Source organism: Natrix helvetica (assembly GCF_964273705.1).
Source record: "Natrix helvetica genome assembly, chromosome: 11".
Classification (NCBI taxonomy): Eukaryota; Metazoa; Chordata; class Lepidosauria; order Squamata; family Natricidae; genus Natrix; species Natrix helvetica.
This window is the reverse complement of record NC_138562.1, coordinates 4349767-4493945: the sequence shown is the minus strand read 5'-3', so window position 1 is coordinate 4493945 and position 144179 is coordinate 4349767. Positions and strand designations below refer to the sequence as shown.

Genomic DNA, 144179 nt, shown 5'->3' with positions numbered 1-144179 from the left:
CTGTCTCTCTCTGAAAATGTCCAACAATGGAGCACTTACAACTTTTGGAGGTAAGCCATTCTACAGATTCATTGTTTGCATTGTCAGGAAAGTTCTCCTTATTGCTATGTTGGATCTCTCTTTAGTGAACTTCCACCTGTTACTTCTTGTCCTGCCCTCGGGTGCTTTGGAGAGTAGGTTGCCCCCCCCCTCTTCTCTGTAACAACCCTTCAGATATCATGCCTTCAACTGCTATCATGTCAACCCTAGCCCTTTTCTTTGCTAGATTAGGCATATCTTGTTCCCTCAATCAATCAGCATATGGTTTAGCCTCCAGATCCCTTATCACATTTGATGCTTTTCTATGCACTCTTTCTAGAGTTTCAACATATTTTTTGGATCATGGTGACCAGAACTGGATGCAGTATTCCAAGTGTGGCATCACCAGTGGATTATAAAGTGGTACTATCATTCCACATGATATAAATAATTATATCAATAGCAATAGCACTTAGACTTATATACCATTTCACTGTGTTTTTACAACCCTCTCTGAGCAGTTTGCAGAGTCAGCCTCTTGCCCCCAACAATCTGGGTCCTCATTTTACCGACCTCGGAAGGATGGAGTCAACCTTGAGCCAGTCAGGATCAAACTCCAGGCTATGAGCGTAACTACCCTGCAATACTGCATTCTAATCAGAAGGAAGGAAGGAAGGAAGGAAGGAAGGAAGGAAGGAAGGAAGGAAGGAAGGAAGGAAGGACTAGCAATAGAATTAGGTATATACCATTTAATAGCCTTCTCTAAGTGTACAGAGTTATCCTCTTGCCCCCAACAATCTGGGTCCTCATTTTACCCACCTCGGAAGGATGGAAGGCTGAGTCAACCTTGAGCCAGTGAGACTTGAACTGTTGAACTGCTGGCAATCAGCAGTCAGCAGAAGTAACCTGCAATACTGCACTCTAACCACTGCACCGCCACGGCTAATTCCAATACTTTAGGAGCTGCCACAGAAAAGAAGGGGTGAACCTATTCTCTGTACCTTAGGGCAGGACAGGAAGTAATGGATGGAAGATCATCAAAAAGAGATCCAACCTAGAATTAAGAAGAAATTATTCTGACAGTGAGAACAATTAATTAGTTGAACGGCTTGCTTTACGAAGTTGTGATACTCCATCACTGGAGATTCTAAAGAAGAGATTGGGCAGCCATATGTCTGGAAAGGTATAGGGTCTCCTGCTTGAGCAGGAAGTTGGACTAGAAAATCTCCAAAGTCCCTTCCAACTCTTTTATTCTGTTTCACCTTTCCCAAGGCTTCAAATGACGCCATCTTTCCTTTGCTGAGACAACATTTTTTTGCATCTCAATTAGAGAGACATTTGGGAACTGTCCAAGGTGCTGCCTGATGTTTACTGGTGCTTGTTTTGATGTATATATTTCCCTGCTGGCAAATATACTGATCTACTTGGCAACATCTTCCTTTCCTGATGTACTTGACTGAATCTGATTTATCAGAATTTGACCTACTTGCCTTGCCTTATCATAAACTGATTAGCTATTTATTTAGACGTATCCACTGTCTTTTAGCTGAAAGATCTCCACAATATTTTATAATACATTGTAAAACTACATCAGTTAGAAATGAATTGCTTTTTGTTTAATTCATATCCAAGTTTTGGTAAAGTTAAATCTCCCCCTCTCTTGCAACCCAGAACCTCTTTAGGGGGCTTAACATTCTTATGTTTCTTTATTAAATTTCATTATGAAATGAAAATACAGAAAAAACAAGTTTCTCTTAGTTTTCCAAGAGAAAGAAAAACGGCAAACAGAGAGAGAGGGGAAAAAGTGTTGACTTCTGACATTTTTCAAGGCAGTAATTTTTTTAAAAACCCTCAACCATTACATTTCCCCAAATCTAAAGCCATTTCTATAACAACAAAGTCTTTCTAGTCATAAAAACCTATAATCAAACTTTCAATTCTTTTTCAGTTTTGAGAAAAAAGAAATGAAGGTACTGTGTTTCCTCGAAAATAAGACAGGGTCATATTTTCTTTTGGACACCCCCCCCCCCCGAAATAAGTGCTTGGCCTTATTTTTGGGGAGGTCTTATTATTTTTGAGGTGCAGGAGGCAGCGAGCATGGTCACCTCATGGCTGCTGCTGCATTGCAATATTTTCGGGGAGGGCTTATTTTAGCACATGCGCTCAAAAGCCCAATTGGGCTTATTATCTGGGGGGGTCTTATTTTCAGGGAAACTAGGTTAAAACAGTCAATTTTGCCACTCCACTTACTACATCACCTTCACCAGCCACTCTGCCACTGTGGGAATTGGTATTTCCATCTATGTGTATATAAGAGGACTGCCTCTGCCAATATACACACACGGTGCATGTAGTATCTTCATGTAAGGAGCAGAGTATTTAAAGAATTGCAGAAACAAAGAGAACAAAGAGTTTTGATGAATTTGAAAATCTTATAATACTGTATGTAATTTAGAAAAGCTGCTAAGGCTCATTTCTAAATTACTGGTGAAATACTAAGAACAGGCAAAGATTGCATCATTAAATGAAGGCAGAATTTAGATGTGCAAATAGATGTGCAATAATGGGAATTTCAGTGGAAGATGATTATTAAATTTCTACCAAATGTTAGAAAAATCAGTATGTGATCTTCTTTGTTGACTCTGACTTTTTTCCTCTGTTGCTATATTATTCCAGTCCTTGTTGTTAAAAGTGATTATTTATTTTCTAAAAGTTGCTGGAAATGCAGCAATAAGCAGAGCTAGCTGGCTGGAGAATTCTGGGAGTTGAAGTCCACAAATCTTAAAGTTGCCAAGATCGAAGACCTCTGGTGTATAATAAGACATTACACAGATTATGCCTAGCAGAATAAAGTAATCAACCCCAATCAATTTGAGTGGGTTCGCAAGAAGTCCTGATCTGATCTCTCGGGGAAACATTAGTCTCCAAAGACTCACAATAGGCAGGCAAGAATAGACTTGGGACCTTCCAGATTTCAGAGGAAGGCTAAAGGAATATGAATATATTTCTATATATTCATATTCATATAGCTGTTCTGACCTAGGCTTCCTGAGAAAGCATAAATCACAACCTTATTTCCAAAAACCCTCTTTTATTTCTACGGCTGTAAATTATGGTCATTCACAGTCTACAAGGCTTCACAAACAGTCCATGAAGATTCCGACAGATGTCTGCTCGTGTTGCCGCAATCTTTCAAGGGAATGTTGATGAACACCCACCTTATCTCCCTTGGAAGGCTGCCAGAGACCTAATTGCCAAAGGCAGAGCAAGGCCAAACTTAGCACAGAGTCAAACAGAACTTTTCAAAGCTTGAACCGACCAGATGAACTAATTGCTTCCTGCAAAAGCTCATGCCCCATTTGCTCCTCTTTTATGTCTTATGGGAGGGGCCAATCATCTCCAAGCCTTACTCCCAAGTTGACCCTGTTTTCTTAATTGCTCTTGCCTTCTGGCAGCTCTGCGCATGAGCGCACTGGGAACAGGCTCCTGCTGTTCTTCTGCCTCAGTGATGTCAGACTCTGGAGGCAGCAAATATACTACCAAACGGCCCTGGCCCCCTCTCTGCCTCCAACGCAGAGCCCTCGTCTGAGCCTTCCCCAGACTCCAGGACTGGCCCATGTCCCTCCCCAACCTCCTCACTATCCAAAACTGCTGCCAGCTAGGTCACAATAATTTTATGTGCATTTATATGTATATGAGTCTTTATAGGCTGATGGAAACATGTCACTCATGGAGGAAAACAGCAACCGAGAACAAGGCCCCAGCTGTCAGGTCCAGCCCTTCTGAAGCTGAGCAACTGATTTCACAGCCTCCCCCTGGAAGAAAGCATGCCAACCCCTAGAAAAGAGGCCTCATCAAGTCTTCCTGTGAAAGGAGGAAAAGTAGCCCAGAGTTCCCTAGAGCAGGGGTCGGCAAACTTAAACACTCAAAGAGCCATTTGGACCCGTTTCCCACAGAAAAGACCGGGAGTCACAAAGGTCCTAACCGGAAGCCCCCTGTTCAATTCTGGAGCTGACCGGAAGTTCAGTTCCCCCACCATAGAGTCTCCTCCTAGCGCAGGGTACTTTTTCCTCTACCTGTCATAACCGAAAGCCCTATCAATTGTGGAGACAACTGGAAAATCCTCCCCTTGCCATAGAGTCTTTTCCTGGCACACTGGGCTTCTCTCCCCCCACCCCACCAGAAGCTCCTCTCAAAATTGTGGCGCCGACCAGTGAAGGAGCCGCAGCAGAGGGAGGAAAGAGCCACATGTGGCTCTAGAGCCCCAGTTTGATGACCCCTGCCCTAGGGGAAAAAAGACCAGCTTGGTGATAGAAGAGTCAACTCTCGGGGCCACCCACCTCTGGGTTGGAGCATATGTGGCGAGGAGCGGTGGGGCCCCGAGGGGTGGCAGGAATTGCAACTTCAAACAGTCATTAAATGAACTGTTGCAAGTCAAGAACTACTTGTATTGCAAGCCACCCAATCAAGCAGAGGAAATAGATGAACTTTTTGCTGGTCAGTTAACAAATGTATGTAGGAAACACAACCACAATAGTAATGGGGGACTTTATCTACCTCTGACATCAACTGGGAGATAAACTCTGCATCAAATGGGAGATCGAAAAGATTCCTGACCAACTTAGTTGAAAACTTTGGCATCCAAAAGGTAGAGGAGGGAGCTAAAGCTAAATTAAAATTCTAAACTGCAATAATTTGGCCCCTGTAAATCAAAAAGATTGGCAAAACACTTACATAAAAGGTCAGATCAGTTTGACCACATAAAAAATGGAGTCATCCATTATCAACCACCCAAAACAGCCAACTTTCAATTGTTGAGCTGTAAATTTGGAGGATTTCTTAATTCGCATTGTCATTCCTCTGGCAATTTTCGAATTTCTACTTATATAAATCTATTCCCCACTTCCCTCATCCTTGATAGCCCAAATGTGTTTCTCATCAGAGCAAATGTGAGAATGAATGTTCAGATAGCAACCGCAACCCCAGAGTAACCCCCTTACACAAGTTTAGCTTCTATAAAGGCAATCCTTAAAAGCGTGTATGTGTTTGTTTGTGTGTGTGTGTGTGTGTGTTTGTTTGTTGTTGGGGGAAGGGATGCCATTCTTTTTCTTTATTTTAATTAATAATAATAATAATAATAATAAGTTTGAATTTATTAGCCGCTCCCTTTCCAAGTAGGACTCGGGGCGGCGTACAATGGGGCATATAAAACACAGAAAATATATAAAACACATAGGCGTACATACAGAACATACATACAGATACACAAACACGGACTCGGAGGAGGTAAACAATTTACATCATATAGACAGTTAAAAGACCCGCATTAAAATACCCCAATTGTAAAAACCCGATATAAAATTAAGATTTAACGTTTAAAATACAATTTAAAAACAGTTAGGAGGAATAAGAATAATTACGATTGAGCCAGGCCAGATAATTGAAAGAGGTGGGTCTTCAGCTGTACACGGAAGGAGCGGAGATCGGAAGTAATCCTGATGTCACGGGGGAGGTCATTCCACAGGGCTGGGCCCACCACAGAGAAGGCTCTGCTCCTGGGTGTCGCCCCCCGGCACTGTTTGGCGGACGGCACCCGGAGAAGTCCCTCTCTGTGTGAGCGAATTGGTCGTAGGGATGTGTGGGGCAGGATGCGATCCTGCATATAACTAGGCCCTGTGCCATGAAGCGCTTTAAAGATCATAATCAAAACCTTGAAACGCACTCGGTAGACCACAGGAAGCCAGTGCAGCTCGCGCAGGAGAGGTGTTACAGGGGAGTACCTAGTCCTCCCCATAATCACCCGCGCGGCCGCGTTCTGGACCAACTGTAGTCTCCGAGTGCATCTCAAGGGAATGTCTCATACTGAGACATTCAGAAATTTGGGTTTTTCCTTTTGTTTTGCTTTGTCATTTGGCATGACTATGATTTTATCAAGTCTTGCTTATTTTAATGTCTTTTTAAGACACTAAATTTGATAGTTTGTGGCTTTTATATTTCATTTCCAGATTAAAATGTAAAATTTTCTTGCTCAAACTGTTTTACAGAAGAAATTTCAGTGTTCTGCAACTTTGAATTTTAACTTTGCTCCATTATTTTCTCTTTTTTCCCCGTTTAAATAATTTTAAATATAAATTAAATATTAATTTATAATTTTACATTGGTTGTATCAATCATATATTTCTTTTTTTCTTTTACTAAAGATTGGTTTTCTACTGTGAATGTTAAAGATTTAAGAAATATATCTAAGAAAAAAGAAAGGAAAGAAGGGAGGGAGAAAGGAAGGGAAAAGAAAAAAGAAGGGAGGGAGAAAAGAGGAGAAGAGAAAGAAAGAAAGAAAAAGGGAGAGAGAAAGAGAGAGAGAGAGAGAGAGAGAGAGAGAGAGAAAGAAAGAAAGAAAGAAAGAAAGAAAGAAAGAAAGAAAGAAAGAAAGAAAGAAAGAAAGAAAGAAGAAGAAATTCTGATGGGTTAGAAAAATATTGGCATAGAAGATACATTGTCACTCCTCAGTTTTGGATTAGAAATGTAAAGCGGCCATGATGTTACAGAGAGTTGGATCTATGACCATCCCTGCAACTACTCATCAAATCAACCCAACCATTTTTATTTCTTTTTATTCCAATATACAGTCATACCTTGGTACTCGACTGCTTTGAAACTTGTCGAATTTGGTACTGGCCACATTTTGAAAATTTTGTCCTGGTTCTGGTCGTTTCTCTGATACTTTGTCCACAAGCCAGAACCTGTCGGTGTGAGCTGCCTTGTGACTCGCTACCCTTTCCAGCTAGAAAGAGCCTCGCCTTAAGACATGCAGCAGCTCTTGCCCTCTGCACATCCTTGCCTTGCGGTCTTCTCTTAGCTTCCGTGGTCATTTTTGCACTTTTGTGAAAGCTGTTATTAATTTGGGTAAATGCAAATCAGTCAGTGGCTGACAGCGTATCGGAAGCCATGATATGGGAGAAAGCTTAAAAGATTTGCTTGACAATGTTTGGAAAAACAAACTGGCACCAAGTTGGTTCCATATATTTTTTTTAAAAAAAAATTCTCAGTATAGGTAAAGTGAAGTTTTTATTTTATTTAACCTAAGTATTTATTAATGTGTAGGTTTATTTCTCATGTAATGAGATATAACCCTAACCTTTTACATATTGCCTTTAAAATGTGCATTGTCTGTGGTTTGGGAACGCATTAAATTTATTTACACTATTCCTAATGGGAAAACTTTTGTTTGGTACTCATTTTTGCTACTCACTGCATCTCCTGGAACCAATCAGCAATAAGTACTGAGGTACTGTGGTATGTCCGTGTTGAGCCTTGCTTCTCACCTTGGATGGAGTTATTTGCACAGCCAGCTACCTGTACCCAGACTCCTCTGCTTTTCAGTTCATCCGTGGGCCACCTTCAGCGCAACAATTAATGCTACTTTCTTCTGTGGAAACATCTATAAGGGATAACTGACCACTAGAACATATAGTATATCCTTCCTTGTGATTTTGAGGGTAAAGCATGCATTTTAGGTGTTCAATTGACCACTATACTTAATATACATGTCACATATTCCCAAAAAGTTTGATAATCACCAATATTGTAAAAAGAACCTCTCCAAAATAAACTTTTCCCCCAAAATCCCAGCATCATAAGGGGAAAAGATAAAGATGCTTAAGCGATTTCCCCATCAATGGATGTCAACCTCTGTCACCATCCTATGAATCTCTCTGTGCCATCCTGTGGTTGTGTTTGCAGCTCTTATTTGATTGTCCTAAACAACGATGGCTAGCGCATAAACAAACAAACATGCAAAGAAAATGGGTTATCTGAAAGGCTGTGCTAATATTCCATGCACAAACTGACCCAGGCAAAGATTTTGGGTGCTTGGGTCCATACAGAGAAAGGCATCTGATTCTGTAGTAGTTTTGTTCCATGTGCCATCTGCCTGGTAAACTTGCAAGATTCATTTTTCTTCCCAGGTACATGTATACATCCGGATTAGACTATGCTGGTTCTCTGTGTCATAGAATATAGGTGGGTATGTGCAGAGTAGAGTAGAGTAGAGTAGAGTAGAGTAGAGTAGAGTAGAGTAGAGTAGGGTAGGGTAGGGTAAGGTAGGGTAGGGTAGGGTAGGGTAGAATAGAATAGAATAGAATTCTTTATGGGCCAAGTGTGATTGGACACACAAGAAATTTGTCTTTGGTGCAGATGCTGTCAGTGGACATAAAAAGACAAGATATATTCATCGAGAATCCTAAGGTACAACACTTAATGATAGTCACAGGGTACAAATAAGCAATCAGGAAACAGTCAATATCAATATAAATCGTAAGGATACAAGCAACAAAGTTAGTCATAAGTTGTATCTAGTTTGTTTTGTCATGTTTATATAGTGTATATTGGAAGTGGTGACCTTTTGAGAGCTGTATGCAACGAAATTTCATTTTAATGGATGCCAATTAGTATACATTCAAAGTGACAATAAAGTCTATTCTCCTCTCCTCTATACTACACACTAAACATGGAGCAGGCAAGTCCAGATGTGATTTGCCAGGGGCCCTGGGCAAGGCTTGGGAAGGACCAACCAGGGATGGGAGAGGCCTGGAGGACAGAATCAGGCCTGCTCCCCCCCTTAAGCTCCCATGCTTCCGTGCCCATGCCCAGGCTGGCATCTGGTCACCTGCTGAGTCCCAGGCAGCATATAATCAAGGGGTGCCTGACCGCAAGCGGCAGGGAGGGAGCCCTGGGGAAAGCCAAGGCAGAGAGAAGGCAAAGGGGGGAGGGGGGTCAGAGGGCAAGAGGGCCAAACCCCAAAGCCCTCCCCCCTCGGACTTCGTTCCTGCTGGAGCCCAGGCAGCCCAGAATGTTTGGGGGAAGGCGAGAATGATGGCTTATTCCCAAGTAGAGCAAACGTGGTTTACAGCCCCGAAATGGGCTCTGGGGGTATCCCCGTTGTCTACGGAGCTTCTCCTGACTTGGCCTGGATGCCATTGGCGCACCTGACACGCCCGTCCCGACGCGCAGCCCCAGCCGAGGCCCCCTTCGGCCGCCCCGCTTCCTTTGGGCCCCCTCGCCCGCGCTTAACCACCACCGGAGAAGGAAGCTCCCCACCGGCCGACCTTCGTCCAACACGCGGAGCTTCGCCGCCCCACAGCCCACCTTCCTCGCTGCCGGTGGGGGAGCGGAGGGGGCCGCCCGAGCCTTAAGCGACAGCGCCGCGTAGCGGCCGAGCAGGGAACAACGCCGCCGCGGCTGCGGCTCCGGAGCCCCTCGGAAAAAGGTGGCTGGGCAGCCGGAGGGTCTCTCCCCGCGGGCGGCGGCTGCCGGAGCTGCGCCCTCCCGGAGCCAGGTGGTCGTCGGAAAGAGCCACCGGAGCCTCAGCGCGCCCTCGCAGCGCTGGTCCCAGCAAGCGAGGCTAAAGTAGCCCGGCCCGACCCCCCACCCCCGACCGGCGTGGCTGATGGGTCGCGTAGTCCGCTGCCCCCGAGACGGCTGCGGGCGAGGGCAGAGGCCGGCCGGGCCCGCTCCTTCCCCCCCCCACCCCCGGCCGGCCAGCCCTCCTTTCTCTCCCCCCTCCAGAGCCGGCGGAGCGGCGGGGCCGGCGCAGGGCGGGGGTGGGCGAGGTGGGGCTTGGCGTCCGGGCGCCCCGCGTATATAAGGGCCCCTCCGGCTGGGGCGCCGGGAGAGCGAGCGCTATGCCGGCCGCAGCCAGGGCGGCCCGGGGCCGGCCAGCCCGAGGAGCGCCGTCGCGGGCCGCCTGAGCGTCTCCCATGGGCGAGGTGGGCGGCTTCCTGGGCTCCCTGGAGCTGCACGGCTTCTCGGCCTCCCTCGGGGCCGCGCCGCTGCCGGACTCGCCGGGCCTCCTGACGGAGCAGCTGGGGCAGATCGAGGGCCGGCTGCAGCGGGGCTCGCCCACCGACTTCGCCCACCTGAAGGGCATCCTGCGCCGCCGGCAGCTCTACTGCCGCATGGGCTTCCACCTGGAGCTCTTCCCCAACGGCACCGTGCGCGGCACCCGCCAGGACCACAGCCGCTTCGGTAAGCCCGACGGGGGACGCGGCGCCCCCTCGCCTCCCTCTCCCCCGCGCGCAGGGCGCCCGGCTCCGCGTCCCCGGCTGGAAACGCCGCGCGGCGACCGTCGAGCTCCTTCCCGGCGCTGCCAGGCTCGGCCCCTTCGCTTCCTCCGAGGGAGGGAACGCCGGGAAGGAGCCGCTGCCCAGAAAGGGCCTCCCGAGGGCCGGAGAAGCGGCAGGTGCTTCGCGGACGGAGGCCAAGCGGGACGCTGCGCTTCTCTCTCCCGGGGCCTTTCGGGCTCGGCGGCCGCCGGAGAAGGCGGGGCTCGGGCTCCCTTGGACGGTCGGCCCGTCCCGTCCCCCGCGGGCCCTTCGGTGGCGTTGCTGGAAGCGCTTTGGGGGGGGGAGCAGCGCCGGCAGCAGCTGCCCGAGGCGCAGAGAGCCTGGGCGGAAGGGACCAGACGGCTCTCGCCCCTCTTGTGGCCGGGCCGCTCGGACCCCCCGCCCTGCCTTCCCGCCTCGCCTGTTTTATGACGGCTCCAAGGTCGGTTCCAACCAAGAGGACCCAAAGGCTTGGCCGACTCAAAAGTCAGTTCTGGAACAGAGTCCCCCCCCCCCCTAGTAAGGCTAAGTAGGCTTGGCTTGTGCGCATTGAATGTTGTTGTTTTTTTAATTTAATTAAGGTTATTTGTGTTGTCAAGCATGTATAACAGATATAAGTATAAACATGATTACGAATGCAGGGAATGAGTGGGGACATTAGGACAGGGACGATTGGCACTTTGGTTGGCACGCTGGTGCGCTTATGCATGCCCCTTACAGACCTCTTAGGAATGGGGTGAGGTCGACAGGAGACAGTCTAAGGTTAAAGTTTTGGGGGTTTGGGGAAGAAACCACAGAGTCAGGTAGAGCATTCCAGCCGTTGACCACTCTGTTGCTGAAGTCGTGTTTTCTGCAATGGAGGAGTGTTTTTTTGAGTGTTGAATGTTTTCACCCTCTTCTTTCTCACTAAGCCCTTTCAGAACAAGAAACACACACAGAGAGAGAGAGAGAGAGAGAGAGAGAGAGAGAGTAACAGTAACAATTGAAAAACAAGAGTTAGTAAAAACAAGGCTGAGCAAAACCATATTTCAGCTCAGCAAGGTTGCCCCTTAACCGAGGTATCCTTTTCTTGTTTGAGGGGGGCGTTGGGGGGGTCACTTTTGGTATTAGTGGGGTTCCCCTGAAGAAAGGAGGGAGGGGAAAGAGGCCCTGGGGGCTCCTTGGCTGACTTGAGGTGGGTGGGTGCACAAACTGACCCACACAAGCAGGTTTTAAACAAGCTTTTAGGGAGGACGGCAACCTTCCTTGTCTGCAGCCCTAAGCAAATTGAGCTAGGAAAGCAGTTGGGGGAGGGGTTGAGGAAAATGGCTCTGGCCCCCCCCCCAGGACTAGGAGTGAGGGCCGGGATACCAGCTCCTCTCCAGAACGAAGCCGCCTTTCCTTTCCCTTTGGTGAAAGGCAGCAGCTGTGTCCCTTGACTGCAGACAGGCAGTGTCAAGATGGGCCGTTAACTGAACTCCCCGCCTGATAAATTTTAGCATTCCACAAGTGTTTCAGCTGCTAGTATCGAGCTATGCACATGAGAAACGCTTCTGATTTTTAAATATTATGAATATTATGAATTCCTGCTTCTTCCCAAGATAGTGCGATTTGTTGTAATTGAAGGAAGAGCTGGGGGATTGGGTTAAGGATCGGGGGGGGGGGTGGCAGGAGGAACTTGGCAAGCAGGCCTCCTCTGCTTTCCCAGCACTCTGAGTAGATGAAAGGAAGTAGTATTAATTGCAGAAAGACTCCAGGTGTTCATTCTGGATTTTCTTGTAGGCCAAGCAAGGGAGATAAGACCACAGGACATAACTTCAGTAGATCTTAATTATATCTAAGAGCAGAGACCCACGTTTGGGGGTCAATGGGTGTGATTGGAACTTGGAGAGAATGTTGTGGAGACACTTACAAAATGGCAGCCTTGGGAAATGTGCCAGTCAAAAAGGCACCTTTGCCAGAAGACAAGGGGAGGATTGTCTCCCATTTTATTGTCCAAGAACATCTTTAGGGAATTGAATGATTAGAAATGCAGTAATGCCTGAGCCAGATGTTTTACACCAAGCTAACTTCCCCTTGACCCTAACCTGAAGGAGTTTTCATATTTTGATGTAATGGTAGACAAAACAATTCAAAGGAGATTGGCTAAATCCTTGCCATCTGTCTTGCCTTGCCCAGATCCAGCCATCTGTTAAGAAAAGGAAGTAGGTCAGGCATTAGCATAGGCCTGGTTCTCCATGAGGGATCCTGGAAGGGACCCTTCAGCCAGGAAAGCAGTCTCAGAGACACCCAGCATGGCCTTTAGACTTGGTTGCCGCAAATTTCTGGGTTCGGATTTTCTGGGAGGGGAGGAGGAGGAAGAAGGAAGGAGGAGAAGGAGGAGGAAGAGGAGGAGGAGAAGAAGAAGAAGAAGAAGAAGAAGAAGAAGAAGAAGAAGAAGAAGAAGAAGAAGAAGAAGAAGAAGAAGAAGAAGAAGAAGAAGAAGAAGAAGAAGAAGAAGAAGAAGAAGAAGAAGAAGAAGAAGAAGAAGAAGAAGAAGAAGAATCAGCAGCCTGCAGGAAGATTCGTGCAGGACAGTTGGAGAGGCTGAATCTGTTCAGAACAATAGTTCCATTTTAGCTCCTCCTCTTTATTCATTAGACCTTTTCTTCTCGTGTTGAACTTCAGAGTTGAAGTCACGGTTTCTTGCTTCCTAGCCTAGTGCCTTAACCACTACACCAAACTGGCTCTCATTGATTTTCTCTGATGGATTTTCTGGAGATATTCTTGGGAGGCATCTGCATTTAGGTTGGAAGCCATGGCCTTAGGGGTTGTGGGGGGAAAACGAGTCTTGCAGAATGCCTTCTCAAGGGCAAGATCCAAATGGCGGAAAGGTCCACCAACCGAGCCCAATTCTTAATCCCTTCTCCCAGCAGCTGGAAGGGCAGTGGAGGGATGTTCAGGGGAAGACAGTATTTCTGCACAGCCCCCAACTGTGTAGATGACAGTAGTGCCAACCCTGAACGGATTTAACACCAGTTGCAACTGTTCAAAGAAGAGACGTAAATGTCTCCTCACTTTCAGGCAGCGTCATTCCAAGAGATTCGTTGCACTCCGATGAGCATCTCCGATTGTGACACTGCTCTGATCTTGTCAGCAAGACAACATTATGTGGTTGATTACAATCCAGGTGGTAAAATTTTGCGATTTCAAAATAGAACCGCTCCGGAACAGCTTAGGAACAAAATCCAGGGAGGTCTTATTTTTGGGAAAACAGTTGTAGATTCTCATCTATAGCAGCGATCTTCAAACTTAAGGTATTCAAGCAACCCAGTGTGGAAGCCATTAATATACCAGGGTCTTATTTTCTTGATCCCCAAAATGTGCTTATTTTCGGGGAGGGCTTATTTTAGCACATGCGCTTAAAAGCCCGATTGGGCTTATTATCCGGGGAGGTCTTATTTTTTGGGAAACGGTGTAGTTTCTCATGTAATGCAAAAGAATGTCAACATTACATTGCAATAATGCATTTCGCACCTGTCATTTTGATCCCTGAATGGTTCTCTGGGAACCGTTTGGATCTTCTGGATACTGTCCGTCTAAAGGAGGTCTTGGTGGGAAGATGCTGTGGAGGCTTCAAGTGAATGGATCGCCATTGTGATCCTGCACAGGTGGGTTCCATTTCCTTGAGAGGCAAATAAGGCAGCTACCCTGAAAATTGACCGGTAGGAAATAGAAGGAACTGCCTAATAATGCTAGACCGTTACAGGTATTCCTGAAGTTATGACTGCAATGGAACTGTAACTCAAGACAGTTATAAATCAGGTCACCCATGTGGCTGACCCGATTTTATGACCTTTTTTATGGTGCTTGTTAAATTAACACAGTGGCCATAAAGTCACTGCAACAGTTGTAAAGTAAACACCACATTAAGTGAACCAGGATTTGCCGTGGAGGCTAAAACATACAAGGCACAGTTGCAGGAACTGGGCATGGCTAATCTAGTGAAGAGAAGGACCAGGGGAGACATGATAACATTATTCCAATATTTGAGGGGCTGCCACAGAGAAGAGGGGGTCAAGCTATTTTCCAAGGCACCTGAAGACCAGACGAGGAATGACGGATGGAAACTGACCAAGGAGAGATTCAACCTGGAAATAAGGAGAAATTTTATGACAGTGAGAACAATGAACCGATGGAACAGAAGTTGCCTTCAGAAGTTGTGGAAGCTTCATCACTGGAAGCTTTCAAGAAGAGACTGCCATTTGTCAGAAAGGGTGGAGGGTCTCTGACTTGGGCAGGGGGGTTGGACTAGATGACCTACAAGGGACCTTCCCACTCTGTTAACCTGTTAATCTGTTAAATTGGCTTTTGGCAAAACTGTCGCAAAACTTGGCCACATAGCTGGGAAGCACTACAAAGGCAGCCTAGTTGGCCAAAAGCCTGAGTGCAGTCAGGTGACTGGGAGAAAAGGGGGCTGACATTGGAACTTTTAGGTATCCCTAGGGAGGTCTGTGTAATTGTGAACGTCATTAAACGCCCTGTCATAAGTCAATACATAACCTGTATTTTCGCCTCTGTCTCTATCAGATCAGCGACTGCCAAAGTTTTTCCCAAAAGTCTCTTTTCCAAAAAGACAACCATTGAACCATTGGTTCTGTGCCCAATGAATCTTTTCCTAAGATAGGGATAGGGTTAAGGTTAAGCCACTCTGGCCAGTCCCAGCTTCTGCCGTGGGAGATAATAAGCCATAGTTGAGAACATTGCAGCTGTGAGTTGCCCTCTTTGAAAAGAGCTGGGGGAAATGTGCATTGCAGCCCTCTTTAATTTCATGATACCTGTCCATTTCAAAGTTGGGGCACTTTTTAAAAGTCAACTTGCTACTCTTTTGAAGCAGTTTATCCTCCTAGGCAGAGGTCTTCAAACTTGGCAACTTTAAGACTTGTGAACTTCAACTCCCAGAATTCTCCAGCCAAGTTTGGGGACCCATGCTCCTAGGGGTTCCCCCCCCCTTGTTTTAAACAAAGTTTCTGTTGCTAGTTAATGCAGACTTTTTTGAGCAAATGTTTTTTTAACCGAATGCAGGACAGACTGATTGTGTTAGAAAACCAGGAGGAAGCTGTCCCCAAAATATAAATGACTGGCAGATCCTTGAAATAGGCAATTGTTGCTTGGACAGAAGCCAGGCTGAGAAGCTGGGGTGAAGTTGCCCTCCTTAGATTTCCTTAGATTAACAAGAGTTGGAAGGGACCTTGTAGGTCATCTAGTCCAACCCACCGATCCGATTATGGCCTTTCTTGTGACCATCCTTGCCCCACTGTTGGAGGGCAGAGTTGACTCTCCTGGAGGAGGACGTGCAGGGGAGATGCCAAAACCCCAAGTGAAAATATGGGAAGCTTGGTTGTCTCTGGGCAAGTCCTCCAGGGAACTTCAATCGGTGGTGAAAGCAGAAGCCGACCAGACGGTTGGTGGCATTTACATGTCTCTGCATAGTAACAGTACAATGCATATGCATGCAATGGCCCTGCAAGACAGGCTAAGGGGTATGGCTCCATCCTGTGAGGTGGAGGCTGAAAGCTGAGGTCACCTGGACAGCTGACAACAGAAGTTAGCTTGGAGCAAGGAGGAGCGTTGGCCAAGACAAGCTCTTTTGTGACTCAGCACAGAGAATAAAAAACGGGCTGGACATCCCCTCTGCCGTGCCTTTCTCCTGGCAGACCTTCAAGGGCAGCGGGTGATTGAAGCGGCTGGTGGGGGGCTTTGAAACGCAAGGAGGCTTTTGGCAGAAGCCAAATTTCTGGGAACACGTTTGGTGAAGCTGTGTGTGTGTATGTGTTTGAGTATTCACGTTGCTAGCACTGCCTTGTATTTCTCATCCGTGCACAGAAAGGGGTTTGCGCCAGCGTTGGTCTTCATCCTCCAGAAAATGATGTTTGTCTGTCTGAGACCCCAATTTCTTGCTTGGGACGAGAATTTCTGAGTTTACTGCAGTCTTGATCCATGGGGTGAGGGCAGCTAGGAGGCCGTGTGTTTGAGTTCCTCTTTTCTCCTGGAGCCCCTCTGCTCCTGGGAAGATTCCCACCCCCCAGTCCCTCCAGCATATCATGCAGCCCCTGTGCACCTGTTTCCAAGCAGCTGTTGGGTGTGGAGAAGGGGGTGTTGAAAGTTTAGCTCTGCAGATCTGAGTACAACATGCAGCTTGTTCAGAAGCCCCTCAGCCAGGGCCTCCCCCCCACCCGGCTCCTACGAGGAGAGACAGGTGCAAGCGGCCGGCCCGCCGAAGTCGTCACGAAGCGATTGTCTTCATGCCAGGACAATGACTGGCAGCTGTGGGGGAAGCTGAGAGAGTCTTGGGCTTTCCAGGCCTCAGGAATTCCAGAAGCCAATCTGGAGAGGCTCCAAGGGAGAAACGCAGTCGCTGGCTGCAGGAGGAGGAGAGAGAAGGAGGGCTTGGGAAACAGACCCCACTTGGCCACCGAAACCACGAGAAAGCAGATTCTTGATCCTTGCCCAATAGCCACGCCCAGAGCTGCAAAAACAAGGGAACAAAAGCTTTAAAAGGGCAACTAAGATGACTTTGATTTGGCTGTCGAATGTTGCTAACCTCTAGCAATCAACCTTTCCCTCCAGGATGTCTGCAGGGTGTGGTCAAAAAAGTCAAGCTGGCAGCCGTGATGGTGCTGCTGAAGCTCGACCTGTCACCATCACAGTCACCATCTGACTGACCAGACCCTGCAGAGACTTCCGTTTTTCTTCTTTCATCTAAAGCAGGGGTATCAAACTCAGGGTCTGTGGGCCGGATCCAGCCCCCAGGGTGCTTAGATCTGGCCGACGGGACTGCCCTTAAAACAGCGAAGGACTGACCTGCGGTGCCTCTGCCAGTGAAAATAAGCTTACGAGCTCCGTTTCCATTGGCAGAGAGTTTGCAGGAGGCCATCCCAGCTGAAAATGGAATTTGATAGCCTGTTTTTGCAGGCCACCACAGGCACCCCTGACACGAGTGACATCAAGCTGCCACACCCATCCTGGTCCTCCGAGGTCAAACACAACCCTGATGCGTCCCTCAATGAAATCGAGTTTGACACCCCTGATCTAAAGCCTCTTGTGGGTGTGACATTCTCTCATTGGGATCTGGAGTCTCAATCATTGAGGTTAGCAATTAATGAGGCCAATTCCGACTTTTCTGTGGATTTGGATTAGGACCTTCAGATCCTCCCCCAAAACCTGGAGCAGGTTACAATATAGGCTGAATGGACCAACATTGCCCCGAACGACTTCAGAGAAAATGGAGAAGAAATTGTATGTGTTGTGGTCTGCCAGGAGCCTGTGGAGCTGGCAGCAGAGTCGGACAGTGAAGAGGTTGGGGAGGAACATGGGCCAATTTTGGAGTCTGGGGAAAGCTCGGACAAGAGCTCTGCGTCGAAGGTGGAGAGGGGGCCAGGGCCATCTGGGAGTTATGTGCTGCCTCCAGAGTCTGACATCAGCGAGGGAGAGGAACGGGGGGATCATGTTACCAGTGCATGCATGCGCAGAACTGCCAGAGGCAAGAACAGTTAAGACAAAAGGGGAGACTTGGGAGTAAGGCTTGGAGATGATTGGCCCCTCCCATAACATAAAAGAGAAGCAAAGGCACATGAGCTTTTGCAGGAAGCAACTTTGTTCATTCTGGTCAGTTTAAACTCTGAAGCTCCGTTTTGACTCTGTGCTCTGTTTGGCCTTGCAAAACTAATTGGCAATTAGGTCTTGGGCAGCATTTCAAGGGAGATAAAAGTGGGTGCTTATCAGCTTTATCCTGAAAGACTGTGGAAGACTTCTGTCGGACTCTTCACAAACTGTGACTCATTATGGGCTGTGAATGAACATAATTCACAGCCGTTGAAATAAAAAGAGGGTTTTGGGACTAAGCGTGTGATTTTTACTGTCTTGGGAATCATAGGTCAGATGTATGTAAAAATGCTCCCCGCAATTGAAGTAGCAGAATGAGGTTCCTTTTCTGGGCACCAGATTTAGGGTGCTATTCAATCGTCCAAGTGCAGCCACATTTCATAGAAGATCGGGAACATTCATATATTCATTAGTTGGACTCTGCAGTATTTCAGTTTCAGAAGCCAAGGAGGGCTTCAGAGCATGAAAGGACAGAGGCCGCCCCACCCACATCTCCTTAAAGCAGTTGCACCTTTCCCCGGGATCGTACACTGTCAAGGTATCCGAAAGTGCCAGGATAGGATTTTGAAGCTGCCTTTCCAGGTGGGCTGCTTTGGGACCAGGTGCAGTGGCTGTCAGAATTGGAGACAGATGCTATGTGGACATTTCCATGTGCCCCAAAGTTCTTTCATGCCTTCAGAGAGGAAGTTCAGCTCTGCTTTCTAGTGTGACTACAAACACAAATGCTTTGAGGCTTGTTGAAAGACAGGAGATCCCTCTGTGAAACGAGACAACTCGTGTTATCGCAGCTGTTCCGTGACAATAATGCAATGGCAGTCGTGGTTGAAAGTCAAAAGGGGGCTTTGGAATGAGCTTATAATAATGCAGAGGTCTTCAAACTTGGCAACTTTAAGACTTGTGGACTTCAACTCCCAGAATTCTCCAGCCAGCATAGGTAAAGTCCACAAGTATTAAAGTTGCCGAGTTTGAAGACTTCTGATCTAAGTGGAGAGATTGCAGAGGAAGGGACTACAAGAGAATAAATTATGCTGGCTGGAGAATTCTGGGAATTGAAGTCCACAAGTCTTAAAGTTGCCAAGTTTGGGACTCCTGTAACAATGGATTCCACACTTGCAGGGGGTTGGGCGATGTTTCACAAGATCTCTTCCGGTCCTGATATTCTATGATTCTGTCACCTACCAAGGATAAATTTCAGGGGAGGGTTCCTGTACCGGTGGGCTTCACACATGCACCCACCGTGTGTTGCTCGTGCATGCGCAGTAGCCTGTAAATTGTTGTGTGCATGCGCAAAAACATGCCAGCAAACAGCAGAAGAAACTGGGGAGCCAGTTCCCTGGGGGCATGGCCAGCCTGAGTTGCTGCCGATTCTGCAACCCAGGCCAACTCACCACTACCAGTTCAGCTGAACCAGGCCGAACCAGGAGCAATCCACCTCTTATACATTTAGCATGATGACGTCCTTGTTTGCACAAGGATTCGTGTGCTTGCATCATAGATTTGAAAGCCTCATTATATATCTCCTGTAGTACATTGTGTTAAGCCCTTTCCAACTAGTACTCAAAAACCTCGGAGCTTGCAAAAGGAAGGTGGGAATGTAATCTAATGATGGTCTGAAGAATGGCGCTTCCTCATTTTACTGTTTGAATTACTCTCTTCTTTGCCAATTTTTCTGAAAGTTGGCCTTTTCACGAGCTTCCGTTGACGGTTAGATGCCTTTACTGGTCCTTTATTGGTCCTTGACATGATTGGTAAACTTAATTCCTTAACTCAAAGTTTAGTAATTTCCCTCTTACAAGTAGGAGGTCCTGAGTTGAGATTCTCTACTGTCTGTAATGTCAGGGCATTTTCAGTGGTCTTCAAACAGGATTGGAGGAACAGGATAGTAGAGTGTACCGTAGGTATTTTCTCCAGTGACGAGATTCATGACTCACCTTCGTGCTTCACTGCTGAAAAGGTATTTGGAGAGAACTCTTCGGTTGTTACCTGATTGCTCTGGGCAGGACCTTAAGTCAGAGGTCTTCAAACTTGGCAACTTTAAGACTTGTGGACTTCAACTCCCAGAATTCTCCAGCCAGCTGGCTGGAGAATTCTGGGAGTTGAAGTCCACAAGTCTTAAAGTTGCCAAGTTTTGGGACCCCTGTCCTAACTCATTGCAATTCCCGACATTTATTGATACCTAAGAAAACAAGGATAGGGAGAAAGAACCTCTGGAATCTTCTAGAAGATTGTCATTTTGTGCTTGTTGATGAAAGGATGGGGGAATTTGCTTCTCCTCATCACGCATTGTTTACAGGAGCCCTATATATAAAATGCAGGCTATATACAATATATTTACAGATAAGCTGAGAATTTTAGGAGCCAATACACACACCCCAAATTTGATTCGGCTTATCCGTGGATGGGCTTATCACAAGTATCTCTATGGTAATATAAATATACATATTTATATCTGCAGATATACCAAATCTCAATTTTTTAAAAATCAAAACATCCTGGAAAATGCAGGTTGGCTTATCCGTAAGTGGCACCTTTTTCATTTTGATTTAAAATTCAAGGGCCTGTTATCTAGGGATAGGCTTGTACAAGAGTAAATGTGATGGCAAACCTATGACACGCATGCCGGAAATGGCACACAGAGCCATCTCTCCAAGCACGCCAGCCATCACACGTTGCTCTTCCCATTTCCGGCATGCACACGTGCGCTGGCCAGCTGATCTTTGTACATGCGGAAGTGCTGGAAACCGGAAGAGCAACTCCCTGGCGTGCATGCGCATGCCAGGAAGCTGAGCTTCCGCATGCGCCAGCCAGCTGGTCTTCATGCGTACTTGCGCTCCAGAAACCGGAAGCCCAGCTTCCCAACGCATGCATGCGCACCAGGGAACTGCTCTTTTGGTTTCTGGTGTTCCTGTGGTGTGTGCCAGGGAACTGCTTTTCCGGTGCTCCCCTCCGCCCGTGCGCTTCCGTTTCGGCACTTGGTCCACCAACACTGGTATATATGTTAGCCTATCTCTTTCTCAGGTTTCATTTCTTCAAATGCTCAGCCTCCCTCTGGTTTTTGCTGAATGCTCAGACTGGTGCATGCCAAGCATGATGCAAATACGCTTGAACATTTCTTGAATGTCAAGGAGTTGAATGCATTGGAGCCCTCTGTGATGTTTAACTTGTCGTCTTCCTTCTTTGCCATATGAAAAGTTTTCCAAATGAAAGGACTGTGTCCACACCTTTGAGGAGATAGTAGGGCTGGCTGGGTCTGTAAGATCTCCAGGGTGATATGGCTTGGGAAGTTTGTTGCTCAAGGAGAGTGAAGATTTTTCTCCCTTCTTCATTCTTCAAGTAACACTCTGTTGTTGTTGTTTTAATCTTTTCAAAGGAATTTTGGAGTTTATAAGTTTGGCTGTAGGACTGGTTAGTATCCGTGGAGTGGATTCTGGCCTTTATCTTGGAATGAATGAGAGAGGGGAGCTGTATGGATCGGTAAGTATAATTCCTACAACCTTTTGGCTTTATCAGAATTCGATATTATTCAGAATGACCTTCCTTAAATGACCTTGATCTGTTGGGCGAGTACCTGGATTCTAAGCGATAGGACAGCTGCTGCGTTTATGCCCCTGGCAAGAGCCACAAACTGCAGGCACCTTTCCTTGAGAAGGAGAAAGATAATATATAGCAAAAGCCAAGATTAAAATTGCAAAAAAGAATTCCAGAGTAAATTGCAAAGGCCCAGAGCCACAGTGGAGATGATAACTCCTTTCCACCTCACCTTGTACGAAAGGCAGGACTTTGAGCCTCATCCTCACATGAACGTACTATGGGATCATTGACGGAGCTTCCTAGACCAAGAAAGATCTCCCACAGGGACCTTCGGTAGCACACTGGAGATTCATGAGAGCATGAATGCAATCTCCAACATTGTTGTTAGTCGCAAAGTCATGTCCGACGCATTGCGACCCCATGGACAACATTCCTCCAGGCCTTCCTGTCCTCTGCCATCTTCTGGAGTCCATTTAGGTTTACGCCTAATGCTTCTGTGACTCCATCCAGCCACCTCATTCTCTGTCGTCCCATTTTTCTTTTGCCCTCCATCGTTCCCAGCATTAGGCTCTTCTCCAGGGAGTCCTTCCTTCTCTTTAGGTGGCCAAAGTTTCGTCTTCAGGATCTGGCCTTCTAAAGAGCAGTCAGGGTTGATCTCCTCTAGGATTGACCGGTTGGATCGCCTTGCAGTCCAAAGGATTCGCAGGAGTCTTCTCCAGCACCAGAGTTCAAAGGCCTCCATTCTTTGGCACTCAGCCTTTCTTATGGTCCAACTTTCACAGCCATACATTGCAACTGGGAAAACCATCGCCTTGACTATACGCACTTTTGTTGGCAGTGTGATATCTCTGCTTTTTAGTATGCAGTCTAGATTTGCCATAGCTTTCCTCCCCAGGAGCAAGCGTGCTTTAATTTCTTGGCTGCAGTCCCCATCTGTGGTGATCTTGGAGCCCAGGAAGATAAAATCTGTCACTACCTCCATTTGTTCCCCATCCATTTGCCAGGAATTGAGAGGGACGGATGCCATGATCTTAGTTTTCTTAATGTTGAGTTTCAAGCCAACTTTTGCACTCTCCTACTTCAATCGCATCAGGAGGCTCTTTAGTTCCTCTTCACTTTCTGCCCTTAGAGTGGTATCATCTGCACATCTGAGGTGGTTGATATTTCTCCCGGCAATCTTAATTCCAACTTTTGATTCATCTAGTCCCACCTTTCTCATGATGTGCTCTGCGTATAAGTTAAATAGGCAGGGCGACAGTATACAGCCTTGCCAGACTCCTTTCCCAATTTTGAACCAATTAGTGGTTCCATGTCCAGTTCTCACTGTTGCTTCTTGACCCGCATATGGGTTTCTCAAAAGACAAATAAGATGGTCTGGTACTCCCATCTCTTTAAGAACTTGCTCCAGTTTGTTGTGATCCACACAAAGTCTTTAGCATAGTCAATGAAGCAGAAGTAGCTTTCTACATGACCCAATGCATGTTGGCAATTTGATCTCTAGTTCCTCTGCCTCTTCGAAATCCTGCCTATGGTAGTTCTTGGTCCACATACTGCTGGAGCCTAGCTTGTAGGATTTTGAGCATAACTTTATTAGCATGTGAATTGAGTGCAATGAACATTCTTTGGCATTGCTCTTCTTTGGACTTGGAATGTAAAATGACCTTTTCAAATCCTGTGGCCACTGTTGAGTTTTCCAAATTTACTGGCACATTGAGTGTACCACTTTACTGAATCGTCTTTTAAGATTTTGAATAGTTCAGCTGGAATACTGTCATCCCCACTAGCTTTGTTGCTGCTCAGACTCCCTAAGGCCCATTTGACTTCACATTCCAGGATGTCTTGCTCAAGGTCAGTGACCTGTGGTTATCAGGGATCTTAAGCTGGTTCTTGTATAGTTCTTCTGTGTAATTTTGCCACCTCTTCTTAATCTCTTCTGCCTGTATTAGGTCCCTGCCATTAGGGTCCTTTTATCATGCCTACTTTTGCATGAAACATGCCCTTCATATCTCCAATTTTCTTGAAGAGATCTCTGGTCCTCTCTGTTCTATTGTTTTCTTCTGTTTCTTTGCACTGTTCATTTAAGAAGTCATTCTTATCTCTTCTAGCTATTCTCTGGAATTCTGCTTTCAATTGGGTGTATCTTCCTCTTTCTCCCTTGCCTTTCACTTCCCTTCTTTCCTCAGCTATTTGTAAAGCTTCCTCAGACAGCCATTTTGCTTTCTTGCATTTCTATTTCTTTGGGATGGTTTTGGATCTCCAGCATACCTCCAGAAAAAATATACAACTGAATTTCAGAGGAATGCAGACAGTATTTGGACTTGCATAGAACATTCAATTAAATGGGAATTAAATTGGCTGTAAATAACTTAAATTCAAACAAATTGGATTGATTTATTGCTGTACTTACAAGTCTTAACAGAATGAAATATAGAATAGTCATCAGACACAGAGACACAATGTCAGGGTTCAAAGTAACACCTCCAACAAAAGAATACTCCGAGGCTTGAGTTTCCTCAAAGTTCCATTTTATTAAAGATGTCATATTGGGACATCTAGGAAAACCCGAACCTGACAGCTTCCAGGTTTCCCCCACGCAAATGAAAGTTCAAGACCCTGCCCAGCACCCACAAGTCAGGGTCTTATTTTCTTTTGACCCCTGAAATAACCCCTTGGCATTATTTTGAGGGAGGTCTTATTATTTTTGAGCTGCAGGAGGCGGCGAGCGTGGTCACCTCATGGCTGCTGCTGTATTGCAATATTTTCAGGGAGGGCTTATTTTTGGGTGAGGGCTTATTTTAGCGCATGCGCTCAAAAGGCCGATTGGGGTTATTCTCTGGGGAGGTCTTATTTTCAGGGAAACAGGGTACAAGAAGCTCTGGTGAACAAGAGAAAGAGAAAATGTAATCCTCCATTTTGATCTTCTTGGAAGAATAGAATAAGGATAAAGCAGAACAGAATTCTTTATTGGCCAAGTGTGATTGGATACATAAGAAATTTGTCTTTGGTAAAGGAGGTCAAGATAGAAGTCACTCAGTCATTAGTTGTCCTTGGGTTAAGTCAGAGGGATTTTTCCCTTCCCCTATCTGGATCGTTTTTCATGTCTCTTTTGTTTCCTTCCCACCTCCTGCTCACACAGAAGAAGCTCACACGGGAGTGTGTTTTCCGCGAGCAATTTGAAGAAAACTGGTATAACACCTATGCCTCGACTCTCTACAAGCACACGGACTCTGAGCGACAATATTACATCGCTTTGAACAAAGATGGGTCTCCCCGGGAAGGATTCAGGACTAAGAGACACCAAAAATTTACTCATTTTTTACCCAGGCCGGTAGATCCTGCTAAGATACCTGCTGTGTACAGAGACCTTCTGCGCTACAGGTGATACTCCCTGCAGCTTGAGAACAAATATGAAGGCACATGATTGTGTAACATGCATACATGTACACAGTTGGGTTTCCAAAGTTTTTGCTGGAGCACTATAAGCCTATGCTTTTCACCCCTTCTGCAAGCCTAGTTAACACATAGAGAAGCCCTCAATCCCTTGGCTTTCGAAGAAGGGTAGAACAAGGATGGATTTAGTCTCCATGGAGCGCGACGGGATGGGGCAGAGCTTGGAAGCCTACATAGGATCGCTTTCTAATTACTTGTACCATTTGGTGGGCTAGGAAGAGAGGAAGCAGATGACACTGAGCAGAAGAGACGGTGTTTGACAACCACCAGCAACATTGATCCTAAGGCATGGAACCAGGCACAGAAGAATTCAGAAATAATTTGCATTCTGCGCCAAATCTTGGAAAGCTTGCTTGCTTAACTGGCCCTTTGCAACTTGCCAGAGGTTGGTGATCTGGAATCTGAGAACTTGTGGACCTGCATGGTAGTAAAGTGGAGAATCCAACTCTATGGGAAGTTTGGCTCCTCAGGAAGACGTGTGCAAATGTGGCTTTACATGCGCAAGCACACACCTCCACCTGCTTGCCTTTCCTTCCGTTGGAGTCTGAGAGTAGAAAGCAGGAGGTGAGGTCAAAGAAGGAGATGGATTTTGAAGATGTAAACACAATACTGTTCATAAGGACAAATCTATTTATAAAGTGTATATTGTATTTATTTTATATATTTATTTATTTCATATATATATATATATATATTATTTTTAAAATGAGAGATGTTATGGCCCAACTTTCTTCAGAAAGAATAAGGTCCTACTGATGTAGGCAAAAGAGGGGGAGGTGCTTTAAAGAGCTTTATTAGCAATAAAATGTCTTTATATATTGCAGGTGGCTCATTAATTTATTGTAATCGTATTGATTCATAATTTAAGATTTAAATCAATGTAGCATAGACCCACACTTACGGAAAACATCCTACGGTAAGTGATGGAGAGAGGCAGAATTCCACTTAGGTGCTTCTGCAGTGGTTGGATTGTCTGCCAAACTAGCCCCATTCAGTTGCTTGAAAGGTGGTGAAAGAGGTGAGTTTAGAATTGCAGCCAACATTGAATTAAATCTGTGGCATATCCATTCCCCTCATATGTTCTGATTTAGGCTTCCGGAGAAAGCATAAATCACAATCTTAGTCCCCCAAACCCTCTTTTATTTATGCTGCTGTAAATTATGGTCATTCACAGCCCTCAAGGCTTCACAAACAGTCTGCGAAGATTCCGACAGATGTCTGCTCGACTTGCCACAATCTTTCAGGGGAATGTTGATGAACACCCACCTTACCTCCCTTGAAACGCTGCCAGAGACCTAATTGCCAAAGGCAGAGCAAGGCCAAACTTAGCACAGAGTCAAACAGAACTTTTCAAAGCTTGAACCGACCAGATGAACTAAGTGCTTCCTGCAAAAGCTCATGTCCCGTTCGCTCCTCTTTTATGTCTTATGGGAGGGGCCAATCATCTCCAAGCCTTGCTCCCGAGTCGACCCTGTTTTCCCAATTGTTCTTGCCTTCTGGCAGCTCTGCGCATGGGCACACTGGGAACAGGCTCCCGTTGTTCTTCTGCCTCACAGATGTCAGGCTCTGGAGGCAGCAAATAACTACAAAATGGCCTTGGTCCCCTCGTCCAAGCCTTCCCCATACATGGCCCATGTTCCTCCCCAATCTCCTCACTGTCTAAATCTTTGTCAGCTATGCTGGCCGCTGGTGGGCCACAACATCATATAGGAAATCTGTTTTTGAGCTGCTTAGAATTTGCCCCTCTAAGAAAAAAAAAAGCCTTGGTTTTCTCCAGATTAACAATTGGGTCATTTTCACAACATGAAGAACATGAGGGGGAAAACCAGAATTCCCCGTGTGGTATTGGATTACATTTCCCAGCATGCTAAACTGGCGAGGCTGCTGGGATTCTGGAGGGCAAACACTTCCTGGAACCCTGACCTGAAAGATGGCAGTCACCAAATCACAAGCTAGTGTGACATTTTCTATTAAGAATTTTTCCTCATATAACCCATTAGTAGGACATGTCTACTGCATTTGTAGAACAAATGCAACTTTTTTTTTTCAAAATGAAGAATCGAGAAAAGCCATAGGTAAGTGTTTGGACTCAACGCTACCAGTCTTAGACATAAGGCGAAATAGGAATTTCTCCATATACTCCAGATTGGGGCCTGGACATTTCCTGCTCTGGATGCCTCTTCCATCCTGATGTTCTCCTCTAGCCATCATGAGGGTGAAGCTAGCAAGGAAAGACAATCCTATCCTAGGCAGCTGGGTTTGGATGCTAAGTAGGATGCGACTTGCTTGGCATGGATTGAGAGGCCCTGGAGGGCAGTGTTTTTTCAACCTTGGCAACTTTAAGACCTGCGGACTTTCATTCCCAGAATTCAGTTTGGGAGTTGAAGTCCTCACATCTGAATGATGCCAAGATTGAAAAATTCTGCTCTAGGGAAACACGGCTGCAGGCTAGACTGAGAAGGCAAAAACAAAGCAGAAGAAGGCAAACTGCCATTGTGCCATTGCCAAGAAAACAATATAACCATGCCAGGAAATATTTGTAGAATCATTTTTAGAAGAGTTTTAGATTTCAATACGTTTCCATATGATTCCTTCTCTGGGCCCCGGGCATGTAACTCTTTTCTGACCAAATTATTATTCCCCAATTATTTTTTGACTGTAACAGAATTAAGTGATTCAAATGTTCTATCTCAACTGACCTTGTGGTCCTATCTTTTTTGACCGAGAGTCCTTCAGATGGATTACTTTGCATCATCATAGCCTTCAGTCATACTTACTGGAAGAAATAGGGGATTGAAATCTCACACATCTGGAAAATAACAAATAAGAAAAGGACTGTTTTAATCTCTTCTTGAATACAATCTAGAATTCTCCTTGTTTTCCACTTTGATGATATCCCTAAAAAGGGCTGTGGGAATTCTGAGGTCAAGATGAAATAATGTTTCTTCGTTGCCTAAAACATTATCTGGTGTCCTGTAAATAATTCTCTACATATGTGTTTATTTTTTTACCTTTAAACTTCCACTTACTCCTCTCAGGGGGAAGATCTACAGAGAAACACACCCAACTTTTATAAATGCTGAATTAAATATTTCAGTTGGGTTTTGGCCAGCCCTGACTATTGATAACAATAGTCTTGTGTAAGAGCATGGCCTGAATTGTTTTGATCCTTTGTCATAATATGGATGCTCCCAGTGGACCTCCGACCATGATGTTTAATATATGAACCACCTCATTTCCCACCGTTTTGAGATAAAAAAACACCCCAACACCATAGCCGAGGATCTAAACTAAACTAGGCAAAATCTCAGACACTCTTCAAAAAGATCACTAAACAACCTGGTGTCAGGCCTGCAGCCATCCTTACTTTTGGATTTTTGACCTGCCACACTTTCTATTATTCTACTAGGCATTTTCTATTGTGGGAAAATGGGAGGGGGGATTGCACAGAGTGAGATGCTATGTAGCCATAATAACATTCTTTCTAGAAAACCAAGGTCATCCTTTGTCTCTTCACCTGACCGGAACTGGATGGGTGGAACTGCCAGCATGGCAGTGGGAGATTGGACCGTGGGATGGACTTGTGGGTGTGGGGGCAAGATCTTGAACTTTGAACTGGGTGGGGAAAACCGGGAAGCTTTCAGATTCGGGTTTTCCCAGTTATGCCAATATGGCTCTCTTAATAAATTGGAACTTTGAGGAATGCTTACCTTGGACTCTGATTTAATTTTGGATGCTCTTTGGAACCCTGACACCTGGCTTTACTCAAGTAATCTGGCCACAGCAGGGGCTGGGTGGTCATGCCATACAAGAAGATCCTAAAACAGATCTCTTCCCTGGGATCTTCCACCTCACTTGTGCTCCAGAGCAGATTCCATTTCAAAAGGGAACACCTGATGTGTGTGAAACTAGCAATAAAACCAACCGTTGGTATTTAGGTTAGTGAAAAAGGCTCCTGGCTTAGTAACCAGAGTGAAATGGCTTTGTTTCACCGTAACTTACTTTTTAAAATTTAATAAATGTAAATTTAATAGTATATCAGGATATGCTCCATTTTCAGTTCGCTAAGGACTTTGCGAAAGTGTACGAGATGTACAAAAAGGCTTTGGCGTTTGCAGCTCAGGAGGTAATGAACAAGTTCTTATGCAGCAGACACGAGAAGGATTCCAGCTGGAACTCCCTGCCTTAAATTGACCTCCAAATTCCTCTTTAATCATGTTTTAGAACTTTGTTAAATCGCAAAACTATTTCACATAAATGTAATTGCAACAAATACAACAAGCATCTTGCTTGAAAATCTATAGTGAACTTTTAAATCCTTGATAGCAAGTGAACCCTTTTTGTTCAACTACACATCAGAGGTGTCCCTTACTTATTTTTTTTTTATGTCTTGATTCTAATTTGATCAGGTGGATAAATGTAATTCAGGATACATAAATGTAGTATTGCAATGTCCAATCAAAGATTCAATAAAACTCAACTACTGTAAGACAAAGTCATCTTTTTTTCAATCAGATAGTCATACTTCATTGCTGTATTATGGTTTTGGCCATAAACTTATGGCTCATGAAACCATAAAACTAAATGTTCATGAATGCTTGTTTCATGAAAGAAAATAAGGAACTTCTGAAAACAAATGCAGGCAACCCATCTCAAAAGTAAATAAAGCATTTCTGTCTACTAAGTTGGAATTCAATTTCTTCTGTGGACTGATGCAGAATATTAATTGAATAGCATAAAACAAAGTTACTATCAGTGAGATACAGATACTGTTAAATTATGAAAACAGGGAAATCGCTTAATCCTGGTGGCTATTCTTTTGCCTAGCATAGAACCGTGATGGCAAACCTATGGCACTTGTGCCACAGGTGGCATGCGGAGTCATATTTGCCAGCACGTGAGCTGTCAGCTCCGGTGCGCGTAAGCGCATTGGTCAGCTGATTTTCAGACTTCTGAAGGGCCGGTGGAGGCCATTTTCACCTTCCCCAGGCTTCAAGAAAGTCTCCAGAGCCTGGGGGGGTCTTGTGCGCATGCCCAGGTGGGTGGGGTGCATTGCATTGTGGGTGTGGGCGCACAATTTTGGCACGCCTTTACCTAAAGGTTTGCCATCACTGGCATAGAATCTTTTTTGAGCCTATATTCTTAGGGATTTATATAATCATGCTTTTTTTGAATAAAATATTCCCAACTTCCTTTGTGAGGCTTACATAACCACAATTGTGAAGGTTACTAGGGTTTCTGCCAACTGTGTGCAATTTCATTCAATTTCCTTGTTAAATCTGGTGGGAGAAAATGTGGAGCTGTCCATCCAGGGTAATCCGATTTCCTTAAAACAATAATCTGGATTTTAGCAAAGCACTTGATACAGTTCAACATAACGAACTCGTAAGAAAGTTGTACCCTCTAGGACGTCACCACTGGGTGGTTCAGTGGGTAGGACATTGGATCAGGGATGGGTCCCAGTGTGTGAGGGTGAATGGGGCAGAGACCAGCCACAAGCAATATACCACAAGGCTCAATCCCTAAATCCTATTCCCTTCAATGTGTTTGTGAGTGGTATGACAGAGGGACTGCTAGGTAAGGTTTGTCTCTTTGCTGATGACACAAAGGTGTATAATAGAGTTGACATTCCTGGGAGTATTTGTAATATAGAAAAAGATTTGGCATTGCTGGAAAATTGATCAATGCTGACGTCCATGTATACAATGTCCACAGCATTTGCTGGTCTATTAATTTAGTCGCTTTGTCAAAAAATGTAGCAAGATTTGTCTGGCACGATCTGTTTTTGACAAAGCCATGTTGGCTTCCAGTAATAGCTTTGTTTTTTCTAGGTGTTCACAGATCCGTTGCTTGATTATTGGACTGTCCTTTTATTTAATCCTAAAGAGGCCATTAGCATCAAAAGTCCCAAAAGGAAGAACATCTTCTTTCTCTCTGAAACTCCTTGTGCCAAGGGAGGAGGAAGCAGACACCAAGAATGCCAGCAAAACGTAGAAAGCCAACACCTCCCAGGTATGACCATCAAAGTTCAGTTGTCCTAGCAGTTGTCTGCTGGGATAGACATTTGGGAAATGTTCTGTAATTTAGACAGCTTTCTCCAAACTTTGCACTCCAATTATATGGAGGGTACGATGGAGTTGTATCCCTGGTCATCCTAGGGATGCTGTTGCAGATGCATACGAAGCCAGAATTGAGAAGACAGCAACAGACAGTAAGTCCCGCCTCTGCAAAGAAGCTAATAAAGTAGTGGATTACCTCTTAGTTGTTGCAAGAAGATTGAAGAGACTGGCTACAAACAACAGTATGATAAAGTAGCAACAACGGTGCATTGGAAGATCTGCAAGAAATACCATTTGCCTGCAAACAAGAACTGGTGCAACCGTAAAATAGAGAAAGTCATAGAAGAAGCTGAAATGCTCCAGGACTTTAGAATTCAAACAAACAGACATCGGCCACATTATATCCGAGACTTAACAATTGGCAATAAGAAAGACAAAAAAAAATCTGGATAGTGGACATAGGCAGTATCTAGAGAGAGAGAGAGAGTGGAATAGAAGAGAAAGACCCAGAGAAGGTAACAAAATACTAAGAGCTGCAAATAGAACTAGAATGACTGTGGCAAAAGAAAGCAAACGTAGTAATAGGCGCCTTGGATACAATCATAAAATAATTGGGGCACCACTTGAACTCCACTGGCATTGACAAATTGACCATCAGTCAATTGCAAAAGCAAGTTTTACTTGGAATACCTTATATCCTGTGATGATATCTGTTAGCATCATCTAACATCTACATCCGTTTAGCCCAGGTTCTTGGGAACAACTCAATTGGCGAACAAAAATGCCAAATCCAGTCTAACCATCTGGCTGACTGTACAAACCATCATCATCATCGATTGATTGTACTTGCCAACTTCTCAGGGTGGCAGCAGTTGAACCAGGTCTGGGGTTGGGTGTAATAGAGGTGCTGTCTGCTGCCTCGTAACTACCGGCGCCGCAAACTGGTTGAATGGGATGATGGAGTTGATGACTTCCCGGCACCATTGTACTGTAGCATGAGACAGAGCATATGCCAAAAAGTTCTTCCCCCCTGGTAGGTATCAGAGCATGAACTTAAAGCGATTGAAATATTGAGCCCACTGTACCTGTTTGGGGGACAGCTTCTAGGTTTTTGTGATGTGACCACACCTCAAAGGGGATTTTACTGCCTTCCAAGAACTGTCTCCAGGTTAGGAGAGACCATCGGACCATGGATGGCCCAATGCCTCTGCCTCAGACGGTTTGCGGGGCATGTAGACACAGGGTTACAGCTCTCCCTTGACATTTTCCTGGAGTTCCTACAGCCACGTCGCTAGCGTCCGTCTGTATTACAAAGAGTTCATCTGGGTTGGGGTGTTTGAGGAACGGCTCCACAGCAAAGATGTGCTTTGGTTTTTAAATGCTGCTCGGCACTCGGAGGACGAATCCAGAGGCTGCCCAAGCTTTCCCTGTTTTAAGCAGGTTGGTGATTGGCAGGGCCATCCGGGCAAACGTAGGAAAGAATTGGCGGTAGAATTTCACAAAACCAAGGAAACTCTGCAGCTGCCACCAGGTTCTGGGGGACTTCCCACTCCAGTATTGCCTTCACCTTGACAGGATCCAACTCCACCCCTTCTTTCGAGATTCAGTACCCCAAGTAGTCTAAGCTGCTTTTATGAAAGTCACACAGATGGCTTTCTGTAGAGCTGGTCCTTCAGCAACTTTTTCAGCTCAGCCCTGACCAGCTTCATATGCTCCTCTGGGGTTTTGGTGCAAATCAATATATCAACCAGGTACATCAAGATCCCTTTGTGCAGGTGCTCTTGCAAAACTTCGTTGATTAACTGCATGAACACGGCTGGCGCCACTAGCGAAATTCATTTTTTTTTACTACCGGTTCTGTGGGCGTGGATTGGTCGACGTGGCAGGGGAAGGATATTGCAAAATCTCCATTCCTACCCCACTTCTGGGGAAAGGATATTGCAAAGTCTCTATTCCCATCCTGCTCTGGGACCAGCCAGAGGTGGTATTTGCTGGTTCTCTGAATTACTCAAAATTTCTGGTACCTGTTTTCCAGAACCTGTCAGAACCTACTGAATTTAACTCCTGGCTGCCTCCTACAGACTAAATGGCATCACCCTGAACTAGTAGGGTGCCCAAGGGGCAATTAAATGCCATCTTTCATTCGTCTCCTTCCTTGATCCTCACCCTGTAATATGCCTGCCTGAGGTCCAACTTGGTGAAGATCTTCGCCTTTAGATATCCTAGCACAGGGATGGCGAACCTTTTTTGGCTCGCGTGCCATAAGTGAGGGGAGCGCAGCGGGGTCATGTGCAGGCGTGCTGCACCCATAATGCAATGCGTGACCCCCACCAGTGCTCATGCGCGCACTACAGGTGCGACCCCCATTTTTACATGCTTTTTTCGCCCTCCCCAGGCTCCAGGGGCTTTATAGGAGCCTGGGGAGGGCGAAAACAGCCTCCCCCGGCCCCCCCAGATGCCCTCCGGAGGCTTCAGGGACCTTCAGGAGGCTTCCCTGAAGCCTTCGGAGCAGTCAAAATGACGCTTTGAGCAAACCGGAAGTCCGTTCCTGAACTTCCGGTTTGCCCATAGGGCCGGTTTTTTACGCTCCAGAGGCTTCACGGAGGCTCATGAAGCCTCTGGAGGGCCTCCTGGGGGTGGGGGAGGCTCTTTTCGCCTTCCCCAGGCTCCTATAAAGCCTCTGGAGCCTGGGGAGGGCGAAAAATGGCTTTAAAAAGGGTGAATTCAGCTGGCCACCGCACACATGCACGCTGACCAGCTGACAGGGCAGTGCCCTGACAAATGGCTCTGCGTGCCACCTGTGGCACGCGTGCAATAGTTCGCCATCACTGTCCTAGCATGTCAGAGGGACGGGGTACCTATTCTCTACGCTGATACAGTTCCAGACCTCTATAATCCACAGTCTAAGGGACCCATCTCTCTTCTCTTTAAACAGTACTGGAGCCGCCATCCTTGACATTGTCAGCTGAATAAAACCCCTAAGTAGGTTCTTGTTCATAAACTCCCGGAGTTCCCCCACCTCTTTGGACAATTAGATGGAGCACCATTTGAACACCTTCGGCATTGACAAATTCACCACCAGTCAATTGCAAAAGTTGGCTTTACTCAAAACAGCTTCCATCCGGAGACGATATCTGTAACACCATCAAAAGATCTGCCTATCTCAGGTCCTTAGTAAGAACTCAATAGGTACGTAAAAATGCCAAACCCAGCCTGAACATCTGGCTGACTGTGATGATCAACAACAATGACGTTAGGACTTGAACTATTAAGTTTTTATCAGTCCCAGACTGTGAATCAAATTTAAGATTAAATCTATAACAACGATAACAATAAAAATAATAAAAACTATCTGAAAGATACTAATTTGGTGAAAGGTCAAATGAGTTCGCCCTTGTACTCCTACTTCCCCATATAATTGGAAGAATTTGGTTTAATTGGGAAGACTTTTTCATTGGAACAGTAGGCTAAAAATGTGTTCAATGATGCAAATTTTATTTTATTCAACATTATATATAAATATATTAGGGTGTGTCAAATTTTTCAACTTTCAATTTCCAAACATTAGGGGTGCTCGAAATTTGTGATACGCCTTGGGGATTGGGAAGATTTTTGGTTAGCTTAATATAATTTAGATGTGCTTGATAAGTAACTACATAAATATCATAACTTTTCAGACCAGTAATTCCCCAGCAAACAGTTCAGAGCCAGTACCATCAAAGAAGAACATTATTCTGTATGCAGTGAGCTGGGTGCAAGATTCCCTTCAGGGAAAAGCTCAAAAACAGGAAAATTGCAGATAATCTGGGGTATTTCAGGAAGAAGAAAGGCATTGACAAAAGCTTGAAGGCCACTGCAAATGTTAATTCCGGGAAGGTGATGCCATGCACTGGGTAGAGGTCAAGCAGGATCATCCACTCTGCTGGAGCTGATTGACTGGTCTGAAGATGTATATGAGCCACCTCTGACAGGCAAACTGACTACAGCGGAAATAAAGGTGTTCATTGACGAACCAATGCAAGTACCGTAGTGGCCCCGTCATGCCCAATCAATAGAGGGATGTGTGAAAGAGATCACAGAGGCAGCAAGCAGAGTGTAGACGCAGGAGAAACGTGAGGGTTATGTCAGAGGCCAAGAAGCAAGTTGGCAACTGAGGTCAAAGAACGAATCAAAACAAGGCTTAAACAGTTTTTGTAACTCAGATAATTGCTTTCTGATGTTAGTTTGTGATTGTATAGTTTATTTTTTGCTTACCTAGATAAGATTCATGCAAAAGAAAACTTTAAATTTTGTAGCATAAGGTACAATTTTGAGAAGACAAAGTTAACTATATTTTGGGGATATATGATCAGACTTGGATGTACCATACCAAGCTAAATGTTGTGCAATCGCAAAAAATAAGAGATTTGAATTCTTGGTGTAAAAATATACATTTTTAGAACCCCTCCCTGGAAAAAATAGCAAACATTAATTTAAAACCCAGCGTAGAGGCCCAGCTAGACTCAGACTGCACCAGTTGTCTGGTTAACCCAGCCCTGGTTGAGAAGTTGGGGGTCCGCTTGAGGCGGCTGAAAGTCCCCATCACACTTTGCCAGCTAGATGGATGGGTAGCAAGGGGCATCCCAGCAATATTTATCACAGAACCCATAGAAATGCTGATGGGGGCTCAAGTAGAGGGACTCAGCTTCATAGTGCACCTGGGGATGGAACGGCTCCTGGTGTTAGGGCTGGCTTGGCTAAAGAAGTGGAATCCTAAAGTAACCTGCAGAAGTGGACTGCTAAAATAGGAGCAGGGTCAGGAAAAGGACTTCCCCTTATCCCCAAAGAGTATCAGAATCTAAGAGATATATTCAGTGAAAAGTGGTCGGGTGAGCTATCCCCTAATGGTCAACGGGCTATAGAGATCCTATCTAGGACCAAATTGCCCAAGCTGAACCGTATTGAATGACCCCAAGATAGTTAGATGAATTGCTGGTGTTCCTTGATAAAAATCTTGCCTGTGGGCTCATTCAACCGCCCCGAACCACGGATAGCAACCCCTTTGTGAAAAGATGAGTGGGACGCATCGTCTATGCATAGATTACAGAGGGCTAAATGCCGTTTGCATTGAACACGCCTAGCCCCTGCTCCTGGGTAAGGATGCAGAAATGGTGAGGCAGCTAGTATCTCCGTAATACAGGTAGTCCTCAACTTACAACAGTTCATTTGGTGACTGTTCAAAGTTACAACGGCATTGAAAAATGTGACGTGACTATTTTTCACACTTACGACTGTTGCAGCATCCCCATGATCATGTGATTTATATTTGGATACTTGACAACTGACTCACATTTATCACGGCTGCAATGTGCTGGAATCACGTGATCCCCTTCTGATGAGCAAAGTCAATGGGGAAACCCAAATCACTTAACAGCCGTGTTACTAATTTAAGAACTCGCAGGGACTTCTAATACCAATTTTTAAAACCTGCAACACCCTCCTAAAGTGCATTTCTCTATTGCTGGTGGAACCCAAGATCTCTTAGGAGCATCAGGTAGAGAAAATCCACTACAGATATTTTAAGGGGGCACCTGGAAAAGACAAAAACATATTAACAGACTTCAAAATAACTGAAAAGTAAGCATGCTAAGAGATCCTGCTCTCCAGGAGCCACAGACCCAGTAAAACTATAATGCTAATGCATCCAGTAATGCATCTTGAATTCTGGTTCAAGATTTTAATTATACGCAATATTAATGATCTGTTTTGGGGAAAGTCTTATCTTCAAATTTTTTGATTGTAACGAAATTCAAATTGGTGATTGTTTTCATTTTTAAAGTGAGCTTCAAGTCAGGAAATTGTTTTATGTGCTGTTTCCTAATTTTCACAGGAGCGTCACTAAGGTATTTGAAACCAATTTCTAGGTAAGGCAGGGAAAATCAAGGGCAAAACTGAGCTTTACAGTATCATAATTCTTATTCAGAGTGTGAAAGGGGTGCTGCTGTGCCTGAAAAGCCTTTGTGGGACTGCCAAAGACCTCTAGCTGGGTCACTACTGAAGCAGGGGGATTTGGGGTATGTGGTTCCTGATTCAAGAAGAAGGTTCCTATTTGTTGTGCCAGACAGGGCAGCACCAGGACCAAAGCACTACAATGAACATGGATGTATTTTGGTCACTTTATTAAATGAGATATTAAATATTTTAAGTTTCAACTACCAAACAGCACTTTGAATGGTGAAAACACAGATAGCATACTGTCTTACTTAAATGCTTTTCTTTAAAAACAATTTCCAGTCCATAATATATATTTTACAAAACAGCCTTATAGGAAGAAGTGACATCTTTTCTACAGTACTTTTATGATATTTAATACATAACTGAAAAAAGCCATCTAAACAGAAATGAAGGCCAAGTTTTCACAGCTGTATGATTCAGCAGCCAAAGCTGGTCAAGGAACTGAAACGTTACTATACAACTGGGACAAAAACATGTACAGGATCACAATACTAAGCAAAAACGCTTTACATCCAAAGGAATAAACAGGTTACAAAATGTGGAGAATTTAGCAGGCAAAACTGTATTACAAGCAACATTTTATTCATCATCTTATATAAGCCATTTCAACTAGAGAAAACATCTAAAACAAATATAAAAATGAGTTTTTGTTTACCGTCTTTAAATATTGATTAAAGCTTGATGTTATACTCAAAAGCACATTATTATGCAGCTATAATGTTGTGAGAAATATGTAAGTGGTCCAAGTCTCCAAGACATCCTCATCCACATCAGAATATCATCTTCTTGTGGGAAAAATAATGGGATTTTAAAATGTTGCCTAAATTTCACATTAAGTCTCTAGAAATTCCCAGCTCAGAAAATGTAGGAATGTTCTGGACAGGTATATTTGATTTCAAACAATCGTTCAGAAAGTCTGTATTTTGTTTCTTCTGAAGTAAGCACACATTTCAGAGTGTTTCCTTTCTTACCAATTTAAAGTAATGTAATAAATCAACTCCACTGAATGAAGTTAGGCTGAAGATTTGCCCCACTACCTCACTGTGGAAAAGAAAACTAAAATTAACTCACAATTATTTATGTGAAATAGATGTTCCAATCGCCAATCAAAAATAAAAATGTTCTCCAAAATCCATGCTGTCCAGATTGTAAGATTCAGGTAAGAGAAGAAAAAGGCATTTGTTCCTCAAGAATCATACAGAAAGCCAAACATTTAGACTTCCAAAAATATTAGCAGTTCTCACTTTTCATGGTCTGCAGTCAATTCTTCCATCTGTACATTTTCTTCTTCTGACTCCAGTAGCACAAACACACCTGTCATTTTATTATCATGCCCGCATTCCAGAGGTTCTTCTGTTTGAAAAACTCAGATGAATTAATGCATGAAAAAAGCTTTATGTTGTCAATACAGAAAACGGATGAGAAGTCCATTTTTATGCTGAAAAGTAGCTGTTGGTGGTGTAATTAATCAGACATTCTTTTTCCCCCAGTAGGGCTGAAATTAAAAAAGAAACCCACAATGTTTTTTTTTTCCTCCCTCACCTTCATATTCTTAAAAGAATGAAAACCAGAAAAGAAATGTGAGACAACCAGAGATACGTATCTATAAAAGGAGGAATTGTTTCACAACTCTGGCAGAGCTGCAGATTGTGAAAGCCCCTTCCTTCATGTTCAGAGAGCAATGGCTCCGTCAGTTCACAATCCAAGCGGGAGCTGGGGCTCCTTCCCAAGGGCTGCCGCCCTGCTTTAAGCTCCACTGAAGTCCCGGGAATTCAGTATGCTTCCTCGCTCATCCTACTGCCGGCAACAGGACGAGGCACCAGCACCAGGATAAAGGCGTCGACAGAAATGTGCTTTGCATCAGAATCAGTGCAAGATGAAAATACATTGATGAAGGACAAAAAGGGAATTGGATGTTCTCCCACCGACCCCAAAGAGGAAACAGAAATGGCAGAAGGCTAGAGAAGACTTTTCTCAGGCCGTAACTTAAGGCTGCAGACAGTTTCCAGAAAACTGTAGTTCAGACATTTGAGAGCGGTAGTTTTCTAAAAATATTGCACTGTCTCTAGATCATCTTCAGTTCCTATGCTTTATTTTTCCATCACGAATGGTAGAGAATAGAACAGGCTTCTGGGTCAGTCTTGTGTGCCGTGTGGGAAGAAGTACAAAAGAGTCCCATCATTTGAGGAATCAACTTTAACCAAGAACTCAGCTGCGTACATAGAGGTGCGAGAACTGAAATGTACAGATCTGGGTGAGGTTCTCGGGGCTTTTTTCCTCCGACAGCTGTTTTTATGGCTATGAACAGCAAGCGTGGCAGTTGGAAGAGGAAGCCTGCAAAGCCCCTTCGTGTGACGGAAGGGGCTGTTTTCACTGAAAACAACTCAGCATCTCCTCTACTCGACACATGTAAGGAGACTCTAGCCAATGTCACGGACAAAGATTGGGACAGGAGAGCACATCGTATCAAAACAAGAGGGGGATAATAAAATAGAAGGTGTGAGTAAGGGGAGGGGAACTATTTATACAGTTGAGTTCTGTTAAGCCATTGATTCCTAAAAAAATAAAAAAAGTTCTCTCTCTCTCTCTCTCTGATTTTACCAATCCTTCAAGCGGCTAGTGCAAAATCACATCGGTTTCCCTTGGGAGGGTCCTGGGTTTTTGCCACTCATGGGGGGAGGCGCTCGCTGCAGGGGTGGGGGGTGCAGGCCCCCAGCGGCAGACTGGTACATTCCTCGGAGGTCGATCTGCTGGAAGTTGGAGGGGTTCATTATCAAGCCCGGGAGGGGCTTGCCCATCAGGTGGCTCATGGCTACCTGCTGGTAGGAGAGCTGTGGGTGCTGCTGCGGGAGCTGCGGCTGCTGCTGCGGAAGTTGCGGGTGCTGCTGCGGGAGCTGCTGCTGACTGAATTGCTGTTGCAGCCGCCGGTTCATCAGGATCCTCTGGACGCAGCTGATGAGCTGTGGGGGGGAAGGGCGGCTGTTAGAAGGCCGGGACGCACTTTCTCTTTCGGCCAGGGCATCCTGGCCGAGTGTGCTCCCCACTCCTCCCACCAAGCAGGAACCACCATCAGATGAGCTCATTCTACTTAAGCGCAAAGCTGCATAACAGAAGCTTCCGCGTTTGAAAGTACAAACTTCTCGCCACCACTTCTAACGCCTCAGGTTGTGTTTGATCACAGGGGGGGTGGGGGGGTGGCCCAAGTGCTCTGCCAGCAAAAACTGGCTCCCAAGCTCCTGTGGGCTTGTGATGGCCTCCTGCAACCCTCTGCCAGCAAAAATAGGGAACCCGTTTTTGCTGGCAGTGCTTAGGCCACCACAAGCCCCCCGACATGAGGGACATCAAGCAGGCCACGGCCACTCTGGCCACAACCACCCTGGCCCCCTGAGGTCAAACACAACCCTGAGGCAGGCAGCCCTCAATGAAATTGAGTTTGACACCCCTGATCTAAATCCACTAGGACAAGAAGTTTCTTCCTCTAACCCTTAAGCCACTGAAGGGTTTCACATTTTGGGCATTCTGCCAGACTAGAGATCTTACCTCTTAGGTCTGCCATCCAAACGTTGCCTGGGTGCTTCCAAATCAAGTGGGATACAACTTGGGGCGGGGGGGATACTACGAGGTCCCTACTAATCAGTCACTTTTTACCTCCCTGCATAAACCACCAAGACGGAGGGGTTTTCCTCACCATTTGCTGCTTGGTCAAGACATCGTTATAAATAGCCTCCCGGCGCTTCACGTCCAGCTCTTGACCTGCCTGGCGGTTCAGAGCCAAAGCCTGGACCTGCGTCTCTGTCAGGGTCAGATTCTCCTTCCACTGCAAGAGAAAAGCATCACAGGGGCTTTCAGGGGAGGGAGGGCGGGCCTTTCTCTCTCCCTCCCTCCCTCCGCAAAAAGGGCCGATGGGCTGCCACAAATGCCAGCAGCTGCTCCTCCTCCTCCTCCTCAAAGGAAAGCAAGCCTGGCTTGGAGAAGTTGCAACCCTTAACACTTTCCCCACCCAAATACCAGGGAGTCTCTCCGGCAGAAGCAACCTGGGGTCAGCAGTGAAACTGCAGAGAGGAACCGGAGCTGCTGCCAATTCTGCCTGCAGGCAAGACCGGTGAAGAAGTCCTGGTCTCTCCAGGGATTTGGCAAGGAAGCACAGAAGCAGCAGGCTATCTGTGGCATCACCCTGGGCAGGAATTCCCCTCGCCCTGCCAGGCCGTGGGCCCTTCCCGCCCAGTATTGTTGCAGAGTCAGACAGCTGCTTCCCCCAGAGGCCTTGTGTTCCCCCCCCCCTTTGAACGGGAGTTCCCATGAGTGGGGAGCAGAGTAAGGCAGAGCCAGTTGCAAAAGGGCCAGCGCTACTGAAATTAGCTCAGGTGAGCTTGAAGGCTCACTGAGGAAACACGCATCGACTGTCCCCTGCTCTTCTACGTAGCCAGCCATGTCCAGAGGACCCTTCATTCCACACACAATCACTTGACAAAGAGAGCCTGATGCCATCCACAAAGAGAGTACACACAAACTGAGCATCATCTGGCCAGGAACTCCAGCACCCCAGGAGAAACTATATCTTCACATCTGCTTTCATCATTGATGCAACTCCCAGTTGAATGTATCTGAGCACAGACTTTATTCTGGGGATTCCAAATAAACTGGTTGGAAGTTATTAATGAGAATCAGTGACACTGTTGAATAACAGTCTAACAGTTTACACTCATTAACAATGATCTAATCTGGACAACTTCAAACAGTTGTCAATTGATCTCAGGGCCAAAATTTAAATCTTTCCCACTGTATAAACAACTCCTTCTCCTCATTAGATTTTTACCCTGTGTTTTTATATAACATTACACTGGGGGGGGGGGGGGGGGAATGACTGATTTTAAAAAGACCTGTTTAAAAAAAATCAAAGTTTCGAATGTAAAGCCGGACAAAAGAAGTAGCAATTTATCACCAAAAGTTTGAATATGACATGAAAATTTGAAAGAAGTATACAGTTTCAGAACAAACATGGATGATCACATTTTCTACCACACTTACTATAGAGGAAATAATGTCTTCAAGGGGTTGAATTCTTGCTCCAGTAACATTATTCGTTGCTTCCACAACTTTTTCCCTGCCTTGATTAATGAGGTCCTGGAACGAATTTTGGAAGTCATCAAAAGTGGTTGAACAGTCAGAAACTGAGGTATTCTCAAAGATAATGAACTTTTGTATCGTATACTGCCCACATGCATGTGTACATATGCATTTATATGTCTAAATCATGCAAACAAAGGATCCCATTTCAAGTCATGCCATGGGGCTCAAGACAGAAAAGCAATTTACTCATCCTGGAGACAGATGTAAAAACATAAACATTTTCACCTAGGAGCAGCTTTGCTTTACTTAGCAATCCACGTGGAATGAGCAGTTTTTATATTCAGATTAATTTTCCTGAAAGCAAATAAGTGCTCATGATTTGTTCTTTAATAGTGCCACTCAGCAATCCACACTGTACAAAAGTATAACACTTTCGGTGTGAAACAACATTAAGATTGAACAAAAGATAGGAGCTGTGGAATTATTTTTAAAAATGCTGTTATCTACATTCCATCAAGGGCCAGATTAAAAAAACCAATGCTCATTGCCAAAGTGTAGAAACTTGGTGATGAGAGCATCTCCCCTCACAAGATTGTTGTGGGGGGAAATGGGAAGAAAGAGGGACTATCTAGGCCACCTTGAACTCCAAAACGAAAGGCAGAATGGAACTCTATCAAGTACCAAGCGAACAAACAGATCCGATACAGCCCCTCTGATCTTGCCACCTACCTCCAATTGCTGGTTGCTCATCGCAGACAAGGCAGCCAAGTTGAAAGGAATATACGGAGACTGAGATGTGAAATTGGGGTGGAACATGTTTTGCCCCGCTGGCATGTTGATGCGCATTGTCAGACCCTAAAAAAAAAAACCAGAATGGCACTTTTGACTATTCACGCTGAAAGGTTGGCTACTGAGAAATAATCAGAACAGTTTAAATGTCAAAATGATAATAGGGACTGGCACAAAAGAGTGGCATTTGGTAAATTTATTTTGCCAGAAAATATGTGTGCTTAGACTAAATTCAGCTGATGAAAGTGGTATATAGTTAGCATGGATTATCCAAGCTTTGGACTCTTTAAAGAAGTATAAGCAACATTTCATTAATAAAGAGAACCGATTTCTCCAGCTCAAAGGAACTCCTAGATCAGTGATGGCGAACCTATGGCACGCGTGCCACAAGTGGCACGCGGAGCCATTTGTCAGGGCACTCAAGGTGCTGCCGTCAGCAGGCCAGCGCGTATGCACGCGCTGGCCAGCTGAGTTCACTTTTTTAAAAGCTATTTTTCGCCTTCCCCAGGCTCCAGAGGCTTTATAGGAACCTGGGGAGGGTGAAAAGAGCCCCCCCCCCCCGAGGCTTCAGGGACCATCTGGAGGCTTCCCTGATGCCTTCGGAGTGCTTAAAACCACCCTCCGAGCAAACTGGAAGTGACTTCCGGGTCGACTATGTAGACTATGAGAAAAATGCTTTAATTTTATTGTTTGCCTGTGAAGACAGAATAAATGACTTGAGTTGGTCTTGAGATCCTACAGTAGATGACTATTCATGCTAGAAGTAATGCTTCTCTCTTTAGACACTGAACAGACAAGGATCTATGGCTTTCAAGAAGTTGTGGAACTGCAATGCTCACCAATTTTCATGATGAGGGGGCGGTGCTGTCCTAAGCCATTTTTTAGACAGGTATTAGAGGTTCCTATCTTGGTTGTTCTGAAGTATACTACCTAGTATTTTTGTAATGGTTTAATGCAACCTACCTTCTTTTCAGCTTCATATTCAGCCCAAGCTGCCTTCCTTTCTTCTTCAGTCAATTCTTCTTCCTCTTTGTGGTCCAGAAGGGAATCGTGCTCATGATAACCCACTATATGTTCTTTCTGAATCTGTAGCAGTTCAGCTAGAATTGTGTCCTGGTAGAAAACAGTAGAAAATAGTTGAGTGCCTTGTGTGCCATAGTTGCTACCGGATGAGAGCTCATCCGGTAAAAAGAAAAGTTGTTTGCCTTAGCAAAGTTCTAGAAGCGGGCATAGTAATAACTAACAAATGTTTTAAATTTAATAGGTCATTCAATTCTGTTGGCAAAAATGATTTCAAACCAAAATTGATGATTATGTAGTTCTGAGGGTGAAGAGAGATAAACTGTGCCATTTGCACTTCCAAAAATGAGCCTACATTTTACATGTAGAAATACTTTTTAAAATGTCAAAGTAGTAAGTACTTTTGCTCCTTAAAATTCTGTGTTTTCTCCTTGACTGTCTAATGCATCTCACAGCTTGAAACTATCGGAATGGTCAAGTGTGAACTATGTTAGTGTGGATTGACTAACTGGAGGCAGACACAAGGAGAGAGTTTTTAATATGGTGTTTTCACTCTATGTTGTAGAGGGATGGATATCTATTGGGGAAAAACATTCACTCTACAGGAGTAAGGCTTTCTCTAGTATGGAACTGAATGTGTCCTTTTATCTAGAACGCTTTCTTTTCTACCAGAAGAACATTTGCATTTAGTTACTGATAAGCAGCCTCTTTCTGGTATGTATGGTTAATCACTTATTCAATCTTGGATAAGAAATCAGGGTGAAAGTCCCCATAGCAATATGGCTTCCAGAGTGACTTTGGATTTCTCACCTATGTTCAGTTCCAAGTTTCAAAGATAACAGTGAATAGTTGTGTGTTTACGTGTATGTGTGTAAAATATTCTAACTTGTGAAGGGAGGGATGAGCAGCAAATTAAAAAAAAAGTTTCTAAAGAATTCTAAAGAATCTCAAGCACAAGCCCAGAAACATTAACACAGAGTGACAGAAAACAGGTAACAGATCCAAAGTTATCATATTTTTCACACTACAAGACACCCCCCCCCAAAAAAAACCCTGGGTTGAAATGTCTGTGCATCTTATAGAGTAAATATTGCGGTGGCAGCATTCATCACCGCCGCCTGTCACCGCTACTGCCCTTTGCCGGCTATCACCAGCAATGACAAATGGCAGTGATGGTGACTGTCAGCATTAGTGATTGTCGTGTTGGTGATTGGCGGCAATCCCGGCCACCTAGAACAGCTGATCGGCGGCTGTTTGCTGCAAGGAGGCTAGCCAGATGAACGCCGCTGGATGCTGGGAGGCAGAAGCAGATCTTTTTTTCTTATTTTCCTCCCGAAAAACTAGGTGCCTCTTATGTTCTGAAGCGTCTTGTAGTGCAAAAAATACTGTATATAAAACTGAAACTATATTTTGCCTGACCCCTTTATGTGGGTAGCAGAAGTATATACAGAAATCTTTGGAATAAAGGTAGAAAGCCATCTTCCCCCAGCCTAACAGGCCCCAACATTTCCCAGAAACGCATAAAATAAGGTGGGATACAAGTCAAATCCATCAATAATTATTTTTTTTAAAACTGCCCATCCTGGTTATGAATTGTGGAGGTTGCATTCTGGACCAATACACCTGGAGGGTGTCAAATTCAGGGGAAGGCAATATAAGGAGGTAAACTGGGATATCTAAGAGGGGGAGACAGCTAGTAAAACCGAATTTGAGAATACGCCAACTGAAAAAACAGCCAGATCCAAAAGCTCAGTTAACATACGTAGTAAGATCTTGTTCATACTTTGTACAACAAAATTTAACCGACTGCAGAATTCTTAAGATTCACATGTACATTAGTTCCTATGGAAACAATACTGTTGAGCACAGTGCAATTTAATCCATGCACACCATGCCAATGTAGTCATCAAAATGTGGTTTAGATTATAGTTAACTGGTAGCTCTGTATTGCTTTGTCTGAAATGCGATTTCTATTCAGTGTACAGAATAGACAGAAAGGTAAAATTTTTACTTCCATGAAATCTTTGTCCAGTACTCTCATTCAGTTAAAAGTATATATTTCTGGTTGGAGATGTGAAGACTTATTTCAAAAACAATTTTGAACAAAATACAGCTAAACAGCGATGTCAGGAACTGACTATTATATGATCATATAAATTGTCTCCTAAAATAATCTTCCTAATAATATTATGTCCCCCCCAAAATTGAAAATGAATACCAATTGTCTAGAAAAACCACAAAGAAGGAATGTTTCTACAGTAATAAGTGAGGCTTTGTAAAAATCAAATTAGGACACAACAGCTGATAGTTTTTTGGCCGTTGCTTTTTCTTTTCAGAGGTTTCCTATGCACAGAGATGCATACAACCATTGCAGCATCCCCATGGTCCCTGACACTTGGAAATTGACACATATTTATGATGGTTGCAGTGGCCCGGGGTGATGACATCACCTTTTGCAACTTTCAGACAAGCGAAATCAATGGGGAAGCCAGATTCACTTAACAACCATGTTCCCAACTTAAGAAATGAAGCAATTCACTTAACAACTGTGACAAGAAAAGTCATAAAGTGGGGCAAAGCTCACTTAACTGTCTCACTTAGCAATTTTGGGCTCCTAAGTTGAGGTCTGTCTGTTATTCCTAGGCATCTCATGCCATTATCTTTACTTTTAATCTTTTTTCTAAAAAAAAAAAAAAAAGGACTGAAACGTAAGCATTTATGAAGTCTGAATAGGAATTTTGTACGAGGGGCTGCCGGGAGCGAGGAGCAGTGCGATGGTTCCCATTCCCAGCCATCCTTGGAGCGGGGAAGATTCTGCAGGAAAGCAGGGTCAAGGGAAAGATGGCTTCCCCCTTCATGTGGGCAATCTCTTCATAATGGCAAAAAGAAAAGGTTCCCTCTGGCTGATCAGATGGCTCGCAGACAGCATGATTAGTTTACAGCAATTGGAAACAGGCAATGACTTTTTGTCACCCCAGTCATCAGCTGGTTGACAAAGATGATTCTAAAGGTTGGGCAAAAAGCAACAACAGTCTAAACTGCCTTAAGCGAGCACTCCTTTCAATAGAGACTCTCAGAATAAAGATAAATAGCAGCATGGTGAAAGTCTAGAACAGTATTATATTTTCACGTAGCAATAGCACTTAGAGTTATATACAGCTTCATGGTGCTTTTACAGTTTACAGAGTCAGCATATTGCCCCCAACAATCTGGGCCCTCATTTTACGCACCTTGGAAGGATGGAAGGCTGAGTCAACCTTGAGCCAGTAAGATTTGAACTGCCGAACTGCAGCTAGCAGTCAGCTGAAGTAACCTGCAGTGCTGCACTCTAACCACTGTGCCACATCCACTCGAGCCAACTTTTTGTACAAAGCAAAAAAAAAAAAAAACCAATCCTCTGCATCAATATAAGGAAGATGAGTTATTAACCAGAACTTTGTCACCAGACGTGACCAAGACAGCAAGATCTTCAATGACAACGAAGAGAAAATACTATTCTTGGGTTTGCACATTTGGCCGCCATAACTAATTCGCTGTGGTTAGTAATGAACTAAAAGAGTAGAGAACCCTCCTGGCTGTTTTTGTTTCATTTTTCCAGCAAGGACAGAAGGTTTAAATATTTTGCAAGTACAGATGCTAACTGCATAGAGGAGCTTACTTTGGGTAACATGGGCGTGTCTCTTTTCTTCTTCTTTTCTGAACTGGGATCATCCAGTAAGTCTGGTTCAAAAGTGTAGAGTTCTGTGAGTTCATTCATGGTAAAATGGCGTTCAACCTGTTGCTGATCAACCACTCGGAAAGACAGTGACTGTTTTGTTACCTGTCTATCATAGATCTTGTCTTCCATGGTTCCCTTTAAAAGAAAAACACATTAATGCTGGCCATGGTATTCGTGTTTTGCTGTGTTTGTTATTCGTTCCAGCAGGCTGGCAAAGTGTGAACCTCCTTCAAGAAGACTTAATCTCACTCACTCACCTAATATTGTAGTTGTTCTGATTAGATGATTAGCCTGTTCTTTAGGTGAGCGTGCTTTTAAAGGCGGGTAGAAAGTTACTACAAGTTCAAGATGCCAATTTCACAGATGGTGGCAGTAACAAGAATTAGGCAACTGATATTATCATTTCCAGAAAACTAAAAAGCAGAAATTTACCTTGAAACAGCACATGGCCAAAATCTAGAGGCCTTGGTTTTGCCCTTTGAATCAACTCAGCTCCTCAAATTGACAAACTAGAATCTATTCCCTGATATGTTGTTAGCGAACATTCTTTGGCTACCAAGAAATGGATCTTATGACCATTTCAAAACTGTAGATGCTCCTCTTTAATCTTTGACAGGCTCTGAGAACATGCTAAAACCAATACAAATCCCTTCTGCAGAGACGAACGGGCAACTGAGGGCTTCCGTTCCTCCTCCCACAGGAAAACCACCCACAGCAGAGGCCCCCAATCCGCAGCTGGTTCAGAACCAGGGAGGGGAAGCTGCAGGCGAGTGCAAGCGCATGCAGCATGAGACCATGCCCTCCCCCACCCCGCCTTCTCCCCATCTGCAAAGCCGGGAAGGTTGGGGACTGCCAACCTACAGAACAGCTCCTCAGCCCCACTCCACAAGGGGTGGTCACAGCATTCCATCTTTCAAAGTACAACTTGAATGTACTTTATGCCATTTGAAATCTTTCAGAATGGGACAGTGTCACACTAGATCAGGCCTAAGGACCTGTCGTCCAGCATCCTCTCTCAGTACGCTCTCTTATCAGTGTACTGTGTTTCTCAGCCTTAGTGACTTTACAATGTGTGGACTTCAACTTTCAAAATTTCCCAGCCAGGAGGCTTATTTAGATTCTTATTTAAAAACTAAAACTTATCGGGGCACCCAAGAGAAATTGTCTTACTTTTTGAACCACACTCTTTATTTCAAAGGCCATTTCAAAGAGGACAGAATATTTAGATCAGATTGGGGTTAACTATATGGAGTGACAACCTACTGCGAACATATCCTATTGTTTTCTTTCTATCTATTTGTATGTTTGTATTAGTTTTATACTTCTGATATGGTTGGATGACCAAATAGCATTTCTATTCTATTCAACATATATATATAGCATCTAAGACAGTTTGAAAATGTACCTGAATGAGATTTAAAAATAAAGTTTATGTCTTTGGAAAAATAAATTTAATTAAGCTACGATGAACTTAATAAATATGACAATACATTAGACAAGTGTCATCTTTGTGATCTGTTCTGTAGAATGCTAAACATTTGAACTACAAGAGGTTGTGTAATCAATGGTGCCAAATATACTTGAAAAATCAGAGTTAAGTTATGTGGAAAAGATTCTGTTCTGACTTACCTGAGCTAAAAATCGGTATACATATACTGGTTTATTTTGCCCAAAACGATACACTCTGAAGATACTCTGAATATCGTAAGATGGGTTCCAAGAAGCATCAAAAATAATGACTCTATTTGCTGCTACTAGGTTTATCCCAAGGGATCCTGCTTTAGTAGAAATAATAAACAAACGGCCTCTGCAAAAAAATATAAAATAAAGAGTAAAATAAGGTTTATCGCACTTTGTACTCTTTGTATATTTATTAAATAAATATATAGCCTGTCAAAAAACCCAGAGAAGCATACTGAATATTCTTTAAATTTGGTGAAAAAGGAAAGGACAATGCTTTTAACAGTATAAAATAGAATTCTGAGGATCCTGTTATATCATAGGATGGATGTACTAATTAAACTACACATTCCATTTGGGCATATTTAATCTTGAGAAGACAATATGAAGTAGTGTAAAACATTTTGAGCATGACATTCCATATTATGTTCCTTTACCAGTGTAAAATTGTATGCCAAATGTAAAACAGGATATTTACACATCTGAGCTCGCATCACAGCTGCTATCGGTTGGAGATGCTTTCAAAATGCTCAGCACAGCCACTTTTGCACACAAAGCATCAGTTTTGAACTTTGCCAAATTCCACCCTTGCAATACTTTGAAACAAAACATTTTGCACACTCCTAATATTAAGGATAGGCAGAAAGAAACATTCAATTATCTCAAAAGTATGTAACCTTCTGTCTCTTAAAAACCATTGGGCGGTCCCCACAATTTACCAAACTGCATTTTTGAAAAATGAGATGGGAAAGCAGGAGGAGAAAAATCTTACTCATTTTGTTTAATTTCAATCACCTTTAAATGTAAATGAAATGAACTAAAACCTGGGCTTCTATACGAGGCATGTTTTACCTAAATATTATAATTGTTATTCAGGAGATAATAAATTCCACTAGCACAAAACAGCACTCAGTTCGTTTGCATGATCTTTCCCAGTTCTACAAGTTTAAAGTGATCTGTCCTGCATTTCTTCACCTTAAGAATTACATTCCAAAATTGGATGGGGAAAAAAGTTCACTCCAAAAGTGTCAATAAAAACCATGTAAAAAGTTTTCTGCAACAGAAAATAGATGATATATTTATTCAATTCAGAAAATGTGTAATGCTATACAAGATGGGTCAGAAATTGGAAATATGCATGTCAAAGAAGAGGACAGATAGCAAGGCAAACTCTGTAACAATCAAACTCTTATCAGAAAATGACTCTGGAATGAAAGGAAACCCTCTCTTCTCATCAGGTGTGAGAGCAGGCCCCAAGGCAAGGGGGGAGGAGGGACAGACAAATATTGGCTGAGCTAAATGGGAATTTCATTTAGAGTAGTCCATAAGGCATCTGGAGAGGAATCTAAGTTTCTAAGCCAGACAACAATGTCCGCTTAAAGCAGGGTTTCCCAACCTTGGAAACATTGCTGTATGTGAACTTCCATTCCCAGAATTCCACAGCCAGAATGACTACTGACAAGAATTCTGGGATTGGAAGTCCACACATCTGGAAATGGCCAAGGTCGGGAAATCCTGGCTTAGAAATTCACACCACTGTGAATTTGTGAGCCCAAGAAGAAAATTGCCTGTTTCTGCATCAACTCCTCTAGTTATATTGGGTGGGCATTGCCTCTTGACATACCCTTAGGAGGTTTTGTTCCATGATATTAAGCAGCAGGCCTGCCTTGCACTCTTTCCTTTCACCTTTAGCAAGTGACTCCTTAAGTCTTTCTCACTTTCAGTCATCAAAGAGATATCATCAGCATCTCTGAGGCAGCAATTTTAACTCCATTTCCTGTTTTTTTTAATCCAGCCTGATATAGTCTGCATGTACATTAAGCATATTATACATTAAGGGCTACCCACAATTTATTGTGATGTATACAATCAAAAGCTGTTGTATAATCAATAAAGTAAAAATAGGCAGCTCTTTGCAATTCCCTTTCTGTTTCCATCATCCACTGGGTGTTAGGAATAGGATACTGAGTGCCCTGTTTCTTCTGAACCAACATGCACGGTATAATTGGCAGTTCTTGTTACAAGAACTGTTACAGGTTGGTTAATGTTTTAAACATTATTTAGCAATGCTTTTTCGGGGCATATAGATTGATGCTTTCTGATCTCTTGCCCACTGCGGTGTTCTTCATAGATGCACTTCAAGTTGCATGGAGCATTTAATAGCATAATTTTATATGATTTAAAACAGTTCTGCTGTTAAGTCCTGCAGCTTTTCCATTAACAATGTTTTCTAATTTCATATTCCAGAATGCATGGCTCTGATTCAGGGGTCAAATTGAGCATCATTCTAACATATATGGGCTCCATACAAGGACAGGCTTTAACACCTTCTGTTAATAGTAATAGGTATGGCATTTCTTCTATGATTTTTCCAATGATTGGAAAAAGAGGCAATTGTTTAGTCTGGCCCCAAAATCACAGGCTACGAGCCTACAGACAAGGCTCCCTTCCACACACTTTCATTCTTACCTGACATTGGTTACATCATTAAACTCTTCAGCCCACTTTTTTCTTGACTGAGCAGTAGTAGAACCATCCAAACGATAATAATCAATATTTCTGAACCATTTTCCTTCACCTAGGAGTTTCAAAAGCATGGGGTTGAATGTATTGTGCAAGTAGGCAAGGGTCCATCATCATCTGACAGTTTTCATTTCTTTTAAAAATATTACTTATATATTAAAACATATTTAAAAATGAAACTCATGAAAGTTGAAGAAATCTTCTAACTTTTAACTGAATCTGTCTGAAAGGATGTTACTGGACTCCTTCTAATTATTAGATTTGACACAGTGGAGACATACAGCAGACCTTCCCCAGGTATTCATTTCTGTTTCATGCACTCAAGAAATATATAAATGGTATGTTGTTTTCTCAGTGAAAAACTATATTCTTGCTTTAAAATAGTATTGCTTTTTTTCTGTCCCCTTAACTCCAAACACCTATGAAATACAGAAAGAGAGGAGGAACTAGTCATTATTTAAGGCTCAAAAGCATGCTTTATCATTCTTATAATAAAGTAAAGGTTAACATCGTTTTTGCCATAGACTAAAATTATTGAACTGAAATGTAACTTACAGAATGTGATGTTCTCAACTTCAGTTCTGACACAATTAAGCATGTTTTATATGTTTAATTTAAACAATTTACATTACAACTTAAGCAACTTAGTTTTGAAGGATTTCAGATAAAATACTAGTTAAGTATAAATTACAGACTAAATTAAACATATCTTTAAAGATGGGTGGGTGGAGGGAGAGAGAGATGGATACTTGTTAACTGTATTTTATCATTAGAATTTTTTTATTCCTGGAAATTGTTTTCTGGTTTTTGAACTGATTGATCTGTCCCCTGGAAACTATATTTTCTAAATAAATTTAAAAATTGGATGCTTAATCACTGTAGACAATATTTATAACAGCTAGTCGCTCTACTTTTTAAAAATCTTGCTTGTTACAGTCTCTGTAAGTGACAAGAAAGACTTTAAAATATGGATGATGAGGTAAAATCTATTTTAACAACTTTGCTTTCAAAATAAAGCAATGTAGCTATGCCTAGAAGTAGAGGATTTGTGTTGTTATTTCAGGGAGTCCCGAATGCTATCATTTTTCAAGAAAACAAAAGGCCTCCCCACCCCACAAGATGGAGAACCATTTAAACCAGAGCTATTAATCAAACATATGAATCCCATGGTTAGATTCGATCAGTGTTTCTCAACCTTCTCAGTTGGCTGGGGAATTCTGGGAGTTGAGTCCACCCATCTTAAATTGGACACCGTTGAGAGACACTGAATTAGATTCTTCCTGAATTCAGGGACTTAAGCTGTGGGTTTAGAGAAACCTCACATTTTTCTCCCAAATAAGAAAATCACTTCCTGCTCTGAACACAGTAGGATAGGCAATTCCTTATCTCTGCCTCTGAAAAAGAAGAATGAATGGACTTGATGAAAGGACAAATAATATTTGAAGGAAAAATTGAAATATCAATGAAGAAAAAGGAAGATAGCGAGCCTCACAATGCTTTTCTCCCAGCTCGTGATGGGCGAAAGAGCCAGAGAAACAGGTTTCAACTGGGAGATGAGGGCCTTGAAGACACCACTGCTCATTAAAGCTCTCTTATTTAACAAGCCAGCTGAGAGAATTTTTTCCTCTCCCACCCCCTACTTTTTTTAACTTCAAAGGGAAGCACTCTTCCACATTTCTGCTGGCTGGTGTCTATGTGTTTTGGTTTTTTTGTTTGTAAAGTTCATCATAAGCTCATCAGGCAGGTAAAATGATCCATCTATACAGTTGGGCAAAAAGAACTCAAATGCACAAGTGCTCTCCAGAATTCTAAAAGCTGCAGAAAGCCAAGGATGGCAGGAAAAAATATATCAAAAGTCTAAATTTTAAGCCTGAGACCACAGTGGTGAGATTTGCAGAGTCTGCACCAAAGAGGAAGACTTCTGGCTGAACGGTTTCAGCAGCAGCAGCTGCCCCTGCAGATCTCGCCTTAGTCCCAAAGGACCACGGAATACTGGCTGCCTCTGTCTCCTTGCACAGAAAGGCACTTCCACAAAGCAAGAGTAACCTTACCCACATAGGAAAGGGGGGGAGGGGGGGAATCAATCTCAGAAGACAGATAAAGGGGCAAAGCACAAGGTTTCAAGGCTCTGTGTCATGCTGCATTATGAAAGGAATATATAAAAATAAGGAACGTGGCTGTGGAAGATTCCCAGATCTCAGAGTGGGTATTTGCTTACTTACCTTTATATATTATTGGCTTTTTTTTCCCTTCTTCGTCTTCTTCTTCTTTGTCCCGGTTTGCTAACTCCAGAAAATCTTCTATCAAGTCAAGGGATATCAGAGATTGGCTGAAAACTAAGCTGAAAATGGGAATTGACAAAAGAGTTGTCAGTTTCCACACCTGTAATTAGCATTCTGACGTCTTGTGCTTGGTGCCATCAATGCAGTTTACAAATGGAAGGGGGATATTAAAAAGCGTGTCTTGCTGGTCAGAGCAGGCAGAATGCGGAGGGCAATTTTAGGGGGGAAAGCCCATGGCATTGTGGAAGTTTTCTCACGTTGGGGTTCTGGACTGCAGATGTTCCCTCACCTAAGAGGAGGATTTCATGAGTTCAGGAATTGCAAGCTAACTGTTGCACTCATGTTACCTAGTAGAGCAATGAAACATCTGCAACACAAAACCAAACCCTCACGACTCCAACCACAAAACATACCAACCCTGAGCTCCACTTATTTGCTTCCCCTGCAAAAAAGAACATAGGAAAGCATGGAAAGCACACAAATACGGGTTGTTCTTGACTTGCCATTTAGCAAGTCATTTAGCAAGAGTTCAAAGTTACAAGAAAAAACCCCGCCTCCCAAGCTCCAACGGACTTCCCCTGGGGGTCACATGATGGCATTTGGGTCGCGCAGCAACCAGTCCACATTTATGGCTGCTTGCTGCATCCTGTAGGTGGCATGAACATGAAAACAGAAAAAAACAGTTATTCAATAGCTTCTTTAAAACTTCAAGTGTTGGAACATTCACAACTTCTGATGATGATCTTTGGTATTTTTTGCTAGATTTTGGCCTTCCAGTTTCTGGCAAAAAAAAAAAAAACACCCCTTGCTGCCAATGGCTTTGCTTAATAACAACCACCCCCTTTGCTTAACGACCATCATAAAAAAGTTGTAAAATTGGACATGATCACATGGTCCTTCGTGAACAACCGGCACAACTTATGACCGTAATTTTGGGCTCAATCATGGTCATTGTACCTGTATTGCAACCCGAAAACGGAATATATTTTTTTCTAATCACCAGGAATCGCTTACACTTTATCACCAAGTTCTTCGGCCATGCGCAGGATTTCAAAGAGGAGCATCATCTTCCCCGAGTGCTCCAGCACTTCCGCATCAGCATCAACCACAAAATCCTTATACCAATCAGGGGCGGGGCTGCCGGGATTGGAGGAAGTACTTTTACCTTAGAGAAGTGAAAGGGGGGAGAAGTGTCACTTAAAAAGGAAAGCAGGGGCTCTTCTCCAAGTAGTCAAACAAGCCATGAAACCATCGTTTCTTAGCCAAACTTTCACTTTGATTATAGTATCATAGCATTATATCCCAGGAGCTTTAGCATAGCCTTTATTGTCATTGTACAAAATAAATACAATGAAATTGGTTAGGTTTAGGGAGAGAAGGGGAAAGCATTGCTTCCTCACCAGGGAAGGGGCAGCTAAACAGCTAAAAGAAGGGTCCCTAAACTTGGCAACTTTAAGACTTGTGGATTTCAATTCCCAGCTATGCTGGCTGGAGAATTCTGGGAGTTGAAGTCCACAAGTCTTAAAGTTGCCAAGTTTGAAGACCTCTAAGCTAAAATATATATTTGCAGTTTCTCTCTGTAATCTTACCACTGTGTTTCTTTTCACTACATCGGCGTGACCTCTGGACTGACAATCTGGCCCTTTTCTTGTCTTCCTGAAGCTCCTGCTGTCGGAGCTGCTTTTTCTTTTTTAACGCACAGCTCTTACTGTGGCTGGTGCTGAACTTCAAGGCCTCTCTAAGGAGGCTCCACAAAGGCTCCCATCAAACGTCTGGCCATTCGTGTCTAATTCAGAGTTAAGCCTTGACCTACTGTTCGACTGAGGTATCTATGGTGATGAGGGGTGTTGCCTTCTGATGACCCCACCAAAAGCCAATTCTCTGAGCGAGGGAAGGGTTTACTTGAATCTTATTGTGGTTTTTAAAGCATACACTATGGAATTCTCCAATTTCTTAAGCATTTATAAATACTTTTAACTCCAACTGTGATTCATGTTATGTAGCTTAAACCTATCTTTGGCTGTGACCACCTATTATGTATGCATATTTAAACTTATTTAATGACTGAAATTCCCTATGCTCCTTATTAAAATGGGATACATTGTGACTTTAATGAGCTAACCAGGCTAAACAAATAATTCTGCAGCCAAATTATTAAGACATTTGTTTAGGAAATGGGAACAAAAAGATCTTAGCTAGAATCCTGGTACTAAAGACTATCAAATAGCTATAAATAGTAATTTTTTATACCACAGTTAATATAATAAAATACCTTGGCTCAGCTGGGTTTCAACAAATGTATATTATCCGAAATTTACATTTCCAGGAAATACCTTGAATATATATCAAGCTTATTTTGCTTCATTTCTCACCGAATGGCGTGAAGCATCACCATATCACTTACTGCAGTATAGTTGTTCATTAAATATAAGATTTCAGAGAGTTGAAAATATTTAAGTATTACTTTGTAAGACTCCATATAAATGTATGCCATTTGTGCAATATATTTACCATTAGGTTAAATGGACAAAGATCCCTGGTTTTAAATGAGATCTTTTCATTCTTCCTCCTTTTCCAAATATGCCCTATGCAAATGGGTCTTCTGGTCATTGGATAAACTGGGAGATCTCCTAGTGCTTTGAGGAAATGAAATAGTCTAGTAGAACCAATGAGCAGAGATATCATTTGCATGAAGGGGCATTTAAGAAGGCATTTAAGGAAAGGAAGGAGGTTATACTTTTCCTTATTGTAGTGTATGAAGAAATTTTGCTACAGGCAAATTACCAATATATTTTTTGTCCTTCAGGAGCCCGCATGGCATTTTTAGTACTGGAAAATCCTTACAGAATACTAGACGGGTCGTATGCAAGAGCTCTACAAACGCTTCAGGCCCTGGGCATGGTCGTGATGGTTTTCTTTCCTAAAAGCAAAGGTCAAGGCTAGGGTATCCCACTATTGAACAGGAAGAAGACCCAGGGTTGGAGAAGCTGGCATACATAAGAGGGTCTACAGCAGGGGTGTCCAAACTTGGGAACTTTAAGACTTGTGGACTTCAACTCCCAGAATTCCCCAGCCAGCATGGCTGGCTGGGGAATTCTGGGAGTTGAAGTCCACAAGTCTTAAAGTTCCCAAGTTTGGACACCCCTGGTCTACAGTCTTACAACATTCTGTTAGATTCCAATGTTATCTTCATTTATGTCACTTACATTCTTTAGACAGAATAAGTCTGTGGCTTTAATCTTCATTTCATTAGTGCATTATATAGAGAATGATTTATTTTAAATACAGAACAAACTTTCTTCCTTCTGGAACATCAATTTTACTATTAATCACAGCAGCATTTATTTCCATGGGAATTTCTCCTTGTAGTATTTTACAGGTGTTTCCACACACAGAACAAATTTGCTGAGTGCTGTGTCCATTGGGGAAGTGGAACATTTAAACAAATGACCCCATCACCTTACAATAATATACTTCAGAAAAAGAAAATACGTATTTACATCTTTTTGCTTTAGTTACTGCTTCAGAGAAGACAAGTTAAATAGAGGGGAGGTCACATTTTCATTTTGCTAGCACGAGCAAAGAAAACTGACAGTGCTGCTTTCAACTATCTAAAATTGTATTCAAAAAGCCACATCAAGAGAAATTGTTTCAACGCAGGCAATTTACCAACTGTGGTTTCCAAGCTGCCTTCAAGGGTTCCTTCTTTGTGCCCAGCTACCAGAACGACTCATGTCCAAATCAGTTTCTCACCATCTTCATGCCTCCAGTCCCTTAAAATCAGGTGGCACCTCAATCCTGAGCTTGTTGACAAATAACGATGCACTTTCACTACACTTCCTGTCATTTACCCTGATTTTTCTCTCGCTATCTTCATGCCTTTTAAGTCTGACACCACATTAACTTTGGGATATTAAATTCTGAGCTTTCAGAATAGTACAGTACACTTCCACTACTTCTCCTGTTATTTATCCCAATTTTGGGATTTCCTTCTAAGAAACAAAACATTGGGCTGATTAAAAGTTATGCTTTACAAATTCACTTGTTTTGATTTTTTTTTTCAAATGAAAACTACCTTTGGGGTCCATTGTGGTTTAGAATATAGAAAAAAATTAAAAATAGAAGTCACATTTTCTTATCAAATATATTACACGTAGTTCATTCTTGACTCTTTAAAACATGTATGGTGAAGCCTCCCCATTTTTCCCAGAAAGATGTGTTTAAACATTCATGTAAAGAGTTATTTACAGCAGGGGTGTCAAACTGGATTTCTTAGAGGGCTGGATCAGTTTTATAGTTCTACTCTGTGGGCCAGGGCGGGTGGGTGGTGGGACAGTTGCCTCCTGCAGCACCCTACCAGCCAAAATGGGGCACACGGGGGGGGGGGGGTGTCTGTGCGCAGCCACCCTGTGCCTCATTTTTACCTCCATGGCCCGTTTTTCAGCCCATTTTCCAGGCCCGTTTTTGGGGCCCTTTTCAGGCTGTTTTGGGGACCGTTTTCAGCTCACTTTTGGGGCCTTTTTTGGCCAGCAGAATGCTGCAGGAGGCCATGGAGGGTAAAAATGGGGGAAGGGGGGCACATGCAGTCCATTTTAGCCACCAGAGGCACCGTGGGCCGGTCCTTTGATATTTCCAGACCAGCCCCTGGACAACCCTGGTCCAGGTTTGACACCCCTGGTCCAGGTTTGACACCCCTGGTCCAGAAGCGGTATGCTGCCGGTTCATACCGGTTCAGGCAAACCGGCAATGGCGGTGGTGCAAGGCTCCGCCCACCCACCCAAACGTCATCAAGGACCTTCTGCACATGCGCAAAAGGTTCTGTGCATACCCAGACGTGCATGCTCTCACTACCGAACCGATAGTGAAGAAAACAGGATACCATCACTGCCCTGGGCTACAGTAATATATGGATTTCTTTATTAATCCATTAAAGCAAAAACAAAATAAACTAAATCTCTGTTAGAGATTAGTGAAAATAAATTTGTAATCCCCACCCCATCCACAAAACCCCTGAAAACTAACCTCAGCTCTCAAGGATCTGCAGTCCCCAGGTTAAGCACCCCACTAGTAAACTTTGAGGGGCAGAAAAAGGAGTGAAAGCAGTACTGCTGGGGCACAAAACCATGATAAGCGCAGGGCAGCTGGAATGATGGGCTTCGCTGCCCTTGAGTGCCCACTACAAAAAGCCCTCCACATCCTTTAAAAATCTGGCTTACCTTCCTCTGCCTTTAAAATGACGGGAGGGTTGTTGATTGGCTCTTCTACGGTTCCTTCTCCACCTCCCCGAGATCTTGAATTCCAGACTTTAATCACTTCTACATCATTGTCGCTCCCACTCCCGCTGGAACTACTGTCTTTCTTGGATTTCTTGCCCTTTGCTTTCTTCTTTCTAAAAATATATTTCAAATTGAAAACACTTCAGTCACACTCATTTTATTCCCAGCTGTTTTCACATGCAATTCCAATAATCAATGGATTGACCGTTTCAGAGGACCAACTCAACTTACTTAGTATCTTCCTCAGAGCTTAAGCTCATTGACGTTTCTTCAGAATCAGAAACTATGAAGTCATCAAGACTGTCTTCATCGAAATAGCCCTGAAAAGATCAGGCGTTCTTATTAAGCACAGCCATCCTTCTTTCAAACTTTCAGAACACAAATTAAAGCACACAGAAATAGAAAAAAGTATGGAACCAGTTATCAAAAAAATGAAGCTTCCTAGAATTGTCTAACTGCAGGCAAAGACAGAGAGAAGTGGATTACCTTGTTTTCCTTGCTAATATAATCCAGCTGCAAACACCAAGGATGAGTCCAGATTCTGCTTAACATCTGGAAATCTTGGAAGAGTTTAGCTCCAGCTTTGCCTCTTCCACCTTCGCTGCTGTTGCCGACACCTGACAACGGAGTTCAATTACATACTTGAAACAGATTGATTGAACTTTAGCAGAATCAACTCACTTTTATGCAATGCCTCAGGAATTCACTTTCTTTTTCCTAGCCATTTGTAAGAGAGGCTTCTCCCAGGGCAACACTCCTACCAGAAATCAGATAATTCCAGCAATTGAATCAGTATTTTTTTTCTTTCTTAAAATTGCTAAAAATTAATCATTCATCTTGTTTTACAGGTTTGGCAATCTACATTATTTATAGGCATATGTCATTTGCACATGCAAACTGCATTTTTATTAATATGTTAGAAATCCCATTTTAAAAAACAAATTCACAATATTTTTCCTCATAAGGCCTTAATGTCTATTTCAAATCATATTTCAATAACTTTTTACATGCAATGCTAATGACAGACAACTGTAGAGTATAGTATAGAGTATATACTTTTAAGAGTATAGTTCTATCATTCAACCTCAATGTCCCCTGAAATTAAAATAGTCAAGGAAATTCAAAACCCATTAAAATTTCCAAAATTTAAGTACATTTGAATAATTAAAAGTTTTAACTAATACTTATACTTGGCACTATACCTGTCACACAGGAATTTATCCAATCTCCCTTTAAAGTCAGGGAAGCCAATATGGAAGCCTGTGTCCATCACCATGTCTTATGGAGAGAAACTGTATAAATTAATTCTGTGCTGCTATGTGAAATGCTCTTTTGGCCTGTTCCGATGTCTTCTCCCAATCCACTTCGATGGATGACCCCGGTAAGGTAAAAGCTAAAAGTTTCCCTCACACATATGTGCTAGTCATTTTCAACTCTAAGGGGCAGTGCTCTTCTCCGTTTCAAAGCCAAAGAGCCAGCACTGTCCAAAGACGTCTCCGTGGTCATGTGGCCAGCATGACTCAATGGTGAAGGCACACGGAACACTGTTACCTTCCCACCAAACTGGTCTCTATTTTTCTACTTGCATTTTTACATGCTTTTGAACTGAACTGCTAGGTTGGCAGAAGCTGGGACAAGTAACGGGAGCTCACTCCATTATGCGGAGCTAGGGATTCGAACAGCCGAATTGACGGCTTTCTCGTCGACAAGTTCAGCATCTTAGCCACTATGTCCCTTTATGACCCCGGAAGGTTTGGAGAAAGGGAGAAAACTTTCCTTTCTCTGCACCCTGCCCAATTTACCTCTGCCTCTTCTCAAATACACTTTTCCAAGCTTTTTCTTGTAGGGAAGAAAATGTCCCAGCTCTATGGCTGTTCTCTCTTCTAGTTCTGCTACAGACTTTGCAGCAACCAACACTTCAGTTGCCAATGTGCCACCAAGCTATATAAGGAGATTCTCATTCTCCCTGAATACCAAGTCAACAAGATTACCTGAACCATCCTTAATCATCTTCATCAAGGTAAAAAAAAAAAGAATTAACCCCACACTGCAGTTCAGCTTTGCCTACTCCATATCGAAATAACCTCTGGTTCTTTTTTTTGTTTTCTTTTACAATTAAGCAGTGAATTATCCTTACCTGTTAAGTGATCCAGGTAGTACTGGTATAGTTTACACTGAATGGGAGTCATTCTAATAGCTAGGACATACTCGTGTTTTGGTGGCAGGAACTTGGTCAATGCTGTATAATCTTTCCTCTGCAATTAGATCGGAAAAAGAGAAGCTAAATAGTGCTATGGCATCATTCGAGCATCAGAGTACCAACCGTGAGTCAATAAACTTTGTAATTTAAAATACAGGGAACAACTAAAATGCTTAGAGAAAAAAGATTAGGATTCTAAGCAGTGAGATTCTTCAGCACTCTCCTTCCCTTCACAGAACCCTCTCTCTACGATGGAATGACCCTGGGTCAGAGGTCAGGGAGATGCACTGGCTTGATTCAGACCTAGTGCTAAGAGGAAGAGACTTGGTATTCCATAGGGAAAAGTTTCAAAATGTTCACACTTTTTTTTGTTTAATTAATTTCATCGTGCCAGTGGTTATTTTAAATATAGCTTTATGGCACAAACTTTATAAGCATAGTCTGTTTCAAATGAACATTTGAAGATAAGAGTAATCACAGTTTATGCAGGTGAAGACCCATAAGTACGCACTCTCCTGCACTGGAGAAGGAAAGGAAAAGCTCACAGCTCCACTTCAGCATCGTGCTGATATGCAACTATAGTAATGAGCCTTACACTGCCTGTTTACAACTGACGTACACCATTAAGTTATCGCCATTTTTTGCAAAAGATTTTTAAAAGGGGAGGGAAGGAGACAGTAGAAACACAAATAAACAAGGAGGGGAAAAAATTAAAAGGTTAAGAGACTCCCACGTCACAGCTTGGGGTGAAATGTGGGTCACAAGTCTAAAAAGATTAAAAGTTCTGCCCCAAATTATCTTCCATAGATATTATCCAGTAATTGCAGGCCACCCTGAGTGCCTGTGCCTGGTGGGGTTTACATTTCAAAATAAAAGAAAAATAATCAAGTGGCTGTGGGCAAATCAAAGCTTTTAAAATATTTTCTTTCTTGTTAATCAGGAGTAATGGATTGCTTGTTAAGAGAAAGGTACAACTTCAGTGGACAGGAGAGTGTCAAAACTCTCCAAGTTTCATTTTCAGATGTAAGGAATTTTCAAACTTTCACAATGGAACAAAATAACACAAATCAAAATCCACACACCTGAACGCATCCAGCTAGCATTTCATACAAGATATGTGCCCGCTTTTTCATCACCCTCACATCTACTAGAGTGGAATCAGCACACTGGCCGTTCTGGATGGGGTTTATAAATCGATTTCGGAACTCCTTAACTGATCCAAGTAAATTCTCCTTGATGAAATTAACCATGCAGTGATCTGAGGAAGGGAAAATGTAACTTTTAGCTCCTTTCAGCAGAGTAATCTTGTTTTAAGTCTTTAATAAAGATAGACAAGTATATATTCACTGAGGCCTTCTCTAGGTGGGTGGCCTTGGTCCAGAAAGGCAACTTATAAATATTTAAAATAAAGAAATGTTTGGAAACAGGTTCAGGCTGTTCTATGTTTTAAAAGAAAAGGACTATTAGTTCAAATTGGGGATCAGGCTAGAGCCTTGCTCCCAATCTGTGCAGTAATGTGCCCAATGCCTGATGCACAGCCCTTTCCAGCATCCTGCCATTTAGCATGCCATAGTCAGCCAGGGAAAGCCTGCTGAAGTCTTGCTGTCAACTAACACGGATGCCATGTTTTGAAACGCAAGATATTCTTTTCCAGAAGCAGCAGCAGAATTGGTGAACAACTGAGCCAGGTGTCTGACTGTTTTTTTTAAAAAAAAACATGATGCAAGACATGTCTGCTGCCATCCCTGCAGGCCGAGCCTTGCAGTCCTATCCTTGTATGAGGTTTCTTTTTTGACACAATCGTATTAAAATTGTCACGCCTCATTACACAAATAACAGGGAGGGAAGAAATTCAAGGAGAGCACCAGCAAAAATGTATTTAGTAAGCGTGGAAACAGTGTGCATAGATTTACAATAATAAATGCAGATGTTTGTTGAATAATCAAACTGAATATATTTAAGGATCAGCAGTGAGGAGAAAACCAAAGATGTGTGGTTATTCCGTATTAGCAGAACTATTTTATTTTCACTGAATCTGCAAAGATACAAAACACATGTTTGGCTCCCTCTTAAAATGTACTTACATTCTATGAGATTGTTTTGCAAAGGGGTTCCTGTAAGAATTATCCTTCTCCTGGATCTGATAGAATTCATAGCTTTAGAAACAGCGGAAGCTTCATTTTTCAGTATATGTCCTTCATCACAGATAACAAAATCTGGGCCTGAAATTACAGAAGGAGCATCTCAGAGACATCTGTGAAGTATGGGACACTCATTAATGCCAAGTCATGGAGGAGATAAGTAACTCCACATTTTCTGCCAGGGGCAGATCGTTTACCCAACAATTTACTCTAAACTGGTATTCATAGCCCTCCATGCAATATAAATACATGCGCAACCTGTGCTGCTGACCTGCTCATCATGCTGAGCGGGATCTTGAAAAGGGTTTTCCATGACAAAAATGTATTCTGTACATGTAGCATTTTTACTGTATGTACACTTTTGAATGGTTTCTTACATGGATTCTCTCAAAAATAGGCAGACAGGGCGATGCCATTACTTTGGATTTACTTTGGAAGAGAGGATTCATATAATGCACAGTAGCCACATAGGCTTGAAATTTACTAAAGGAATTACAGTTCAGCACTTTTAGGAGAATGATGCAGCCGCTTTAAAAAGCTGGAAACCTATGTTGAGTCTACATTCTCGTAAGATCTTAAATCTCTTCCAAACTGAATTCAAGCTATTGTCTAACTCTGGCAAGTTAACTGCCCAACTAGGAAAACATATTGCACTTTTACCAATATAAGATAATACGTGTAGCTCAGGTTTGAACTGAAGGGTCCTTGGTGCTCTCTGAACTTGGTTGTTTTCCTGCAGACATTTCATTACCAAACTAGGTAACATCATCAGTGGTAGCTTTGTTGGGTAATGAAACATCTATAAGAAAACAACCAAGCTCAGAAAGCACCAAGTATCCCACAATACTACTCTTTTACTTGTCATCAAGGACAATGCACTTTCTATATTTTAAATATCAGAAATGCAGAGTCATGGAGCATTGAATTCCCTAGAATTTAAGAACATGGACAACAACTAATTGATTAGACATATACAGGAAACAAATTTGATACGTGATAAAATATTCTCTGTTCATTCTTACGAAAATGTTTCACCAATATATATATATATATATATATGCACAGGTTTTCTGAAGTAAAGTTTTTCAACGTTTTGTATAAACCCAGATCACAGCACCATCTACTGTTAACTGGAAATAAAAGTTGAGTATGACGTAATGACTGATTCATAGCAGTATTGGCACACAAGGAAGTTATCAAGATGGCAACAATCACCATTAACTGGCCAGCCTTGCAATTAGCTTTTCTCCCTTTTGGCTGATTAAAAGAAAATCTCCCTACATATCCGGCATCTTCATAATCTCCTTTAAAGAAGTAGTTGGGTAGCAAATTTTACGAATGCTTGAAAAGGAACCATTCAAGGGCCCTTAAAAAGGGAACGACAGGTGCCTACTCAATTATACAAATTGAGGCTTATAATGGAATAATGTAAATATAGGTAGTTCTCGTGTTACAACGGTAGCCAGGACTGAAACCTTACAGTTAACTGACGTGGTTGTAAAGCATGATGTCATTTGACTGCCTCGTTTAGCAATGGCAATCGTGGCAGAAGCAGTTGCAGTTGTTGACCGAATCCTGCAGGTCATTAAGTGAGGATCCACCCTGACTCAGGTATGGCAAGGGATTGCCTACACTTCAGCTCCCCTCCCCACCTGTGTCCTCCCCTCCCCAGGCCGTTTTGCACAGTGGCATTCCTTTGCAATGGTGACCTTGAGGCTCAGCTAGAGATGGAAATGACAGCAGTCTCAAACGGATGCCCCTTCCCCCATTGTTGCAGAGTGCCACCTCCAGCCCTACACAGTGGCCAGCCCCCAATCACCAAGCCCATCCACCACCACCACCACCACCACCCATCCTGTGCTCCTCAATCCCTGGATTTCTCTCTCATCCGCCTGCTGCTGACCAAATGTGCCTAGCCTGGCCTAACCAATGGCTGCTCCAGGCCTTTTTCCCCAGGCTGCTCATAACTCTCTCCAAAAAATGTGCCTCTTTCTTGTGATCACGAGAATCACCCAAGGTTCCAGAAGGCCCCAGAAGACTGCCAAAGCATTGGAAGAAGGGCTCACACTATTTGTTGCTGGACAGAGAGGCTAAAAGGGCAGAGATGAAGGAAGGGGGAACGGACAGGTGTGGGTCCTAAGTGTGGGTGAGCTGTCAAGTGCCCAGATTTTGATCACATCATCACAAGGGGACGGTAACAGCCAAAACGTCAGGGACCATTAAGTACTATTTGTTCAGTTGTGTTGCCATAACTTTGAATGCTTGATGAACAAATGATCATTAAGTAAGAACTACCGGTATAAAGCCATCAAATAGATCAACAGGTATGACCTCTCAGAAAACAGACTGCTGAAAGAAGCACAGAAAGACACAAGGCACGAATCTTATACAAAAGGTTCACAGTAGATCCGAGGGCTGCCCCCAAAGCCTAAGTGTGTGTGTGCCCGCACACACTTTCTACCAGTTGTTTTCAACGCATCTGGATGGACTTCATATTATGTTAATTTAGGGTTTTTTTTCATCCTAGTTCCATTCTGAAGCCCTACCTCTCCTGGGTGCTACTCCAAGGCCAAGCCTGGTTCTCCACCAGAAAAGGCTGGGCAGGGTCTGGAAGGGGAGATTCCAATTGGGGTGTTGATTCGTCATCTCCATATTGCAAATTGGAAGGGAGGGAAATTGCTTGGAATGCCACTTGCCTACATCCAGGTCTCACTGAATTTTCACCTTTCTTACTCACAAATTGCACAGAATCCTTGCTCAGGACCTCAAATGGACATGCGGGATTACTTCAACTAACTGCTTAGCTGCCTTTATTCTCTGCAGCCTCTACAAATTCAGATGGAGAATTGCAACTGCATCTAGGGAAGCTGGATGCAACCGACAGTAAAGTCCCAAGAGTTGTCAATCGCGCATGGATTCACGCCAAAAGAAAAACAACACACCCTCTCAAGAGGTCATAACTGGACCTAATCATTTTGGATAATTTCCATTCTATCCCCCACTCTTGTTTTGCTAGGGAAGGTTGTTGAGATAGTGGCGGGCAAGCAGCTTCAGAGGCTGTGAGAGATTAGACCTAATTCTGTCAGGATTCCCAGAGAGCCACAGTGTCAAGGCAGCATTGGTTCTATGTCCAGCCTGACCCTCTGGGGTCTCTCTATGGCATTCAATACCCTTAACTATACTATTCTTCCAGGCCAGCTTTGAGGGTTGAAAGTGCGGGAGGGGGCATTTTGCAGTGCTTCCCCTCCTGCCTTTATGGCCAGTATCAATCAGTGCTGGGGCAGAGAGATCCAGCTGCATGCCCCTTAAATGGCAGAGACGAGCAATATAAAAGGGGGTGCCTCAGAACTTGGATCTCTCACTTCTATTTAACATCTCCATGAAACTGTTGGGTAAAGTTATTTAGTGGCATGACGTCTAGGAGCAAAGATACACTAATGGTATTCAATTGTCTCTCTCTATCCAATGCCAGGCAGAGGATGCTGTTCAGTGCTTACCTGATGCCTATTCCAAAGGGCCAGAAAACCTACCTCTGAGGTCCTACTATTTGACAACATTGGATGGAACCTAGAGGGTTGGGCAGATACCTTCAGGGAGAGGTGATCTGCAGATCCCTTGTGCTTTCAAGATAACTGGAAGCTAGTGCAGCTCATGAAGCAAGAATATAGCACAGGTGAACTGCAGAGGGCCCAGAATGCAGTCCCTGCCGCATTGGGGACCAATTGCTAAAACAATTAACTGGAGCTTCTGACTTACAACAACTACCAGACACTATTTTTCTTCCTTCCTTCCTTCCTTCCTTCCTTCCTTCCTTCCTTCCTTCCTTCCTTCCTTCCTTCCTTTTTTTTTCTTTCTTTGGGGGTGGTGGTGGTAGAGAGTGTATAATACCACAGTTTTACCATTCACCAATCATGTTATCAGTCCTTTTCCTACAGAAAGGCTTCTTTCTGGTTACTGCTGTTTCTTTGTCCAGTTTGAAGAGTGGTTATGCCGTAACCCGCATTCTCCTGTACATTGCTTTGCATATAGAATGGGGCATCTCTCTACTCAAGAACATCATCTTCTCTACATGACTTGCTTACTTGTCACAGAAGGAAGGATCTGCAGTGTTTTGGCTTACCAGGATCAACCAATGATTTGTTAAATATTTCCTTCAGTTTTCTGCTCTTCACATTCCTCCCTTGTGCAAGGTTACGATACATTTCATAGCCTATGATCATGACACCTCCTTCATCCTGCCACCTTTGCAACATGTAGCTCCTCTCTTGAGGGCGTTTCACCGTTGCTAGTTCAGAGACCTTGGGGAAACAAGCAAATAAGTGAGTTTTATTTTTTAAAGTCAACATGTAATTTGTAATGTGCTTTCCACATATACTCAAAGCCAAGAAGTTCATACTTCTAAACACTGAATTTACTGTTCCTGGATGCAGAAATAATCTCCACCTATCCATGTTACACACTGAATACCTCAAGTTTCTCATCGTCTTCTAGGCCTTCTTGCCATTTTTCAAATTCATTCACCCAGTTGAGGGCTGTGTTCAACGGACACACAACAAGGGCAGTTCTGAAATCCAGTTTGTCGCAAAGCAAAATGGTATGAAGGAAACTAACTACCTTCAAAAGAAAGGCAGGAAAATCAGCATTAGAACAAAACTGCACCTGGGGGAAAATTCCTTTTTTTTAAAAAACAAAAACAAAAAATAGGAGACAGATCATGAATTATTATTTTTTAACACAAAAGAATATTTTGATGTACTTCGTGTCAGTGAACAACTTTCTTCATACTTTAATTTGCTATGAACACTTACTATAGTTTCTAACCAATAGCCAACTGGTTTTATCGTCTTTCCATTTTTCTTGACCTTAAGTATTTTTAGGTACCATAAGTTGTATGCAGCACACTAACTCAAATACACTATGTTTTAGTATAGGAATGAACAAGGTCTGGTTCCTAAGGAAGTTACTGAGAAAGGGAATATATGTTCCTTAGAAATGCTTTTAACCCTGTATGTATGTGTATACATATATACATACATACATATATAGTATATGTATGCATGTATATGTAAGGGGGGGATGCGTGCGTGTGTGTGTGTATTTGCTATATATATCATGTAACTGCCTAGACAAGACCCTGCAGTTTTCTTGGCAAAATTGTTCTGAAGTTGTTTGCCATTGTCCACTCCTTAGGGCTGAAACAGAGTGACTGGCCCATGGTCACCCAGACAGCTTTGTGGCTAAAGCAGGAGTAGTTTCCAATCTCCTGGCTCCTAGCTTCAAGCCTTAACCATGACATGAAACCGGATCTTTGTTGTGTGTCTATTATCTGCTATTTTTCTCCTTCTGTGATCACAAGCACCCCCTTCCCATGTTTTCAAATCAGAAAGGATTTGATGCAGAAGGAATGACTTTCAAAAGTAGTTGAAGCTAGCTCTTTGGATGTAACTGACAGATGTTCTGACCAGCACTGCGGAGTCAAATGTTCAAATTCAAGCCCAACAAGAATTTAATTAAGCAACCTGATGGGTCATTCTTTCAACTTATCCCACAGTGTTCTTTTGAGAAGTGAATTCCAGTCCTACAGATTGAATTCCTGAAGAAAGTGTAGTAAAGGTACCTAAGCTATTCATTCTTCTCTCCAGGAATTATATATAACAGAAGGAAGGACATGCATTAGGTAACTTAGACATGTTTTACCAGTTTTCACAAGACATGATTCTCTTTTACTGGAAGAAGCTGGAGGAGGCAAGGCCCATCTTAACCAACCAATCCTTAAACATACCTGCAAGGTCTTTCCCAGACCCATACAGTGCGCCAAAATGCATCCAGAGCCTGAAGATTTCTTGGTTTTTTTCAGAGATTCACAACAGCAATCCCACATAAACTGAACACCTAGGAGAAAGGTTTTTTAAAAGATCTTTTAAAATTTAACAGTGAACTTATTTTTGCTCTGAAGTGCAATAGCTATAATAGAACACTGTAATCAACAGAAGACAATATTCGTAGCTCAGGGTTGGGGACCTTGGTGCTCTGAGCTTGGTGGTTTTCTTGCAGACGTTTCATTGCCAAACTAGGTGACATAATCCATGCACTGGTGATTCCTTGTTTACTTATGAAATGTGTGCAAGAAAGCCACCAAGCTCAGAGCACCAAGGACCCCACCGAACACTCTAATGTGGCTCTAACCCAATCGATTCAAAGCATACATCTTCTAAATCTAGCATTATTAAATAAAAATTGTCATGCCATCTTACCATCTACTTGATGAGGTTTAAGTTTTGTCACTATGCTTGGATGAACTTGCACTAATGGTTCTTTGGTTTCTTCATCTTCATCTAAAACCAGCTTAGTTGTAATTGGACATTTCAACGGTGCGTCTTCTAGTTCTATTACCTGGAAAGATTTTGGGGGGATGCGTGCATTTAATTCAATATGTTCAACATTCAAGTTACACTGAAGGCAAATATACATCGAGAGCTACAGCCAAACGGAGGTCTTTTTTTCAGGTTGCATTTAAATTGGAGAAGAGCTTACAAGGCAATTCAATGGGACATATTCCCAGACAAGGGCTCCCCCTTTTAAATTATCAGCGGGGATTGCATTGCACTTTCTGCACGCTTGGAGTTGTTAAACACATCCATAGCAAATAAATACATTTAAGTCTATGCACATATGACGATTTAAGATAGAAAAAAACATTTTGTACTTAAGTTGCCAAAAATCCGACAAGCCAAAATAAAATAGGTGCCTCAGAGAACTATAACAAAATATGCTTGATTAGTGGGCAATCAGTCGAAATCTTGTGTGCATTTATCTGTCTTTATTGGAAGTTTAGAAATCTATTTGTCATTAATTTCTGTTTTTACTAGCTTCAAACTGAAGTGCTATGGAATATTGCAGATACAAATCTGAGAACATATGGAATATTATTAACTTTGGAAGGATATTGCTGAACCTAAACAGCAGGCAGCATCATGCCCAGTGCATAGCACAGAATCCTGGTTTGACAGAGGGTGTGCCATGGCCAGGAGGATTTTTTTTTTTCTTCAAAACTATAAAGTAAATAAAGCCTCATGTTCCAGAAGTTCTCAAGGGACAGTTCTGGAGGTGGCATGTGTGGAATTATAAAACTCTACTAAGAAAAGGGCAAAAGCTAAGGAAGAAAATTAAGAATTAACTGCCCAAATTATAAAAGAAGAAAAAGTATTATTTATATCCTAGCACTTTATTTCACCTGCTTTCAATAAAGATTTCTCTGTAGATCTGATGCTCCCAAACAATGGGTTAAATGTTTTGGTGGTTTATTTAGTGATGAAGCTGTCAACATAGGATATTTCCTTGAAAAACATTTGTTCCTGAATCTCTTAACATTTCACTTAAGTAAGTAAGTAAGTAAGTAAGTAAGTAAGTAAGTAAGTAAGTAAGTAAGTAAATGCTTGGGGACAGGGGATTTAATTCCAACAGACTCACAGCTATACCAATACTGGGGAACTTCAGTATTCACAACTGGCACACATTTATGACGTAACACATTTGTGAAATTCACAGCTGGCTTCCAACAAGCAAAGTCAATGGAAAAACTGGCAGTAAAATTGTAAGTCATGGTCATGTGGTCTTATTTAATGACCACAGGTGACTCACTTAACAACCGCAGCAGAACCAACATTGTAAGTCTAGAGTGGTCACGTGATGTTTTACAATGTACACAATGCTTTGCAACAAAGTTGCTAGTCCCATTTAAGGTTGTTGCATGTAGCCAATAAACTAACATATTATCAGCGTAACTCGGAAGTCTAATGTGCCCTGCCACCAGTGCTGGGATTCAGCCAGTTCGCACCTATTCGGGATAACTGGTTGTTAACTTTCTAAGCAGTTTGGAGAACCGGTTGTTGGAAGAAATCTCATTTTGTGTTTTTCCCACTTTACAGGGCTAATCCTGTAAGGAAGGCAGGCAGGAAGGAAACATTCTGGTGTTGTTTCTAGCCTAATCTTGATTGCCCTGTTTACAGAAACTGCTTCTCTGGTTAATCCTTATTACATTGTCACAGCTAAGGCAGAGTGCCCATTGATGTGAGTGACTTGGGTTGGCCACACCCACAATCACATGACACCCCCCTCCCCCGCAGCCGTGCCTACCTAGCTTGTCATTAGGGCACAGAACTGGTTGTTAAATTATTTGAATCCCACCACTGCCTGCCACCTTTTATAGTTTTTCGGATACCAGCAGAATGGATGCTTCAAATTACAGGTAATCCTCATTTAGTGATGACAATTAGGACCAGCAACTCAGTCATAAAGTGAAGTGGTTGTTAACTGGAACAAGGACTGTGCTTATGAACTTACTTCAGCTTCTTTTGAATTACAGTCCTGGGATAAATGCAAGGATTGCTCATAAAGCTCCTTTCTTTTTGATCACTGCTGTAGCCGTGGAAGATCCCTAAACAAGGACTTCCTGTAGTTAAAAAATCTTGCTAAATCTTGGTCCTTTTTATCAACCTCTACTATTATCATTATCTGGTTATCCACATGCTTTCAACTAAATCCAGCCAGAGCTTTTCAAACTGAGGACCTTGCCGTTCATTCCAACCACAACTGTCAAGGCAATTTAGTGCTGTTAAAACTACACTAATAAAAACAAAATATGAAATATGAAAGCAGGGCAAAAGTCTTAAATGAATACATTAATAAGAGAAAATCGGGGTTCTGCATATGTCTTATATGTTGATTTAAGAAAAGCAATCTTATTTTCAAACACCTTGCTTGTGAAGTACTTTTGCAATGAAAACAATTATGTTCAAGAAAAATGCTTTCAACAGCAAAATTACATAAAACAAAGCACTGACTATCAAACATATTTCTCTTACAGTTCTCTTTTAGCAACTTTTAGCAAGTTTTGCCTTTCCTCAACACTTGTTTAAAAATCCTGGTAATATCCCAATTTAAAAAAAACACATATAAATACTTCTCTGAGCTTCTCTCTTTCACGCTCCCTTTCTGCGATCCGTTTTCTTCTCTCCTCTTCTTCTTTCAACGCATTTTGCGTTTCTGTTCTGAGTTTATCATCTTTAATAATCCTCCTTATTTTTTTCCTGCCTTTTCCGGGAGATTTAGAATCATCATTATCGTCATCTTCACTATTGCTCTGTAAAAGTTGCAGAAAGATATATTCTTAATCATAATTTCAAATAAAACACAAAACACTCTTTCAACAAGATAAACAATTTACTGTTATTGCCTTTCATTGTTTAATAATTCCAAATACCAATACTGGCTAATCAAACTCCATAAACTTTTGTATTTAGCGCAGGCAGAGTGTAGAGGGTATCACTTGCCTTGAGATAGTACAGTAAGCATTTCCCATGTGTATATATTGAGATCTCAAGGACTAATTTCTATTTCCTTTCCATTATATCGCAACTGGATTTGGGATTTCCTATACTTCCAAAGCCCTTTACTGTATTATAAAACACGCAGGAGCGAAGTAAAAGAACAACAATAGGTGCACATTTTTAAATTTAATTTTAAAACTGCCATGACTGTCACACATTGAAGTGGGATTTGGTGGGATTTGGAATAATCTGTCCAATCCAAAGTAAAGCTATGGAAAATGACAATGCTAATATCAGAGGATAGGATGTAACAGATGCTTTGCATGATATAAAAGCTTACTCTGAGTTTAGGACACAGAACCTCAGAACTGGCAGGGGCCCTTTAGCCACTGTGTCCAAATTTAAGCATTCCTGACTGATGTCTATGGAGATTCTCAGTCATCTAGGTCATAGTTGTCCCAAAGTTGCTTTTTCAAGAGGCAACTGGACTATCTTTGTTTTTGCTTGAAGACATTTCGCTCCTCATTCAAGAAGCTTCTTCAGTTCTGACTAAATGACCCATCATTCTCCACCATTCAATCAGAGCTGAAGCTTCTTGGATGACAAGCAAAACGTCTTCAAGGAAAAAACCAGAAAGTCCCAATGCCTCGGGCGGTAGGGGAGGGGGGGGGGGGACACTTTTGGGATTTCTGACTGATAATTATTCAGTTGCCCCTTGAGTATATCTAGTCAAGGGAAGTCCATCCTCACTTAAAAAAAACACAATCAGGGAATTTTTCTCTCTGATAATAACCTTCTTAAAAACTAAACGCCTTTATTCTATTACATGGCTGACAAAGATGAGGTTTTGGTCTCTTTTTAAAGAATGCCATTATCTCCCCATCACTCACCTTTTCTCCAAACTTGCTGCTCTTCCTCAGGGGTCTTAATTTATACTTCCCCGATCAACCTTGTTATTCTTCTCTAAACCTGTTTCCAGTTTTATGAATCTTCAAAACCAGAATTCAAAACCAGAATCCCAACTTGAGTTGGAATTGAACGAGAACATCTATCCTTATGATGGAATGGCATGTGGGAATGACCTTGGGGAAAAGTGGGAAGTCCCACAGCCAGGGGAACATTCTGGCAATCGAGCCCATAGAAGTAATAGGGGTATGGGAAACATCTCAAAAGGGACCCCTCCCTATTTCTTGAGCAGTAAAAGTGATGAGGGAGAAATGTTATTTTCAGATTTGCAAGATTCTATTAATTAATATGAGCTTATATTTAGTTCTTCCGTCGCGGTTCCTATCTGCACTATCTTGCAAGGCTGACACTTACCATATCCAACTTGTTTGGAAAGTTTCGGTACTTTCAAAAACATCTCATTGTATAGCTGGGAAGGTATTTGTAAAAGATTTTTAAAATTATGAATATTTAAAGACAAAAAATAAAACAAAAACAAAATGCTGGTCTAACCAGGCGATACTACCTTATTGTTTTCACTAGATGAATCTTCCTGGACTTTTATGCGTCTCCTTTTCTTCTTCTGTTTGTAACTCCTCTGATTTTCTTCTAATTCTGCTTTCTTGGCGGATCTAAAAAATTGAAGGGGTACTGTTCTAAAAAGGATTATTCTTGGCTAACTGTACTGACCACTGGGTTTTTTTTTCTTATTTTCCTCCAAGATTATATATACATTATTCCTAATCAAGTCAGCCTAAACTATTTAAGAAAATGTGGCTGAAGTTTTCCCTCTTTATTTATGATCCAGTTAATTTTTGTTTCTTCTGCATTAATATTTTAGAATGAAGGAGTGCAGTTAGGGGATTTTCACGCTGCATTAAGTTATAATTTAATAGTGGTTTACTGAATAGTGCTTTGTTAGCTGGTTTGCATCACTAGAATAAAGCATGATTTACAAACCTTATTATAACATCCCAAGCCAGAAATGTTCCATGCTTTGTGTAATGTGTGAAACCAGGCAAAAACTACAAAAGTATACTGGATGCTAATCTTTTTTTAATAAAAGAAAAAGGCAAAAGTGCCTGGATTTTAAGAAACTGGACTTGTTTTTTAAAAAAAGAACCAAACACATATGATAATTCCAAAGCATTCCAGATGGTAAATAGAGTTTTGTTTCTGTCTCTTTAAAAAGCAGCATTATAAATCTGAATTTGGCATTCAGGTTTTAATAGCTAAAGCAAGATTTTAAAAAAACCTTGAAATAAAATTTCTGGGTTGGGAAGTGCTTTAATAGTTTTTATCTCTATAGATTTCTGCAGAGATCTTTCTGCAATATTATTAAACACTAACAAAATATGACTTAAGACCGGCCATCAAAAGAATATGCTACCTTGTTCTAGGACGTTGATCATCTTCAGATTCACTCACTTCTTCACTAATACCAGATTCATTGGCTTCTGAATTACTGGAATCCTCACTGCTCACTTTAAGATAAAACAATTTAAAAAGTATCAAGAAACAGTACATTTTCATAAAAGTTAGCTCAATTAGTTAAACAGAAGCCCAAAGTAACATCAAGTTAACAAGAAACAATGAAAACTATATCCTGCTGTGATGTAAAAAATGCAAACCTGTCATAAAAATCTGCCTAGTAAAACAAATGCTATTGAAATATTTATATTATTTGTAAATTTGATTTGCAATTAATTATGTGCCATCAATTTGTTGTTGACTCTTAGCCAACCACACTGTTTTTCTTCATAATTATCTGTCCCTAACTTGGTCTCTCAGATCTTCCAACAGTGATGAGGAATAAACATGTAAGTCAAACAATTGAAGTGAAAAATTAGGCAAAATTAATATACAATTGCGATCTGCATGATGATTTAAATGTAAAATTTCAAAGTTTGAAAATTACTCCAATCCAGTTTACTATTGCAACTGTTTTTTTTAATCCCAGAAGCATTCTGAATTCAATATTTTTCATTTAAATACTTCAAGAGTTCTTAGAAAAGCAGTGCGATGTTTCTGGTAAACTGGGACAGCTCATTTCAAGTTTGACACCAAAATGCTTGCCTCTGAAATGTCTTGCAGTTTTGATACACAATGTTGCTTGGGAACTATTATTAATAAGTGCTAATATTAATACTTTGAAAAATATATACAAATACAATGAAAGATTGGAATTTGTAAGGAAGATTTGTTTCCATTTTAGCCATCCAACCATGGATTCTCTCTTCCAACTTTTCCAAAGTGAAAGGTCCCAACACTTTAAATCTCTTTCACCATCTTAATAGAGCCTCCCTCCAATTCTGTCCCAAGAACTAAGATAAAGCTATTCTAAAACTGAGGATCACAAAAGAAGGAGAGACAAGTGACTACCTAACCATGAGTAAAAGAGATCTACTTTCTTAAGACAAAAGAAACTAGTCCTTGGGATGTGCTCTTGGATGCCTTATTCACCAAGGACAACAATCTAGGTGGAGAGACATGGGAGCCAACAATCAGAGAAAGCCTGGTATTATCTTTGCAGACTGGCCAATTTTACAACAAAGCATTAGCATTTCTGAGTTGCATCAGATGTGAGCTGTAGGGCATGAAAGCTTGTCTGTTAATCTGAAAAGACAAGAATAACAAATCTTTTTGGTATTGTAGGGAGGCACCCAATGAATCAAAATGAATGGATGGAAATAATTAGCCCGATTCCCAATTGGCAATAAAAATCTGCAGTAACACATTTCTTCCAAATGCCTTTTTAGAGGCATTTAAAAACAACTTATAATGTGCTCTCTACTATCTTGGTCCATTAAGAGGGCTACGGGGGGGGGGGGGGGGGGGGGAATGTAACTTTTTATTCTATTGAAAAAAATAATTAACCTTACAGATGAAAGGCAAAGAATTATGGTGTATTTGATCAGGTATGAAAACCTCAGATTCTGCAACGTTTTCCTTCTCTGACCCCAACCTACTTACTCCGGCAGCTTTCAAACTCTAGACTCTAGCTTGAAAGATTCCTTCTGCTTTAAAGATGAACTTCCATAAAGCTATTAGCCCACCACCAGAATAGCCAAATTGACATGGTCTTTAGGAGAAACTGAACATTCTGGATTTCTTAGAATATTCTGTTCCTAGAATATTTTTTGCTCACAGGTACATAAAAGAGAGAATCGCTGACTGAAAGGACTGATACTTTTAATAGCCTTCTTACAGAGTTGATTGCCACTAATAACCCCTTCTGCAAGGCATTATGGTTTATTTCTTAGTGATGCAGAAAAAGAAAGGCAAGGTCTTGAAAACAGCATAGACTCCAACTGAGGGTGTTATGAACGAAAGGACCTCGAGGACAAAATATGTCTTAGACAGAATCCCTGACACAGGATGATGTTTATATATGGCTTCACGATGGGCTTGATCCAGATTCACTTGAGAAAAAAAGCCTCCCTCGAGTTATAAATGTGACTATTCTGTCTAAACCATTAAGTGTACAAGTTGGAGCAGCCAAAATGGAATGGTTGGACTAGAAGACCTTTCAGAGGTCCCTGAGCCTCTCATCAGCAAGGGAAGGAAGAAGAGGGCAAAGACCGGCTGGGAGAGGCAGGGAGAACCAATGGGGCTGGAGGGCAGGGAAACCATAAGGGAAGAGGTTGGGGGGGGGGGGGGGGGGCTGCACTTGTAAATCTGGGCAGGCTGCCCAGAATCCAAATGGCGGCACATAGGGGCGCTGCAATGGCCATATCTTTGGGGATGTCTACCGTAAGTACCATTTGATCAGTGCCATTATATCTTCAAATGGTCCCTGAATGGATAGTCACTAAGTGAGGACCGCCTGTAAACTATCCACAAGAGTGTTTTTTTAATGAAATAGGAAAACAACGATAAGATTTAGTGATTAAAGAAATTGTTCTAGACATATTCAATCCCTTGGGCCATATTTAAAGCAGCTGTGAAGAAATGAGGGGCATTTCATTAAGCATCATTAACAATAAATGTGTAATAAAATAATTAAGCCAACAAAGCTTTTGTTAGTCTGCACACACATCAATATAAACAGACTTAATACCCTTCCTCCTATTTCTGCGTTTAACGTCTTTTGCCTCTTTAGATTTTCCCTTTTTCTCTTCCTCGGACTCTCCATCACTCATTGTTAATTTGTGTCTTAACAAACGGTGCCTGTATCTAGGTTTCTTGGCCTCTTCAGCATCTGAATCCGAGTCAAACTCATCTTCTTGTTCATTCTCTCCTATTGCAGGAAAACAAAAAAAAAACATTTAAAAAATACATACATACACAATATTTTCTAATTTATATCATATCAGATTTATATCAATATAATAATGAATTGACTGCATTATAACAGTCTCTGGAACAAGCACTGAACAAATCATTATTTTTACTAGTATTGTTAACCAAGCAAGTTACATTTAAGTGGTAAAATAGCTTTTTGGTTATCCTTCTCCAACCACCTCTCAATCCAGTTGAATATTTGGGCTCCATCCATTCGGGGAGGGATGCTCTTAAGAACTAGAAAAGTGGTGCTGAGGAGAGAAGGCAACATGGAATCCAAAGACTCGATTTTGCAGATAAATAAAAATCCTCAGGGCAAAGTTTAAGTGGCATATTCAGAACCTAATGGGTGAGAATGCTGTTCTATCAAGTCCAGTAGTCTGGCCAAGCAACGGCCCAAGGAAGCCCACTTGTTTCCAGGCAGAAAGAGGGGCTTCAGAGGCAGACCCCCACTGACTCCCATGGTTTTTATGAATTCCTCCAAGCCTTCTATGAAGCCAGCCAATATGTTAACCTCCCCCCCCCCCACATCGCATCTTGGAATTAACCTAATAATAGATTTCAGCTTCATTTACCATTTAATGTTTGGCTGGTTATAGTAAATAGTACGCTACTGAGGAACTGTTATAATACACTTTGATATGAAAATGCGTTCAAATATTTGTTTTTCTGTCAGGGTCTTACCACTGTTGTTTTTGTTTTTGGCTCGCCTTCCTTTCTTTTTCTTCCCATCATTGGATTCTTCATCAGAAGAAGCATCCTCTTCTGAGGAAAGATTGGCTTTGATTTCTTCTAAAAGCATTTTCTTGGCAATTCTTTGAAGCAAAACAAAAAAGGTGCATTCCATTGGTTCACCAATAACAACCAATCAGCAGATCAAGCATTATTAAACAAATTGAGCAACAGGTGGCCATCAGCCACGGAATTTGGTCTAGAGCCGTGTTTCTCAACTGTGGCGACTTTAAGTCCTGTGGACTTCAACTCCCAGAATCCCCCAGCTGGCTGGGGGATTCTGGGAGTTGAAGTCCACAGGACTTAAAAGTCGCCAAGGTTGAGAAACACGGCTCTAGAGTGTCAATCTGCTTGTGGAAGCAGGAGTTGTTAAACCTTTTCAAAGTTTATCAACTGGTTAGTTTGCTGTACAAGTAGTCCTTGGCTTACACCCAATTGTTTAGTGACCATTCCAAGTTATAAGGCACTGAAAAAAGTAACTTATGGCCGTTTTCCCCACTTATGACCACTGCAGCACCCCCATGGTCACATGATCAAAATCCAGATGCTTGTCAACTAGCACGTATTCCTGACAGTTGCAATGCCCCAAGGTCACGTGATCACCTGTTGCGACCTTCTAACCAACAACATAAATGGGGAAGGTAGAGTCACTTAACTCTTAACCAATGTTAAATGACTCATTTAACAACCATAGCAAGGAAGATCATAAAGAGGGACAAAATTCACTTAACAACTGTCTTGCTTTACAATGCAAATTTTGGGCTCAGTTGTCGTCATAAGTCAAGGACTATCTATAGTTTCTGCAGCTGCTGTTTATACCACCTCAGTGCTAACTTCCATTTTCTACAGTATATACTATCAATCTTTATAGTACAGCAATTTTAGCTGAATATCAGGATCCTGTATCAGTCATATTTCAATAATGAAATGTCATTTTAAAGAGAAAGTTTAAAAAGCCAGTTTTGGAGTGTTATTTTTTAGTACTGTCCAAGGTAACGAACCTCAAAAGCCCTGGCTAGGATCTTGGAAGGCAGATTAAGCACAGTCGTATCTTGTCATACACCTTATAATGGACAGACAATTAGTGGTCCATCAACACTACCCAAAGGAAGCCCATTAGACTGGCTTTCCTGGCTTAAGGGTTCTTGTTGACTGTTGAATTCTTTTTATTTAATCATAGTACCGAAAGCACGAGTACCAGTGGGACCTCTGCAAAGGAATCTCACTTCCCCCCCTCATGCCAAGGCAAGCTAAGCAGTTCCAAACAGACAGCAATAACCCAATAATAATAAAGGCAAACTTTGTCCTCTCCTTCTCGTGGGCAGGTATCACAGGATACAGAAAAGGCCAATTGCAAAGGCCTTGAATTGAAGGCAACCATACTAGAAGCTAAAACTGTGCTGATGGGTCTAACTGGTGCAATTTAAAATAGAAGCAGGTCATTGTATTCTGAGAATAATAATAATAATAATAATAATAATAATAATAATAATAATAATAATAATAATAATAATAATAATAATAATAATAATAATAATAATAATAATAATAATAATAATAATAAATTGGCTGATACCTAGGACGCTGGCAGCAACCCGTATCAACCATTAGCACCAGTCAATGGTATTTGTGATACATTTTAAATGCCCAGTTGACTGAGTTTCATGTTTAATGAATAAAAGAGATAATAATAATAATGTTTTTCAGATTCTTGGTCCACATTCAGCACAATAACTAGTTCTCAATGACAGAAAAGAAATTAGAGCAAACTGAGACGGTTTGTCCATAGTTTTCTAAGAATCTCAGCTGCATGTTTTCCCAGATATATATAAGTAATAACCAGAGACAGGAAAAACAGGTGTCTCTCAAAAGTCTATGGAATAAAAACTATAAGCAGTTTTTACTAATCCCTGAAATGTTTATGTGCTGCAGAGTTTCAAATATGCATCTAGATGTTTGTGAATTGGTTTAGTACAGAATGCCCTCACCATACTGCTTTGAAAAATTCCCGTGGACTTTCCTCAAGTTTTATCACACCTTTTCAGTCTGATGCACAGGTATTTCTGGACTAAAACAGATCCAAAGGGCTCAAGTTTGGTATGTACCACTGTATTGCTTCTCCTTAATAAAACCAAAAACAAGGAAAATGCCAATCTAATATAAATCTTCAGGGAGCACTTTTCTTCAATGAAATTGAATGGGAAGGAAAAACGTAACACAAAAGAAAGTTTAACTATTTAACCATAGCCATCCTTTTCTCCAATGCTGTATCAAAAACATTTGGATTTCTCCAAAGCAATGAATTAAACTGGCCAGCAAACTAGAACAGCAGCGAGGCACAGCTGGAGAAACTCTGCTAGTAAGAAACCAAAAGGGTTGCGATGAGAATAGCTTCAAGTGAAAGGCTTCCTTACATCAACTTTGTCCTACGTTGGGATTTAAAAGTCAGCAACCCCTACAAAAATATGCTTGTACTGATAAAGGAGAATATTTGTAGCTCGGGGTTGAAATGAGGGGACCTTGGTGCTCTCTGAGCTGGGTTGTTTTCTTGTAAACGTTTCATTACCCAACTAGGCAACAGCATCAGTGCTGGTGACGTTACCTAGTTTGGGTAATGAAACATCTGCCAGAAAACAACCAAGCTCAGAGAGCAGCCTCATATGCTTTTTCTCATTGTGTATTTTTGCTGTCCAAATTAACAGGTTTGAGCCTGCCAGTCTACCATGAATAACTCGTCCATTTTCTTCCGTTAGGTCACAAGATGTACAGGTATATTAATCAGCATGTTAAATTTCATGAACAACACAACAATGGTTAGAAATGACTACTTGACATTAAGTAGGTTACCTCTGAATATTGTTGTTTCCCCCCCAAAAAAATTTTTAGAACTGTCCATAAACATTCATTTACAGATTTTTATTTTGAGAGTAGATCTGATTCCATATTTCTGGAATCCTACAACAGATTTTGGCCTTGGTTTCTATGGAAAGCAAAGCCAAAGAAAAACAGAAGTGTTGACAAAAGCTGGGTTTTTTTCTGTAACATTTTAACTAAATGTGACAATTTCAATTTCTGATCAAATTGTTGTATTTAGTGTTTCCACACCTAGCTTTTTCCAAGGGAACATAGAAGCAAACCATCTCAAATTATGCTTGGGGTTCAAAACATGTAATATCAGATAGTTGGACTTCCAAAAGGAGACACACATTCTAAATGAGGGGTTGGACTAGATGACCTACAAGGTACTTTTCAACTCTGTTAATCTGTTGAAGTCATAACTGACAGTAAAATGATTTGCTGTTTCAAATAAAGTCCATTTTGTCTGCTATAAAAACATTAAATGCTAATTAACTAGGAAAGGAGATGCAGCCATGGGAATAAACTTCAGAGAAGTTCAACCCTCTATTCATTTAATCTTTATTTAGTAAACACAAATATGATTGACAAATCCTATCTAGTGTATCACTCAGGTTTATCATCCAGCCTTCCCATACTGTGATATAAAGAATGTGAAGCATATGCTCACCACAATATAAACTACATTAAAATGCCTTTAAAAAGCAACATTATGAATTAGATCTGAAGTACATTAGTCACAACTAATACATTTGATGGTCAATGAAACTAAATCTCTGATGTCTTCTGGATTTGGCCATCTTTAAATTATTGTTTCTAATAGCCAAGATGGCAGTTATTTGCAGACCCCATTGCCAGAAGCTAATACTGCCTTATTTTTCTTCAACAAGATTGTTAGTGACTTCGTCAAATGTTTATTCAATTTATAGTACTGATGTGAGAATGGCTTTTACTCCTTTCCAATTATACTTTATCCTGATCTACTGCAGTTTCAACTGCAAGACTAAATGTATATATATTTCCACAGTCACGTGTGTAGTTTCTACTTTTCCCCACCACAGGCAATTTTTTATATCAGCTCTGGACATGATCTCCTGTACCCACAACTGCATGAATCAACGTTGTTTATAGCAAGGGGAGGTGAGTGTTAAGCAAATTGGAAGTCCATCATGCAGAGGGTCAGAGGTAAGAGCCCCAAATCCATGTACATGTTTTCTAAGATGTCTTACCAACTACCATATCAAGTATGTCTGCAATTACATATTTGACATACTCTGAGTATGAGAGTAAATTAAAAAACATGACATGCTTTAATTCAATTTAGTTGACATAACATGACTAAGTAGTGTTAAAATTTGAAACTTCCAAGAATGGTAAGCTGAATATTATGAGGACAATATAAATGGCAATCGCTAAATAAATTGTTTCCTATTATATCTTAGTAGAAAAAATGTGTTTCTTAAATTAAATGCTTGGACGAGAAACATGTTTTACAAAAATTTATTGCATCCATCAAATACTTCAAAGGCATTGTGCATGAATACACTATGAATCTCTTAATGAACAAAATAACTCCAAACATATTAAAACAGCACTATTTAAAAATTCAGACAAACCAATCATGAACAAATACACACCACAATGAAATACAGCACTGTCTGTTATATTAAGACTCACTAAAATATTGCAAATTGGCAAAGTTGATTTTAACATTTTTAACAAGAGGCATGTTAAAATAGTTTCTTCAGAAAAAGAAAGTTTTAAATACAACTGTCTAAGTTGTAACAATACTACAGATCTCTTAACATCTTTCTTTGGCCTGGCAGAACTGTTTCATCCATTAAAGAAAGCAAAAGCAAGCAAGTCAAATTGCAAGCCTAAGGCAATTTGAAGCCTAAGCCTACTTGAAACTTTGGAGCGATAGATCACAGTGCAACTCCCAACGGCAGATCCCATGCGCAGGCAAAATCAGTTCAGCTTGCAAATGGGAGCAGGGATGGTAACATTTTTGTGCTACATGAGCTGCTTTTCAGAGTGTGAGATTGAAGATACCACAACAGGGAGGAGAAGCAGAAGCATCTCCATGCTCAGTGGTCTTTCTACATACAGCTCTTGGGACCCTTCTAATATGGAACCAACTACTTAATTGCAGTTTCTTGATTCTGAAGCAAAAATGATGCATTTGAATACATGTTAACCAACATATACATTGGTTAAGATTAAGTGTCTATGAACACCAGCTCCATGTAAGAGAGGTAGATCAACTTTATTCCCGGATAATACAGTATTCTTGGTTTTTCCCACATTAAAGCAATTCCAGGAATTTTATGAGTAAAATTAAAATTTATTTACTAAGCACTGTGAATTTTTTGAAAAATCCAGCTTTTGATTTTATATATATATATTTTCTACTAGAAATTAATTTTTAAAACTTAACAATGAAATAATGAACTCTACTTCGACTCTTTGAAAGTCTTAACAGAATTTTTGAACAATTTCCTCACCACTGTTTCTATAGCAATCCCTAAACAGATACTAAAGTTCATTTTCAAACATTTTTTAAACATTGTATATGAAAAGCAAGTAATAACCTAGAATAGCAGCATTTTATCTGTACACCAGGTCCACACTGGAGAGCAAGTCAAGTGTTAAAATTTGTTTCAGGTACAAAAAATTATGTTTTGTTTTCTCTAGGTAAAAACCAGTTTACTTAGTAACAAATCATTCTAAGCTCCACAAGGCCAAATGGATATCTATCATTCCAAAATATTCTATTGAATTTGCTGAAACAGCTCCCGCAAAGAAACGGCTTGATAACCAACATTAGGCATAGGTGCCTTAACAAAAGCATGTTGTCAATTCTGTAACAGTGCGATCCTCTGCATATCTTCTTAATCTAAGTTCCCTTGTGTTCATTGAGGCTTCATGCTCTGTTAAGTCACTAAAGATTGCAACCTGTTCTATTAATTTAAAAAATTCCTTTTATTCTATTCTTTCTTGGTTTATATCAGTTACAGAATTCATGCATTATGAATTTATTAGGCCTACAAAACGGAATCCTTAACTAGTGATATTTTAACATTAAATGTTAACAAATATACATGTATGCACATGTTCAATTTAACATGCGACTGTAGTCTAAACAAAGCTAATAAAATTTCAAATGACTGAAGCAGGCACAAATTCAAGTCATTATATTACTGTTACCAAATGTTGAGTTTTGAAATTATAGGAATTTGTAATTCAGGATGCTAAGAAACGGATTTCTCCAAAAACATGTTCTACTTCTGGCTAGTTTTGATCAAGTGTTTGTAAGAGCTAATTTATAGGAATTCAAGTGCCATCAGAATGCTATCAATATTGAATAACTGCTCATCTCCCATTCCTGTGGAGAGTTGTAATTATCAAATTGCTTTTTGTTTAAAGAGTTGTACAATTTACATAAAATCCACATTATACATGGAAACTTAAAATGGACAGTGCTGCATTTATAACACACCCTATGCAAGGTGTGTGACTTAACACTTAAAACGTATTTTCTTTTCATTTCTGGATTGGGGGGTTTGTTTTCTGGCCTCTCGTTCAGGCTGGCGGGAAGCCTGTGAGCGAGTCTGTACAAGGCAGGCACTTCTGGTTTTTATAACCTGCTTGCTGCTCCGTTGCTCTCGCTTGAGCCCACGCCTAGGGTGTGTTATAATCTTTTTAAAGTCCTTATGGGTGGAATCATACCTATTCTCAGGATCATCATCGTCATCTTCCTCTTCTTCCATTGGCACAGCTGCAGATTGATGCTCTCCTTCATCTCCTTTAGAAGAAAAAAGGGGGAAACTTATTTGACCCAAAGAAAAAAAACTTCTTCTACCACTGCTATGAGATACCATCTCCACTATTTGGGGAAATGCCATTTCTTTCCAGATGTGTAAAGCCACCCAAATCCAATTGCGCTATAGAAGAAATTCTGCACGACTCAACCATGTGAAAAGGAAGAATTATACACCCTACAACTATTTTTCTAAAATCAGAAAGACAAAAGGGAAATTTTTAGGGCCTGTCAAGTTTTTCAACTTTCAATTTCCAAACATTTAGGGATGCTCAAAAGTTGTGACACGCCTTTGGGAATCGTAAAGATAGTTTGGTTACTTTAATATAATTTAGATGTGCTTGGTAAGTAACTGCAAAAATATAACTTTTAAACATTTTGTTTCATTTCACAAATTCAGCTGTCTTTCTCTTTTTGTTAAAACGTTATTTTGTCTTGAGAGCGTTAATACTGCTGGCCTCGTTTCCAGTGAATGTGATATCTGATCCGTAATGGCTTTTTAAAAAAGAACAAGACTGGGAACACTCACTCACATGAGCAACCTAATTGGGACTGGCAGAAACCTGCTTCTGTCTGATAATGCCAGACATTCTCAGATATGGCCTACAGTTAAGAGAACAAAGTAGTGATGATGCTAGAAACTACCCAGCAGCCAGTCTTGCAGGAGACATATATCCAAAAGTGCTTGAAAAGTGGGAACGAGCAAACAGTTCCTTTGTGACCCTTGTTGTAAATTCACAAGTGGCAATCTTGAACAAGATCCAAGAGAGCTGGGATCAAGCCAAAATATATCTCTTGGTAGAGGAAAGCTGTCAAAGAGACTTTCACTGTGAAACTTGACAAACTGTTTGACATCCTCAAACAGGATGCAAGTGTCAAATTGTTCTGTGTGCCGAATTTGGTTGCCCCGCTGGCTGCAAAACAGATGCTCACATTAATTGTACCTATCCTAAGGAGACAAAGATACCATTGAGGGAACTTGCTTTCATTAAAGATCAGAGAGACAAGTTTGGTTCGTTCGGATCACACCAGATTGGTTTGCCAGACGTACCCAAGCAGAAATGACGAGACAAAAGGGGCAAGATGACGAGAGATAGAGGCTTGCTAAATATAAGCAGAGAAGTATTGCAGATATTTCGATACTGACAAATGACCAAACACACATGTCCTCTACTTCAAAAGAAAAGACAGAATACAATAGACTAGAAATAACAAATGCCGCTATGCAGAGCATAAGATACAGTGCTGGTGTACGTGCCACTGGTGCCATTATCACAGCCACCTTCATAGTTGCTGGCTTGATCACCAAAGAAGACAAAAGACTTGTAGTTGACAAGTCAAGATTATGAAGTCCCGAGATCAAGAATTGGATGAGCTCTGTAAGAAGGGCAAAGTAGAATGCAACTAAAGTTATGCTGAAAGCAAACAATTCAGACCAGCATTTCCCCAGAACCATCAAAGAACATTATTCTGTGTACAGTGAGCCAGGTGGAAGATTTCCTTCAGAGAAAGGCTCAAAAAGAGGAAAACCTGCTCAAATAATTGCAGATAACCTGGGGTATTTGAGGAAGAAGGGAGGCATTGACAAAAGCTTGAAGGCCACTGGAGGAGATTCTACAAATGTTAATACTGGCTGGGAAGGTGGTGCCATGCATTGGGTAGAGGTCAAGCTTGACCGGAAGTTGATCTGGTTGGTGTGTGCACTCCACACGAATGAATTACCCCTGTGACACTTAATCACAAAACTGAATTGGAAAACTTTGTCTAACAATTGTGCAGGTAAAATTGGCAACCTGCTAGACATTGCAAGGACTTGACATTGATCCTTCGTTCACCAGGGTTTCAATTAGTGAGCCTCTCATATCACTGAGTGACAGTGTGGCAAAGGATCTCTCTACTCATCAAGTGTATGAATATAGAATCACACAGGCAACAAGGACAGGAGTACTTCACACAGATCTGGTTCTTCTGGAAATTGGCCCCATAAACCATTCATGCTGGTTGACAACTGCAAATAGGCTTTGTTGAATATGGGTTTCAAAACATGGCTTTAAAGGCAAAAACTCTTCAAAATTTAGGAGTGATCGTGGAATATATCATTGGTGTATACTACTGCTGCTGGTTCAACATCAAAGTCAAACATCCCTGCGTCATGTGTTGTTCCAGCTGCAGCAAATCAGACTGCAAAACAAGATTGTAGTAGATGCTGTTTTGCCAACCACCAAGCGCTAACATGGTATGCTTTCAGTGAAATGATAATCCAGAAAGTCTTGTGTTCAGGTGATATTCAAGAGAGGATAGCTGGCGCGCAAAAGATGATTGACTTGAGTGATGCAGACGATGACGTGCTGAGAGATTTTTCAGAACATGCAAGAAAAATGCCTTTAGTCAATTCGAGAACATCCATTCTGCTGGAGCCGATTTACTTGTCTGAAGGTGTCTATGAACCACCTTTGATGTGCAAACTAACTACAAATGTTTGTCAGAAGTTCATTGATGAACCAATGCAAGTACCACAGACATGCCCAATCAACAAAGATGTGTGAAACAGGTCACAGAGGCAGCAATCAAAGTGTTGACACAGGAAATATGTGAAGGTTATATCAGACGCCAAGAAGCAAGTCGGCAGCTGAGGTTGAAGAATAAATTAAAACAAGGCATAATGAAACTCGCTTAAACCTTTTTGTAACTCAGCTAATTTCCTTCTGGTGTTAGTTTATGATTGCATGGATTATTTTTTGCTTAGCTAATGCCTTAGCCAAAAGTATTTTTTCAAGAGACAACTGGACTTTCTGGTTTTTCTTTGAAGACATTTTGCTTCTCATTCAAGAAGCTTTGTACAATTTGACTAATAAATTATAGAAAAAATAACGTCCATAAAATTAGGAGTGCAATTTACTATGGACATAATACTGCACTTATTCCAACAACATCAATAAACAGATGCTACATTACAAAGTGTTCTCATTTGTAAATGCTAAATCACTTTTCTCTGGGATGAATCCCTCTCCCACAACTTCATTTTAACAATACATCAATACCATCAATGATCATGGTTTTCAAAACCTGGTGAATGGCCATTCCTCAACTTTCTAGCTAATTGGCCCACAATTTTCTTATGAACTCAGGCATCTTAGAAAGCAAACCAGGTTAGTCTGTAGTAGGCAAAAATCAGGATGAGTTTGGAAGCACCTTTTCTAACAAATGAGTTTCGTTAAAAAGCCTCAGCTTTCGTGCACTACAATGCATTTCATCTCCATCTGATGAAATGAACTGCAGCTCATGAAAACATAGGCCTTTTAATAAACATTTAGTTGGAACACTACTATATCAGTACTTATTCTGATTTTTGGCATATTTAATGTAGAAGCAATGTAAGAACTATTAAAGTCAAGTTCTCAATCTACAAGCCATCCCTTGGATCTAGCTTGGAGAACTGATAGTTCCCCTTTGTACACAGGGCAATTATTCCTTGCAACGTGAAATTTGAAGATTAGTACCAAGACACCACTTAAGTGTTGGGTGGCTAGTTGATAAGCAATTTGGCAGGAAGCAATACAATATTTAGAGATGGTCACAGGGATTGATTGGGATCAATGTTATGTTTCTTCACTTTGTTACAGAAATCTGGGTAATTTCTCAATTTCATGGGTATAGAAAACATTTAATGAATTGAAAACTTTGAAAGAACATATTAAAAATTCTAGTGGTTCTAGTAAAAGCCTATTTGCATAACAACTATTATGAGGAAATCTGCAACATAAGAAGCTGAATTACATCCAAATGATTCAAATATACAAAGTCTGTCAAAGAAAAAGCAACAAGGCCAAGTAACACACAGCTAGTCTCTTGAAACCAAGGACTTTAAAAGTCTTCTCCAAACCCTGCCCAAAGCTCAGTGGTTATATTTTTGTGTCCAAGGGGGCTAATCCATTGCTCAGGTGTTCTGTTTCTCAGCAGACATACCTATGCTTCCTAACGCTGATTCCACATAAGAGGGGGACAAATAGAGCTTTCTTTTAAGGGTTTTAGGGTCCCCTGTCCTTCATTGGGCCCATCTTATAGCAGTTTCTGTTACTTGAGAAGTTCAGCATAGCTGTTTCTTAGCTCCAATACATTAAATATAATTAAGGGTTATAATTAAAATGAGCATGTCATTATAAAAGTGCTACTTCTTTGGCTACACAAATTTTGATTGAGCTTATACACGGGAGATGGATTCTTTGTGTGTCCAATCACAATTGACCAATAAAGAATATTATATGCTATCTGGAGAGTGCATTTTATGTGACCATTCTGTAACTGTTTCCAATGTGATACATATGCAACTGCATTTTTCTCTTTTTGTCATATTACAACTTCAGTTTCCTATTATACAATCCTAGTTTTTATTAAGTAAATGCAATCCAATTTAACTTTTGAGGTTTCTTTTCCCGTCCATTTAACCATGTCCAATTCTGGGAGACTGGCTGGACAAGCCCCTGCAGTTTTCTTGGCAAGATTTTTCAGAAGTGGCTTGCCATTGCCTCCTTCCTAGGACTGAGAGAAAGTGACTGGCCCAAGGTCAACCAGCTGGCTTTGTGCCTAAGGCAGGAGTGGAACAGCATGTTTCCTCGTTTCGAGCTTTGATCTAGCCTGATCAAACTGTTTCTCTAAATATTAATGTTCTTTGTGGATTTACAGGCGGCTGTTATGTATAAGTTGGGTTGACAAAATCAGAAATGAGGTGATAAGCCGCCTGGGAAAGCAAAGGGAAATAATCAAAACCATTAAAAAGCGAAAGTTAGAATATTTTGGACATGGGATACGACACTCAGAAAAATACGGCATCCTTCACTTAATCCTCCAGGGAAAGATTGAAGGCAAACAAGGTCCCGGCAGAAGAAGAACATCATGGCTTCAAAACCTAAGGGACTAGTTTGGACAAAACTCAGCAGCACTTTTTCATGCGGCTGTTGATAAAAATAGGATCACCAACAAGATTGCCAATGTCCGATGACAGATACGGCACAAGAAGAAACAACAAACAAACCTTGAGCAAATTAATATAAAGATTTTTTTCATACTATGTTGAAATGAATAGTACATTTTGAAATACTTGAGTAGGAATTTGAATCGGGCAGTTTACTTTACACTGTAAAAATAAGCCTATTACTTTAAAAGGAGGTAGACTATAGTTATTTTCTGCAAGCACCAGTAATTATTCACAACTTCCTGTCTATTTGCAAATATTCAAATAGTCTGTCAACAAAATGGTATCAGTAGCTGAAATAGACTCTTCCACACAATGGATCTCACTCCCCAGTGAGAAAGTACAGAACTTCAGGTCTGCCCCATCTCATGTATTTCAATCCTGGCAGGTCAGGAAACCCATAGAAAATTGACTGCCAATCTACAATTTGTGAAACATACACTATAGCCATTCTAGGGTCTTTCATTTCTGTTATGTGAACTAAGCCACTTTTAGGTTGTTCAATAAACCATGGTAAGGAAAGTATTGTTTAGTGCAGAGATATGCAGGTTTGGCTAGTAAAAAGGCTGTAATTAGCCAATGGACAAGCACCCTCCAGAAACTGACTGGAGAGCTGAGGGAAAAGCTAAATTTATACCTTTTTGTTTATAATGATATTAAAATAAAATAAAGGTAACCTGATTACCTACAATCGTATTTTCTAATCTTCCCTTTTCTAAGTTCAAAACTGTATTACAGTGACAGCCTTTACAGTTACTTCAAGGCTTCCAGGGCTGGTCCTCTAACTTCCAGACCCCCAACCCATGTTTTGATCCATTCAACACCCAACTGACTTATAGAATTTGCTTCCAGAAGCTGTCTGGATGACTAGCAACTTAAATGCCTTTAAAATATCATCACCATCATCATTATTCACACCATAACAAATGACTAACCCTTATATTAAATAATCAGGATATACACATTAATGTTAGAATATTAATTTTGCCTGAGGTCAAGCATATATTCTCAGTGGGAAGGGTCTAATATAAGGTTTTAAGAGAGATTTCCCAATGAGAGCTATGCAATTAAGGAATTTCTTCCCTTACAACTTAATAAGTGAATTTGTAATCTAGATTTCTCTATAGTCCCTATTTCAATTTTACAGGACATCTACATTAGAACAAAATTTGCTTGAACTAAATTTACTGTAGCATATAATCTTAGTGATTTATATCCTGCTGACTTGGTTTTTGATATTCGTATTTAATTTAAAATTTAATAGCACTTTTCAAAATCTTAAGCTGATGTAATATATTTAGTCATTCATAATTAACTAATGGTATATTGGAAAACAAATCTGCATATTTTAAAGTCCATTTTTCTTCAATTGTTTATTAATTTTTCTTGCTTGCTTATATATCTTCTTTAAAATGGCTAATAAAATACAAGCATTTTAAATGTGTGTGTGCGGACAGGAGGCACAATGGTTCAATAGTTAGACACTGAGCTTGCCAGCCGGGGAGCCAAGAGCCCTGGTTCAAGACCTGACACACAACAGTTCTAAAACATGTAAATGCAAGTAGATTAATAGGTATCACTTTGGTGGGAAGGTAAAAATGTTTCATGTGTATCCACCCTCCTTCCAGAGGAAGAATAGGTAGTAGGGCGGGTCATATAATGGGATTAAAATTAATTTTGGAATTTTTTTTCAGTGAGGGGTTCTAAAAATATATTTTTACACCAAGAATTCAAATCTGCCATTATTTTTCCAATTGCATAATGTTTAGCTTGGTATGGTAATTCCACGTCTGATCATATACTCCAGAAAAGGCTCTTGTAACTCAAATACTATTAACTTTATCTTCCCAAATTACACGTGCTAGGTTTTTTCTGCATGAATCTTATCTAGCTAAGCAAAAAATAAGCCATGCAATCACAAGCTAACCAGAAAAAAATTATCCAAGTTACAAAAATGTTTAAAGAGATTTTCATCAAGCCTTGTTTGGATTTGTTCTTCGACCTCAAGACGCCGATCTGCTTCCTGGCCTCTGATATAACCGTCACGTTTCTCCTGCGTCTACACCAGTGGTAGTCAACCTGGTCCCTACCGCCCACTAGTGGGCGTTCTAGCTTTCATGATGGGTACGATACTGAAGCACTTTCCTTTTTAAAATCTAATTGACTTTCCTACTTTATAAATCACCATTACTGTGGAACCGGTGGGCGGTTAGAAATTTTTACAACTAACAGAGATACAAAAGTGGGTGGTAGGTATAGAAAGGTTGAATACCCCTGGTCTACACTCTGCCTGTTGCCTCTGTGACCTGTTTCACACATCTGTTGATTGGGCATGACAGGGGCACTGTGGTACTTGCATTGGTTTGTCAATGAACCTGTCATGTGACGTATCATAACTTTTTTTCCCTTCACAAAAATGGGGATGGGCTTGGCAGTGTGTGACCAGGGAGTTTGACACCCGTGGTCAAAGGCCTCTTCATAACTTCCATCACATTCTTCTTCAACTTCATCACCAGTCATCTGTCCATCATTTTCATCATAAGAGATAATTATTTCATTTGTCAGTATCAAAATGTCTATAATACTTCTCTGCTTATATTTAGCGAGCCTTTGTCTCTCATCGTCTTGCCACTTTTGCCTCGTCGTTTCTGCTCGAGTACATCTGGCAAACCAATCTGGTGCCATCCAAAAGAACCAAACTTGTCTCTCTGATCTTTAACAAAAGCAATTTCCTTCAATGGTGTCTTCATCTTCATTAGGGCAGGTACAGTTAATCTGATGTCAAACAGTTTGTCAAGTTTCACAGTGAAAGTCTCTTTGACATCTAGCTTTCCTCTACCAAGAGATATGTTTTTGGCTTGATCCCAGCTCTCCTGGATCTTGTTCAAGATTGCCACTTGTGAATTTACAACAAGGGTCACAAAAGAACTGTTTGCTCGTTCCCACTTTTCAAGCACTTTTGGATGTAAGTCTCCTGCAAGACTGGCTGCCGGGTAGTTTCTAGCATCATCACTTCTTTGTTCTCTTAACTGTAGGCCATATCTGAGAATGTCTGACATTATCAGACAGAAGCAGGTTTCTGCCAGTCCCAATTAGGTTGCTCATGTGAGTGAGTGTTCCCAGTCTTGTTCTTTTTTAAAAAGCCATTACGGATCAGATATCACATTCACTGGAAACGAGGCCAGCAGTATTAACGCTCTCAAGACAAAATAACGTTTTAACAAAAAGAGAAAGACAGCTGAATTTGTGAAATGAAACAAAATGTTTAAAAGTTATATTTTTGCAGTTACTTACCAAGCACATCTAAATTATATTAAAGTAACCAAACTATCTTTACGATTCCCAAAGGCGTGTCACAACTTTTGAGCATCCCTAAATGTTTGGAAATTGAAAGTTGAAAAATTTGACACGCCCTAGAAATGAAACAAAAATGTTAAGAAGTTATATTTATGTAGTTACTTACCAAGCATATCTAAATTATTTTAAAGGAACCAGAATATATTTACAATCCCTAAGCATGTCACAATGTTTGAGCACCCCTAAAGTTTAAAAGTTGAAAGTTTAAAAACTAATAGGTAGCCCTATGCTGTGACATTTCATTGTCAACTGGTTCTGAAATTTTGCCTTAAAAGTACTTTTCTCCATGTGCATGCTATTATGTGCTTCATTTATAGAAAATCTAGCCAACTTTTTATGAAAGGTAATCTTAAATTGTGATATAGCTATAACTTTGTATCTGGTTGTTTTAACTGTTCTGCATTGCAACTATTGAATAATAGTTTTATATTTTCATTGTAGCCTTGACCAATTTTGGGAACAAAGGCATTAAAAAATCTGAATCAATGCCTCTACCAATAAACTGAATCAAAAAGCTTACACACACACACACACAAATAGGTTGAACATTTCTCTGTTATTTCATTTCCATGATTTATAAACAGTCTATTCTCTAAGCAACACTATTATTAGACTTTGCTTAAGCCAATGAGCTATGAGTATTTTTCATTTTTCTTTCTCCTTTTTCATGATGGTAGATATACATTAAGGCAAAGTTTAGTAGAAAACAGAAAGAAAAAAGACAAAACAGTTGTGAAACAGCATCGTTCCAAGTGAATTTTTTCACCCTTGTATTCCTCCATGCACCTAAATGTACCTACCCCGTGTACCTAAATTTCAGCTTTCAGAATGTCTAGTCAGCAATTTTAGTGGCTGACTGAAAATGCTGGAAACTTTAGATTTAAATCCAATTTTATTTTGCACAGTTCTCCTAAGGAAAAAGGGCTTTCAAGAGGCACCTGCTTAACCATTGTATTTAATTTCTTTTTTTTAATAGTCATATCAACAAGACCGGCAATTTAGCGCTAATCCAAATAACATCCTTGAAACATAAATGCAAAGCACCCTAAAAATGAAAATCTTCAAAAAAATGGTAAAATTTCAAAAATGTGTATATATGTATACGTGTGTGTGTGTGTGTGTGTGTGTGTATTTCTCTAAAGAAATAATAAACAAAGGTTTAGATGTAATCATTTGCACACCTGAAGACTGAAAAAATCCAAGTTTTCTGTCCGCCACCAAACTCTCTGTTACTGGCTTTATTTTCTGCTCATCGCTGCTTTCCTCGCCCGCTGAATTCAAATTTTCATTTTCAGCTTCGTTTGATGAGGATGACGTGGCGGCAGCACTGACCGACGTGTCCTTGGTTTTTTTAAACTCGCGTTTCCCTGTCTCTTTACATGCACCTTTGCCACTTCCCTTCTTGGCTGTCCCTCTCTTTTTGTTCTTTTTCTCCTCATAAAAGTCTTCATCGGAAGACGACAGAAGCTCGCCTCTTGGTTTTTTTGAATCCCTCCTCTTAGGGTTTTTCTTCTTTTCTTTAACTTTCTCTCCCTTTTTAGTTAAATTGTCTTCCAAAGCATCACCAGCTGCTTCGTTTGGGGGAGACTTCTCAGGGTCTGAAACATTATCTTGGAGTTTCTTAGAAGTTCTCCCTCTTAAGTTCCTTCCTGTTTTTCCTTCAGGTGTTTTTTGGTTTTTACTGCTGCTTCCAGAAGCACTGCAGCTTTCTTTTTCCGGAGAAGGCTTCTCAATTTCAGAACAGGAATCACTTTGCCTCCTTTCAGAGGTCTTTCTCCCATTTGTGCTTTTTTCTTTTTCTTTTCTGGCTTTCTTGACCTCATCTGAGGACTCGCCACTTTGTTCTTGCTTTGGGGACTGTCCTGCATCATCGGAAGATAAATCCCGTAGTTTCCCCCGTGGTTTGCTTTGCTTGCCTGAAGTGCTGCTATTGTCCTTTCTAGAGGAAACATTCTGTCTTCCTTTCAATGCGCTTTCTTTGACATTTTGCCCCTGCTTTTCTGTAACAGAGGTCTCTTTACCAGGCGTGTCTTCCAAAGAGCTGCCTGCCTTCTCCTTGTCTGAAATTAAAAATTCATCAACTTCACTGGTCAATTCATTTTGCTGTTTCTGGTTTGATTCTCTCATTTCTTTTTTAGGTAATTCCTCTTCCGCAGAAACATAATTGTCTTTCTTTGGCGTTTCTTTTGCAGTTTTCTTTGTTTGCTCTGTTTTTATGGTATTTTCTCTTTCCAATTCAGAATCATTATTAGAAGAATCTGAGCAGTTCTGGCGTTTCTTTTTAGCAGCACCTAAATCTTTATTTGGATTACCTTTTTTAGCATCAAAATCTGAACCAGAACTAGAACTTCTCCTTTTTCGTTTCCCATTCTCCTCCTTCACCACTCTCTTCTTTATTGTATTTAGCTCATCTTTGGATACTTCATTGCTGCTATCAGCATCTGAAGAATTCTGGCTCATCATGGCTACCTCTTGGAGAACAGCAGGCATTTCATCAGAATCAGAACTGTGGTCTACAGGAAGCTCTTTGTTTGACTGAGGACTGCAAACGGGGCCACTCGGAGAAGTCTCCTTGTCTTTTTTCCTTTTGGACTGTGTGGTTTTTCTGCCGTACTTTTCACCATACGGTTCATTGCTATCTTCCTCAGAATTAGAAGTTAAGGTATTTATGTCTGTTGGACGCCTTAAAGGTGTAGTTTTAACTCGTGGAGACCTTCTGAGATCTTCTACCTGTGAAAGGAGATCTTTTTCTGGCACGCATTCAGAACTACAATTTTCTTTTCCATCTTCTTTGTCCTCTCCCTTTTCCAGTTTTTCATCTGGATCCTCAGGTTTCACAGGAGAAGAAGAGATGGAAACAGGTGTCAATTTTACAACCAATTCCTTCTTAACTTTGGGAGAATGTACCAACTTAGTCCCGCCTTTACTATCTTTAGATTTATTAGTATTTCCTGAACCATGTTCTGTTCGGTTTGCAATACTCTGTCCACCTGCTTTCTGCACATCCATACAGGACTCAAAAATATCCTCAGGAACAGATGAGGGAACAGAAACAATTTCCATATCTGTTGCTTCAAGGTTATTAGGTTTATATTCAAGCTCTTCACTTTTACCAGACTTTTTATCTTTACAGTTCAATTTTTTGTTGCCCGTCCGTTCTGTTACTGGCACACTTTGATCACCGGAAGGCTCACTGACTTCCAATACAACTTTAGTTTCTTTGAATTCTTTTCCTTCTGTTGTTTTCATTTCACTGTTGTTAGTTGTTTTAATTTCTGTTTCTTTCTCTTTGGTATGTTTCGGTTTGAATTTAACACCCAGAGTTTGAATCTCTAGGTTCAGTCCTTCCTCCAAAGCTACATGAGCCTTTTTAATGTCATTTAACACAGACTTAAAAGCCTTCAGCTGACGTATATGTACTGTTCTGTTTATTTCAGAATTTTCACTTGCCTCCTTGAGAAACTTTATAAAACTAGCATTCATGTTAGTTGTGGTTTCAGCAAGCTTTTTTGTTTTTTTCAGCAGTACTTTTGGCACCATTAATGCTTTATAAGAATAAGTTAGAGCACCAGAATATGGATGATCAAATTTCTTTTCTTCTCCATTACAATTTGAACTATTTTTCTTCGAGGAATATTTAAGGGAATTATCATACATTTTACTTTTATCACTGTCGCCTCGGATTCTCTTCTTATTTTGCTGTAATAATTGTTCCAAATTTTCAAATACACTATCACAAGCAGTGACCAAGTCCAGCAAAGGTTCTGGTTGACAAATATAGCAATGCCATTGATTATTTTCATCCATTATAGTTGACAGCTCCTTTCGGCCTAAATTGCGCAATATACATTTTTTGCAGAATGCGTTATGGCAAAAGTCACAGCAAATTAAGTTTCCACCTTCAGCACACCATCTGAAATTAAAGTTTTAACATTTTTAAAATATGTTCCCATAAACAAATGGCAGAAGTTTTTCTTTCATATACAACAGGACTGGGATACAAGGAGCTATATTATTTTCAAAAGATAAGACTATCTCCATTTTCTATCACAGGAAAACAAGCCAAATTAGCATTAATCCAGATACCCTAGGGGTAGCCAGCAATGCATGAGACTGGAAATTCAGAGCTGTTCTCAAACCATGAGTTCAATGGGACTGATGCACTTTGTCTCACATTATAAAAACCTTGGCATCCCAAAACTTATTAACTTCCCCTCAATTGTTCTCCAGTTACTTCTGTATTTTGTTTGGACTAAAAGCAAGTTAAATCGTACAAATTATAGAAATAAAAAGCAAGGTGAATGAGGTGAACTATTTCTCCTATTTAAAGATCAATTAACAACTTTTGCAGGAACATGTTTTTACTAACTCTAATACATCAAATCCATATAGGCATTATTAAAAAAAACCTTTTAATATTGCCAAAATCCTATGGGGGTGGGGGTGGTTAAGTAATTAGTTGCATTATTCTCCAAAAGGAAATGAAGCAACTTCATGAACGTTTTAAACAATGCAAGGTAACAGTTTATCAGGTTTAATTAAATGATGGTAATTTTATACACTTACCTACACTGTTCATCCATTCCGTCTGCATCACGGCTGATATCATCACTCATATAATATTTGAAGCAAGTCTATCAAGAAAAAGCATTTTTTTTCAGGAAGCTTAATGAAATTGCTGGGTTATATTGCTTAGCAGCATTCTTGCTAATGCATTTTTTTTAGGACACTGAGAGGTCCTTTTTTGTTTATTTCATCGTTGCAATCAAATATAAAACACAATTTTGCTCCAAATTAATTTACAATATTATTTCTCCTCTAACACTAGGCAGAACTTAGCTGAAACTGAGTCAAGCTTTTTTATTTATGAAATGTATACACTGCTTCTTTGAAATTGGCCTCTAGATAGTTTACATCCCCATCCTGTCGTACTATAAATAGTACGTACCAAAGTTATATTCCATAGACAATTTAGTATTCAAAATTGCATTAAATGTTTGAATTATCATTTTCTTCTAAATGTTTCTTTACTCATTTGATGCATGCTCTTTGAACATTCCTAAATACAGAAGACCTTGCTTAGTGATTGCTTCGGGCAGCAGCTGTGTCGAAAAGCAACTTTATGACCAAAGCCCACATTTATGACTTTCTTGCATCTCTGTGTCTCTCTGTCACATATTTGCCATTACAGTCAGTTAGTACAGTATCAAATTGTCCTATGCCTGATCCTTTCTTTCTCTCCTTCCCCCCGCCTTGCAATCTCTCTGTAAGCTGCTTTTCTCTGCAGTGCAGCCATTTCCCCAAAAAGTGCAACACAAGTTACGAAGCTCAGCTCTGTCACCATCATTAGCCAGCGGGCAGCTGCTGCCTGTAATTGATAAGACTTTCTTTCCCTCCTAAACAGCTTGAGGTTGGAGCCCCAAGCACACTGTGCAAATAGCCAGCAACAGCGCATTGCTTTCAATGTTTGTTCCTACTTAAATCTCTTGCAATATCTTCCTCTCCAATGTTTGTAAATACGAACATTAATTCCCTTCTTGCCAATTATCCCTGTGCCATGCATCCCAAAGGTAGGGGAATGAGGAAAAAGCTCTAAAGTTTGTCCTTTAATCTGGCTTTGTTGTGAACTGAGCAACAGAAACATTGACCACTGTTGGGCCTCATTAGCTCTTCGGCATTATATCCTTCTGACACTGTAAACCAAATGAAAGCTGAAGTAAAACTGTAAGCACAATCACAGTCATGTGATTTTCCACTTAGTGACTATGTCACTTAGCGACAAACTTACTGGTCCTAATTATGATTGATAAACAAGTATTACCTGTATAGTAACATTCTCTGAAAAAAATTAAAATTAATAAAGCATATTGTGATTGGCCTATAGGTCTTGACTTTTGGTACACCCTGCTATTTAATATATAGAGTACTGGATCTCTTGTGTGTATGTTTGTGTGTATTACAAAAAATGTAAGAGTATATATGCATGTTTGTGTTGCCACAAACATACATATATATGTATGTTTGTGTATGTTTGTATAAGGATAAATAGAAACATAGATGATTCCACAAGGATTCCACAAGTGGGACTGCAGAGGTTCCAGTATTAATGCTTATTGTGAAGGTTCCTTGTGATCCAGTAAGCAGTATCTTAGGCTGGTTACCTCATTGTTTTCCAGAAGAGTCTTGAGGTGAGTTTCTCTTAGAGGCAGTGGATAGTATCTAATAAACATTTTACAAGTCACTAGTTCTTGAACTACAGTATTGAATTTTGAATTACAATGTTGAGACTTGCCCAACTAGCTTTTTAAAAAGTAGGGATACTGCAGGGAAACTAGGAAGCTATTACCTAAGAAGATTCTGAAAAGACTTATTTGGAAGTAAAAACTTCCTTTTTATATACCATCAATTTATCTGGAATCATAATGCCCCGCCCCTCCCCCCCCAAAAAAGAAATAAAAGCAATGTTCCTGATTTCTGTAGGAGAAACATGGCTAAAACATTTTCAAAACAATGACAATGCGCTCTCCCTTTCTGGATGCATTAGGTCTCTTTTGACCAGAGATGGAAAGAACTTCAGTAACTGCCTAGATACTGCATTAACTATTGATATTTTCTTGTTTCAAAAGTATTTTTGTCTTATTTCAAAATCCATACTTTTATGAGACAAGTTTAAAGAGACGATATTTTTTTAGATCGCAGAAGACAAAAATAAGGGCATGAGTGCATACACAAACAAGGTGGATTTTCAATAGATTTATCTTCAGTCTATTGGTATTCATGAGAATGTCAGTGCAGAGAGAGATAGAAAGATAATATATAAATATAAATATATATATACCTTACATATAAGAACTTTCAATGTTGGATGTCTGTAGATAGAATCTTTTTGAAAATGATTCACCTGCTGACCACAAGCCGTACAGCTAACAATTCCATGAAGTCCTTCCTCTACCAGAGAGACAGACCCCGGAGGAGGGGGGGAGGGAAGGAGAAGGAAGGAGAGGGGGGTGGGAAGAGAGAGAGAGAGAGATAATGTGTTAGATGCTCTTCATTTTTTCCGTAAAATATTATTTTAGCACATTTTATCCAGTATAATTTGAAAAGAGATTCTTCACGTCAATGGCATAATTTGACACTGAATGGGGGGTGTCATTACAAGTATTGTAGAAAAATACTATTAAACAAATAAAGTTTTACAAAATAGAAATTATTAGCTTCCATTTGTAATTTAGTATCATAATATGAATAAGCATTTCTAAGTAGACATCAACTATATATCTTTAAATTATAATTTATAATTAATATAAATAATGAAAGGACAAGTGTTACAATTTGTTATATATAAATGCCATATGACTTATAAAGACAACAGGATTAGCAAGCTTTTAAGAAAGATCCCAAACTGAACAAAAATAAGTTTCAACTTCTAAATAAGAGTGTATTTCACATTTTCAAAATAATTAATATTTATTTATCGAATTTTCAAGCCTACGTATAGGTCTGCTGATTTGCCTGATTTACATTTGCATGGGAATTGTGCATCAGTCTCACAATTAGTTTTGTAATTCAAAAAACATTTCTAATTCATCAAGTCCATTCACAACTTTCGCACGTTGCAAATTCTACACGCACACAGAGCTTACATTATAAGACAATAACAAAGATTTGTGGCAGTTGGTTCTTCCTTTAAGTGGGAAGAGCAAACAATTAGTGAGCAACTATGCTCAATTTGTATTGTACATCAGATATACAGGAACTGCTTCTCCAAGAAACATTTTGCACACCATTAAAATCTTCTCTATGGCGTGAATAAGAAACATCAGACAATACACACTTGTTAACAGCAATTAGCACCCTAACATTCATTAAGCAGCTGATAAAATATTTCTCTTTTCTTGATAGCTTTTTTTAACCAACACCTGATACCCTAAGTTTCTGCACACTGAGATTTCTTTTTTTTTTAATTTTTTTATTAAACATATTTCAACATTTACATCACATTTACACTCTTTACAGCATTCCAGTATTGGTATCACTCATATTTACATAGTGGATATTTCAATTTTTATTTCTTTCATACATTGCTATTCTATATATTGTATAATGATTCATATATGCACATAATATCTTTTAGTTTTAACTTGTATCAATATTCACAAATATATGTAATACCTTTCCAATTTGATATGACTCTTTAAGTCAGCGGTTCTCAACCTGTGGGTCACGACCACTTTGGGAGTCAAACGACCCTTTCACAGGGGTCACCTAAGACCATCCACCTCCACCGGCCTCGCCATACTCAGGAGCGCGTCCTGAAGCGGCAGGTGCATGAAGAACGCCGGGTGGTGAAGCAGCCTCCTCCCGGCTCCGGGCGCAACCCAGACGCCACCCCGTCTGGTCTCCACGCTAGGGAAAGGCCGAGACACTGACGGGTTCTTCAGGGTGGCAGATCAGTCTTGGCTCTGACAGACGTCTGAAGCGAGCACGGTCAGCGGTACCGCTTCAGCCCAGCTGCCTGCACAGGGGCTCGAAGGTGCCCAAAGAGCATAAGACCAGCGGGGCAGTCAAGCCACTCGCTTCAGCCGGCGTGATGGGCTCTTGTCCAGGCAGGTATATTCAAGCTGCCTTGGGCCGCTGCCTTTGCCACCCCCGGTCCTGTCCTGCAGGCTAAACTGAGCTCAGAGGCTTTTTGGCCCCGGGAAGGGCTAGCAGGAGAGTTCGGAGGGGAGGGCAGCCCCCGCCCACCCATTCCTTCCATCCCAAGGAATTCCACTCGGGATGGAAGCACAGTTCGATGTATTTTAAGCCTCTGTTAAAAATCCCATTTAAAGGGCAACTTCTTAATCTGTTTTAAATCGATTGCTCGCACGAATTAACCACTATGCATTCCCACGCCTGGTTGTAACGATTCGAAAGAAAGAAAGAAAGAAAGAAAGAAAGAAAGAAAGAGAGAGAGAGAGAGAGAGAGAGAGAGAGAGAAAGAAAGAAAGAAAGAAAGAAAGAAAGAAAGAAAGAAAGGAGGGAGGAATGGAAGGAAAGAAAGAGAAAGAAAGAAAGAAAGAAAGAAAGAAAGAAAGAAAAAGAAAAAGAAAGAAAAAAAGAAAAAGAAGAAAAGGGGGAGGAATGGAAAGAAAGAAAGGAAAGGGAGGGAGGAATGGAAAGAAAGAAAGAAAGAAAGAAAGAAAGAAAGAAGAAAAGGGAGGGAGGGAGGAATGGAAAGAAAGAAGAAAAGGAGGGAGGAATGAAAAGAAAGAAATAAAGAAAAGGGAGGGAGGGAAGAATGGAAAGAAAGAAGAAAAGGGAGGGAGGAATGGAAAGAGAAAGAAAGAAAGAAAGAAAGAAAGAAAGAAAGAAAGAAAGAAAGAAAGAAAAAAAGAAAGAAAAAAAGAAAGAAAGAAAGAAAAAAGAAAACAGGGGGGGGGGACGGAATGTAAAAAAAAGTAAAATTAATAAAGTGAAACTCATGTAAAGACAAACTGCTGCTGGAGGCAGGCAGGGAGGTCGTTTTATCCTGGAAAATCCCAACCTGGCTGATCTTCTCCCAAACCAAGATCGGCAGATTAAGCACTATGCTTAGATTATGTTCAATTTGTAATAATGAAAACACATCCTGCATATCAGATATTTACATTACGATTCATAACAGTAGCAAAATTACCGTTATGAAGTAGCAACGAAAAGAATTTTATGGTTGGGGCTCACCACAACATGAGGAACTGTATTAAAGGGTCGCGGCATTGGGAAGGTTGAGAACCACTGCTTTAAGTGATCTTATAAGATTTCTTTTGGGTTTTAAAATGATGCAAAATGGGAGACGATGTATCACAAAGGTGGACAGAGACAGAATTTCTTTTAACTCGAGTTAGTTTGGAGGAACTGGACTTATATCGCTGGGGTATCAGGTTGCCTGTCCTAACTCCCAAGTGCCAGTCAGCAGCACAGCTACTCAATTCTTATTAACCTATCTTGCCTATTAGGAAATCAGAAGGCACTGAAAACCAACTTACAATACGCACTAAGTAATGACTAATGTGGAACATTTTAAAGATAGAATTTAACGTAATTCAGAATGCATTACCTCCTCGCTTCTTCTGAGCTTCCGGTTTTAGTTTAGAAGAATTTCTGTTCCTAAATTCAGGTCCTTTAAAGTCATCTTTGTCTTCATTAAGTACTGGCTCTGGTTGTACAACAATAGTTCCTAAGAAAATCATAGTTAAAAATTACAATAAAATTTATGAAAGCAAAACTCCAACGTTCAAATTTAATCATGTATTCATACAGTTATTGGGCTCTGAGGATTAACCTTTGTGATGTGTCAAGCCGGCCTCCCTCAGCAACCAAGAAAGAAACCACTTAACTCCATTTTGCAGAATTAAAGAGTACATTTACTGGTTATGAAAAGATAGCAGCTAAGCAAAGCAAGGGCTGAGGCAAAAGCATGCGAAATCATACATATCAATATGTGACCAAACCCTCCCCCCCCCGTAACCCTCATCTCAGTGTCCAATCTGCAAATCCCTTAGGTGTCATGTGAGTTCCATCTTCAAGGAGCATCATCAGGTTGGTATGCAGGACGGTTGGCCTTGACCGACTCCAAGCACTAGTCTCCAGCATGCGCAGTAGGTGAGAACAAAACTCCCTTTTTACAATCTCTCCTGTACTAAAACTTCCCCTCCCAAATACCAAGCCCCGCCTCCCCGTTTCAATGGCAGCCAAAAGCAAATAGCGAAGCAGAGGCTGACAGTGATGACTCTAAAGCACTATAATTCCAAAGAGTTTTTTAAAAAATCTTTGAAAGAAGGCTTTGCCAATCCTACTTTGGCAGACTTTTTCAATTCTCCTGGTATTTTTATGGGGTGCCAATGTCTCATCTATTATCTGGGAATAATATCTAATTATTAACAGTGTATGATAATATGATAGCAAAAGCTGAAATATTCCTAACCTTTCTGCCTTTTTCTGCTTTGAATGAGTTTCACTTACTTCATCTTTCGTATATGTACATTCATCCCAAAGCAGGTCACAAATAGTATCACCATATCATGGTATTAGATAATGATTAGCATTATATATTTGTGACAAAATCCTGACATTAATATATGGGTTATATAGTTCATTAATAAACGTGATAATAACTCAAATATAGTGGAATATACATTACACATTATCTGCAACATCCAGTGTTTCTATACTTCAGTATTATTATTTATTAGATTTCTAGACCGCCCCCTCTCCCCGAAGGGACTATACCAACATTACAGTTATATTATCATTTATTTATATCTGGTCCATAGACCAAGTGACAAAATTTAAAAAGACAGCACACTATTAATACATGCATTAACAGTACATATATAAAAGAGGAAAACTTATAATGTTACCTATACAAATACACACACAATACACCAGTTTCTGTAAGCTAAGGCTATCAATAAAACTTTTGCTGCTGCCTTCAAAACACCTGGGTATTATGTGAGGGTTCCAAGTAACAAACCCTATTTAATAAGAATACATCAATCCCCCACCAGGAGTGGAGTGGAGTGGAATGATCAGAGTAAAGAGAGAGATATTAACTCTGATTTTCAATGCGAGTACAGTGGGTGCTTGAAAAGGATGCTTACGTGATAGATTATACTAAAGAAATTATACCAATCACTTTTTTAAAGGTATTTTAAATTCCTTTTTCAATAGTATTCAATTAACTAACTGAATATAAGCTACATGTTCCCACTATTAAACTCTCCCACTAAACCATTTTTTTCCTATACAGATGTACTATTTAATGATTTCTACATATGGATTATCTATGCATTATCTCTCTAATAGAGGTACTTGATTTATCTAATTAAAATTCTTTAGCTTTAGCTTCCAAAATAGCAAATTTGTAAGGGTTCCAAATAGTGTCCAAAATAAAATAAAAATCCTAGGCAAGAGATTCCTCAAAGTTCCAATTTGCAGGTCTGACAAGATTCTCTTTCAATTTATCAATGATGTGCCTTCAATTTGTTTGCTATTCTGATAATTTCTAGCCAGTTACTTTCCCTCAGGCCAACCTCCCTCATAGGCTATTGTTGTGGGAAAAATAAATGGCAGGAGTATAGGTCAGGGATCCCCAACTTACGGGACATGGCCCACTCCCAGGCTGTGAGCTGTGTGGAACCAGGTGACAGAAGGTAGCAGCGGAAGAGTGCACATATCCCCACTTGCACAAGCGGCTATTGTGGCACCATCCCCTCTCCCCCTCCCCCGCCTGTCCACAAAGCCGGAAAGGTTGGAGACCTCTGGTATAGGTAGACTTCAATTTACAATTAATTGTTTAGCGACCATTCAAAGTGACAGCAGAATCCCTCCCCCCCACCACACACACAAAGCTACTGATGTCTCAGTCTGAAGTTACAGATGCTGAAAGGCCTCGCTTGTCTCACTCCATCCCGCCACCCCCAATTAGATCCCCACAGGCCTGGAGCCTTCATCCAACTCCGCTGCGCCCCACACCTGAAACATCCAATCACTCTTGATTACTTAATCCAGCGGTTCTCAAATAGTGGGGCGCGCCCCCCTGGGGGGGCGCGAGGCTCCGTAAAGGGGGGCACGAAGGCTCCCTTTCCATCTGGGTGCAACGGCGGCGGCGTGGGCGAGGCATAATATATCCCGGCTTGAAGTGGCAGCGCTGGGGACTGCTCAGAGACTCATCAGAGCCGCGGGCTGGATCTGTGCAAGAAGCCTGCTCGGGCGGGGGTGGGAGGGAGGGAAGCATGGCTGTCCCAGGCTTCCCTCCCTCCCCCCCCAGCCCAAGCAGACTTTTTGCACAGCTCCAGCCCGCGGCTCTGATGAGTCTCTGAGCAGTCCCCAGCGCTGCCACTTCAAGCCGGGATATATTCTGCCATGCCCTCGGCGGCGTCTTTATGCAGGTAGCTCGCCTCCCCGCCAGCTGCTCCACCGCCAACATTCCGTCTGGAAGCGGAAGCGCAACAGCCGCTGTTGGGGAAGGGACAAAGGGGCGGCGGTCGCCCGATCTTGCCACCCCCACCCCTTCGCCCCTGGTAACGGCGACTGTTGTGCTGCTGCTTCCAGCTGGGATGCTGGAGGAGCTGCTGGCAGGGAGGGAGGGAAGAAAGGGAGGAGGGAGTAAGGATAGACAAGCAAGAGGGAAAGAGGAAAGAAGGCAAGCAGGCAGGAAGGAGGCAGAAGGAAGGAGGGAAGAATGGAACTGGAAGGGAGGCAGGGAAGGAGGGAGGGAGAAAGGAAGGATAGGAGGATAGGGAAAGAGGAAAGAAGGCAGGCAGGCAGGGGGAAAGAGGAAGGAGGGAACTGGAAGGGAGGCAGGAAGGAAGGGAAGGAGGAAGGGAGGGTGGAAGGAAGGATAGACAAGCAAGAGGGAAAGAGGAAAGAAGGCAAGCAGGCAGGAAGGAGGCAGAAGGAAGGAGGGAAGAATGGAACTGGAAGGGAGGCAGGGAAGGAGGGAGGGAGAAAGGAAGGATAGGAGGATAGGGAAAGAGGAAAGAAGGCAGGCAGGCAGGGGGAAAGAGGAAGGAGGGAACTGGAAGGGAGGCAGGAAGGAAGGGAAGGAGGAAGGGAGGGTGGAAGGAAGGATAGACAAGTAAGAGGGAAAGAGGAAAGAAAGCATGTGACTACGGTGGGAGTCGAGGAAAGACCGGTGTGCTATGTTAAGCAGAGGTGTACTTATAACAATTTTATAGACAAATTAGACTATTTACAGTCGCGCGGGGGGGGCGAAATGTTTTCTTCTTCCTAGGGGGGGCATGACAGAAAATAATTGAGAAGCACTGACTTAATCCCACTTGCTTAATTGGGTCATTTTTAAAAAGTGAGATGTTAGAAATATATTCTTTTAATTGCTCCAAAACTTTAATGTATGTAACATTTGTAATATACATTTAAATTAATGAACTCTTTATCCCCATTTTTTATCTCCTGAAATCAACTGCTGCTACTTGAACAAGAATCCATTATTTTTATCAGCAGCATCAGCATTTTCAAAATGGAGGAGACAAGAAAGAATAGAGAAGTTTATTCAGTGACTAAAGAAAATATTCTACTATTGACAGTACTTCTAAACTAACAGATGAATTACCTTTTGGCAAACTTTTCATATCAACTTCATTTTCCGAGTTTTCATTTGAAATATCTTGAGGAATGGTTTCATCTAAAGTTTGTTCTTCATCTGAGCCAACATATTTTGTTACAACTGTGGGTTTTCTGAATGAGCAGCAAAGACAAATATTCATTATGTCACGTGTACATATTTAACAAAATTACAGATCTTTTAAAAAATTCCAATTTTGCACAACATTATAGCCTCAAATTATATCTTTATGCAAAGAATCTAACACAGTTTATGAAGAATTTTAAAAATCAACTAAAATAATTATAGTTGATAATATATAATTCCACATAGTCAATCAATCAGAATAGCGCTGGAAGGGATCTTGGAGGTCTTCTAGTCCAGCCCCCTGCTCAACCAGGAGACCCTATACTATTTCAGACAAGTGATTGTCCAGTCTCTTGTTAAAAACTTCCAGTGATGAAGCACCCACATCTTCTGAGGGGCAAGCTGTTCCACTGGTTAATTGTTCTCACTGTTAGGAAGTTTCTCCTTAATTCCAGGCTGCTTCTCTCCTTGATTAGTTTTTATCCATTGTTTCTTATCTTGACTTCTGGTGCTTTGGAAAATAAGTTGACACCCTCCTCTTTGTAGCAGCCCCTCAAATACTGGAATGCTTCTATCATGTCCCCCCAGTCCTTTTCTCTAGACTAGCCATATTCAGTTCCTGCAACCGTTTTTCACATATTTTAGTCTCCAGGCCTTTAATCATCTTAGTTGTTCTTCTTTGCACTTTTTCCAAAGTCTCAAAATCTTTTTTCTAATGTGATGACCAAAACTGGATGCAGTCAATTCTGTGCAACTGGATTTTAGTTCTGAGAATATTTGTATTCAATGGGTAAATTAATATTATGAATTATTTTTAAAAGTGCAAGAAAATATACTCCATCAAGTGCCCCATAATATTTCTGTTAAATTACCTCTAAGCATAATTATCAATTCTTAAAAGTCAATTTCCTGATTCAGAGAAACAGGCAAATTAAAAATTTAAAAACACACCAACTAACCTTTTGGAGCGCGATGATCCTAATGATTTGGATCTTTCAGAAGAGCTACTACCCTATATGTGAAAAAATGCAAACCTCTTATACAAAATGAAAATAGCATTATTCCTCTGTGTGTGTGTGTATTTCAACCCTTAAGACATCATAAAAAGTTCAGCTACAAATATATTAATTCATTACTACATAAAGGTATGCTTCAATTACTGGATGCGTTAAAATAACTTGGAAAGGCAAAGAACAGGCAAAAATATTTATAAATAATAAATAAATGTGTCTAATTTGTATGCTGGATGTTATTGTAGAATCACTGTATATAATAAGCAAAATCCGTGGGTGAAATTATTGAAAACAATCAAGCTACTTTCAGTTACAAAGAAAAAGAATTCTGTGTCAAAATAAATCTCTCTCACCAGAATAGATCAACAAACCAAATATTAACAGTCCTCAACTGGATGGGATCTTGGTCACTAGCCTCAATGTCATGTGATCACACCAACTTAGGATGGCAGGTGCAGCAGTCCCTGTGGCTGTCTTTAGGCAAACCCCAGGCAGTTGAGCATCACCGCTGTTTCTGCTTATCAGAAGAAGCTGGCAGGGAAAGCCACAAAGGGTGATCTCGGGCCTGCAAGGTACTGCCACAGACACCACTGAGAGTTCTAAGCACCCCTCTTTCAGCACCATCACGATTTCAAATGGTTACTGAAAGGGTAGACATAAGGAGTACATGTAGCACTTATATCCACGTTCAGCTAGAACAGTTTCACACATCCAGTGGCTGAAGAGCTGCCGTACCGTGAACCCACAATAAATGTGTTTGTGGGTTCAAATTAGGGGAGTGCCTAATTGCTGTTATGACTCCCTTGAATGTCTCTGCACACTACGCCTATCAAGACAGAGTGTTCAAGACCCAGACACATTCTTAGTCCTTGGAAATATGTACTGCATGTACATGAAGTATAAAACTAGAAGGCAACGCTTTTGTTCTGCCAGCGTAGGTGGGGCAGATCTCAAAGAGACAGTCTTCCTGAACATTATACAGCATTGTAGTATAGTTAAGGTATTGGAATCCAAGTGGGAAGACTGAGGTTGCAGTCCACCCGCTGTCTTGTTCACTCTAGAAGCATTAAATATTATATTATTATATTATTATATTATTATATTATTATATTATTATATTATTATATTATTATATTATTATATTATTATATTATTATATTATTATATTATTATATTATTATATTATTATATTATTATATTATTATATTATTATATTATTATATTATTATATTATTATATTATTATATTATTATATTATTATATTATTATATTATTACTCTCTCTCAACTCACCTTACCTCACAGAGTTTTTATGGTAGCAATAAAATAGGAGGAAGGAAGATTACATATACTTCCTTGAGCTCCTGATTTAAAGGTTGAATAGAAATTTTAAAATAAATACAATACAAAGCTGGCTTCATCCCCAGATAATAGTGGGGTAAAAAAATTTGTATTCCATCACACCTAGAGAATGCTCAATAATGAATCTGACCGAGCCATACTGTCACTTCTGTGACACCAAGTCACAGTTTAGTCAAATCAGTTGAAATATACGGAAAATGCATGCCCACAACATGCTTAGCCCAGTTAAGAGGGTTTTTTGCGGCTCAATGTGTTACAGAAACCTGACCTGTTTCATTAGTCACTTGGACTGTGTGGACTAAGAAAATCTGTTAATTTAATATCTGAAGTTAATATCTTGTGTTGTATAATCCAGTCAGTATTCCCTAGAAAGCCTCTTATTTGAAAGTAGCTTCTCATTCACTGCCTTGGTCACAAATGTACTGGCTCTGAATTGCTCCTCTGGAAAAGAAAAATACTAGGAAAAACAGGAAAAATAAGCTTTGCTATCCTTGCAAGTTTATTCACATAGTTCAGTGGTGGGTTATGACTGGTACGTCCTGGGACGGGCATACCGGTGCCTGCCGGGAGCACCGGGTACCGTTCCGGTACGGTGCTCCGGAGGACCCACCCCCCTCCTTACCTGTATTTGAGCTCTTTGGCGCTTCCACACACGGAGTGTACGGCGCCTGTGCAACACTCCGCTGAGCAGCTGGAGCATCGCAGGAGGTAAGGATGGATGCGCACCCTACGCGCATGTGCACACATACTGCACGCGTTCATGTGGTGGATGCCGGGCCCCGTTGCACCGTAACCGTTGCACTGGGATCCGGAACCATCACTGACGTAGTTGTATTTAAATATATAGAGAGATAGATATTTAGAATGTAGAAATATAAATATGTAGATAGTGAGTCAGATCCCATATATTTCTATTGGGATGCTGGCATTCTGGTGGGAGGGGAGAGGATTGGAGAGATCTCTATATGAAGCTTCTGTTTCTTTTTTTTAATGTCAAGTTTTTTATTTTATATTGCTTATACATATCAATGCGTGAACAGGGTGACATCTGGGTGCCATACATTTAGTACAGATAAACTTAATGTTGTTACAGTTATTACACTTCACCTTCATTGTTTCATGTTATTTAAACATATCTAATACCATCGCCATTCAATTTCTAAACCTCCCTCCCATTATTACATGTATTAAAATATGTATATTATTGTTCCTCTCTTATTTCTATTTCTATTTCTCTATTTTCCCCATAACATTTTACCATTGTTTATTATCTCCTGTCTTGTATGTAATATTTTAAAAATTACTCATTTTTCCACCACGCTCCATCCAAAACTACTAAACATTCACTGGAGAAGAGCCTAATGCTGGGAAAGATTGAGGGCAAAAGAAGAAGGGGACGAGAGAGAATGAGGTGGCTGGATGGAGTCACCAAAGCAGTAGATGTGAGTTTGAATGGACTCCGGGGGATGGCAGAGGACAGGAAGGCCTGGAGGAACGTTGTCCATGGGGTTGCGATGGGTCAGAGACAGCTTCGCAACTAACAACAACAACTAATCAATCCAAATATTAACAGTATTCAATCGATCCCGGGAGTGTATCTCCAACGCCCCAGAATTTCTAATCCTTAAAAATTGAAATTCACAATATATTTTAACACATTGTTAATATGAATAATACATTGCATTGCTGTATTGTGGGAGGAGTTTTGTTTGCACTGCTTTAAATTGCTGTTTTTTTAAAATGGGAAGATTTTAGATCCTGCCTAGATCTCTTGTTATCACAAACCTTTCAATGAAAGCTCCTTTTGGAACAACCTCAGTTTCAAGAGTCCTGCTTTCTTGGGAAGATTTGGAGAGACAAGACATCGCAGGGAGAGAAAGAGAAATGCAAGCACACAAACAAAGAAGGGACACTTCTTTTTCTGGAGTTGGAAGCTAAGCAGAATCAAGCCTAGCTGGTATGTGAGGGCAACTAGACTAGATTGGGAAGTTGGAAAAAACAATTCTGAACAGGAAAATGGCAAACCATGTCCATACTGGTGCCAAACAAGTACATGATTGTGTCCACAAAGTCATCAGTTCAAAAACAGCTTGATTGGAAAGGGACTCTGGTATACATGTTAGAGTACTTCAAAAATGATTCAGAAGAATTGCTTTGGACATCTTACAATAACAATCCCTCCCTAAACTTTTCAAGGCTATCAAGTGAACCTGAAAACTGAAGGTGCAACTTTTCATATTTCCATAGTAATAAATAGGGATGCACAATGTTTAACATTTGAAATGTCCCACTTCAATCATTCAGAAGTCTTTCATGCCTAAAACAAAAATGGACAAAAGTCTATTTTGCATAAGTTGAGCTGTCTGGTACTTGGAATGGAGTGTTTAAAACTTAAAAGATTCAAAACAACTCAAATTCCGAGCAATTTGCACATATCTAATAAAGGTAATCTGAAAGCTGAACTATCAAATAATTTCCAATGTATTATTATATCAATATAATTACTATTTTCTATTCTTACCTCTTCCTTGTTATTTTCCACTGAGGCTGGAATATTTCCAGGCATACTGTCACTATCTACAAGAAACATACAAACATGTCAGACCAACTTTTAAAAAATTAGAATTGTTCAAAATATTCAAATGACCTTATATTTATGAGGCTATTCACTATTACACCATATTGATGGGGGAGGGGGGATCAATGTATAAAGCCTTGCAGAAGAGGTAAGGGCAAGAAACACCAGACTTCTACTATCCATCATCTAACACCCCACTAGGTGGTTTGGGGGGGGGGGGGGAGAGCAGGGAATCAAAATGTAAAACAACATCATTACCAATAGGAGAAAATATTTGTAACTCAAGAGTTGAACTGTAGGGGTCTTGGTTCTCTCTGAGCTTTCTTGAAGACATTTCATTAGCAAACTAGGTAACACCATGTGTGCTAGAAAGGAGTGGGGTTTGTCCTTATTTTTATTTACTAGTGGCTTGTGGGTGTGTTCTTGGTAGTTTCTTGATTAGGCTGTTGTTTACTGTTAGCATGTTTGTCTCCGTTGGTAGTTCCTTGGTTATGGTTATATTTATTTCTTAGATTGTTGGGTGAGTGTTAATCTCTAGTCATACAGGTGTTGATTGCTAATGAGGAGGTGTTTTTTCATTTCCTCTTGGGCTTTTTGATTGTCTCTTTTGAATGGTATAGATCGTGTGGGCCGGCTGCATGATGCATAGGCCACACCCACTCGGGCTCTGCAAAGGCTAAAAACATCATATGTCACATGATGCAACTGAGTTTGACACCCATGGTATAGATGATGCTTATCACAATGTACCTGTTGATGGTCAATCTGTCTCAGAGTCAATTCTCCAGGAATTTTCTGGAGTTTTTGGACTTGGCTTGACCTAGGATAGGGGTTTCCAACCCCCAGTCTCTGGACCGGCAGCAGTCCACAGAATGCCAGCAACCAGTCTGCACAAACAAGCAAGTTACAGGCAGCACGCAAAAAAAACAAAAAACCCTGGTCCACGGAAAAACCTTTCTCCATGGAACGGGTCCCTGGTGCCCAAACAGTTATGGGCCACTGATCTAGAATGCTCACAGTTTCCCAGCTGAAACTATAGTCAAGTCTGTCTATGTGTGGTTTTATGTCTTCTGTCTGCGAGTTGGTGTTCATGGATGCACTCGACTAGTCGTCTGCCTCTTTGTCCTACAATAATATCTGTTACAGTTCTTACACTATTATGTTGTAGATGGCTCCTATATTTTCATCTGGGGCTGCTGGTTCTTCCAACAAAACGGATACCCAACTTTATCAAAAAGTGCCTTGCATAGCTCAGCCAACACAAGCTTTGAAAAGAATCTCATACATCGAAAACCACCAACACTCTATTACATGTTAAATTTATATTTTACCGACAAAGAAATAAAGGGAGACTAGTATAGATCTATTTATTTATTTATTTATTTATTTATTTATTTATTACTTGAACTTATTAGTCGCCCCCTCTCCCCACAGGGACTCGGGGCGACGTACAAAGGTATTATATAGCGTATAGAGGAGGTAAGAATAAATAAATAAGTTACAATACTTAAAAAGTTAAAACCCCAGTGAAATTAACCCTTAAAAACTAAAATTACAATTAAAAATGCCCTGGGCTGGGGAGGTTGTAGAGTTATGCCAAGCTATTTAGCTCTTTTCAGCTAGCCATAGTCTTTCTGGGATTCGAACCTGAGCTACCTGCATATTAGACAGGTGCATTAACCTCTAAGCCATGGGCTCTCCTCACTTCGTTGGCTATACCACTTACTCTATTTACTCTATTACATGGCATCAACCATAGCACACAAACCAACTAAACCTCTCCAAAACAGCCTAAATAAACTGAAAGATCCAGCAGCCCCAGAAAAAACAGGAGTCATCTACAACATACAGTGTAAAGACTGTAAAAACTATAACCCTGCTCCCTTCTAGCGCTGATTATGTTACCTAGTTTGGTAATGAAATGTCTGCAAGAAACTCACCAAGCACAACCAACATGATTACATTTTGTTACAATATGATCCAAAATTTTGGCTGATCTAGGCGCCACAATACATTTCTTGCTAGTATGAAACAAAAATGTTTCAATTTCTGTGTCACCTTCTTTTTTATATAGTTGCTATATTTTTAAAAAGAAAATTAAATACATTGCATATTCAGTGTGGCCTTGAGAAACCAATTCCCATATGGAAGTAACCCATATTTAGATCCATATCAACAAAGTTGTTGAGATTTTTAAAAAGCCCACTGCTACAGAGTGTGAAATGGTTATGTGTGTGTGTGTATTTATGTATTTTTTTTACTATAGATGTTTGTACTTTCTATAGAAGCTTCCAAAATTTTATATTTCTGCTGCATAGAAATAAAAGTAATAATAAAGTAAACAAAAAAGAAAGAAGAAATTGACATAATAATAGTTATACCGTGTTTCCCCGAAAATAAGACAGAGTCTTGTTTTCTTTTGACCCCCAAAATAAGTGCTTGACCTTATTTTCGGCCAGTTCTTATTATTTTTGAGATGCAGGAGGTCCCTTAACTTCAGCCCATGGCCTGTGGATCAGCTGATCCAGAGAGGGCCAGAAGTTCTGCCTCTGTTTCTGGCACACTGTTGCCAGCTGTGGCATTGCTTGGCCTGCCACTCTTTCTGCGGCCACCAGTGAGAGAAGGGGCGGAGTAGCTAGGGTTTGCAGGAGCAGCCTCCACGAGACTGTTCCACATGGATAACAGATGCATATGGGGCACATGGGGCATGTCCCCCGCCCCCGCCCCCCAGTAAATGGTGGGGACCGGCTGCGTATGCATTTAAATTTTGGGGGAGGGCTAATTTTAGCACATGCACCCAAAAGCCTGATTGGGTTTATTTTCTGGGGAGGTCTTATTTTCAGGCAAAGGTATTATAAAACCGTGTTTCCCCGAAAATACGACCTGTCCCAAATCTAACACTTTGCCACATTTTTCGCATGGGCAAAAATATAAGCTCACCCCCGAAAATAAACCCCCTGGACAACCCCCCCTCCGTCCAGGCAGAGCAACGCTCACCAACCTAGCGGTATCCCGAAGGCGCCAAGCTGCGGGAGCCGGGGGGAAAGGCGCTCACGTTGCTTGTCGCCTTCGGGATACCGATAGGTTGGGGAGTGGCATTCTGCCTGGCCGGAGGGTGGGGTTGCCGGGCAGTTGCTCCCTAGCGAGTGGGCTCCCGAAGAGCCGGGCACAGCCTCAAGGGCGAAGCAGCCATGAGGTGACCACGCTCACAAGTAGCCACCCGGCAAATCCCCTCTCCAGCCGGGCAAAGCGCCATTCACTGACCTAGAGGGTATCACTAAGGCGCCAAGCCACGTGGCATTCTGCTCGCCCCCCAGTTCCCGCGGTTTGGCACATTCAGGATACCCCCTAGGTCAGTGCATGGAGCTCTGCCCGGCTGGAGGGGGCTTGCGCGATTGCCTGTTCCGTCCCCAATCTCACCAAGCCCTTGCGCAGTTCTCCCAGGGCACCACCGCCACCAGCCGCCAGCCACTGCCGCCAGCCGCCACCGCTGCCACGCTCCGAGCATAACTTCCAAACTCCAAAACTCGGTTGCTGAGTCTTCCAGCATCGGCCGCTCTAGGAGTGCTCTCTATGGTGGGTTGGCTGCTTGAAAACTTTCTGTCCGGAAGACTCTCTGTCCAGAAGACTCTCTGTCCGGCAGCCGGCCCAGCATAGAGAACACTCCTAGAGCGGCCGATGCTGGAAAACTCAGCAGCCAAGTTTTGGAGTTCGGAAGTTATGCCCGGAGTGTGGTGGCGGCAGCAGGTGGCGATGGTGCCCTAGGAGAGCTGCGCAAGGGCTTGGTGAGGCTGGGGGCAGAACAGGCGCTCGCGCAACCCCCCTCTCCAGCCGGGCAGCGCTCCATGCAATGACCTAGGAGGTATCCCGAATGTGCCAAGCCTCAGGAGCTGGGGGGTGGGCAGATTGCCACGTGGCTTGGCGCCTTAGTGGTACCCCCTAGGTCAGTGAATGGCGCTTTGCCCGGCTGGAGAGAGGATTTGCCAGGCGGTGGTTACCTCATGGCTGCTTCGCCCTTGAGGCTGTGCCCGGCTCTTCAGGAGTCCGCTCGCAAGGGAGCAGCTGCCAAGCAACCCCAAAACAATAAGCCCTCCCTGATAATAAGCCCAAGGCCATATTTTGTGGGGCAAAAGAAAATAAGACCCTGTCGTATTTTTGGGGAAACACGGTAATAATAAAATTGGTAGAAAAACAATGCAACCCATTATGAAATTCAAATATAAGAAACAATGGAAATACCAATAATATTAGTCAGAAACATTTCCTCTTTCCCAAATAATATTATAAATTGTTCTTTCAGTTATACATTTATTATATTTATTAAAACAAGACAGCAATAACTATGTCATACTGTAACTATTTCCTAGCTACACAATTCTGTGTGATGTCAGAAAATACATCTTTTAAAAACTGCAAATCATAACAGCTTTAGCATGATGAATTTTACCTATATTTTTGTTCATAGATAATCTTGGAGGAGAATTTGCATCCTCCGATTCTTCTGATGAGTGAGCCAAGAAGTCATGAAGTTTCTGCACCAATGTATTCAATTTGCTTTCACTGTTAAAAAAAGACGAACCAATGAATATATCCCTTTTGGCATTACAGAATGAAGCAAGAGCTCTGTATCTCAATCAACAAGCAAATCTGATATGTATAAAATAGGGGGGGGGAGAATGGGCTGTTCAGAGAATGGGGAAAAAATAGTCCCATTCAAAATGTTCTTTTGGAAGTTTAGAATATTCCATGTTATGGAAAACGAAATTTATTCTCTATTATACTACCAAGAAACAATGGAAACTTAAAATAAGCTTTTGTTCCCATATTATTCAGTCCATGATCCCAGAAATACAATCAATGAGGTGACAGATGACATTAAAAATTACCTGTTACTGAATCTACAAAATAGTTATTTGTTACATTTAACTTTAGCCAAGGTAATGACTTTTTAAAATAAATGTTAAAAAATGTCCAGACTGCAAAATTACTCTATTGGCACATATTTTTATACAACAATCAACAAATAACATTTAGCATGAATTATCACACCACTTATTTTACACACTTCTTAGTAAGCAAAGTGAGAAATTAGGGCTTGCATGTGAGTTACCATTCTCTATGGTAGGAGATGCAAAATAAAATGCTTGTCCTTATCTAAGGAATGTTTTATTTTAAATTCAGAACCCTCAAGGTTTCCAAGCTAACAATGTTTTCTATTTTCCTAGTAGAAATGATCATTTATGCACCTCTATCTGTTGACATCTACATATTTAATCAGGCACTTAAGGCTTCATTTACATATTGGTTTTATTTAAACAATTTGTTTAAATAATTACTTATGTAAACAATTTGTATGGTGACCCATCTTGAACCCAATACTGAGCAGTTAATGACAACAACAAGAGCCATAAAACCAAAAATCTGGCATCAGAGAATACAGAAGAACACAGCTGGACTAATGTCAACTTCCAAATACTCTTCAAGGGTAGCCCTATGAAGAGCATGTCGCAATAATCCAAACAGGAGATGACCAAGGCATGAGTGACTGAGTGCAGAGTCTCACAATCAAGAAAACGGCACAGTTGATGCACATCCAAAATTGTGCAAAGGCTCTTCTATTCACAACTGCCAGCTGCTCTTTGAGCAGGAATTGTGAATCTAGGAGAACCTCTGGGGTAGGGTCACCCCATCCAGAAGTAAAGAGTATGAAGCTCCCCGTATCCAAAGTTATTTGTCTTATTTGGGTTCACCTGAACCCTGCTGTCCTCAATTCAGGCCCTGCGGTCTCCATGCACCCCAAAAGGGCTGCCCTAGCATCCCTTGGATCATAAGGGATAGAGATGGAAAGCTGTGTCTTGTCAGCATATCTCATCCCATGGAGTTGGAAGATCTCACTCAATGGCTTCATGAAGACGTTAAAAAGGAAGGGAGAGAAATCCTGCAGACAAAGGAGCAGCCGTAAGCTGGATCTCTCACTCCCAACTGTGGAGAAAGGAACCAAACAAGTGCAACACTGCCCCACCCAGTCCCAAACCCCGAAACCACTCCAAAAGGATACCATGGCCGATGGCACTGAAAGCCGAGAGGTCAGGGAGAGAGAAGATGGATGTAGTACACCATCCCACTCTTACCAGGTCATCCAGAAGTGTGACCAATGCTCTTTCTGTCCCATAACCAGGCTGAAACCTGACTGAAAGGGGTCTAGATAATCTGTACCATCCAGGACCCTCTGGAGCTGCAAAGCAACTACTTTCTCCATCACCTTCCCTAAAAAGTACAGTGAGATCTAAAGATCTTTTCTTAAGGAGTGATCACAGCCTACTTAAAGCATATAATATTAATCACTGCAGACCATCTTGGAAGCTTTCACTAACCAGGAGTGACAAGGATCTAATAAGTGGTTGTGCTAACAACCCCAAGGACCTCCTCCATTTCCTCAGATTAAACTGCTCCCAGATAACAGGGCAAGTCCGTAGCCTGGACATCTCTGATGGATTTGCTCCACACTTGGACTGGAGAGTGAATCAGAGCAATTTCATCTGTCAGATATTTCACAAACTCCTCAGTTCAGCCCTGAAGGTGATCCTCCGAACCCTCCTTCTCGAGGGAGCAGGTAACTTTGAACAAGGCCAATAGGCAACGCTTTGCAGGTGCAATAAGTGCAGAGAAATAATGGTATTTTGCTGCTCTTCCCACCACAATGTTGGCCTTAGTAACAGCTCTAACCTGTTTACAAAGCCTTAGTAAGACCACACTTGAAATACTGCATCCAGTTCTGGTCACAATATAAAAAAGATGTTGAGACTCTGGAAAGAGTTAGAGAAGAACAACAAGAATGATTACCGGGCTGGAGGCTAAAACATATGCGAAAAAGGGTTGCAGAAATTTTCTAGTCTAAGGAAAAGAAAAATAGGAGTGACATGATAGCACTGCTCCAGTATTTAAGGGGCTCCTACAAAGACCAGTGGATCAAACTATTTTCCAAAGCATCAAAAAGAAAGACAAGAAACAATGGATGGAAACTAGTCAAGGAGAGGAGCAACTAAGGAGAAATTTCCCAATAAGAGCAATCAATGGGACAGTTTGCCTTCAAAAGTTGTGGATGCTCTTATCACTGAAGGTTTTCAAAAAGACTTTTAAAAAAGAGACAACCATTTATCTGAAATTGCATGGGGTCTCCTGCTCGAATAGGGAGTTGGACCAGAACACCTCCGTGATCTCTTCCAACTCTACTATTTTACATTCTATAGTCTGTATTTGCTCAGATTTGTTCTGTTTCCCCCCCCCCCCCCGCCCAACAGCACTCAAGCCATCTTTTTGGCCCTTTCAGGCATCCTGATTTCCTCCGTGAACCACAGGGAATGTTGGGACTGATGGGCCAGGAGATGTTCATGATGTGGCTACTTCCTGTTTCCAGGTTGTGGCCAGAACAGTATTAAGTATCTGGGGGAGCAGATAACTAACAATCCAATTATCTTGGTTATCTTTACTGAAGGATGCAAAGCAGCTTCTGCATTTCCTGCATTGGATGAGGACAGCATATCTCTCTCCTTCTGTCCTGGCCACTTTTTACAGAGGCACAATTGAGAGCATTTAATAAACTGCATTATTGTTTGGTTTGGTAGATGCAGTGCCTCAGATAGGAAGTGCAAGTGGCGGGTTCCGGATCCCATTGCAACCGGTACGGTGCAACGTGGCCCGGCGTCCACCACATGAATGTGTGCAGCACGTGCGCACACGTCCTTACCTTTTGCGATGCCTCTGTGATACTCCAGCTGCTCGGCAGAGTGTTGCACAGGTGCTATGCGCTCCATGTGCGGAAGCACCTAAGAGCTCAAATACAGGTAAGGAGCTCAGGTGGACAAGCGGGCCCTCCGAAGCACCGTACCGGTACCTGGTGCTCTGGGCAGGCACCGGTACGCCTTTACCGGGGCATACCGCCTGCAACCCACCACTGGAAAGTCCATACAGAGAGTGGTAAGGGCAACCAAAATGATTATAGGAAGCTCAATTCCTGTTATTCAGGATACTGCTTATAAGCACTATGTGCTTAGAACTTGAAGCATTGTTAGAGACCCCACATACCCACTTCACAGTCTGTTTACGTTGCTCCTCTCTGGGAGGAGGTTTCGAAGTATTTCTAGCAGGACTACCAGATTCTGTAACAGTTTTGTTATTTGTGCCACCATCTGGTAAACTCACCGGATTCATTTTTCATGCCATGCACATGTATACTAGACCAAACGAGACTGTTGTTTCTCTGTGTCATATATGTGTGTATATGTGGGTATATGCATAATGGCTAACTTTCGAGAGCTGAATGAAACAAACAATATCCATTGATAAAATAGGTTTGCACTTAGTGACGATCATAAAAGCAGTTGTATAATCGAGATCAAATTTTGGACTCAACTGTGGTTTTAAGTTGAGGACTATATGTATCCTAGTGTTGTATAGTAGTGTATACTTCAACTCTATCATATGACTAAGTTGAACAATGGCAGCTCTGGTCTCAGACACACTTAACATTTAACAAGCTTGATTCCTTATTTAAATAACTATATAGGTTACAAGAAAAATATAGTCCAATATATTTTCCTTAATCGGGCTACTTAGCTTCTAAACATGTTGCCTGAACACATTATTTCTAAAACTTTATACTAATTGTATAGATAAAGAACCATTTCACTAATTTGCAAACTGTTCCATATTCACATAAGATGATAACAATCTGTCAGAAAAGTTCTGAACTTTTAGAGAATAGCAAACTATGCAGTTTAATGTTGCTTTGAAAAATTTAGAGCAAATGATATAGTGATTTGTAGGCATCTCAAAAACACAAATGATTATTAGAAATCAGCATGTATTTGTCAAGAACAAGTCTTTTTGATTAGACAACTTTTTCAGTAAAAATGATGTAAACATAATATATCAATATATATATTTTAAAAATTAACTCTATGATATTCCTCTAAATAAGATATATCTGTTAGAGGAATTTACATAGAACTTCAAAAGACTATTAAAAGAATCCTCATTAACGGCTCATCAAATTTGAGGGAGGTATTAAGTCAGATGCCACAAAGTCTACAACGTCCAGCACTCTACCACATTTTCAATAATGATCCCAATGGAGGGAATGTTTTACTAAATTTTTACATGATACAAAACTGGATGAAACAGTACTTTACAAGACAGAAGCAATATTCAAAATTGTTTTAATAACATAGACAGAAAACAAAATGAATTTTGAGATGCAAATGCAAAGTTCTTACCAACATACAAAATACAATGATATAAAGTGAAGAAAACAAAGCTTGGTAATAGTATAGATGAAAAAAAATCCTGAAGTTGTCCAAACTAAACATGAATCAGCAATGCAACATGGATACTAAAAGGGTAAATGCAAGTTTAGGTTGCATTAGCATAATTATAGCTTTCAGGTCAAAAGAAAAATGTTCCATTATATTCTATCTTGATCAGATCCTGTCAGAAATACAATGTCCAGTTTTTGGAGCTACAATTTAAGAAATATTCACTAAAAATAATGCAGTTCCAAAGGAAAGTAATCAGATTTATCGGGGATTGAAATCTGTCATGAGAAATGATTAAATAAATTCTGCTTATGCTTGGGGGGAAATTCTGAAGGCTCACATCTTACCATTTTTCAAATACCTAAAGTGATAGCAGTCAGAAGAAATGTCATCTTCCGCAAGTCAGGGAATATTTTTCTCAAGATAGAGGAAGATATTTGAATTTTAGGGAAGGCTTTCTAAAAAGAATTAAGCAGTGAAGTAGCAAGCTTTCTCTGCTGGATATTTTCAGATGAAGGTGGATATGCATCTGTTAAGGATGCTCTAATTAGCATTCCTGTACTAAGTAAAAGATTGGGTTACGTGTACAAAATATTAGCTTCCAACTTTATGATCTTTCAAAAACATCTTATTGTTAACCAAAACATTCAGGAATCAAGGCCCTTCCACAGCTCCTTAATCACTCAGGCAATTTGTATGATATTCCTTCTTTTGCATAATGCTTACTCCCTTACTTTTTAATGACTTTAAATCCTGCTGATGAAAGACAACTAGTGGTTCTGCTCATTACCATGAGATTCTCCTATACAAAGATCATTTTGTCAAATGTATGATTACCAAATAAAACATTTGAAGAAATATTCTAGTGTCATCAAAAAGGAAAAGTTTGTACAAAAAGGATAGTAGAAAAGAAAAACTGTTGATAGTATAAAATAAGAACTCACCAACTTGATTAGCAGAAAAAGGCAAATTAAAATATGATTAGGGGAGCAGTATAATATTCAAATTCAGACCAAGAGCTAAAGCAATTAAGGCAGAGCAATCATTATCCATGGTCTGCTTAACCATGGTTGTGTAAACACAAATGGTTCACGGGGTCATAAACTATGATCTGCAAACCACAACTGGAGATTTCATACATCCTGAATCAACAATATATGAATTAACGAAGAGTGAATCCTGTCCTTGAAGAAGCACAAAATAATCCTTGCTGCTAAGAAATACCGAGACACTTAATTTAACCTTGTAACTAACAACTTGACTACGTTCACACAACAGTCTAATGCAGAGTTTCTCAGATTTGGAGGCTTGAAGATGGGCGGAGTTCAATCCACAGAATCCTGGGAGTTGTGGTTTCACACGTCCTGAAGCGGCCAAGGTTGACAAAACACCGGTGTAGTTTGCAGCCAACCAAACCACTATTTTCTGAATTTTGACCCCGGGATGGATCTACGGACTACACACGAAGCCACAACTAAAACTGACTCTGTTTATCCAAAGGACGAACCCACAAACAGCCACGGCCACCGAGGCGTTGGGGCCCGATTCCATCCTTCCTTTGAAGGGCCCCGCAATCCTCCATCTCTATACCGGAAGCCTCCGCTAGAAGACACGAAGCGCCGTGATTACGCTCCGAAGCCGCCGCAAACGCACCGGGAGGAGGAGGAGAGCGGAAAGCCCCTTCCCTAAATCCCCCAAAGGTGGGCAGGTAACAGCGCACCTGTGCAGCGCTCCATCCTTCCCGGTCACCGCGGGCTACTGCCACCATCGACCCCGCCGAACGAGGCCGGGGGGGGGGGGGAAGGCGGCAGAGACCACGCCCCCAAGCGGGGAGGGCAAGTGCGGGGGCCCGCCAGGGGGCGCCCACGAGCACAGGCAGGCCTGTCCCACCCCCACTGGGCATGCGCAGAGGCAGGAAGCCCGCGCTAGGTGGGGGGGCGAGGGCCAGCCCCCCCCCCCAACCCTAACTCCAGCCTGATAACCCGCAGCGTGGTATTCGCGCCACAGCCGGCGGAAAGGAGACTCCGGCGCTTAGGAAGGCGAGCGGCGAGAGTAGCGGCGTTGGGGTTTTTCCCGCCGCCGCCGCCTTTCTCCGCCCCTCAGCCGGCTGATCGGCCTCATCGTTAAAGCACGCGGAGCCGGCTGCCGCTCCTGCCGCCTACCTCACGGGCTCCGCGGTCATGTCTCCGTCGTTGTCCCTCGCGGCCGGGCCGGGGGGTGGGCGGCCAGTTTCAAGCGCTGACAAGAAACAAAGCCGTTGGCGCCACCGACCCCACCACCGTCGCCACCGCCGCCATCTTGTTGGCGAAAAGAGGAGGGAAGGTCCCTCCCCTCCCCCGCCTCCCCTTTTTCACTCCGCGTCCTGTCATTGGCTCTCGAGGGCTGGCATCTTTTTTTCGATTGGGCAGATCACGTCGGCGCTGTTACTAGGGCGGTTGGCGTCATCGATCTTCTCTACCGCTTCCGATTGGCTGCTACGGCGGCTGTCGTCGGCTGTTGTCACGCCGCATGACGTCACTTGAAAGGGAGATAGGATTGCGGGGGGGGGGGCGAGCGCTCTCCGGCCGTCTGCCCCAATGTAAAAGGCAAAAACTTTGCAAGAGTAGTTTTGACGTTACACCTGCCACAGACTGACTGTGTGTTGCACACCTGGTTTGACAAGAGCTTAATGCAGGTCTTCAAACTTGGCAACTTTAAGACTTGTGGACTTCAACTCCCAGAATTCTCCAGCTGGCTGGAGAATTCTGGGATTTGAAGTCCACAAGTCTTAAAGTTGCCGAGTTTGGGGTCCCCTGGCTTAATGCATCAGTTCTTCTCACTTATTTTAAAACACATTATATGACTTCTCCCTTATTTTAAAACACATTATATGACTTCTGCATTTAACATATTTACTGTTGAGAAAACATTCTACCATCACTAACCATCTTGTCTCTCGAAGTTGTGGGAGCTTCATCACTGGAAGTTTTCAAGAAGAGACTGGAGACTGGAGACTGCCCTCTGACAAAAATGGTGTAGGGTCTGCTTGGGTGAGAGGGTTGGACTAGATGACCTACAAGATCTCCTCCAACTCAAGGTACCTTCTTGTGACAATAGTGATCCCTCTACCAAATCACCTGGTTTTGATCTGCCTCGCTATATCTGGACTGAATTGGACAGCCAGTCATACAGCCTCTGCCGTACCTCTGTAGAATGTTTGTATGTAACTGGGGGGATTGTGTGTATATACTTACTTCTCTTCTGTCAGGTTCTCATCATATGCTAAATAATAATTTAACAAAACCAAAATTCTGTCATTAATCTCTAAACTGAGGTTTATAAAGCTGAATGGTCAACATAGTCAAAAATATCATATAGCCTTTATTTCTGTGTCACCATAGTTGATAATTACAACTATTGTAATCTGACAATTATGGTTCTTAGTTTAGTGCAACATATTCAAGAGCCAAAAGATATGTAACAATGGGCCAAAGTAAAACAAAAATGAATGATATTCAAAATACTTATATCAAGATGACGAAGGTATTTTGAAGGAAAAATATACATCACCCAGCTAACATCTAGCCAATTCCTGGTCATTTTCTTAGGCAAATCAGTATTGTTTCCTTGGCAATAATAGCTTTTTTCTTAGAAACAGTCAATTGCAATATTATTGTAACAAATTGTTTCATTGGACTAGGTTTTAAAACGTGTGTTCAGGAATGTCTGTAGAGATTCTCAGTCATCCAGGTCATGGTTGTCCCAAAGGTGCTTTTTTCAAGAGACAAGTGGACTTTCTTGTTTTTCTTTGAAGGCGTTTCACTTCTCATCCAAGAAGCTTCTTCAGCTCTGACTGGATCACGGGGAATGGAATGATTTATACTCCTTGCAGACAGCGGTCATTTACATTCTTTTAGAGCAGTGTTTCTCAACCTTGGCAACTTGAAGATGTCTGGACTTCAACTCCCAGAATTCCCCAGCCAGCTGGCTGGGGAATTCTGGGAGTTGAAGTCCAGGCATCTTCAAGTTGCCAAGGTTGAGAAAGAGTTTTAGAGGGTCATTGAGGCCACTTGGAGGTTTGCCTGTGTCCTCAGCATCACTTGAGTGGTACAAATAGTTCCTATAGTCTGCAATTTTTCTTGAAATCTGATGTGGGAGTATGAACGGGTTTCCAGAATAATTGCAGACTACAGGAACCATTTGCACCACTCAGGTGACCCTGAGGACACAGGCAAACCTCTAAGAATGCAAATGACCAGCTGCCTCCAAGGAATATAAATCCTTCCATTCCCCACTATCCTGTCAGAGCTGAAGAAGCTTCTGGGATGAGCAGTAGTGGTGGGTTACGACCAGTACACCCCGGTACAGGCGTACCAGTGTCTGCCCGGAGCACCAGGTACCGTTCCGGTACGGTGCTCTGGAGGGCCCGCCCGCCCACCCATCCATATAATAGCTTACCGATATTTGAGCTCTTTGGGGCTTCTGCGCACGCACATGGAGCATATGGCACCTACGCGACACTCCGCCAAGCAGCTGGAGCGTCGCGGCACGTTACGGACGATAAGTATGTGTGCATGTGTGGTCGACACAGAACCCACCACTGATGAGAAGTGAAATGTCTTCAAAGAGAAACAAGAAAATCCAGTTGCCTCTTCAAAAGCACTGTTGAGCTCAGGATTTGATTTTCTACATCAGGTTTTAGACAGCAAGAGGGGAAATTAATTATTTAGTTAATTAAATATAAATAAATGTTGAGGCCATCTGACCCCAACATGGCTCTGGGTAGATTTAAAGGAAGGGGAGACGGAGCCGACATATTTCCCGGTTGCTATGTTGCCTGCATTTATGACAAAAAGTGGCGGACGGACGTCGTGGAAATTTCAATCGAACAAAATGATGCGTTGGTAACATTTATGCATCCGCAAGGGCCTGCTCATTCGTTTTATTGGCCCGAAAGACAAGAGGTTTGTTGGGTTACAGAACCGCATCTTGTTTGCATGCTTCCAGTGCCTTCAGTTACAATATCAATTCCCAGAAGCAACGCTAAAGAATGTGGCGCGTAAATTCGATAATAAGCGATCGTTGGAATTTGGCAGTTCATACGAACAGTACGGACTTCGGCTTGGGAACCATATAAGATACCCACACAAGGCTTTGGAACCTCGAGGAAGAAACCAAAGTACAGGCTCGGGATCCTGAACCAAGAAACCCACCTGTGGCCCATATTGGATGGCTGTCAGATGTGCCACCTATGATGACGGGGTTGCTGGGTCAAGTGCCTGAACTGGTAGTGACAATGTCACCATGGACCAATGCAATATAATAGTAGTAATGATGTCTATATAAAACGAACAAGATGAAACAATAATAGAATGCATGTGACGTTGCCATACAACAGAGGTGTCCAAACTTGGGAACTTTAAGACTTGTGGACTTCAACTCCCAGAATTCCCCAGCCAGCCATGCTGGCTGGGGAATTCTGGGAGTTGAAGTCCACAAGTCTTAAAGTTCCCAAGTTTGGACACCCCTGCCATACAACCTCCTCACCTTTGTCCCTATATTTAGGGCTTTATAAGTCAGCGATGAAACACCAATCCTACTTCATTAGGGCAGTTGAAACATGCTCTTTCTAATGAGAATGATTTAACAGAGTTTCCAGGAGGGGATTTTTTTTTTTGTAAAAGTGGGCTGAAAATACCCTATCTTTGGCATTTTTACAAAAAACGCGTGAACTTTACACTTTACATTTGTGAGCTATTGGAAAGCAGAATAACATTTTATATTCTAAAACCTTGTGTTGCTAAGTTATTACGCACAAAGTTTCATGTATCTCATACCTTTCTTTCCAGAGATATAAAAAGCCAAAACTTTAACCTTTTTTCAAGCCGCAGTCATTTTTGGCCAACATTCCTCCAACCTACATTATATTGGCAAAAGTATTCGCTCACCCATCCAAATAATCAGAATCAGGTGTTTTGCGAAAGAATGGATCGCTCTCAGGAACTCAGTGAATTCCAGCGTGGAACTGTGATTGGATGCCACCTGTGCAACAAATCCAGTCGTGAAATTTCCTCGCTCCTAAATATTCCACAGTCAACTGTCAGCTGTATTATAAGAACGTGGAAGTGTTTGGGAACGACAGCAACTCAGCCACAAAGTGGTAGGCCATGTAAACCCGTCCAACATCAGTGTGTGACCTCACAAATGCGCTTCTGGAAGAATGGTCAAAAAATCCCATAAACACACTCCTAAACCTTGTGGGCAGCCTTCCCAGAAGAGTTGAAGCTGTTATAGCTGCAACCCTATGGATTAGGAATGGGATGTCACTTACAGTAAGTTCGTATGCGAGTAAAGGCAGGTGAGCGAATACTTTTGGCAATATAGTGTATCTAGATGGAGATCACTCAGGAAAATATTTTTATTATTTTGTTTAATAGAGCACAACAAGTTGTACAAGATGGCCAAGTTTTGTTTCTCTCAACAAAATATTGCCGGAGGTGTTATGTCTCAAAGTTGCTGAAACCTCAGAGTCATATTGTAGAAGGCTGCAATATGGGGGTCAAACAAATATCTCCGCAAGTATTGCATCAGCAATCCCCTCATGGCCCACTAGTGTTGGGAACCCCTGACCTCAATGAATGGAATCTCAATGGTGCCAATACTGAAGGTGATTTGAGGGCACCTTCACATCAGCTGACTGAAAGGAAGGTGCTCAGCTGTCCCTTCTCCACAATGGAGGGGGAAAAGGCTGTGCAGGAGGACATCTCTGTGCAGTGAGGTTTTCCAGATGCAGTCAAATCCCCCCCCCCCCCCAAATTGCTGTTTCAGGCTAAGAAATTGTTTATTGAAAGCTGACAAATATCCATAATAGCCATTTCAATATCCATGCTACAACTTGGATGCTCTCAATAATATAAAAATGTATTTTTCAAACATTGTTGGAATCAAATACTGAAAAATAGTACAATGGTGTTAAGGCACTTGGAAAGTCATTGAATACAGGAAACCTTTGTAAGAGACAACTGAACAGCCGAGTTACAGTAGTAGCTACTTCAAGAAATATCTTTTTATGGAGCTTCCACAGCCCTTATTACACCCTGCCCAAAATAAACCAATGCAAACCAAACCCAGGATGGGGTCTCCTTCCTGTGGAGAACCTGAGCCTTAGCACTAAACCCAAGCAGGGGAGAGAGAAGAGGGAGAACTATTCAAACGGCACCAACACTCGCCTGAAGAAAACCAGCTATTACAGTCTCTGCTTATTTTGGGATTCGTTCTTTCCTCTCCAAAATGTCTTGGAAGTTAAAAACAAAAAAGTCCATTGAATAGTATGTCTCCGTTGCCATAGTTAGACAGGTTAGCATGTCTAACATCTAGTCAGGATTCAGAATGAGAAATGTTTCAATTTAAGTGGGTTCTTCCCACATCATCTACTTTTCCTTTGATTTTGGTACAAATGCCAGGATTGTATACATAGCACCTACACAAGAGATAAAGAGGAGATTCTGGTTTTGTGTTTCTTCCTCCCAATTGCTCAATCGTGAAAATAATTTGAAGAATGCCAGTGATCTCTTTTGGGGACATAGTGGAGGACTGCATATTAAGTTCAACCCACTAGAGACAATGTCCATGACCAAAGCTGAGCAGGTGACTGTGTTTGGTAAAAAGATCAGCACAACAATAATAGAACTCAACTGCAGAGCTCAATCTACATGGTGGTGTAGATCTCAACACTGTCCACGTTTGATGGAAGGGCAGCGTAGAATTCTAGGAAGTTCAGTTCAGCAGCAGGAGACCAAGGAAATGGAAACGGTCTCACACATGGCAACAGCATTCATTTCTCTTCAAAGAAAAGACCCGAGGAGGCCACTCATTAAATGCTTAGCATGTTCAACCGTTATTTCCCACCCTATATGTTTATCTGTTGGTTCTATTCTTTAGGCGAAAGCAAATCGCCTAATTGCACAGAACCAAAACACCAAAATCAGACTCGCTACCCATATCAAGAGATGACATGCTCAGGTCTTGCAAGACTAAGAAATCTTGCTGAGAAATAAAATCCCTGCAGGTGCTGGAAAAACAGCCACGATGGGAGCTTACCTATGAAAGGACCATCCTTGCCTGAAAAAACCAATCAACCCAGGTGAGCCACTTCTGAAGCTCTTGCAGCGTGCAGAACTGCGAACCGGAAAAGCCTGCACACATGCAAGGCATAAAGAGGTGTGCCGAGTTAAGCTTTTGGAACTTTTTTGGCCTTTTTTAGGCTCCCTTGTTCTTAAGACAAAGTGACCCCTTGGCCTCGGGGAAATGGAAATGGGTAATGTGCTGTAATATGCATCCTGACGTTTAGAGCAAAGGGTTTGTCTTGCCAAGGCACCAGGGATCTTTGGTTAGGTGTGCAAGGATTTCGTTCGTTTCAAAGAGAGGTAGCACGATCTGGATCTTGGACACCAGTGCTCCACTTTGGCGAATCACAATACAGCAACATTCTTAATTCATCAGAAAGCTGAAAGGAAATAAATATACATATATATATATATATATAATATATCTGTCTGGATGCACCTGGATCATTATCTAATTTTTAAAAAGCGATTCCTTCCTAATCCTAATGACACCAAGCGAAAACAAATGTATTTTGCAGCATTCATCCTTTCAAGCACCCCTGGAAAGGAGGATAAAAAGACACCAAACGGAAAGATGCTAGACAGTAGAGAGCAGGGAGCAGGAAGTACAACATGGCGAGTGGGGTTCTCTTATCTATATTAAGAACTTAGGGTAATCCAAACTATGCCCACATTGGGTGTGCCATAAGCTCTGGAGTTGGCAGGTGCGTTTCATAATTCTACTAAGAATCTATTTCTTGGAGCAGAGTATTTAAAAGATAGAAAACACACATACCTGTATGGATAGCCATGGTATTTGGATCTGAATACTGAGAGCAGCCAGCTGAAGAAGACAACCACAAGGCCAATGCCAGCCATGCATATGACTATGGAAGAGGAAAAAAGTAGGTTCATGTTAGCCGAAAACTCACATCGTGAGACTGAACTGTAGAGGGGAGGGCTCAGAAAAGCATTGGAAAGGGGAGGGGGCGTTTTGCAAAATGGGAAGGCCGCCACTGCCTCCATGCATTTACATAACAAACAACTTCCTGCGGACCCCATAGGATGCAGCAGCTCCAGCAGCAGCAGCAGCAGGAGAGGTACCCCAAAGGCCTGCCAAGATAACCCTTCTAACGCCTGGCACCACTTGGTTCAGCAGTGCTCTGGGAGGGCAAGTCTTCAGGAAGACTAAGAAAGGACCCCTCAACCCTTTAACTGAGAGGGGTGGCGGACATATTTTCTGCTGGCAGTGGACTTAAATCCTAAGAAGTGCTGAGCAACTGTTTAAACCCTCCCTCTCTTCCCCACCTGCGTCTAGCCATGTAATCCAACGAAAGCATTTTGCTGTCGGTTCTGATACTTACTTTTTCTCTTCCCCACTTCCAAGTCAGACGTAGCGGCTTCATAAAGAAGCACAATCCCCAGAGTGACACCTGCATCTGGGAGAAGGCAGGTTAAGGCCACAGCCATAGACACAACGGAGCCTTTCACCTTTGAGAGAGATCCCATCTTAACTAATGATTGCAAACATTCAGATTTCTACACTTTTACAGGGATGGTTAACAAAACATCTGCCCAAAGTTTAGCGTGTCATTTGAACATAACATAGAATGATAATTCCAACTAGGGTGCAGTGTTGTTTACAGATATTCCTCACTTAGCGACCACAACTGGGACTGGCTACTCAATCACTAAACACCACCGTTGTTAAGTGGAATATCACATGGCTGCAATGGGCTGTTAAGTGAATCACAATTATTAAGTAAGAGGGGTCTGTAGATTCGTCCTAGTAATCTGGCAAGATTGGTCGGGGCAAATCTGCAGCACACTCCCCGTCGGCCCAACGCAGGCCATTTCCTAAATGGTAAAACCATCACACAGCAGCACATGGCTGTAAAAACACTATTTCTGATTGTACTTTTGCATATTTTGTTTATTCTCAAGGATACTAAACAGTAAAACGATATGCGTTTCAGCCACAAATTGTGCTTGGCTGCTTCCATGGACGTAGTTCTGGAAAATAAAGAGATCAAACAAATGAAATTACTTCAGTGGGACAAACAAAGCTCAGAACCTGCATTTGCTCGTGAGCAGAAAATCATCCCCCACCCCCACCCCCAAATCAGTTCTTTAGAAAATGAAGTTGAGCTCAGAACAATTTAATGGCAAGTTCTGGCAATTGGCAATAGCACTTAGACTTATATATCGCTTCAGTGCTTTTACAGCCCTCTCTAAGCGGTTTACAGAGTCAGCCTCTTGCCCCCAACAATCTGGGTCCTCATTTGACCCACCTCGGAAGGAGGGAAGGCTGAGTCAACCTTGAGCCGGTGAGATTTGAACTGCCAAACTGCAGCTAGCAGTCAGCTGAAGTAGCTTACAGTGCTGCACTCTAACCACTGCGCCACCTCGGCTCTCAGCATTAATGCTCTCAGCAGCACTTCCCCTCCCCCACTACCTCCCACTGAACTTGGAAATTGCCCATCAGATGAGGTCCTGGAGCCAAGGAAAATGATCAAGGAAAAATGAACTCACCATTTGACCTGTGTGAGGATTCTTATGAGCGTATGGTGGCCCTCTGATGTGATTCCACATCTGTCCTGATGTCATAGCCAGAACAAAGCACTAAAAAACCAGAGACTGAATCAGCTGCCATGCGTGTGCCACCAGCAAACCTACTACAGCAACGTGGCCTATATGTTAACTAACCTCAAACAGGGCTTTTTTCACACTTTCAGTTATTTCAAACGTTATTCTTACGTTAACCTCAAAAACGTCATTGACAAACTATTCAGCTGTTAATTACACAATGGTGTGATTTAATCAGGTATAATTTATATCAGTGGTGGGTTGCAGGCGGGTACGCCCAGATACAGGCGTACTGGAGCCTGCCCGGAGCATCAGATACCATTCCGGTACGGTGCTCCGGAGGACCCAGCCGCCTGCCCGAGCTCCTTACCGGTCTTTTAAGCCTTTGGCTCTTCCATGCACGCGCATGGCACGTACAGCGCCTGTGCAATGCTCTGCTGAGCAGCTGGAGGCTCGCGGAAGTGCTAAGATGCATGCGCGCGTCCATGTGGATGCCATCGGGCCCATTCCAACCGTATTGGTTGGAACGGGATCCGGAACCCACCACTGATTTATATCCTATCAATAATCAATTTATTCTCAAAGGAACCAAAGAGGCCTAAAATGTTGGTTTCAGAGCTGCCCGTTTCCTGCAAAAAATAACTCCCAAGTAGGAATACAGAAACCTTCTTTCCCCTTTTTTAAAAAGGGGGGGGGGGGAATGCCCAATGCAGCTTCTTTGGGATAGTTCATGCTGCATGCCTGTGTGACTGAGTAGAGTAAGGAGTCAAGAGAGGTCTTTAAAATGTCAGAGATTGCTTACCAAAGCAGCAAAAGCCCAGCCTGTCTTGTTATAGAGAAAATCTAGGTTGCTTCTTCTTAAATAGACGAGGCCACCAATGACGGCCAGCAGCAGCCCCAACATCAAAGGTCCGGCATAGTTTGGTGGTCTTATCACTCGGATCTGTGAGAAAGGCAGGTTGCAATTGTCATCTCGAATCTACTTACCCTGAGAGTCATTATTTCACTGCCACCAGTGGGATGTAACCTTTTAGCACTGGGGTCATTAAAATGCCACCTGACTTGGACGTCTCCCACATGGCTTCTAAAATGTTTGGATGATTTATGGAAAGGGAGCACATCGAATTCTTATATGGGGGAAGGGGGGCTGGGGGGCTCAGCCAGGTATAGCATGGGATGACTAATCCACAATATAAAGAACATTTTAAAACAAAGATTATGTCATGCTTTGTTTATTAATATGTGTCTTTGTACCTTTTGAGGGACAGGACAGAAATAATTAAACGGAGTAATAAATAGTATAATTCCAACAATGAAAATAGCTGCTGCTTATTTCACTGCTCTCCTAATGGGATGATGGAGGAGAATCTGTACAAAGCAGCTTCCCAGCAGTGTCTTCAGATCAATTTTCCACCAAAGAAAAAGTTATACTAAGAAAGGTAATAAAAAGTATTAGAAATGATCCACAGAGAAAAATGAGGATTAACCTCTAAAGTTAGATATTCAAGCTACTTTCATGTTTTAATTACTATTACAATAAGTAACTTGATTATTAGAATATATCCGAGCAATTTTACAAAATATGTTCATTCAAAAAGCAAATGTTCTAAGGAGGTTGAATAATAAATAAGTGGGATGAGCACTGAATTGCACCACTGCACATTCTAGCACACTCCTGAGTTGTAAGACAAATAGTAAACCCATAATAAAAAGCTCATTTTTATAAAACTTGCCATGATAGCTTTGGCATCAAGTGAGCACATCTGAAAACTAGCAAACTCCAGAAGTGTTGGGGTTTTTTTTAAGTATCTGATCCCTCAACCACTCTACATTTCCATTTTGGGAATTAACAAAAATAATTGTTTTCATGAAAACATGAAAACCTGCTTCATGCAAACCATACGGGTTCATGTATCCAGTTAGAGACCAAAGGTGTCAAACTCAAAGCCCGCAGGCCGGATCTGGCAAATTGTGGTTTACAATTTGTTCTCATCTGTCCAAATTGTGGTCCCAATAATCCAAGACACAGTGTTTTTTGCTTAGTTTTGGCATCGTACTAAATCCAGCAGATAAGATGGAAGTTGGTTCTACTTTCGACCAACATTAAAGCAGCTCAGTCTTTTTGCTTGGCAGTCCTACTCTCTGAAGCCGAAGGAGATGCCCAGAGTTCAGCTGTGGTCCCCCAAAGCAGCAATGGGATAAGAGACCGTCTCTTTGGGCAGTCAAGAGTTAAAAGCATGACATCAGAGGCAAAGTCTGGTGTTTACTTACGTTCACATCTGTTCGATCAGCCACCCAACGGGCAAGCTGTTCAGCAGCAAAACCTCGTACTTGTAGCTCATAAGTGTCTCCTCTTTTGGGCTTCCCTTTTGGTGGGAAATTAATGAAGGTTGGAGCAGAATTCATGTTGAGCTTTATTTTTCAGCAAAATATACAAAAATATGTAATTGAAAACTTAGTCTCTAATGCCAAAGTTTAAATCCATGCTGTCAGAAGAACCCAGATTCTCAGCTTATGGGAGCAATATTTACTTTACAACTGATAATGTTAGCTCCTCTGCCATTAGGCTAAACAGGTAGTCCATTTAAACCATTCATTTAGTAACCATTCCAATTTACAACTGATAAAACTGACATGACGGTCTTTGCGTTTATGACCAACGCAGCCTCCCCGTGGTCACGTGATCAAAATTTGAGTGCTTAGCAAGAAGCAGGTATTTGCGACAGCTGCAGCGTCTTGGGACCATGTGATTTTTGACATCTTCGCAGCATGCCTCAGAGACAAGCAAAGTCAACAGGGGTAGCCATATTCTCTTAAGAACGGTGGCAAAAAAAAAGGTTTAAAATTGGGCCTGACTCACTTAACACTCGCCTTGCTTAGCAACTGACATTCTGGTCCCAACTGTGGTTGTGAGTGAAGGAATGCCTGTACAAGGATGGGAAAAGCCTTTTGTCCACTGGAGCCTTCCAGCTACTCTAGACCAGCTATTCTTAACCTGGGCACAAAGTCAGTGCTGCAGAACTGTTCTCTTCAGCCTTCTCCACCTCGGCAACTTTTCAGATGCTGCCTGGGGAAGTCTGGGAATTGCAGTCCACATCAGCTCACATTCTTACAATCTTAATCTTTATCTCTACTGGCCTTAGGACAATCCAAAGTGTTTTTAATAAAGAGAAATAATATTTAGGGAGTTATTTTTTGAATAATTATGATTCAGATTGTTTTCTAAATATCTTAATTTTTTTTTCAAAATAAAAGCAATGTTACCTTTTACTATCCTTTGTCATACAAAAAACCCCTGTAAGCAATTCCTATAAGCTCACTGCTTTAAAGTCACAAGAAACTCCTCACCATCTGAAATACATCAGCACCTTCATCGAAATCCACCATGGCAAAAAAGATCCTGTTGGTAAATGCACTTGAGTATCGCCAGGAGTTTGCCAGAATCTGGTACTCCTCGTCAGCTTGTCTGTCAGAAATGAAAGAGGGCATTAATGAAGAAAGATCAGACGTGAAGAAAGGAAGCCCAGCCACGGACACTGGTGGTATCAGGGCCATAAGCCCTGCACCAGCATTAGCAATTGTCAGAAAGTGTGTTGCTTGCCTCATTTAGATCCTGCAAAGCTTTAAATTAGCACCAAGAGCCCTTCCAAAATTTGCCACCAAATATACATAAGGAAATGTATAGAAATCTACCTAACTGTACTTATTTAGTTCACATTTACATTTAATTTAAAACAATTTAATCAAATTTAGTTCCCACCACCACTGTCTCTATCCTGAACCGGATTGCAGTTTGAAATGTGACTGCCCATATGTGACTTTTGATTCTATAAAGGTGGTACATTGCTGTTTGGTGAAACTCAAAATTAGGCACCATTTAGATTTCACTAAAACAAACTAAAGCTCTTGCAGCTCATTATGTTGGATCCCTCAAGCCTGTGCCACATCTGTGAATATGCATGCACTTATGCACACAGGAGAACAAATGTGCTTCAGGCCTGAGAAGCTAGAATTTAATTTCAGAATGGCGTGGAAAGAATTGTTACTGCCTTCTATATGTTCCTATCAAGGTTAGTGATGGCTTCTGAATATCTGGGCCTTCACTTCCCCGTTTGGTGCAAAGATAACACATCCAGTCATAATAATCTTGATTGCTAAACCATGTTATACATGCTACAACTCATGACATAATTCCACCCAGGACCGCTAAACATTTCACAATGGCTATTTTATCAGCTTTTAACAAGCATAATCCCAGCATGGAAATTCTTAAAAAGCACTAATGAGTATACTCTTTGGGTAATATGGTGAATTTCTAAATAACTGAAATTCTTACTTGCACACAACGCATTGTCTGTGAGGCTGAAGGGCAGTGAACATTATTATCACAGAATAATTCCTTGGTGGTGCCTTTACCAGACGTCGAAATTTGTCCCCATTCAGTCGAATAACTGATCTTTTGCTAGTCCATTCAATCAACTGGATTACTTTTTCAGAAAGCACCATCTAGGTTAGAAAGAAATTCTGCAATGTTAAAACGCATGCCGTTTTTCAGGCATCCAAATGGTCACAGTTTAAATGTTAATTCATTCCACTTAAATACACATCACAGCTTATCACAAGAAGTGTTGGCTCTCACTAATTTACCATGATGTGGTAAATCCGTAATACTACAGGATTATATGATTATCTCTCTTCACGTGGCATTCCACAATTTCCACCCTTTTTCCTCTTTCACCTTTCACTGTCAAGTTCATCTGCAAGCAAATTCACAGGATTGAAAGAAGCCCAACAACACACAAATGTTCACATTATTTTTGCACAATACACCTATATGAAAAATAAGGGTCTGCAAATTAAAAATAAACTCAGGAAAGAAACTGGGGGGGGGGGAGAGACGCCTGCAAGTTCTAGTCCTGCCTTAGGTAAAACTTGGGACAGGTACTCTCGGTCAGCCCAACTCACCTCGCAGGATTGTGGTTGTGGAGAAAATAGGTGGAAGGAGGAGTATTAGCTACGTCCATGGCATTGAGTTATTCATAAAAATAAGAAAGGATTAGCTATGTTCTTTGCATTGTTTATAACAGTAAATTAAAAAAAAACATAATCTAACTACACTGTTGCTTTTATGCATCACTTTTCCTATCCTGGCATACCATCCATCCTGCTCTTCCCCCTCCCCCTCAGCAACCACCCTCCAAAGTGGATCAACACCAAGGTTGCCATGTGTTAACTCTGCGAAGGATGCCAGATACGCATTGTGCAAACACAGCCACGTCTTGTCCCAAAGTTGCTCTTTCAGGAGGCAACTGGACTTTCTTGTTTTTTGTTTGATGACGTTTGGCTCCTCATCCAAGAAGCTCCTTCAGCTCTGACAGGATAGTGGGGAAGGGAAGGACTTACATTCCTTGCAAACAGCTGGTCATTTGCATCCTTTTAGAGGGTCCTTGAAGCTCTAGGAGGTTTATCTGTGTCCTCAGGGTCACCTGAGTTGGTGCTCCTGGTTCCTGTAGTCTGCAATTGTTTTTTCTCTCTGGAAATCCATTCCTATTCCCACACCATTCCAAAGGTGTCCATCCCAAACTGTATAGCTAAAAGTCTGTAGAGATTCTGTCATCCAGGTCATGGTTGTCCCAATGATGCTTTTTTCAGGAAGCACTTCTGCACTTTGTTTTTTTTTTCTTTGAAGACTGCAAGGAATTTAAATCCTTCCATTCCACACAATCCAGTCAGAGCTGAAGAAACTTCTTGGATGAGAAGCAAAACATCTTCAAAAGAAAAAAAAACCCAGAAAGTCCAGTTGCCTCTTGGGAAAAAAAGCACCTTTGGGTCCACCGTGGCCTGGAGGACAGAGAATCTCCATAGACCTACAGCCACATCTTCCCTCCCTGCCTTTTCAGCCCGTGTGCTATGTTCATGTCATGCACATTGGAGGGGGAGGAGACCCTTTGGGAGCTGCAGGCAACCGAATTTCATTTTAATATATGCGGATTCGCATACGTTCAAAGCGACCCTAAAGTTGTTGATTATGATTCTTGACAAATGTATCCTGTCTTTTTATGTACACCGAGAGCATCTGCACCAAAGACAAATCCCTTGTGTGTCCAATCCCACTTGGCCAATAAAGAATTCTATTCTATTCTATTCTATTCTATTCTATTCTATTTCTATTTCTATTTCTATTCCAATTCTATTCTTCTTCTTCTATTCTTATTCCTATTCTATCCTATTCCTTATTCTATTCTATTTCTATTCCTATTCCCATTCTATTTTTATTCTTACTCCCATTCTATTCTATTGTAAGCCTTGGCCAGTCCGGTGCAAGGCAGGGAGGCCCTATACCGCAGGGCCCCGGCAAAGAAAACGCCTGAAGGATCCTTCCCCCCTCTGGGCAGAACTCCGCCGGAGAGACGGACGAGGCTCCCTGGGCAGCGCATCCGGGGCTGCCAGGCGGAGGGGCGCCCATCCCGCCGCCGGGCGGGGTCCCAGGGCCGGCCTCGGGGTGGGGGGACCTTCCCTGGCGAGTATCGGGCTGCCTGAGGAGCCCCCACAATTGAGAGGCGGCTCGGTTTCCCTCCCGACAAGGCGGCAGCGAAGGCCCGGAAGGAAGGCCCGCAGAGGCACCCTCTTCTCGGCTTGAAGCGCTTCTTCCCGTCGAGAGGCGGAGGGACGGCCAGACCGCCCGGGTCTCGTGCGAAACGCCGCCACCGACAGCCTCGAAGGGTCCCACCGGTCTCCTCGCATGCCCCCACGGACGCCCCTCCCCTGCCTGGCCTTCTCTGCGCATGCTCAGAGGGCCTCCCCTCGCCCAGGCAACGAGGGTGGATGCGCGGCTGGATGACCTCGGGTTACCCCCCGAGCCCCGAGCCCGAGTCTGCCGCGCCGCTGACCTCTTTTTTCTTCTGCCCCTCCACTCCGGAGCCGCCCCAGCCGACCAGCAGCCCCAGCCCGCCCAGCATCAAGGCCCGCAGGAGCAGCAGCCGCGGAGCCGCCATGGCCGCCAGAGACAGAGGGAGAGAGGAAGACGGCCGGCACCGGCAGCCCGGCTCCCATTGGTCACACGGGGAGTCGGCCCAGCTTCTGATTGGTCAAACTGCCACTCCGCCGCCCGCCATTGGTCCGTGACGCTTCCGGTTCCGCTCAGCATCCGACCTTTCACCTATAGGGTGCAGGAGGCTCTTCAACGAATGAGAAGGGGGCGATCTGGTGCGATGTGATTGGAGGGCGGGGGCGGAGCTGCCGTCCAAATCGCCGTGGCCCCGCCTACAGCTCTTGCGGGCGGGGCGGGGGGGGGTTGAGGAAGTGCTGCGAGTCCCAATGGGAGAGAGAATGCAAATACAGGTAGTCCTCGACTTACGACCACAATAGAGCCCACCATTTATCTTGCAAAGTGAAACATTAGTTAACAGAGTTTTGCTCCATTTTACGACCTTTCTTGTCACAGTTGTTAAGTGAGTCACTGCAGTTGTGAAGTTAGCCACACGGTCATTAAGTGAATCTGGCTTCCTCATTGACTTTTGCTTGTCAGAAGGTCGCAAAAAGGGATCACATGACCATGAAAAGGGGATATTGCACCCATGTCGTAAATATGAGTCAGTTGTCAAGTGTCTGAATTTTGATCGTGTGATTTTGGTGATACTTCAACAGTCGTAAATGTGAAAATGGTTGTAAGTCACTTTTTTCAGTGCCGTTGCAACTTTGAGCGATCATTAAACGAACGGTTGTAAGTCGAGGACTATCTGTAATGGCTGAGGAAGATGGGCGCTGCTTTGCGGCATATCTTGAGGGCGATTGCGTTCAAGAGTCCATTAGCAAGCGTGGTAAAATCGGAACAGTTACCATAGAGAATCTCCAAAGACAACGATGACTCCTGTGCCAAAGGGTTCTATTAAAATAGCGTTACGAATAAAACTTCCCATCAGCCTTGATCTTTTTCCAAAATGAAAGAATTAGGGAAATTTGTTTAAAGGAATTGCCAAGGCAGAAAGTTTACTCCCTTAATCGTAAGTGTATAAAATTTGTATTTGTGTATTGTTGGTTCCTTTAGCTGCTGAGACCCCTTTGCTGAAGAACTTCAATAGAAGTTCCATGAACCGCCTCGCCTATCTGGTTCTGATTGGCACCTGTGCCACGCTAAACTCAGTTTGCGGACTACAAAAAATACAACAAAATATGAACAATCTACCATGTTTTCCCCAAAACAAGACAGTGTCTTATTTTCTTTTGACCCCCAAAATAAGCGCTTGGCTCGGGGAGATCTTATTATTTTTGAGGTCCAGGAGACGGCAAATGTGGTCACCTCATGACTGCTCCTGTGTTGCAATATTTTTGGGGAGGGCTTATGCATGCACTCAAAAGCCCGGTTGGGCTTATTATTCGGGGAGGTTTTATTTTCGGGGAAAGGGGTATATATTACTAAAAAACTCATTCACATATTTTTTTATTTGGGTGAATATTGCAATATAGCAATGCAATAATTTTTGAACCAACGTAACTCAAATGGGATAACTTACACAATGTGTCCAAAATCTGGGATCCATGAACCGCAAAATTTGACAAGTTTTATAAAATGCTTTATGACATAAAAATTATAATAAAATTAGAAGTGATTACTTTACAAATTCTGCTAGGGTTGAAGAGACGGAGGAATCTATTAAGAAAATATCTCTGAAAGGGTAGCCCACCAGGCCATGTGTTGTCTAATTGTATATTTAAAACGATAAGGTGAAAATAAAGCCATCAATATTAAAACTATATAACGTGCTTGGGAAGTTCTTTTTAAAACGCCTTTGCTACTAAAATTAATTTTTTCTGTAAATCCAGTCAAAGGAGGGAGACATGATAGCATTATTCCAATATCTCAGAGGTTGCCACAAAGAAGAGGGAGTCAAACTATTCTCCAAAGCACCTGAGGGTAGAACAAGAAGCAATGGGTGGAAACTAATCAAGGAGAGAAGCAACTTAGAACTGAGGAGAAATTTCCTGACAGTGAGAACAATTAATCAGTGGAACAGCTTGCCTCCAGAAGTTATGAATGCCCCAACACTGGAAGTCTTTAAGAAGATGTTGGATAGCTATTTGTCTGAAACGGTATAGGGTTTCCTGCCTAGGCAGGGGGTTGGACTAGAAGACCTCCAAGGTCCCTTCCAACTCTACTATTGTATTATTGTATTAAATAAATAAACATTGCGAATAACATCATTCCATTGCTGAATTTTAACAAAGTGATCTTCTACATCAGGGGTCAGCAAACTGCGGCTCTGGAGCCGCATGTGGCTCTTTCCTCCCTCTGCTGCGGCTCCGTCACCGGTGGGCGCCACAATTTTGAGAGGAGCTTCTGGTGGGGTGGGGGAGAGAAGCACAGTGCGCCAGGAGAAGACTCTATGGCAAGGGGAGGGTTTTTCAGTTGTCTCCACAATTGATAGGGCTTTTGGTTATGACAGGTAATAATAATAATAATAATAATAATAATAATAATAATAATAATAATAATAATAATAATAATAATAAATTTTTATTTGTTAGCCGCACCCTCTCCCGAAGGACTCGGGGCGGCGTACAATAAAAACACATAAAATATACAAATGAAGAATACATATACAAATAAAAATGAACACATACAACGCACGTACACATACACATATACATGGAGGAGGTATCAAATATATAAAATAGAATTTAAAATAGACAATTTTAAAACACCCTCAATCAAAGGGTTTAAAAAAAACCCATCAGGAGCGATAAGGTAAAACTATGGTTGAGCCAGGCCAGCTAATTGGAAGAGGTGTGTCTTGAGCTTTGCACGGAAGGAGCAGAGGTCAGAGGTAGTCCTGATATCAGGGGGGAGGTCATTCCACAGGGCTGGGCCCGTCATAGAGAAGGCTCTGCTCCTAGGCGTCGCCCCCCGACATTGTTTGGTAGACGGCACCTGGAGAAGTCCCTCTCTGTGCGAGCGAATTGGTCGTAGGGATGTATGGGGCAGGATGCGATCCCGCAGGTAGAGGAAAAAGTACGCCGCGCTAGGAGGAGACTCTACGGTGGGGGAACTGAACTTCCGGTCAGCTCCAGAATTGAACAGGGGGCTTCCGGTTAGGACCTTTGGGACTCCCAGTCTTTTCTGTGGGAAACGGGTCCAAATGGTTCTTTGAGTGTTTAAGTTTGCCGACCCCTGTTCTATATCATCAGGATATTCCACTGTGTTTAAAGGGTGTGTTTAAAGAAAACAGGGTCCACTGGATTCTGGTCAAAAGATGAAGGAGACATAGTGTGGCTGGATGTTAACAACTATATGAACCATAATGATCTGAACCATGGCTTACTGAACTAAGGTATTTATCCAACTTTTTGAACTCTTTCCCATTCCCATTATGCCGGATAGTAGCATGCAAACCACCCAAGGAGCTCAGATGGGACCTAGAAGACCTGCCCTGCCTTTTCTGCTGTAACCCCCCCCCCGCAGCCCCCAGAACATCATCCCACCCCCCTCCACGGTTGAGACTGGCCCCATCCCAGTTAACCTTCCTGAAAGCCCTGGAAACTTGTGGATCCCATGGGTAGCCCACAAGGTGATTGTATGATGTTAGATAACAATAGCAATAGCACTTAGACTTATATACCGCTTTCCAGCCCTCTCTAAGTGGTTTACAGAGTCGGTGAATTGCCCCCAACATTCCGGATCCTCCTTTTACCCACCTCAGAAGGATGGAAGGCTGAGTCAACCGTGAGCCACTCAGAATCTAATTCCTGCAGTGAAACAGTAAGTTAGACCGGCAGTATTGCATTCTAACCGCTGCCCCACCACAGCTCTACATTATAGGGTTTTTAGAAATGTTTTAAGCATAATTATATAGGCAGTCTTTGATTTACAAAAGTAATGGAACCTGCCCATTACAATTGTCAGTCAAAATGGTGATAAATTGGGTTTTTCATGTGACTCATTCAATTTTAAAGCATTATTTTGTGGCAGTGGTCAAGCAAATATTAAGTATAAATGCTGCAAGCACCATGGTCATTAAGCAAGCACCATGGTCCTTAAATAAGCCCATTAGTCACTATGACACAGTTTTACTGAAAACCAGAAGTGCCTGCTTTGGGCAAAACTGTTAAAATCCCATCAGATGACCATGGAACTCTGCAAACAGCCATAAATGTGCTCAAAGTGGACTCCACCATCAGAACTTTGGATCCTATGCTTTTCCAAGTAGGTCATAACTTTGAACAATAAGAACTTTGAACAAACAAGTAATTGTGAGAGGGACCTTGGATCACCTGAATATGAGCCAAATGTATGCAGCCACCGCC

At 41.7% G+C, this 144179-nt stretch overlaps 3 protein-coding genes across 4 annotated transcripts; 1 reads left to right on the top strand and 2 right to left on the bottom strand.

Annotated features, from left to right (window-relative positions):
- Window positions 1–9669: 9669 nt before the first annotated feature.
- On the top strand, window positions 9670–25543 carry FGF16 (fibroblast growth factor 16). Of its 2 annotated transcripts, none has more exons than XM_081964331.1 (3): window positions 9670–10041; window positions 21112–21215; window positions 24412–25543. In XM_081964331.1, exons 1-3 carry the CDS (start codon window positions 9774–9776, stop codon window positions 24652–24654), a joined length of 615 nt encoding a protein of 204 aa, XP_081820457.1. In that variant the 5' UTR covers window positions 9670–9773; the 3' UTR covers window positions 24655–25543. The 2 variants fall into 2 exon arrangements, with proteins under 2 accessions (XP_081820457.1, XP_081820456.1); XM_081964330.1 differs by having other exon boundaries at window positions 9672–10041; window positions 24409–25543.
- An 11379-nt stretch (window positions 25544–36922) lies between these two features.
- ATRX (ATRX chromatin remodeler) lies at window positions 36923–124532 on the bottom strand. The gene is made up of 35 exons (XM_081964191.1): window positions 124371–124532; window positions 117342–117454; window positions 112838–112893; window positions 108902–108954; window positions 107865–107989; window positions 103848–103967; window positions 100608–100717; window positions 98336–98403; window positions 94951–97682; window positions 85350–85425; window positions 78717–78847; window positions 77809–77988; window positions 75139–75232; window positions 74275–74380; window positions 72437–72616; window positions 69729–69867; window positions 69257–69366; window positions 67942–68088; window positions 67595–67772; window positions 63418–63555; window positions 62416–62591; window positions 61271–61388; window positions 59620–59750; window positions 59365–59453; window positions 59074–59246; window positions 54872–55022; window positions 53798–53916; window positions 51522–51630; window positions 49002–49179; window positions 47313–47507; window positions 43598–43747; window positions 42575–42700; window positions 41804–41899; window positions 40464–40592; window positions 36923–39735 (listed from the first exon to the last, which is right to left on the bottom strand). The coding sequence occupies exons 1-35, from the start codon at window positions 124388–124390 to the stop codon at window positions 39403–39405; spliced, it is 7149 nt and encodes a 2382-aa protein (XP_081820317.1). The 5' UTR covers window positions 124391–124532; the 3' UTR covers window positions 36923–39402.
- Window positions 124533–129009: 4477 nt separating this feature from the next.
- MAGT1 (magnesium transporter 1) lies at window positions 129010–139923 on the bottom strand. The gene is made up of 10 exons (XM_081964029.1): window positions 139769–139923; window positions 137215–137384; window positions 136227–136344; window positions 135150–135290; window positions 133681–133821; window positions 132825–132914; window positions 132242–132305; window positions 131657–131731; window positions 131089–131179; window positions 129010–130693 (listed from the first exon to the last, which is right to left on the bottom strand). The coding sequence occupies exons 1-10, from the start codon at window positions 139871–139873 to the stop codon at window positions 130678–130680; spliced, it is 1011 nt and encodes a 336-aa protein (XP_081820155.1). The 5' UTR covers window positions 139874–139923; the 3' UTR covers window positions 129010–130677.
- Window positions 139924–144179: the final 4256 nt, after the last annotated feature.

Bases quoted from the DNA above. Each gene is read 5' to 3' on its own strand.
- FGF16 (XM_081964330.1), top strand. From the start codon at position 9,774: ATGGGCGAGGTGGGCGGCTTCCTGGGCTCCCTGGAGCTGCACGGCTTC. The intron at 10,042-21,111 runs GTAAGCCCGACG...ATCTTTTCAAAG, and splicing joins CCAGGACCACAGCCGCTTCG to GAATTTTGGAGTTTATAAGT. The intron at 21,216-24,408 runs GTAAGTATAATT...CTGCTCACACAG, and splicing joins GAGGGGAGCTGTATGGATCG to AAGAAGCTCACACGGGAGTG.
- ATRX (XM_081964191.1), bottom strand. From the start codon at position 124,390: ATGACCGCGGAGCCCGTGAG. The intron at 112,894-117,341 runs GTAAAATTCATC...TGTTTCTTGTAG, and splicing joins ATCTATGAACAAAAATATAG to ATAGTGACAGTATGCCTGGA. The intron at 62,592-63,417 runs GTAAGTACATTT...TCCCTTCCTCAG, and splicing joins GCAAAACAATCTCATAGAAT to ATCACTGCATGGTTAATTTC.
- MAGT1 (XM_081964029.1), bottom strand. From the start codon at position 139,873: ATGGCGGCTCCGCGGCTGCTGCTCCTGCGGGCCTTGATGCTGGGCGGG. The intron at 132,915-133,680 runs GTAAGCAATCTC...CTGGTTTTTTAG, and splicing joins GCTGGGCTTTTGCTGCTTTG to TGCTTTGTTCTGGCTATGAC. The intron at 132,306-132,824 runs GTGAGTTCATTT...TTTATTTTCCAG, and splicing joins ATCCTCACACAGGTCAAATG to AACTACGTCCATGGAAGCAG.